Raw genomic sequence first — 103,279 nt, forward strand, 5'->3', positions numbered from 1 at the left:
AGACCACTGGTGGGGCCAGTTTTCCTACAGGACTTTGGGCCGGCAAATACTGTAATGGACATTTCAAAGGAACCTAAGAAAAAGATTCAGAGATGGAACCAAGAGGTGCCTTAAAGTACTTTTACAGCATACGCACACACACAAATATTGAAAAGCCCTAATGACCATCAATAAAGGATAAATTCTGGGCTGCCTGGGTATGCGACAATGAGCAGCAAATGCAAGGACTTTTAAGGATATTGAAGAACACGGGAAATGCTCACAAAATCATATTAAATTAAAAAGCAGACCATAAAACTGTATGTACAGTATGATCAGAAGTCTCTAAGAAAAAAACCTGCACTTAGTTTTTTAATCTGTAAGGGAGAGTTAATGGGTAGCGGTGCGCTGACTGGTGATTTAAATGCCCCCGATTTGGTCTTGTAGCCCTCAAACACTGCGTAAAGAACAGATACAGTGTTTATAATGAGGGAAAATACTAAGTCTTTGCTAAAGTTCACGTCTCTCCAATTTAACTGGGCTCTCTCGCCCCTCTCCGCCGGCTCTCGGCCCAGGAGTCCCAGGCCCAGCCTGCCCCGCGCAGCTGGGGGGCTGTCCCGCCCACGCCCGGACCCAGCTCCTTCCGCTCGGCCCTCTGGCCTCTCCCCGCCTTTCCCCTTCTCCCCTCTCGAAAAACGTCACTTTTCTGGACCATCCGCGGTCTTTCCCCGCTCGCTGCTTTTCTAACCGGAAAAGGCAGGCGCGGACGGCTGGTGGCTCGGCTCGCAGCGCCAGCGCGCCCCCGCTCGGTCGGCCTCCCGCCCCGCCCCGCCCCCGCCCCGCCCGCTTCCGCCTTCCGGCCCCGGACTCTGCCCCGCGAGCGTGTCCCCTGGCCGCTATGGCTCCGCTCCGCTTCTCGGCCAACGTGTCGTGGCTGTTCCCCGAGCTCCCCGGCCTCCCCGCGCGGCTCCGGGCGGCGGGCAGCTCGGGCTTCGAGGCCGCCGAGGTCGCCTGGCCGTACTCGGAGTCGCCCGAGGCGCTGGCGCGCGCGGCGCGGGAAGCGGGCCTGCGGCTGGTGCTGATCAACACGCCCCCCGGTGCGCCGCGGGGCGGCGGTCGGGGGGTGGGGGGGGACGGGGAGCGCCGGGGACGCTAGCCGCAGCTGACGCCCGTTCTCTCCTCAGGGGACCGAGAGAAAGGGGAGATGGGGCTGGGGGCCGTTCCCGGGAGGCAAGCGGCCTTCCGAGAGGGGCTGGAGCAGGCGGTGCTGTACGCCAAGGCTCTGGGCTGTCCCAGGTATCCTATGCTCTTCTCCTCCACCCCCCTCCCCTTCTTGCCCTGTCTCCTCCCAGACCCTGCCTCACGTTTGGGGTCTGGGAGAACAGGACGCCAGGTCAGAGAGCTCGGAGTCCGAGCGCACTGGCCTTTCCACTCCTTCAGTCCTGGTCCTTTGTCAGTTGCCTTTGGATTTTATCTGTCGTGTGCGGTTCTCCTGTTTGCTACTCTTTCATCCTGGGATCCTGAGCTGGGGGCTGTCTGACCAGGGAGGTAGCCAGCTAAACATACAGAGATCCAGTTGAGGAAGGGTCAGTTCATGGCACCTGTGGGAGCAGAGTAGGCACCTGTCTGGGATCAGAGGAAGCTTCTTACAGGTAGTGATGTTGAACAGGGTCTCTTGATGGAAGGAGCACTGGAGGCGAGGATGCAGCGGAGAGAGACCGGGGAAGGCTTCGTTTGCTCAGCACAATTCCTAAGGTTGGAAATGTGACCTTTTGGAGTTGAGTGTGGCCGAGAAAGATCAGGTGGTAACAGGAGGAGGTAGAAGGCACACCATGGGGTTGATCAAATAAACACATCCCACCGAGTGCAAATGGGCTGAAGTGGAACTGGAAACGGGTCATTACTGGCGAGTGGTGGGGGCAGAAAGCAGATGGGAAGAATCTAAGGAGCAGATGCAGGAAGTGGAGACAAGCAGCATGGAATACTCATGGGAAAGGGTCAAAATAATTTCTAGAAAGGGAGGCTGACACATGTTTACAGCTTGAGGAGAGGACCACTGGAAAGGAGATGGACAGGGAGAGCCGAGTGAGAGGTCTCTGAAGCAGGAAGACGGGGTGTCTCTCAGAAGGCATCTGGGGAAGGGCACGGCCTCAGGCTGACCATGGAGTGTGAGGGTGCCGGAGGGCATCACTGCCAGGTGATAGATCACCAGCAGGGGAGATGGGGGGAAGGCAGCTGGAGGAGATGCCCACAGGGAGCCAAAGGAGGGCCCTGCTTCCAGGACGGACTCCCCAGCCTCCACCAGTGCTGTCTCCCCCCAGGATTCACGTGATGGCTGGCCGAGTACCCCAGGGTGCTGACCGAGCAGCAGTCAGGAGTGAAATGGAGACAGTTTTTCTGGAGAACCTGAGGCACGCGGCTGGGGTTTTGGCTCAGGTGAGACCAAGAACAAACGGACACACGATACTTACACGAATGCCCATGTGTGCAGAAGGGGCACACGGTGGGCAGAACAGATGAGGCACAAGGCCGGGCACTAGCCCAGCTCACAGGGAACGGGGAGGGGCTTCACCAGTGACTGACTGATGGGACACAGGTCCACCATGCTAGGAGAGCCTCGTGGGACTGCTGGAGCCCATCAATACCCGCAGCACTGACCCTCAGTACTTCCTGGACACGCCCCAGCAGGGTAGGACTGCAGCCTTGTACCCCCTCCAGTCCCATGTGATCCTTGTGCTCTCCTTGTGTCTCACGGCCCCCTCCCCGCTTTCTCTCCCAGCGGCAGCCATCTTACAGAAGGTCGGAAGACCCAACCTCCAGTTACAGATGGTGAGTGGAAGAAAGGGAGTGCTTCACAGAAGGCCCGTGTTCTCCACATCTGGGAAGAATGGGGTGAGGGAAAGGGCCCTGCAGGGCCTCTGACTGTAGTAATCTCTACGCAGGACATATTCCACTGGCAGATCATGGATGGCAACCTGACAGGAAACATCCGGGAGTTCCTACCCCTTGTTGGTGAGAGGGGTCTCTTGGCTCCTTGTTGTCTGCTGTGTTACTCCCTCTATCCTCCCACCCCTTCAGACCCTCGCATCTGTCCCTCGGGCCCCAGCTGGAGCGTGGGCCCCACATCTGCCCACATCTGTCTCCAGGGCACGTGCAGGTGGCACAGGTCCCGGGCCGGGGGGAACCTGACAGCCCTGGAGAGCTGAACTTCCCCTATCTATTCCAACTGCTGGAGGATGAAGGCTACAAGGGCTTTGTGGGCTGCGAGTACCAGCCTCAAGGTGAGGGGGTGCTGGGGCTCCAGGCCTAGGGCTGGGGAACGGAGCTCTGAGGGATAGGTAGCAGACATGGCTGTTTTTCTCCCCACGGGTCGAGATGCCACGGCCTCCCTCTCTCCTCAGGAGACACAGCAGAGGGCCTGAACTGGCTTCGTTCCTACTGGGATAGGCGGGGCCGCCCACAGGCTGGCCAGTGAGGTCCTGCCCGGCACCCACCTGCCTCTGTGGGACAGTGCACCAAGCATCCCAAATCTCCTGAATTAAAAGACCACCTGCTGAACGTTTTCCTCTGTGTGTTATTGGGTGGGGGGAGGACACACGGTGTCTAAACTTCTGTCTCCCTGGGTTACTTCCCTCCTGTTGAGAAGACGTACAGCTCACACTCAAGTCCTCCAGTCCGTTGTGCCAGTGTCACTGTGGAGATGGGGGTTTTCGAGCCCACCTCTTCATTAACACACCAGAAACCACGGGTCCGAGAGCAATGGGGCTTGCCTGTGGTCACAGGGGCTTCAGAAGCAGAGCTGGGATGGGAACCAAGTTGTCGTTATCTCAACAACAATGTTCGGCGATGCTGTTCACGTGGGAAATGAAGACCAGAGGGCTCAAAATGCAGGGAGGCTGAAAGCAATCAAAGACTTGGGAGGCAGCATTCAGGCAGAGGAGCTCTCAGGGGGGAGTGCCTGGCACCTGGTGTGAATTCCTGGGACTCCCCCAGGGCAGCAGGCAGGTGGAGTCCCTTTCTGGGGAGGGTCCAGGGGCCTGAGAGGAGATGGGCACCTCAGGGAACTGACCTGACCCTCTGGAGCCCTGGGCCGGTCACCCTGGCAGGTGCTCAGCGGGGCAGCTCCTACTGCTAGGCTGCGACTCAGGCCCCTGAGATCTAGTCACAAAGCCTTCGGTGTCCGTCAGTGTCTGGGCCCAGAAGGGCTGGTCAGTCCTGCTTCAAGTGGACAGTCTCACAGATCCATGGTTTGAGTAAGGATGACATTCACTGGTCTGGGCCTCACAGGAGGCGGGTCCAGAGGGTGAAGCAAGCTGTGTTGATGACGGACTCCAGGTGGTGGTAGGTGGAGACCAGCTGGGCAGGAGGGCTCTCACTGTCCTGGGGCTGCACCGGGAAGGGCTCTCGGAAAACCACTGTCAGAGACTGTGGGGAACATGGTGGGGGTGCCATGGTGAGTGGAGGGCAGAGTGGGTACCGGGGGCAGGGCTCCCCAGCCTCAGCAGGCTCCGGGCAGAGCCTCCCACTGGGCTGACACAAAGCCCCTCCCCCCTGTGCTCACCGTCTTTCCCAAGTGGGAATCCAGAAACACCAGCACAAAACAGTCTGTGAACTTCTGATTCAGCACAACCTGCAATGAAAGACAAAGTAACGTGGGGAGTGAGGTCTGTCTCACCTGAGGCAGCATCCCTCTTCCTCGAGGGCATTCTGGAAGTGGGACCCATTTGAGGAAGGCCTGCGTCCATCACCAAACCTGCGCCCACCCGCATTCCACAGTCACCCAGGACCTTGTCTCTAAACTGAACCTCAGTCCTCGTCCTCACTGACTCCCAGTCAGCCTGACCGGAAGTCTGTTTCAGAGGTCATCTACCGAGAGGCCGCGCACAAAGCCGAAGTGTATCAATGAAGGAGAGTTCTCTACACTTGACACGACCCCTCCTTGCCTCCTGTCCTGGGTCTCGTATCTCTTTGACCTCCCCTGGGACTTACGTCTGTCTGTCCCTATGCTCAGCTCTGCAATCCCTTCCACATGATTCCTTCTACTCCCAGGCTTCAGTTCATGTAGATGCTGCCCAGGTCTCCCTCCTGGGCTCCAGTTCCTGGCATCCATATACCTTCTAGAATATGGTCCTGGGAGGGCCTCACGACTTCAGACTCCACTTGTCACCCGTCCCCCAAGGCTGCTCCTACTTCAGGCTCCCACCACCCGCAGAAGCACCCCATCTGCTCACACCCCCTGCACAACTGCAGCTAGACCAACTCACGTCCACATCCAAAGATGCCCCTTCCCACCCTGAAACTACCCTTCTCCACAAGCAGGGTTGCAGGACCCCTCTCTACAGACCAACTCCTACTTTTGAAGCCCTCTTCTGCACGTCTCCTCCCCAGAACCACTGCTTTTGTCAGGCCCACCTCTTCAGTCTCTTAATTCCCATGCTCTCGTGAACCCTTTTCTACCTGGCCCAGGCAGTGCTTTCAGTCTCACACGCCCCTGGGCATCAGGCTAGGAGGCACGTTCTGAGTCTGGGGTGGGGCCTGAGAGTTTGCATTCTGGCAAGCTCCCAGGTGTCACTGCCGCTGCCGGCCTGAGGACCACACTTTGGGTAACGGGGCTTTAAAGCTCCAGAGGCCCTTTCTGGGATTCCTGCCCCTAAGACCAACCACTGATGAAGTTCCAGAGCTTGGCCCTCGGGATCTCTAGCCAAAGGTTTGTGTTTTTGTGAGCTTTTGAGGACAGAGCTCTAGGCTGTTTTCACGAATCCCATGTTGAGGGTCAAGTGCTCGAAGGGTTTTACATGGATCCGGGTAGTCCCATTTCATCTGGGCCTCTTTCCAGAGCAGACCTTGTTCAGGCAGGCTGGGGCTCCTTCGGGGGACACCTGTCATCTCTCTGATGAGGACTTCCGCTGTGTCTCCCCTTTCAGGGGAGGATCAGGGAGACTTACCAGGTACTGAGTTCCCAAGTCTGGGCTCTGGAAATGGCGACAGCTCTGAGGAAAACGGCTTAGGAGAACCTTGATCAGGCTCTGGTACCAGGAGACCGTCATAGACAGGAAGCAGTCCTAGGGGAAGGTCCATGGGGCTGGATCTGCTGTCCCAGAGCCACCCGAGACCTCTGCACCCTCTACCCTGGCTGCTGGTAGGATTCCTAGTATCCAAACCAGCCCCTTCCAGAATCCACAGCTGCTTACCAGCTGGGGGTCAATGTCCCCGATGGATTTGGCATGGACTGCTTCCAGTAGCTCCTCCAGCTCAGCCAGGGCCAGGCGCCCCCCTAGCCGTAGCCGGTCAGGCCCCGGAGGCTCCAGCAAAAAGAGGCGCTTCCACAGGGTGTCCCGGCGGCAGTGCCCTCCGGCCAGCCGGACCAGCTGAGCCAGCCGTGCCCGTGCCACGCCCACCTCCGTAGCCAACGGGGGGAACAGGGGAGCTGGTCCAGAGGCCAGGCCAAGCCCTGAGGCCTCCCCGGGGCTACCAGCTGAGCTCCCGGGAGTTTCCGGCTCAGGGGGCAGTCTGGCTGGCTTCCGGAACCGGCGCATGTCGGCAGTGAGCCTGGGGAAGAGCTCTCGTTGGCTGGTGAGCACCACGAAGAACTGCAGCCTGGGGGGCGGGAGGGGTAGGAATGTGGTGATCGCAACAGGAGACCTCAGAGCAAGGGCACAGGGGAGCTGGACAACGAGCGCAGTCAAGGTGGGGGATCTGCTGACCGCAGAACGTGCCGCTCAGCTTCTCCTTGCTCTTCAAAGGGTGCAGCACAGTGACACACAAGCAGAGACACATCAAAGTCATCCTGGTGACGAAGTCCCTCAGAGTCCAGGTAGGAGCCAGAGCTGTACAGTGAGGGTGGGTGAGATGCCAACACTGAGGTTCTAATGAAGCCAACCCCCTCCTCCCTCCTGCTCGAGACTCTGTCTCCCTACTGCCAGGATGGCCTCGACCTCAGCTTCACCAGATCACATGCTGGTGTCCCCTTGCCACTCTACCTGTGCCACGCTGATACCAGGGCATATTCATTATGTTCTGGGCCTCCTGGCCGCGCCATCCGCAATGGCTTCATGTGGTAGGAGCTGGCATGGTCGGCCACGTAGTTATACAGCTGGTGGGCAGCAATGAGTGGTGTGGAAAGCTCCAGGGTCCCTGAGGGGCAAGTTACAGGAGATGCTGAGCCTGGGACAGACACACTGCATGGGTGGGGCAGGAGGTTAGAAGTCCCTAAGGCTCTGATCGACAAGTGGCCTGGCTCTGTTTTTCTGGGGAGCTCCTGTGGAACATCGAGATGGGACAAAAGTGGCTCGGGAGAGACAGAGGGCAGGGTACACATGACACAGCATCTAAACTTTGATGTGAAACAGCATGAAGAACTTAAGATAAAGACACAAACCAGACACATGGGGACAGGGTCCAAGTGACCTGAGGCGATTAACAATACAGGACAGGAGGTGCAGAGACTAGGTCTGGCCCCAGGAAGTGGTCCCGTCGGCCCTGACTTGGAGACACCCTGTGGTCTATTTCTGGTTCACTGGCTTGCCCTTGGGCACAGACCTTGGTAAATGTGATTACGACCAAAGTGGGGCCCGTCAGGGTGGTGGGCCAGAAAGTGTCGCAGGAAGGTGGTGAGGTGGTAGCCATGTCGCAGCACTAGGTGGGCGCCCAGGACGTGTTGGTGCACCAGGCGCAGGTGGAAGTCGTAGCTGAATGAGTGCACGTGCATCAGGTCCCGCACCTTGTCACATTCCTCAGTGAACAGCATGGACAGCTGGGGAGGTGGCGGCAGGGGACTGGGTCAGGATATGGCACACGGCCCAGCACATTCCCATTTCTCTCCCATCAATGGGAGGTTCAAGATTCACCCTGTTGCTGTGGGCCTGGGGAACCCCGTCTGCCGGAGTAAGCCCTCCTCATTACGTCCCCTGTTTCATACAGTATCATGACTCTGTTGACGTGAAACCACGACCATTTTGATAGATGGGCCTTTTCACTCTATCCCAGATTCCAATAAAGTCTGAGGCAGATTCACTGACGCAAAAAATCCTTGTTCAGTGTCTTACTAGGTACTGTTCCGGGTGCTGGGGATACAGCGGGAAACAAGCAAACCCTACCTTCAAGAGCTCCCGTTCTAGTAAGTGGGTAGGTAGGATGATAACTGTTAGGCAGAATAAATGAGGAGGCAGTACGCTAGAAGGTGGGGTTGTGGAAAATCTAGTAAAGCAGCTGCAGTTTTAAACAGGGTGATCCGGGTAGGCCAGGTGTGTAATTTACTATTAGAAAGTCTTTCCCGGCCCCTCCCATCTCTCCAGCTTTACCTTCCCATCAAAGCACCGCTCTTCCCAGTACATCATACATTCTCTTCACACTTTTGTAACTGCTTGTTCTCTCTGCCTGGAATGCTGCTCTCCCTGCTCCCCAAATGTGGCTAACTCCTACTCAATTGTAAAGCTTCATGTGGGATATCCTGCGAAGGCTAGGCCGGGGTAGGCCTCCTCTAATTGATCTGCGAATGAATGAACCACAAACGGAGGAAGGAAGGAAGGCAGAGACACAGAGCTGGTGCTTCTCTTGGTGGAAATCACCATCACTGAGAGTGTTAGCGGCTGGATCTGCGGTGCTGGGAAGGCGGAATCTACACGACCATTCCATCAGAAGCACTGGGCACAGGAGTTACTAGGAAAGGAAATAACTGGCTGTCAAAGAAGTGACAGCCTAGGGGCCAGGGGAGCTGTGTGATCTTGGCTGAGTCATGGTCTCTCAGCCTTAGTTTCCTCATGTACATGAATATAAAGTAAAGGTCTTTGTAAAGCTAGAGAGCTTGTGATAAACTGAAATAACCAAGGACTACGATTATCATGAGCACCAGAGAGGCGGCCGAAGAAATGTCACAGGATGCTCACGGAGGAGGGGAAGAGGAAGAAAGGAAGGCTCGGGGACACTGGTGTCTGGGACATCACTGATTTCACTGTTAGGAAGGCACACGATGATGTGTTACCTTAGGGCTCACGTCCCCCAGACCTAGATTCCAACCCCAGTACTGCCACCAACTAGCATGTGCCCAGGCAATTAATATCCACGCACATCGGTTTCCTCAAGTGTGCAGCAGGAGGAAAACTCTCCGCTGAGCACATACTCCACACTTAATAAACAACAGCAACAATAAAACAATTTACAAATCTAAGTAGGGTCAGAGATTACACAAGTAGGGGCAAAGCGAGCCAAACTGGATGGAAATCAGGGGCAGAGAAGCCACAAGGACTTCAAGAAGCTCGAGAGAGTCACGGGGGTGGGTCTTCCCCACCAGTACAGCACTACACGGACAGCGTACCTGCTCGTCCAGAGCTCCCTTCATAGCGCTCTGGCCCAGTTAGGTTCCCGCACGTAAAGTCCCCACGCTTTTCTAGGTCACCTTATCTTGTGATGAGTGGACTAGGGATCCACACTCAAGTCAAAGGCAACCATCTATGGGCTGGACGTGAGCATTCCAGATATGAGGAGTCTGACTAGGCCCAGTCAGACCTTGATCTCAAACTAGATGAGAGGCACAGAGAAGGTACAGGCCCTCATATGACATGCCTGATGACCTGAAGGAGCTGAACTAACTCAAGTACAGAGGGCTTTAGGTCCCTGACCTCACTCAATCCTCTGACTCATTCTGAGCACTCCTGAGTTGTGTGGCCCTCACCGGTACAGGGCTCTGCCCTGAGGCCGACAGGGATGTAAATAACAACTAAGGGCCAGGGGTATGCTGTGTGGCTGGGAACTCTGGTCCTCACTCTAAGTGTTAGTGATGACACTGACAAAGTCTGGCTGTCTCCAGCTCTAGATTAGGCCAGGACTGCCCTTGGCACTGGCCTACCCATGTGTCAGGTTACCCACTATGTTCAAATGTGCTAGCTGACCATCTCTGGTTATGGCTTAACCACAGTGCCAGGCTCCTGTCAGTGCCAGACCAGCCACGGTGCTGGACTGCCTTCTGCCTCCAGTGCTATGGTTGAATAACAGCTCCGGGCCATCGACACAGTGACACTGATGGGTGGATGACCCAGTCGTGGCACCAGAATGACCACTGACTTGGCCAGCCCACAGCAACAGATCACCACTGGGCCAGACTATCTGTGTTCCTCTTACTGGCCACAGCACACTGGGGATGTGCTGAGTATGCCCAAGACCCCCTATTCCCTCTGTTCCTACCACATACCTGAGAGTTGACAGCTTGCCCCATGGGGATTCGGGAACATTCTAGGGCGAACTGTTTGACACAGAAGTAACAGCCCTGGAGAGAGGGTGAAGATGAGGTCAGGGGGGCAAGAGACAGATGGATCTGGCTCTCCCTACTCAGTGCTCCTCCTGCTCACCTGAAAAGCCAGCTCCATGAGGATGATGCCCCCGGGCAGTGCCCTCTGTAGGTGGTAGGTGGTGACTGGAGAGCCAGTGCTCTAAAGAAAGGAGAAAAACTGGGGTTCAGGGGCAGGGGTTGGAGATTCACCAGCCTTGAACCAGCAGGGGAGGATCAGGGATGCTAGCTTGGGTCTGGGGCCTCATGGGTTTCACTGTCAGTGAAGGTACACAATGATGCATTACCTTGGGGCTCCCGTCAGTCTTGGTTTTAGGGCAGGAGAAGGAGCCACGCCCCTCTGTTCCAAGGATAGCCATGGCCCGCAGCCGGCTGGTGCTGCAGGAAACAGAACAAGAGGATGAGGTAGGCCAGCGGGTGAGGCGGTATGGCCTGCACACCTAGAATCCATTTCATGGGCAAGCAGGGGCGGAAACAGGGCCAGAGAGGGGATGGAGCTGCCTGGGCTCCCGTGTCGGGTAAGTGGCCGAGACCAGAGTCCAGGTCTAGAGCGTGGGGCAGGATTCTCTCCACAGCAGCTGCTGCGGTCAGGGAAAGCCAGAGGAGTACTCCATGGGGAGGGGGACAGCAGGCCTCGCTCTACCAGTGAGAGAAGGAGGGTCAGGTGAGGGTGCGAGAGAGGCTGCTGGGACTGTGGGGAGACACCGTGATGCGTACTGGGGGCAGTGGGAGCGGGGGGACGGAGAGGCTGATGCACGTCTAAGATTTCAGGAGGAAAATTCAAGCACATGCTTGAGGCCGTAGTTAGGCACTTTTGCTGAGAGGGAAAAAGGCTTTTTTTTTTTTGACTAAGAAACGGCAGCTTCAGTGTCCCATAGGTCTGCTCCACTCAGAGGCAAGGGGAGCAGAGAAGCAGGGAAGGTACTGTGAAGAAGGGAAATAGGGACCAGTGGGACACACTCATCACTTCAGGAGCTATAAACTGCCAGAGTTCTTGCTGGCAGTCTGGGGTGGGGAGTGTCAAAGCCTCTGGGGAAAAGCAGCGTCTCATTTAATCCTCAAGGAAATTGGGACAAGACTTAGGCAGCGATTGGAAGTGGTTAAAGACTGATGAGAAAGGAAGGCCTGACAATAAATTTTGCTCTAGAAATGTATTTTTCAACCCAGTGTCTTTTGTTTTAAAAAGGAATCCAGGGGCGCCTGGGTGGCTCAGTCGGTTAAGCGTCCGACTTTGGCTCAGGTCACGATCTCATGGTTTGTGGGTCTGAGCCCCGTGTCGGGCTCTACGCTGACAGCTCAGAGCCTGGAGCCTGCTTCAGATTCTGTGTCTCCCTTTCTCTCTGCTCCTCCCCTGCTCACATTCTCTCTCTCGCAAAAATGAATAAACATTAAAAACAATTAAAACAATTAAAAAATTAAAATAATAAAAAAAAAAGGAATCCAGAGTTTCGGGAAGAGCTTCACTGAATGGAAAGTATGGACGCTGAAGTCTCTCAGAGACACTCCTTTAGGGGGACCTGTCTAGACAGCAAGCAGAGCTCCTGCTCAGTCCCTGTCGCCCAGAAACGAGAGGGGTGAGGTCCCAGAGGCACAGGCCTGTCCTCTCCTCCTAATGCCTGGAAGAGCAAGGGAGGCCTGGCAGCTGGAACGCTGGTTTCAGAAATGCTAAGGAGTTGGAATTGGCTTTCTGGGCCAAGTGGTGTCTTGAGGAAGGAAGTACAACTTACCAGCTTAAAAACAGAGAGGAGGGAGAGAACGCCTTGATAAACTCACACACATGGAGACCCAAAAGTAACCGTGCCATGTGAAGAGATACGTTCCCATGGCCACTGGGAAGGGGCTGGGAACACAGACTCTGGAGGCCCAGATGTTGAGACAAACATAAAGCAGGGGCCACGGAAACGGGGATTTGAGATTTGACACAGAACAGGGAAGGTGGCTGTGGATGTTTCATGTGCTCTGGGGAGAGGAAAGGTGATGACAGAAGAGCTGCCTACTTCCCAAGACTCAGGCCTGTCACAACTGCCCACGAGCAGGCCAGACACAGGGGTCCCTGTTGAGAGAGACCGCTAGCTTCCTGGGGCCACGAAGGGCTTCCTGGGCCACGAAGCATGTGAAATACCAGGAGAGGCCCATGCAGGATCTGGCCAGGAATCAGTAAGCCCCAGATTCAGAAGCCTGGGAGCTTCACATGCGTGGTTGTACACCGGCACGTATGCAACAAGACGTACGCGGGCACGAACCCTGTGAGGATGTACACGGCTCCGCGTACAAACGTGGCTGTGAGGTTTAGACGACGTGCGGGAGGCCCGCACGAAAGCGTCCAAGATCCTCATGCATGTGTTCAGCCCGGTGGGATGAACGTGCACGAGAACCCAGTTGTTCCAACGGGACCCGTGTGAAGAGAGCAAGGGTGTGTGGGGCCTGGCCCGCGGCGGAGGGGAGCGGGGGGGGAGGAAGAGACGGGCTCACCTGCGGGCTGGTGAGGGGGGCCGCAGCGGCACCAGCACAAAGCCCATGCTCTGCAGATACTGCACGTACTGCTGCAGGAAAGCCAAGCTCAGCTCCTTCAGCCAAGGCTCCTCACGGGCCCCTGGCGGAGGCACATCTGAGGGCTCGCAGCCTGCGGGGGCCTCGCGGCTCCCGGAGCCTGACTCGGGGCGATGGCGCCGCTGTGGGAGTGGAGATTAAGGGAGGCTCTAGCCGCCGTCAAACACGCCACAGTGGGGGAGGAATGGAGGGCACTGCAGGTAAACGGAGGTCCCGTGGGAGAAGCCCAGGAGTCCCCAGCCTCACCTGGCCCTCGGGGGGCCCAGAGGTCTCTGGGGGCCCGTGCAGCCAGGCAGCCGGGTCAAAGAGCAGGGCTGTTGCACAGTAATGCACCAGGCGGGACGACTGCTTCAGGGTCTCCAGCTCCGCAGCCTGGGGACATGGGGCGGTGAATACCAGAACGGTGGCCAGGAGAGGGTCACAGGATGCTCACGGAGGGCACGGGCTTGGGCCACTCACACTGATGGGCATGCTGGCAGGGGCAGAACGCTGCTGCCAGGTCACGAACAGGTTCTCCATCTTCATCTGGCGCTCCAGCTCTGGGGGTTGCAGGCATTGGTAACGGCCCGGGAGCTGTCAGCCCTCTCTCTCCCACATTCTGCCCGGCCCAGTGCCCTCACCTCTGCGCTCGGCCATCTTGATCTCCAGGAACTGTTGTCCATGGTAGGTGACGGGATCAGGGGGTCTGGGCACAGGACCGAGTGAGGCGCTGGGGCGGGCAGCTGTGATATCCCGCAGGGCCTCGTCGAAGGGGAATGTGTCCAGGGGAAGGGGGCCCCCACCCCGAGAGGATGCACTCAGCCGGCCCTGTTCACGGCTCAGAGGGGGGCTTGCACTCCGGATGAGGGTCTCTGCTTCCATGGTTGGCAGCAGAAATGGGTTTGGCTCCTGAGAGAGACAGAGTGTCACAATGGGTTCGTGGCCTTTGCCCCCAGATCCTCTCGCTCACCCCGTGGCCTCCTTTCTCAGACTCACCCTCCCCACTACCTCTGCCCTCAGTCTGTCCCCTCTCCCCTGCTCTCGGACTGGCACTTCCTTGAACTAATCCCTCAGGAACCAGAACTAGAGGAGGGGGCCCAAGCAACGGGCACCTTTTCATCCCGCACCGGGAAGTCCAACTGGCCGTAATGATGGAAGAGCCCGAGCTTCTGGCTGAGGAGGCAGAAGATGAGATGGGCACGTGAGTTCTGCCACTGCACGAGGCGAACCAGCGCTCGGCCCAATGCCGCTCCCAGGTCTGGAGCCCAGTTGTAGGTCAGCAGCTGCAGCTGGAAGTCAGGGGTCAGGGTCAGGGAGATCACCGAACCCCTTCTCAGACCCAGCCGCTGGCCCCACATCTACCTTCTTGTCCACGACCTCCAACAGCAGGAACCTCTGCCGGGGAGCACTTCGCCCAGAGCTCCCATCACCTCCTGGCTCGAAGCGCTGCATGGCCTTGGCGGCTAGATGGGGGAGCGGCTCGATAGGGGTCTGGAGGCAGATCCCCTTGAGCCCACCCTGCCCCCGCAGCTATCTGAACTCACCCCCACTAGGCCATGCCCTCACCCTGCTGGGTTGGTCTCCTCCACTGCAAGAAGTTCCTGCCCAGAAGCAGCAGATGTCTCTCAGCTGCTGGGCGTGGGGTTGGGCCCAGTTGTCCAAGGGAGCAAGGACTGAAGATCTCAGGCTCTGAACCCCTGGAGGGAGGGACAGAAAGCAGACCACCCGTGGCTCTATTCTCTGGCCACCACCTCCCAGGCCTAGCCCCCACCTGCCCTAGCTCAGCCTCCATGAGACCCCAAACTCACAAATGCTGCTCAAAGACACGGACGCTGGTGTCTGCAGCCATGGAGGTAACAAGAGCGGTGAACTCAGAAAGGACAGATGGAAGGAGGAATCGGGACACCATGTGGGTGGAGCTTCTGGACACTGAGGCACAACCTGGAACCAGCGCAGAGAAGTCATGATGGGGCTGCAGGATGGGGACCAGGCCATGGGGTTGAGTACAGGGGAGGGGGGCCTAAGGTCTCACCGATCTGAACCATAAACTCCATCCAGCGCTGAGTCACACGAGCAAACACAGGCTGCAGGGTCCCCACCTCGCCCTCTTCTAGCTGTGTGGTCCGGCGTCTGAAGACACAGTAGGAGTGAGACCCTCACATCCATATGTGACATGAGTGTGTTTATACAAACTCGATACTCACCTGTGACTTCACACCCTCCCATGACACAACAGGACACCACAACACACACAAACCTTTGTCTCTGGGCTCCAGAATCCGGGCCCGGTGCCCGCTCAGTTCCACCCGGAGTCCGAACACTTTCAGTTTTGTGACGCCTCCGGCCCCGGGTGTCTTCTGGCCGATCCAGGACAATGTCATCCGTTGTTTTGGGGGAACCCAAGTCCCCACATTCTGTTTTACTCTGGGGGCAAGGCAGTGAATGAGGAAGAGCCGTCGGGAAGGGGGATGGCATGAAGGATGGGGGCATCGTGGAAAAGTAACAAGAGCCTGGAGGGCTTGGTGCAGGCCCTGGCGTTGCTGCAGGCTCACTTAGGAGCTTTGGGCAGACTACTCAGCTTTCCTGAGCTTCGGCACCCACGTTGGGAAAAGCCCTACTTATCCTGCAGGCTACTGTGAGGGCCCCGTAAGAAAAAGGGAAGCGAAGGCACTTGATACGCTGAGGCTCTCTATGTCAGAGAGAACCTGCCACATTCTGCAAACCCCTAACGACAGGATCGTTTATATGACAGGTGATCTGGGGCAAGGTCTGCAGGGGAAGGTAGGAGGGCTAGGAACCAGGCAAGAAGGTAGATGCCAACTTCACCACTTCTTCCCATCCTCCCATTACCAGCATATCCCAGAAGCTACGCCGGCCAGCCTTGCTGGGGGGAGTCACAGGCTCCCCAGGGCCAGGGCCAGGGCCAGGGCCAGGGGGAAAGGTGCTAGCTCGGCCTGCAGGGCTCTTGGTTTCCAACGACCCGCTCCTGAGACTTCCTGCGGACATCAGACATTACAGAAGCTTGTCACTGACCGTCAATCCCTATTTCCGACAACCTAGCCCCAAGCCCCTAGAGTGACTTGTCCCTTACTCTACTTGTTAGTGAATGACAGTATGTGCAACTGATAGCCACACGTTTGTGAGCAGATATCCCTCTCTAAGTGGGTGACCAACTGCATGTGTGCATTTTGCTGGCGTGTCACCTTGCTGATGCAGGGAAGGTAAAGGACAACCATGAATCTGTATTTTGGAGGGAGCCTCTGTGATGCCTTCCTGGACCCCATCTTTGCAATCTCACCAGCTACCACTGTCTTCCAGGGGCCTGGGGTGTTCTCTGGACCCCACGTACCCGGAGATGTGTCCTCTGTACACAGCGAGGCTGGCAGCAGCCGCAGCTCCATAATGCCATCAGCCAGGGCCTGGCGAGCTGCTCCTCGGAGCTTCTCCTCTAGCTGTACGATACTGATGTTCCCCTTCTCCCACACATCCAGTCGAAGCCGCGGGGCCCCATTCTGAGCTGAAGGAAAGAATGGAGGTGACCTGGGGGTGCCTCTTGTTCCCAGAGCATTAACTATACACCCCCTCCTCTGACCAAGCTGCCTCACCTGAAGAACTGTCTGGCACGATCGGGCAGCGGGTGACCTGGGTCAGCTGCTCAAATTCCTCCTCTTGCAGTGGGTCTAGGGGCCCCGGAGAGGAGGGGGGCCATGATGCCAGTGAGATGGGGTTCCCCCCTTCATCCACGAAGGCTAGAGTGATGCAGGCAACCCCTGGGTAGAAATCCACAGGAAGGCTCAGGTCTGAGACCTCCAGACATTCTGTCGCCCCCTCTGGATCGCCCTGAGCTGCAAGGCTGGAAAAGGCCCTGTCAGCCACAAGACAAGAAAGGCTTTCCCACAGTCAGCAGTGGCACAGGCCTGCCTTGTACCTTTGCCCCCGGTGCCCTGTCCGCCAGGCTTGTTATACAAGTAGATGTCCAAGTCGGGGAGGCCGCCCTGCGGTGGGAGCGGGTGCTGGGGAGACAAGCACAGAGCACTAAGACTAAGCGGATGGACAGAAGCCATCAGGGGGTGGTGTCCACAGTGGGGGATGGCAGACAGGCACACCCGGGAGCACAGGAAGACAACAAAGGTGCAGGGGGTGAGGGAGGCATGGGTGTATACAGGTCCACGGGCAAAGGTAAGCACGTGACACCTGTAGAAAACGGTTACAACGGCAAGGGGGTGAGTGGGGGCATCCGTGCACGGGAGGGACTGAAACCTCACCTGGAAGTGGTTCCGGCTGTTGCTGTCCGTGTACTTGGGAGAGTGCAGGAAGATGAGCAAGTTCTGCCGCAGGTACCAGGCCAGGGCAGGAAGCCAGGGCCTGCAGGAGGCAGGCAGGGCCAGATGCAGCACTTCTGAGGGGAGACTTCCGGGGGGCTGGATGAACTGCAGAGTGGGAAGGGGAGTCAGAGCTGCACAGAGAGGGTACAGCGGAGATGGTCCCTATACCCGAGCCTTGGAGGGATGTTGGAGGCTGGGAGGGAGCTGACCTCCACGTCAGCCGGTGTCAGCTTGCAGTTCCGAACCAGCATGACTGTGATGACATCCAGTGTGGCCTCGTCCAGGCGCCGACGCAGAACCCGTACCAGCTCATCTGTAATCTCGGGACCTTGACACAGCCATGGTAAGGTGGAGACACTGACCGAGGATCCAGCAACCCCCAGTACGGCCCTTAAACCCCAGCCTTGAACATTCCTCCACACACTGGAGGCAGCGAGCACTAGTTTCTAGCGCTGCCAAGTTCTAGTTTACTGTGTAACTGTGGACAAGTGAGTCTCACCTCTCAAAGCCTCAGTGTCCTCATCCATAAGATGGGAGAAATAATAACATCTACCTCATATGTAACAGTCTTAGCCCAAGACCTGGTACACGTGAAACCAGCTATAAATATCAGCTGGAACACCCAGTCACCTACTGGATGCCCCATGCTCAACATATCCCAAACCGAACCCATCACCTTCACCCCAGACCTATCAATAGAACACCATCTACACATAGTCACCCAGGCTAGATACCTGATATCACTTTTAACGGCTTCTCTTCCCCAAGCTGCATTTCATTCAGCTACAGGGCCTACCCTCTAAACATCACCGGAGTCTGTCTGTCCCACCCAGCTCTGGCCTGAGGGAAACCCAGAGCACGGCATGAGCTAGAGTGGGAAGGTACCAAAGGAAGTCTTGGAGAATTCCGGAACCTCATCTGGTTACACTCCTGCCCCCTCCTCACAGTGCGTACCTGCCTGTCCTACGCCATGCACGAGCAGCTGGATATGCCTGTCCACCTGGCCCACAGGACGAGCAGCATCTGAACCGCGGCTAGAAGCCATGTCCAGGGGAGAACGAGGACCCTGCAGGGAAACTTGGTCAGGGCCCGGCTCCAGGGGGTAGAGTATGAGGGGAGCACAGGGCACCAGGATATGGGGGTGATACGTGCCGAGGCTTCCTCAGAGTAGATGGGCTCCTGGCTTCGGGACAGAGCTAGGGAGGGGGGCAGGGCGTCACCTTCCCAAGGCCGCTCACTGCAGGACGTCTCCAGGAGTCTGGAAAAGAGAGGCAGAGTCTTTAGACATACCTCCTCTGCCTCCGTCCTTGATCCATGCTTTGCCCTGTCTTCCCAGGACCCACATACCTCAGGTAGTACACAGCCTTCGTTGCTCGTTCCTGATAGACAAACATATTCTTCCGGTTCACCACAGAGAAGGCATTGAGCACAGAGCGCAGGGCCTGGATGGCTGTGCGAGTAACAGGGGCTCAGGACGCTCCCCTCTCCACATTCCCTCCCACTCCACCTGCCCTCTCATGCCCATCACACACCCCGAGAGACCCCCATGCTGGGCCCCATTTTCAGGCGCGAATGGACTCGAATCACGGTCTTCCACACAACATCACAGGAGAAATGGCCAGGGACAAACTGCATGGTGGCTGCTAGGTACCCTCGGGGTGTACAACTCTCGTCAGCAGCGTAATCTGGGGAGAAGGGAGACACTGGATCAGAAGCGGGACACGGCCCTCTGCCCTTGCTACTTCACACTAATGAACTGCCTACTTGTCCTCACTCCCCAGGACTCCTTGGCCCTGTCTATTAGCCCGCAGGGGCAAGACAGTCATTCTGGGCAACAAGGCAGGACCATGCTCTTGGGAAGCCAGGTGACAGCACAGAGGCTCTCGGGAGGTGTGGAGGAGGAGCTAAGAAGAGGCGTCAGGTAAGGCAGAGCACAGGAAAATCACAAAGATAATGCCAAGACACTCTGACTGTGTTATACTAGAACATGTTATAATCCATCTGTGTGCTCACAGGGAGTGGCAACAAGAACCCTGTTAGAACGGAGAGGATGTGAGTGCAGACACACGCTCACAGCAGAGTCAGGGAAAATGCTCTGGAGGACAGCTATCCCAGGGAACCCCTAGGGCGGTAAGACACAATGCAAGAGCCCAAGGACATGGTCCAGTGCCTCGTCGGACCCCTGCCAGGTTCCCAGGTTGATGCGGAACCTCCCAGTAGGGCCAAGGTGGAGATTTGGTTTCTCAGAGAAGCTGCTGCCGGGTGTGAGTGGTGTACGGGCCACACAGGGGGCTGCAGAGTTTGAAATGGAATGCTGGTTGCTAAGACCTTCGGGAAAACCACACGGAGAGACTATAACGAGGAGCAGCCATCTCTGGGCTCCAACTGGTCTTACATCTCAGGCTGCTAGAAGTCATTTTGAAGCAAAAGCACTTGGCTGTCCTGGCTCATGCTCAATTTGTAGAAGATGCCATCAACTCCCCGGGAAGTCCGCTAATTAGGGGACTTCTGCTTTGATATGGAGCACATCTCAGGATGTGCAGAGAGATGCAGTGTCCAGGACTGTTAGGGACATTTGCCCACAGACTTGTGGAGAATGTTACAATTAAGACGCGGTCTGATTTTACTTTTAAACCAGAAGGGAGAACTGCAAAGGAATGCCATGATGTGGGTTTCCCCTCTGAGCTGGGGTGAGAGGTCATCAGGAGTAAGAGAAGACCGCAGAAGTGTCAAGACTTCAATTAGCATCTTGAGAATTACCATGTTTCCCAACCATGACCAGAAATCTGAGGAATCCCAAAGGGATCTCGTACCTGCCTGTCTGGAGGGACAGCCAACTGGAAGACACATCCTCCTACTGGCCTTAGCCTCCTCCCCTCTGGCCTTCTCCCCTCTGTGACTTGGCCTTTAAGTCCACACTCCCTCACTCCATTCTTCGGCCCTGTCTGTTACCCAAAGGGGAAAGATGGTCATTTTGGAAAAGAAGGTGGGGCCAGGCAGAGGCACGCCCTCAGGAAGACAGGTCACAGCCGGTGCCCCTTCCACAGTCCCTTTTCTCCTGTATCCTTCAACCTTTCCTTCTCTACTGGCTCTTTCCCTGTGGAATATAAATGTGCGAGTCTCTACCTCACTATCAAGTTCCTCCGTTGCCTCCCATCTTCCTCTAGTCTCCGCCACTTGAATGAGTAGCTATTCTCTGCTCCGGCTGTGTAATTATCTTCGCTTCTGTTTCTCTGGTTCCTAGTCCCACCTCCCTGCTGAAACTACTTTCACTGACAACACAGAGGAACTCTTCAAGAGCCCAACCCAGTAATCCTTTTCTGTCCTATCCTCTCTGCTCTCCTGGCACTGGTGACCAGGTCACGGTGCCTCCGCCCTTGTCTTTTCACCCAAGAATGGATACAGAGAGGGCAGCAGCCCGTGAGGGAGGCTCCTGGGTGGGGTCTCACCATCGCTGGGCAGCGGTGCCCGCTGACGAGAGTGGAAGGGGGTCTCGCTGCGCCATAGATCTTCTTCACTCTCGGCCACCAGAAGAGAGTTACACACGTGACTGTCATGGAGGTCCTGCAGAAGCAGTCGCTGGGAGAAGGAGCCAGGTATGAGGGAACTGAAATATTTCTCATAAATTGGTGGTGGTGGTCAGGGGTGATCAAAGGCCAGAGCTGATGCCTGTTATTACTGGGGGTCAGTGGTGAGCAGAGCATCAGTAATCACTGGGGTGGGGGTCGGGGTGGGGGGTCAGAGATGTGCCCCATAGTCACTGGGCTCTGAACCCCCGTTAGAACTCATCCCTCTTCTTTGCCAGAACGTGTTCCCCATCCTTCAGGTCTCAGCTTAAAAATCAACTCTTCCCCTGACACTTCAGAAAGCCAAGACTGTCATTTGCTCTCCTAATTCTTCACAATTGTAATGGATACAATTCATACAATTCAGTTGTTCAATGCCTCTCTGCCCCACTCGACACAAGCTCCAGAGAATTTTCCCTGTGCAGTTCACTATTCTATCCCTAACACTGGCACAGTGCAACCAGAAGGGACAGCTCATAGTCAGGGTCTGGGAGAGTAACCCGCGTTACCGGGACGAGTGAGGGAGCGTTCCCAGTTTGTAGAGTCCGTGGAGTAATAGTACCCCGGTAACCAGGTGTCAAAGAAAATGGCCAAGATGGATCAAGAGCCTGTGAAGGTCAAGTTCCTGGAAACTCCTTCCTCATCTGAACAGTGTCCCGTGCCTAGAGAGCCCTGCCCCCAGCTGTCCCTTACCTGGTTGACCTCCCTGCAGATCTCCCCAACTCGCCTCACCAGGAGCTGCTGCAGGTGGCGACACTCGGTGCCTGGTCCCCCATCCTCCCGAATCAGGCTCCTAGAGGGGAGGGATGGATCAGACACACTTCTGGGGTGGGGGCGGGGGGCTTGAGAGCTGAGGCCAAGAGAAATCACGAAAAGGGAGTAGGACTGGACAAAGAGAAGCAAATGGTGGGAAAGAGGAGAAACAGAATTCTCGGTAGCAATTATGGCAGCATAGGCTCCACGCTTGCTTTGCCAGCCCTCATGTGGGCAGCACACCAACCCCAAGGCTTCCTTCACACGGTGCACCTCTTCTCCATTCTCCAATCTTGATCAGAATGGCAGTCTTCCCTTCTCAAACGCCCTCCACTCTGTGATGAGAGCCATATTTAACCAGAGGCCTACCTGTGAATTCTGGCTCTGCCCTTTACTGTGACCTTAGGCAAGTATTTAATTTCTCTGTGCTTGAGTTTTGTCATCCATGCCATAAGGAGAATAATACTTTCGAGGACTATTTCGTAGATGAAAGGAGCTGATCCAGGTAGAACACTTAGAACACTGTCTGCTGCATAATAAGCACTTGTGAAATATTACCTATTATTCCCATATCAACTTCTGAAGCTGCTCTGAACTGTAGATGCTCTTAATGCTTGACGAGGAGCCCAAATCCTACCAGCTTTTTACCTCTGTTAGGAAAGCAAAGAGTAACCTGCTTTGCTATATATAGGCTGTGGGAAGGGGTCAGGACCCCCCAGCCTTAGAATACAAACCCTCAGTCCCAAGTTTTACTTTTGAGTGATATCGGAGAGGAGTGTTGTGGGACCAGGGGAAAGCAGCTAACCTCAGAGTCAGGCACAGGACCCTACTTACCGCGCATGTGCATACACTTCTACACGATCCTGTAGTATGCGGACGATGAGCCAGAAGTCAGGCAGGCAGGGCCCAGGGAGGCCTGAGAGTGAAGGCTGTGGAGGTGCCTGCCCAGGTGGGGTCCGCAACGTGAAGGGAGGCTTCTCCCCCAGGGTCTCATTGGGGCCCTCGCTGTCTGAGCCACTGCTGCCACCATCATAACCTGTTTCAAATGTGCCGAAGTTCAGCCCCGTCCTTTGGCTCATCTGAGCCTCCGAGCATATCAGGCTTGATGGGCCCTTCCATGTTAGTCCTTTCTGATGCCCCCTGCCCAGTCCTTCTGCTGCACAGCCCTGAGTCTGCTTCCTATCAGCTCAGAGGCCTCCGCCCATCGCCCCGGCTTACCTAGGTGGTCAGAGTCCACACTGCCCTGACTGGACATAAGGCTCAGCCCCCGGCTAGGCCCAGGCTGTCTCCCTGGGAAGAGAAGGAAAATCCTGGAACGTCTAGTGATCATGTTTAGGACCACCCTCTGAAAATGGAGGCAGGGCCAGGGATCTGCAAGTCCCTGGTCCTAGCCCCCAGACTTTGTTGCCCAAGTCTTCTCTTACCTCCCTGTGGCAGGCTGAGGAGGGGCGTGCCGTCAGAACCCTCTGGGGAGCCAGGGGCTTGGGGGCTGGCTGTCAGGGCCTAAGGTTAGGCAGAAAGTCAGGACTGAATATAGGCCCCACACACCCACCTCCACCCCTTCCATTCCCAGGTCATCCCAGGAAAGGCCCACCTCCGCTTCGACACCTTCGGCCTTGTCCTCATGGCTGTGCCAAGCCCAGGCTGCTGAAGGGAGCTCCCCTTGGGACCCTCCTGGCTGTTGGCCAACTGCCACAAAGAAGAAGCCACTGTCAGGATCCTCAAGAAGAATGTGGCCAGGGAGGTGAAGGCGGCGGAACTCCTGGGGAGCAGGAGCCATGGTCACAGTTTAGGCAGGAGCAGCCCTCCCTATTCACGCCCTCCCCCTCCAACCCCCCGCTTCCTCAGCAGACCCCCACAATCATCTGGTAAAGCAGACACCGGCATCCCCATTGCTGAGGTATGCAGAGGTTCAGCGAATTGCCTAAGGTTCAACAGGCCTAGTGGCAAGGAGGGGAGCCGGGTCTCTTCCCACCCTTCCCAGGCATGGGGTGAGGGACGGTGTGGTGAGGAGGCTGTTCTGGAGGGAGGCCAGTCTCCTTCCGTATCTGGAGTCCAGGGAAGAATGGGCCCCAGGATGACCAGGGGGTGTTCTGAGGGTAGCATACCTCCTTGAATTGTGTGAGGGAACGTTCTGGCCCAAACACAAAACTCAGTGGCAGGGTCTGGCGAAGGCAGGTGGAGCGTCCAGGAGAGCTATGGATGTGGGCAGCTGCACGGTGCAGGGTAGGGCTCTGGGGGATGCCCCCTCTTCGGAGGGCCGCTACCATCTCGTCCTCCAGCAACCAGTGGATCTACAGTCAGAGAGCGATCAGGGGAGTGGCCAAGGGCACCTCCCTCGCTGCCTGGCACATCACCTCACTCCCAGACTAGAAGGTACTCTGCCTCACAGATCGAGGGCAGCCCTACTCTGATCCCAGAATAAAGGGGCGCCTTAGCTTACTCATATGAGGGAGAGAGTATCGGTTACAGTGCTGAGGGGCTGTCAGTTAGGCTGGGGGAGGGAAGGCCCTCACCTCACTCATGGTGGTCTCAATAGCCAGTCTGTGGGGTGTGGCCAAATTGGACAGTCCAGGGTGCCTAAGTGGAAGAAAGGTTTAGATGTTGGTTTCCAGAAAACAAAACGGACAGGAAGTGAGGAACTCTGAGCGGGACAAAGGGAAGTACCTGTCTTCTTCTGGGGGTGGCATTGGGGGCCCCAGGCCATCATCCGACCTTAAAGATGATGGCTGCCCCGGGGATCGTGGGAAGGAAGCACTGCTTTCAGATGTGGACCTGAACAGAGTGGAAGCGAAGGTCAAAGATCAGCAGCCACGGCAGCTACTCTCCTCCTAGGGCTTCCTTAGCACTCCTTTCTTGGACTCTCTAAGGGGTCCTAGAGCCCTCAAGTACCTCTAGATTCCTTTAAAGGGCCCCTACCCAAACAAGGCCCCAGATCCCCCCACGAGACTTGCTGCCACACCGGTGGTGCTGAGGGTCCGAGGTCGGGGGAAGCTCCACTTCCAGAGGCAATGTCAGCACAAAGACGTCCAGCGTAATACTGAGGTCCCTCAGGGGCACGCGGCCTCCAATGGGGGGGCCCTCCAGACTGGAAAGGACCTGGCCTGGGAGAGGGGGAGAGTCAGGGGTTGCTGGAGCCTGGGGACAAGCACAGACTTCAAGTTCTCAGTGCTAATGAGTTACGTCCACCCACAGACAGACAGGCAGGCAGGCTGTACTGGGACCTGTGGCCTTCCCTTGGGCACCCCAAACTCACCCAGGCAGGTGGGCAGGCTGCACACAGGTACCGAGCTGTGCTGCCCGCGCAGCCGCACAGAGCACGTGAGGTGCAGGAAGAGAGGTGGCAGGTCATGTACCAGGCCCTCAGGCCCGGTAGGCGAATCACCCCCCAGGATACTGAAGGAGTCTTCATCAGGGTTCACAGTGTCCGCATCTGACAGCGAGGCAGAGTCGAGCCCAGCTGGCTCCAGGTCTGGTTCACGGCTCTCACGATACTCCACCTCTAGCTCTGGGTCACTCTCAGTGACCACACAGCAGGCTGTGTCTCCTAGACGTGGATGCATGTCGTGTGGTTAATGGGAGAGGCTGGCAGTGGAGGGCCCTGAATCCTGGCTTTAAGCAGCCTTCTCATCTCTATCCATTGTCCACACACCTTCTTCTCCTAGGAGTTCAGCCTCCGAAAACTCCAGGTCACTGACTTTTCTGTCTACTGTGTCCCGGGGGCCCTCATCCTGAACAAAACAAAGAGAGCTTTATCCAACGCAGGACAAGAGCCACATCTGGACCCCAGGGAGCCAAGCGTCAAGAGGACCTGGGTGGGCCCAGTGGGGCCTCTGGGCTACAGGTCGGGGGTCCGAGAGAGGAAGGGAGGAAGCCGCTCACCTCTCGCCTGCTGGATGGAGGGCAATAGAAGAAGTAGTGGGGATTGGAGGGCACCGTGCGGAAGTAGAGACCACTGATCTCCAGGAACTTCTCCTGTTTTGGGGTTAGAAAGAGGCTGTTATGTCAGCCAGCCCTCAGCAGAACACTATCCCCTACCTTAGAATAGACAGCTACATACCCCCACCCCAGGAGAGAACACTGCGCCCGGTGCAGGCAGGGCCCCACCCCTCTTCTGCCCTCACCAAGCGTCCCACCTGGATGAGGCTATGAAGGGCATCATGTGCCTCTCCTCGGAGCTGGCAGACGTCTGTCAGAGAGATCTCCAGGCTAGGGTCTGGAATCCCAGGGACACGGCTGCTCTGAAACTCAGGCTCGCTGAGGTCCTCAGTCTCTATGCTGAGTGGTCAGGGAGGGGGTGAAGGGTGCGTTAAGGAGGTGTTAAGAATCAGCGAGCCCTAGAGGAGGCTGCTTCCCTACTAGGCGCAGCCCACACCTGTCTCTAGCAAGCGTGCTCAGCACAATGGCACGGGCAGTGCAAGAGGCGAGGAGAACAAGCCGACCTATTTTGGCTCGAACCTCCGTGTTTGTTAACGACCGGACATTGCTGTGACGCAGAGGAATGAGTACAGGTGACTCCCAGTTTTCTGACTTAGACCACTGGGTGGAGGGTGATCTCACTCACCACGGAAGGAGAACAGGTGGAGAAGCAAGGTCTGGTGGGAAGAAGATGCACTGATTTCGGGGCATGAAAGGTGGGGGATCTAGGGCTCCAGACAGGGAACTGGCTGGAGTGCAGACCTGGGTGTCATCAGCACACTCCTCCCTCTGTGTCTGCCGCTTCCCCGATGCTAATATGCGGCAGGCACGGCAGGATGGCAGGTGCCAGACACAGCCGTCTGCCTGCTTGCCTTTCTCCCTTCAGGGACCTGCTGGGCCCGAGGTGAGCTGGGGACTCAGCAGTGAGGGCAACACTCTGCGAAACTCACAGGTAGTTCCAGAGATTATTACTATTGTATGAGCATCCTCAGAACAAGCTTCTACTTTCACTGATGGCGAGTGGCAACTCCCTACTCCTAACCCAGCTCAATACTCCACACCAGAACAGAAGAGACGGGGAGGAGACTCGGGTCTATGCCAAACGGGTGGGAGCAGGAAGCCAGCGACGAAGCAACTGCCTCCTTGGTGTGTGGGCACGATCGTGCGTGGCCGTTCCCCCAGATGGGAAGGTCTCTGTTTACAGGACCTTTGTGCACCCTGGACACATCACTAAGGGACAATCCTAACCTGGACTCAGAAGCCAGGACAGCTCGTTCCCGAGGTTCGGGGCCCTCCTCGATGCTGCTGCTGAAAGGCCCAGGGCTAAGAGGCCCAGGGCTTGGGGGTGCCTGAGGCAAAACCCGAATGTGGCCGCACAGTGCAAGCAGGAAAGGGGTGATGTCTACTTCTTGTAGTAGCTCCTCGCAGGCATCTACCGCTATCAGCAAGTCCGGTGAGGTGACGCTCTGTGCTTGCTGCAAACTCCGGAACAGTCCTGAGGAACAGGAAGGGGCCACGACCGGAATGGCCTCTCCAGTTCCCATCCCCGTAATCCTGCGAAGCCCCACTCCTCCCTGAGGCTCCCTCAGGCGGCCCCCTCCTCACCACGGACGTAGCATCGCTGTGCGTGCTCCTGTAGCAAGGCACAATGATTGGCTGCCTCCTTGTGCCTGGGCTCCATCCAGACTGAGGATGGGGAGGGCTGGTCGAGGAACTGAGTCCTAGGAACGGGAGCAAAGAGAGAGCTCGGCCAGGTCTCCTTAGTGACATCTCTGACTCGCCGTCTACCCACACTCCACTGGAGCGTCTGTGCACCTCTACTGAATATGTTCATGGCCCAGCAAGTTCACTTGATTTGCTGAAGGAAGCTGAGCAAGGGGCTGGCAGGACCTGGCTAAGAAACTGAGTTCTGACCACTGATGGTCAGCCTGTCTGTCCGTGCCCTGGACTGTGGTCATGAGCCTTGGCTGGGAGCCACGGTTGGGGGTCCACATTGAGGGTACTCACCGGAAGATGAGGTCTCGGGGTGCCTGAGGGGGCTGCAGGCCAACCATTTGCTCCCTCAGTGCTTCCAGGGCACAGCTATAGATGTAAACAGGACACCGGGTCCGGGGACCATCTGCACCCTCTGTCTGTGGAGCCTGACGCCCAGCGTAAGCCTGTAAGTCCCGACGGAAAGGTGGGCTTAGGTCTCCTGGGATCTGGGCAGTGTCTGTGGGAAGAGGGTCACATGGTCTCCAAGCCTTCTATTTGTTCCCAATCCTGCTCCTGCTTAACTGACTTCAGAGTCAGCGGCCTTACCTCCAGCTGGAGTGACGCTGAGTGTGGGAACCTGGGCCTTTGTAGCCCTCACCCCAGTTCCTCCCAGGTCTTTCAGGCTGGGGGCCCCGCTCCCATCCCCAAACTTAGGCTTTGTCTCCTCTTGAGAGGGTCCCTCCAGGCCACAGGCAGCCAGATGTTGGACATCTGAAGACGAAAAGAGAGACATAAGTTAGAGCTGCCTGGTGGGCTGGTGACGGAGAAGAGGGGTTTGTATCTGAGGCCAGTGATAAAGGCCACTGGGTGGTACCTGAGAAGGTAGCTGGGAGGAAAGTCAGAAACACATGCTGGGGAGTCACAAGCCTTGCATAGCAGCGCCACTGAGGGGAATGGGTAGAGATGAGAGGCTTGAGAGTCTCAGGAGGGCCTATAACCTTTAAGACAGAAAATCAGAACAATCTGTAAGGGACCGCCCAACCCCTGCTCTCTCCCTCCACCCTGGAGCGCAGCCTTAGGTATAGAGTGCAAGACGCAGGGCAAAGAGGAACTCAGTACCCTGTCACTGGCAGGAGGCATTCAGTATCCCCGGTGATAGAAAGCTGGGGTAGGGGGGGCACGAATATGTGGTAATAGAAGGAGGTCAGTGTGAAAAGGGGCTGAAGGAGACAAATCAGTGCTGACCAGGGGAGGAAGCGCTGAGTCTCCAGCGGCCTGGGCGCTGCTGACTGCTTGATCCTTTAGGATCCCGTGGCCCCCCACAGGAGACTCCTCCGGACCTACGATGGGGGTAGAGGTGGGTGGAAGAGGGCAGGGCCAGCAGAGAGGCAGGGCTCTGAGGTGAAGAGAGGGGGAGACCAAAACCCAAAGACAGAAGCCCCCCTGAGGGGTGGGAAAATGGGGCTGGGCCAGGGCGTGCTGTTCGGGAAAGAGGCAGGAGCTCACCTGGACCGTGGCAGGTCCGCCGCAGCACCTCACTCAAGAAGGTGGCCTGGTCAGCAGTGGTCAGTGGGATCTCCCGGTCACTCAGCTCCTGCCCCAGGCAGCTGTGCAGCAGGCACAGCACCATGTCGTTGGTGGGACAGGGCCCCTCGGCGAGAGGGACACCCTCTGGTTCTGCCCGACATACACTCTGCTCAGCACCAAGAGCCTCCTGCCGGCCAGCCCCCTGGCTCAGCCCTGACCGTGGCAGCCCTCCTGCGGCCTCCAAGCCTCCTCCTGTCCCAATGTTCCCACGCATGCTGACCTTCTACGTGTGGGTGAGTAAGTACGAAGTTCACCCACCTCTGGAAAGCAGAAGGAAGAACATCTGGAGCTGCTGACACTGAGGCAACAGTCCCATTAGGTCAAAATGGAAAGGGATCTCGTGGACACAGGTATCTCCTCCCTGGTCCAATCCTAGGAGGCAGGGAAGGAGGACGATAGCCACAGTGAGACCCGGACTCCCCAGCTACGGCTGCCTTCTCCCCACACACTTTCCTGTTCCATCCCAGGAGCCCCTTCCCCACTGACCATTAGAGATCCTCGGCTCTGGGGGCAGGGGACTCCATTCCTTGCTCTGGCACAGCTGTATCAGGTATTCAAAGCTCAGCATGGAGCCTATGCAGGCAGCGTCCCGAGGGTGGAGCTAGGGGACAAACAGCAGAGGTCAGGGGTCAGCCTGCCCTAGCCCAGAGTACTCTGGTGTCCAGCTCTCAAGGAAGCCCACACAGTCACAGACATGCAGAACACAGAGATTCAGAGGGACCAGGAAGCCCACAGCTGTGGTATTCCAGAGGGACGGCAGCTAACCCGGTAAGGTGTGGGGGTGCTTCAGAGGTCACTCACAGCTCGAGGGATCTCAGAGTATGTCAGGTCCCGCAGGTGCTTCCAGCTCTCGGGGCCAGGCCCCACTCGCCCATACTGCGGCTCTACCCACACCTCGGTGACCAGGTTGAGCTCTGAGTCTCCTTCCAGGGCCTCCACCTCCACATCGTTGTCATCATCTGTCGAGAAGCTAAAGGAGGAGGAGCCCTGAGCCTGGCAGAGCGGAGAGTCCGATCCACAACCGAATGGCAGGGGGTCAGTTCACGGAAGGCACACAGGTTGAACACAACTTGTGCGTGGCCTCTCTGGGCCCGTGTCTGCCTGAGGAAATGTCTAATGGGGCACCTGGGTGGCTCAGTTAAGCGTCAGACTCTTGATTTTGGCTCAGGTCATGATCTCACAGTTTGTGAGATCGAGCCCCACATAGGGCTCTGCACTGACAGTGTGGAGCCTGCTTGGGATTCTCTCTCTCTCTCTGCCCCTCCCCCCTCCCTCCAAAAAACTTAAAACAAACAAACAAACAACAACAACAAACAGCACCCTTACCCCGATTCTCCTGCAGCCCGGAAGACAGAACTTCAGGGGTAGTAGGGAGAAGGGAGAATGTGGAGAGAGGCAGCTCTCCAGGCAGACCCGGGTCTCACCTGTCTTTGGTGGAGGTAGAGTGTGGGGGGAAGAGGATGTACTGGACAACACATGTGTGCCTCTCCTCGCCTGCAGCCTGCCCTAGGGGCTCATTCTGGGGGCAGAATGGGAGATCTTGGGTAAACCTCAGCCAAGCCAGAGACGTGGCCCGGCCCAGCTCTGGCCCCCAGAACTCTAGCCCCTTGCCACATTGTCCTGGGCCTGGCCTCAGGCTCTGGGTCCTCTGGCCACAGGGTCCCCATGAGGCACCGTTTCCAGCAGCCCCAATGCAGCTCAGAGGCAAGTGTCCCTCCAGTGACAGACCTTGTTGGGGAGGTGTCACAAGGGACGGCACACACCTGAATTGGAAGCTCCAGGACCATGTTGATGATTCCTTCCCCACTGCAGGCAAAGTGGAACCCTTCTGACAGTCGGACTCTGAAGCCCCGTAAAGGTGGGGGCGGCGACAGGATGAGATGGGAGAGAGATGCTCAGAGTCCGTCCCCCCGCCCCATGCCACTTCCATGCCCACCTCCCAGCAGCCATCCAGGCAGACCCGTGTGCTGACAGCCCTGTTCAGACTACTGGTGCCTCAGGTGCAACAGCTCTAGCTGCACAGGCCAAAGTGAACAGACCTGGGGGAGGGGCAGGGGAGGGCAGTGGCAGGCGCTGCTCTGCGCTAAATCCTGTGCAGAACAGCAGTGGCTCAGAGGCTTAGAGATGGGCGGGCTCTGACTCAGGCTTCCTGTCAGCGGCCACCCAGAGTCTATGCTTGCTCTCTCCCTGCCCTGAGCTGCCCGGCCAGGCTTGGGTAACATACTCGGTGAGGACAGAGAGGAGCTGCGCGATGGCGCTGAGTGGCAGTGCGGGGACGAGGCCCGATGGGATGCTCCAGAGCCAGCGCTGGTGGTAGAGGTAGCGGGACAGCGACGCTAGGCTAGAGGAGGCTGAGCGGCCTGACACCAACGGCAGTGGCCCTGGTGGCTCCAGCGTCAGTAAGAAGGGTGCCCGGTAGTCCAGGGGTAGCTTCTCATACCTGGACAATGGAGGCAATCGCTTGATCTCCGCTCATTCCCAGCTACGCCCCAGCCCTCCCACGTGCCCCGGCCTGGGCCCCAGCCTCTACACCAACCTGATGAGTAGCTTGTCCAGGGGTTTATGCAGGACCACAAGGCAGGGCCGGTCAGACAGGGCCTGCTGTGGGCCCAGCATGGGGGGGGACTTGGAGGGAGAGCTGCCCCCACCAACACCCCCCAGCCCTTTTCGTTTGACCTTGGGTGTTGGCTCCTTGCTTTGCACCCGGTGGGGGAAACGCAGCCGCAGGATCTCTTCCCGTAAGCCCGACACAATCTGGGAAGAAATGTGATCAGATCCTTCTAACCCCGTCTCCTATAGGTCTGGGAGAAGGGGTCCCCAGATAAAGTGATTCAGCCCTCTACTCCAAGCATTCCTTGGCCTGGGGGCTCCTTTCTCCACTGGCCCTGGCCTTGTGCAGTTTGTGGGGAAGGAGCTAGTCCACTCTACAGGGCTCCTAGGTCTGGGAGTCAGGCAGTGCCCAGCTTACCTTGTGCCGGGCCTGGGCCGGTGTGCCGATGGGAAAACCCAGACGAAGAACCATGCATGGGGCCTTGGAAATGATGCGGACCATGTAGAAGGAGGAGGGGGGCTGGTCTGGGGCACTAAGGAAAAATGGGGGTGAGTGAGCAGCCCTAGACTGGGAATAAGTGGGTTGAGAAGGAGGGGGGAGGTCTGGGGTCAGAGGAAGAGACATGGGATGCAGTGGAGGGGGAGGAGTGAGGGGACATCATTTTGCCCACCTGGAGAGCAGCTTCACATAGGAATAGCCCTCGACCAGCACGAAGCTGCTCCAGTCCCGGAGCAGAGAGGTCAGCGAGGAGTGAGAGATCCTGCACTGCACGGTGCTGTAGCGCCCATTGCTGCCGGGAGTGTGCAAGTGCTTGGGAATTGGTCTGGAAGACGGGTGCACAGAGGTCACATCTCACAGCCCCAAGCTTGGGGACAAAAAACAGATAAATTGCTACTTCTCTCTTCTGGGTGCTGAGGATGTGGGGGTGGACGAGCAGGAAGACCAGGAAAGGAAAGGGTCATCGTTTTTCCTTGGCTAAGGTTGGTGAGGGCTCGTCCGCTGTTCCCCTTTCCCATCACCCCCTGTCCCCTCAGCCCGTGGAGGGTACCCACGTGTCGTGCTCCAGGATCAGTACTAGGCGATGCATGTGCAGCCATCGCTGCCACGAATTAGCATCCATGGACAGCACTGGCTTCCAGTAGGCAGCGAACTGGGCGTGGGATGAGTCAGATCCGCTGTGCTGCAGGGAGAGCACCTGGGGACAGGAAGGCCTGTCCTATAGAAGCACTTGTGGACAAAGAGGGCACAACCTCCAAACAGCGAACAGGACCACGGGGCCCAGGGGTCGGAGATGGCAGTGGTTTACGGCCAAAGGAACTTAGAGCCCAGCCTGAGACAGAAGCGAAAAACAGAGGCCTCTAGTATGAAGGCCAGATTAGGATGAGCTCAGAAACAGACCGTGTAGCCCTTTAGAGGTAAATCCAGGCAAAGGATGGAGCCTGCCACGTTTCCGTCACTGACTTAAGAGGAATGCCGCTAAATGATGGGAGGAACTCGGGATGAGGCCACCACACACCAGCATAAACCCCCCCTCATGGTTCAAGGCTGACAACTGTGGGCTGAGTGCGAAATAAGCACAGGACAAAGGAAGCTATGGTCTTCAGGAGGCGCACAGTTGAGGGTGGTTGGCACTGGTGGAAAATAAGAGTTGCCAGAGAAAGCCAGAGTATGTCACACGGAGATGGGGCGAAGGGGCTCACAGTCAGCTGGGATGCCACCACCTACACGACACCCGTGGTCTGTCGAGGACAGCCTCTCTCTACAGACCCTTCTCTGCCAGGAACTTGGAAGGAGGGAGAATTGTTCTCAGGGCTAAAGCTTAGAATTCTGGTCCAGGTGCCTCAGACACGAGGGAAGGAAAGAGAAGGTGGTTCTGGGCTCCAGAAGCTGTGCCAGTCCAACATGGGCGGGCATGAAGCAGGGATCCCGAGCATCAGGGCCACTCACCGGGGTGGTGGAGCCAGGAGGGATATAGAAGAGCGGCACCCCACTCTTGGTGCTGTCAGGAAGCGTGAAATGTTCTGGGACCGAAGAGAAGGACTGAAGGTGGGCTAGCATCTGGTCCGTCTGGTTAATGCTGCAGAACAAGGGCTGGCCCTGAGTCACACCTGACTGTGGCGAGTACAGAGGAAGGCAGCTTGGGGGGGCACCTGGGACCCTCCACACGAGCCTGGTCCTCAGGCGCACTCTCTCCAGCTCCCAGTTTCACACCTCTGTCCTTCCCACACAACAAACGGCGTCGCTCACTGAGTGGTGACCTCACTCACCTCTGCAACGTGTTCCAGAACCGCCGGATAACATGGGTACGATATAGTGAGCGAATGGGTTGCCTTAGCGCACAGGACACATCATGCAGAATGTCATAGCCGCCTTCCATCGTCACTTCCACCCGTGTTCCTCGAGGGCCCTCCGGCTCCAGGGGCCAGGGCGCCACAGCCACATACTCAATGCGCATGTTGTGTTTCCACAGCAGCACCAGCTTCACCTCCAGCTGAGACCCTCCTTCAGGGGAAGCAGGAGGCTACTCAGGGGAAGAAGGGACAGGACTCCAGCCTGGGACTGAGTTCTATCCGAAACCCCCACCTACCTCATGGAACTCTAGCCTGGCTAAAGGTTCCAAGCATGGTTCCAGAGATTTCAGGCCTAGAGCCTGCCAAATGCCACAAGCAGAAGTTTACAGGAGTGATCTGAAAACAGAGCCAAGTTCAGGACACCACACCAACCTCAGCTGACTTCTCTCTGGCAAAGGAGATGGAACTGGGAAGCTAAATGCTAAGAAGAATAACCCCTGAAGGCAGCTCAGAACCCATGTGTCTCAAATGACAAGCAGAATCTCATGTGTGATACCGAGGTGGCTTCTGCTTTGCCCAGCAGGTCTGACCCTTGTATGATGTGGCAGGGTTTAGTGACCCTTACCTTTGGCCAGGGTGACTTCTCGAACACTGTAGCCCTCTCGAAGCCGTACAGACACGGTGCTGACCAGGTCGGCTGGCACCTCCTTCTCAGTGTGCTTCTTCCGGCGCAGAGCCAAGGCAGGGTTGCTGCTTGCGGAGACCAGGTGCTCGTTAAATAAGCGGTGCTGAGAGCCTAGAAGACCAGCAAGGATGTGCAAGAGGCAGGCGGTTCTCTGTGAGCCTACAGAGATCTAGGGGGAGGGGCTACGCTGAAATCCCGGGGAGAGAAGAAGAGTGTCAGAACAGTCAGCCCCAGGCACGCGCTCAATCTCTCTAGGGACCAGAACTCTCAAACCATTCCCGAATCACCTCTCGGTCCGTGCTACACTCCCCTGCCAGCCCCCGCTTGCCCCAGTCTGATCCTCACCGCAGTAATACTCAGGATTCAGGGCTTCCCCACTGCGCAGGAAGGAGTAGAGGAGAAATGCCCGGTGGTAGACAGTCAGACCCAGGCTGCCTGGTTCTGGCTCAGGACAAGTGGACAGGTAGGAACCAAACGTGGCCATTGCGATGAACTTCATCAATTCCACATTGGGCACGTGGCCAAAACTGCAGTCATAAGAGTAAACTCCTCCCACCTAGAGAAAATGAGGAATTAGAGGCACCAAAAGAGGCACCTGAGAAGGAAGTACAAAAAAGTGGAAGAGACTGGGCTGGGTGGCTGCGCCCATCTCCCAGATGACAGAGCAGGAAGAGGGTCAACATTCTCCCAGGAAAGACCACTGCTCTGCAACTTTCCTTCCCTGGGCTCCTGTCTGAAGCCCATTCCATCTGGCCATGCCCTTTTTCAGAACGTCAAACACCAGACTGCACCACTCACTAAAGATTGTGAGAAATGGTTCATTGGCTTCCTGTCACCATCCGAGAGACGTCAGCGTCTCTAACAAAATGCTTCTCAAACCTTACGGTACAAAACACCTGGGGAATCGCTTCTCGGCCTTTTGGCTAAGATCAAGTGCAAAACAGCTGGGGATATTGTTAAAGTGCAGTAGGTCTGGGATGGGCCTAAGATTTTCCATTCCTAACAAGCTCTGTGGTGATGCCAATGCTGCTGGTCCATGGGCCATATTTTGAACCCGAAGCCTGTAGATCAGAGATTGGCAAACTATACATAACCTGTGTGCCAAATCTAGCACATCAGCCATTTTTGTAAATAAAGTTTTATTGGAACACAGCCATTCCCATTCATCTTGTCTATGACTGCTTCGATACGGTAAGAGCAGACCTGAGTAGCTGCGACATCCGTTTGGCCAGCAAAGCTTAAAATATTGACTAGCTGGCCCCTTCAGAAAATGATGACAGACCTATTCTAGAAGGTTCATTCATATCCCTGGCCTCTCAGAGTTCCTGAACCCTCATCTCCAGAAACGAACTCTATTCCACTCACTTGCCTGCTGGCTACATGCTGGCTCTTAGCTTCACTTGGAACCACTTCGTTTTTGCAATTTCAGTTGCCACATCCTACCGATTACACACAATTTTATCTCTTTGGATTCCTCCCATCCTCCTTCTCCTGCTGCTCTCTGACCTCATTAAGACTGCCAGCCCTCGAACCTCTACTCTTTCCAAGTCTATCCCTGGCCCTCTTGACTTTACTCCTCTCCCCCCTTAAAAGCCCAACTAGGATCACAACCTCTATACCTGGGTCCCAAATGAAGACAAGTGCAATGGTGTATAGGCTGACACCACATCAGAACATATGACACCCAACCCAGCAAGTCCTTCAGGGCTGTCCTCAATCCTGTTCTCCCAACTCTGGCCTCCCTCACAGTACTTACCCTTCCCTTTTCCTTCAGGGAGAGACCAGAGACCCTTAGCAGAATTATCTACATCTTCACTTCTATCCACTCCAAAAGAGTCCCTTGATCTACTTCTTGAGCCAACACCGTCCTGTCAATGTAGAGACTTTACTCCATCAGGTTTCCTTTTCTTTCCCTTATTTTCAAATCCTGCTTCCTCACGGTTCCTCAGAAACATGCTGGTATCTAGCTTAAAACAACAAAACAACAGGGGCGCCTGGGTGGCCTGGGCAGTTAAGCGTCCGACTTTGGCTCAGGTCATGATCTCACGGTTCATGAGTTCAAGCTCCGCACCGGGCTCTCTGCTGTCTGCATGGAGCCCGCTTGGAATCCTCTGTCCCCCTTGCTCTCTGCCCCTTCCCCGCTCGTGCTCTTACTCATGTTCTCTCTCAAAGATAAATAAACATTTAAAAAAACAAAACCAAACAGAACAGAACCAAGCATCTGTCTCTTCCACCCTGCACTTCCCTCTGGCTACTGTTCTCGCTCTTGTTCCCCCACTTGATCTGAGCAGCCAAATTCCCTGTGTTAACACTCTTCCATCCACTGCAATCATTTCCCTGGCCACCTCTTCACTGAAATGACCTGAAGAAGATCCCCGTGACCTCTTAATCACCAAATCCAAAGGGTACTGTTCATTCCTCATTTTACACGATCTTTCTGCTGCCATCTCACACTGTTAACTACTTCTTTCCTCCCCAAACTCTGACTCCTTTGACATGAGAACCTCCTGGTTCTTGTCTGATTATTTCCCTTCATTCTTTGCTGGGTTCTCTTCTTACAAAAGACCTTTAAACACCGGTATTCCCCAAGGTTCTTCAGGGACCCTCTTCTCTTCTCAATCACCATCTGTAGGCTGACAAATTCTAACTCTCTCAACTAGTGCTGTCTCCTGAGTACCAGATCTGCATCTCCAACTGCTAACTGCTATGAATAGCAGCCATCTATTACATAATTATGCACTCTGCCGAGCACTTTAAATGCATTGTCGCACCCAGTGAAGTAGGCACCATTATAATCTCCACTTACAAATGAATCCGACCAAGAATCAAGTGATATGCCCAGTGTCACACAGCTAATAAGCAGAGGCGGGATTCAGGCCAAGTATGCCTAACCCCGAAGGTGATGCTTCCAACTGCTATCCCACGGATCCATAAGCGCCTCAAATGCAACATGCACAAACTTGGGCTCATCATCTTGTCCTCACTCCACCCCAGCTGCTTCTCCTCGTTTGCTCTGCTGGCTACCCAGCCACCACTGGAGTCACAAACTTAGAGACATCTTTAACCTCTCTTTCTTGCTCACCCCTCACACCTTGCTAATCATAAGTCATGCTGACTCCACCTCTTCATTTTCTCAATTCTATCCCCTTGTCTCTTACCCTTTATCCCCCTAATTTAAGCCCTGCTCCTCTCTCACAATGACCACCACAATTAATAATCTCCCGGCCTCCACTCCGGATTTCATGCAACAGCAAGAGTGACCTTTATGAAACATAAACCCAACTAGTGGCTTTCCTTATACTTACCCATGTCACCCACAGAGTTATGCTGAAATGCCGTAATATAGCAGAACCAGCTCTTCGTGTTCTGGCCAGTGCCTACCCTCCAGCCTTGTTTCCCAGAGTGCTTTGCCTCCCACCCTACAGTCCATCAATCCAAACTGGCTGTGGTTCACTGAAAATTCCTATTCCTTCCTTTGCTCAAGCTAGTTTTTGGGTTTTCTGATCCTTGCAATGAAAATGGTAATCACTCATCTAATGGGGGAGATGAGGCTGGAAATGGCTGTCAAATTTCAAAACTTGCACTCTTTTTACTATAACATGCTGTTTCCCCACACCCTGAGGACAAAGATGAGCATCCTCTCCCACCACTGCCATCTATCCTGTTCCATTTTTTTTTAATTTTTTTTTTTAACGTTTATTTATTTTTGAGACAGAGAGAGACAGAGCATGAACGGGGGAGGGTCAGAGAGAGGGAGACACAGAATCCGAAACAGGCTCTAGGCTCCGAGCTGTCAGCACAGAGCCTGACGCGGGGCTCGAACTCACAGACCGCGAGATCGTGACCTGAGCCGAAGTCGGCCACTCAACCGACTGAGCCACCCAGGCGCCCCCATCTATCATGTTCTAGACAAGACACCTATTCCCCCCACCGACACACAAGCAACTACGTTATTGGCTTTATGTGGGAAATCATCCCCTGTAAGAAAGTAACCAGGCATATCCAACTTTGTGATATACCACACTTCCCTCTCATCCTTTCTAGAAAGTCCTCACCTGCACAAAGGAACAAGCCACGGTGCCACTGCGAAGCTGGTTCAGCAATGTCTCACAGACAGCAACATCAGGGACACTGGTCACCCCATCTGTGATCACGATGATACCTGGAGCAGGAAATATCAGACAGATCTGGGGACACTGACCAGATCAAAGCTACAGGGGGGCATCCAACTGATGGGGCCCTTCAGACCTCAGTGTCTACCGACTGATGTGTTTTGTGATCCACACCCTTCCCTTTTCCCTTCCCTCCTGCTTCTCCCTCCTGAGTGCTGGACCCCAGTCTCCGAAGTGATGTCCTTGGAGCTCGACTCCCTCCCACTAGGGTCCTGGATGGTTGTCAGAGCTGGGGGTGCTTGAGAGAGATGCTCAAACACACACACAAGGAGACAGATCCTCTTCTCCGGGGCCCACTGATCCCCTGGAACCTGTATCTATACTGCTAATGCCCCCTTCCTGTACCCTCCTATTTCCCCAGCCCCACCAAAGGTCCTTCTACTGACCTGCACTAGAGTTTGAGGGGAGCAACTGCAGTGCCAAGATGCCCTGACGAATCATACTGACCAACCCAAGGTCAGCTGTCACCATGGAGACTCCCACCTTCCGGCCAGGGGGCTCCCCCGAGTCTGGGGACTGGTCTTCGGCCTGGCCCGAGTTACAGATGAGACAGAATGGGTCAGAGAGAATTACCGTCCCTCCCATCCACAGCAAAGCCAGAATTTACAGCCCAGCACTGCCGCCCAGGCCTGACAGGCCTACTCCTGTGAGGACCTCAACCCCTTGCCATGCAGCCAAGTCCTGACTGTGCTTGCTCTCCTAGCATGTGCTCAGATGCTGACAAGGAGTCGGACACCAGATGAAGCACCAGATTATACTGGAGCAGGCTTCTCCACCTTTTATGGCCCCTTTCCCATCACGATTATGAAATATTTTATACATCAATCGAATTAAGTCTTCAGACATAGAGCACTCAATTTGCTTGGCTACTTCTAGGATATCCAAAGGAATGAGCCAAGTGCATTCTAGTGAGTTCAAGCAGCTTTATCCCTGACTGAACAAAATCGTAGCGATCAAAGCCACACACGATCACCTTCTCAGATCCACTGGGGGAGGAGATCTAGGACTGAAAAAGACACCAGCACACGGTCTTCACGTTTTCTCCTGGCAAGAACGTGTGTCTTGGGAATGTATCTGAGCCCTCCTCCTCCAGCAGGGAACCTGTTGCGTGCACTCACCAGCGCTTCTAACCTTGGCTCACTCTGGCTCTTAGCCCCTTTCCCTGACCTCTCTTCCCTCTGTACTGGGGCTTGTCCTTCCTCTCTCCCCTCTGTCCCTTAAGAGCTCCTCTTTCCAAGTGGTCTCCACCCACTTTCTCTCCCACATACCTGACTCTGAGGGTCATACTGCTGCTGCAGCATGGTGGCCACCTTGTCCTCAAAGAGACAGAGCTGTTCATATACCTGCTGCAGGAACACCTCCCGCTGGGAAGGGTCCAAAAGGCAGCCCTGTACCAGCACCTGAGAAGCACAAGGGAAAGACCAAGACATGAAGGTCAGGGGGACACTGGAAAGTGCTCTTCTGGTGTGCCTATGTATCTCCACAGCTCTCTCTAGGCGCTCCTGACTTCTCGTGCAAGCAGGGTGACTAAATCCACAGCCAGTTCTTCTCGTGTCAGATCATCTACTCCACCGGGGATACCAGGCCGTTAGTTATCTTCATCTGGGTTCACAACCTTCCTCTGCTTACGGTCCTGCACACTGGGTTTCCCCAAGCTCCCACATGGGGGTGCCATAAGATCTTCCATCTTGGGTCATCAGACAGCCCCACCTCAGCCTGGCAAAGCCTTTCTCATTCCGACTCATACATTTTTATTCTTGTTGATCTTGAAGCACTGCACACAGAGGCAGCTCTGGACCTTTTTTCTTTTAGGTACAACATCATCTTCCTTGTGAATGTTCCTTCCTTCCTTTTCCCCTCAGCAGGTAACTCCTACCCCCCCCCCCCTTCTTCATACAGAAAGGAAACCAGTCAGCAGGAACTCCCTGCTTGCCTTAACCCCAGGGGGGTACTACTCTCCAACCACCGAAAACACCCACAATATTTGCTCGAAGTTTGTATCTGTGTCCTTGTTCTTCTTTTGAAACTCTGAAGAAACGATTCCTCATCCTCTTCTGTTTCCCAAAAGCTAATCTCTCCAACTAATCTTGGACCTCTTGCCTAATGCCTTCATTCTCTCTCCATGGGGTTCCTTTCCTCCTTCTTTCAACATAAATGAAGTGCCCCCATCCTAGAAATTTCATACGGGCCTGGTGGTCCCTGGGAACTCTCCTTTCAGACTCCTACAACCTTTTCACAGGCCCACTACTCCCCTACCCCTGCCCTCCTGCGCGACAACTACTTCTTCACTCCCTATTCGGAACTGGGGAAATGGGTGGTCACAGCTGGGAGAGGGGGACTCTGTAAGTCCACAGGCCTAAGAGAAGAAAAATGGAATCAGAGGAATAGTAGGGACTGGGGTTATAAGGTGAGAAAGATGTTCACAGCTATATTGTTTAGATGTGAAAAGTGGGTCAGCCCAAGAATCCTACACTAGGGTTTGGCCAAATATATAATGATAAATTGTGATGAAACATCAAACCAAGCAGCAATTAAAAATCATATTTTCAGGGGCGCCTGGGTGGCTCAGTCGGTTGGGTGGCCGACTTCGGCTCAGGTCATGATCTCGCTGTCTGTGAGTTTGAGCCCCACGTCGGGCTCTGTACTGACCGCACAGAGCCTGGAGCCTGTTTCGGATTCTGTGTCTCCCTCTCTCTCTGCCCCTCCCCCGTTCATGCTCTGTCTCTCTCTGTCCCAAAAATAAAAATTAAAAAAAAAATAAAATAAAAATAAATAAATAAATAAATAAACGTTAAAAAAAATCATATTTTCAAAGAATACTTAGTGACAAGGAAGAATGCCCATATTATAGATTTAAAAAGCAGGATGTAAAATTATGTGTCTGGAATCAGCCTGATAGTTTCTTCTCCTCTCTTTGGATGGTGGTGGCGAGGGAGGATAAACAAGTACTCAAAGGCAAGAAGGAAATTCCATAAAATGTTAATTGTAGTTATTTCTGGGTGGTGTATTATGGGTAAGCTTTGTTTTTCTTTATATTTTATGTATTTTTCAAGTTTCCTCCAATGGACATACATTATAAAGGTGATTTAACTTGTTCTGTTTTTTATTTTTTTAAATGTTATTTGAGAGAGAGAGAGAGCACGCGCACGCACGCACATGCATGTGAGTCGGGGGAGTGGGGCAGAGGGAGAGAATCCCAAGCAGAGTGGGCTCCATGCTGAGCTCAATCCCATGACCCTGGGATCATGACCTGAGCAAAATCAAGAGTTGGACACTCAACCAGCTGAGCCACCCAGGTGCCTCTTTTTTTGTTCTGTTTTAAGGAACAGTAGAATACATCTTGGGGAGCTTTAGAGATGGTGAGGAAGCTAGCCCAGGGCTGACAAGTGGCCCTGAGGGCTTAAACTGAGTAAGCCTGCTCCTTCTCCATAGCTGTTGGCCTTGTTCAGGGCTCACCTCCCCTCCTGTACTGCAATAATCTTCGGCCTGTTCTTCCCAATGCAGAATTTGCCTCCCAGTCCATTTTTCTTCCTGGCTATAAACCAGCCTGATCTTCCCAGTGTACAAATCTGATCTCATAACTGTCCACTTAAAAACCTTCCATTTTTAACAGTTTGAATAACAATGAACAGTTTTAATAGCTAACTTTTCCGTGTTTTCTATGGGGCAGGCACTGTTCTAAACGCTTGATATGTATGAACTGTCACCACACAATATCAGTACTGTTAATCTTCCCATTTTGAAGAAAAGACAGATGTACAGAGAGGTTAAGTTATTTGCATAAGGGCACACAGCAAGCAAATACAGGGGGTGTGAATCTAGATCCAGCGCTTGTCATCATCACCACACTAAACTCTCCTATAGTTCTTAGCCATGACATTCAGGGTCTCTCATAATTCTGCCTCTACTTCTCTCTCATCTCCTCTTTACCACCACTCCCCACCTCCACATTCAAATACTACTGTGTCAAACAGAATAATGTGTAGTCCCCTAGAGCACCTGTGACCAACAGCACAATCTCACAGCTCTGCAGCTTTGCTTTTGCTGGCCCCTCTGTCTGGAAAGCCCACTCCCCTTCTTTGAAGGGCTAACCTCAATCCTTCCTTCAACACTCAGTTCAAATGCCTCTCTGTCCAAAAGTCTTCCCTGGGCTTGGCTGGCTGCTCCCTCTTGGTGCTCCCACGGCATTTGAGTCATTACTTAACTAGTGTCTTTACCACATTCGACCGAAATTACCTCCTTCAATATCTGTCTCCCCTACTAAAATCTCAAGTCCTCCCATCAGGACGGGGACAGTGCCTGATTCATCTGTGACTGCAGGACCTAGCCCAGGCCTCGCATAGATCAGGCTTCAGTAAGTGCTTGCCGAAATGAACCAAGTGTGGAGTGATTACCTAACACTCATGCTTTCCCGGTCTTGGCCATCAGTGCCTGAGAAGCCCAGCCTCTGTCTGGGGATGCAGGCCACAAGCAACAGTCCTAACAGCTGTGCTAGGAGAGCACTTTAATCCACAGCAGTGGGCTGGGATCCAGACACGCACCGACTGCCTTGTAGATCTCGGGTCCTCGGGAGCTGTTCCTTGCATCCCTATCTCAAAGCGAGTTTGACAGCCAAGGTGACAACATGGCCATTAGGGGCAGTTTCAGGGTAAGCCCCTAACAGTGAGTTGAAGGTGGTTAAGAGCAGATGAGGGGAAACTGGGCCACTGCTTATCTAAGCCAAAAACAGATATTCCAGTAACAGACCTGGCCATTCTCCAAAAGGAGTGTCTTGTGATGGCCTGTTTGGGTGTTGGATAAGGCTCGTAATTATCTGTATGGTCAGCATAACAGCCGGCACTTCACAGGGCCCTCAGGGAAGATGACCCTCCTCTGTCGTTGGTAGAAATTATGGTTCTGGGCATTTGTTACATTTCAAAATCATAAAATTATTCTAAAAGATCATCTCCTAGAGGTAGTGCCAGGAGTCAGGATATAAGCAAACCCTCTAATCAAATTAAAAGGAGGGTGGTAGTGGCAGCATGAAACAGACATCCAGTGGCCAGAACCACAGCCTTGCAGAAGGAGTGGGAGAGGCATTTGTCCAATCAAGGCCAACGGACCTAAAGCTCGTGAGAAGGCTCTTTTTAAAAAAAAATTTTTTTTTAACGTTTATTTATTTTTGAGACAGAGAGAGACAGAGCATGAACGGGGGAGGGGCAGAGAGAGAGGGAGACACAGAACCGGAAGCAGGCTCCAGGCTCTGAGCCATCAGCCCAGAGCCTGATGCGGGGCTCAAACTCACAGACCGCGAGATCGTGACCTGAGCTGAAGTCGGCGCTTAACCGACTGAGCCACCCAGGTGCCCCGAGAAGGGTCTTTAAGAGCTAAGGAATGGATCCTTCTCAAGAGGAGACAGACTCAGAGACGATTGGTAACCAGGTTGGGACTTTGAAAATAGACAGTAGAGACAGAATAAGGACTTAGTCAATGGACTACCAGAAATGAGGTCTGAGGGTACAAACTTGGAGAAAGGATGCGATACCTGGTGGGCCTGCAGGCCAATGATTGAGGAGTAGGCCTGGATAGTTATGTAGATCTCAGGCTGGAAGTCGATGCAAGATCCGGGCACTCGGAAGGGTCGAAGCAGCCCGCCTAGGCAGCGGGAGAGCGCATGGAAAACTTCATCAAACAAGATCTCCCCTGTGGAATCATCCTGAGGGCAATGCAGAGAAAGATCTCTCGAATGTGAGCAAAAGCAGCCCTGAGCAGAGGGCAGAAACAAGCAGCTTCCGTGGGTCAGTGGAACTCCCATCTTAAAGTTGGTCACACCCCCAAATACAGTGCCACGTGTGGAATGGGACGTCTTTAAACACTGACCATTTAAAAGCCTGTTTCCTTTCCACGATGGTAGACTGGGATCACTTTTCACATCTCTGAGGCCTCTCCCTCTCCTCCTCACCCCCTATTCCATCCCTTACTCCTTTTTCCCACTGTCTCCCTCTAGTCCCTTACCACAATGCCAGTAGACGGGCTAAGGTCGAGCTCAATGACAAATCGGTACTGCCAAGCCAGGAAGGTAACCCGAGTAGAAGGTACAAGGAGGAATGGCCTTGGGACCACTGGTTCATCTGGCTGCCACCCAGGGGGCAGGACACTGAGGACTTCCAACTCCTGCTCAGACTGGAGCTGACAATTAGGACAGAGAGAAAAGGAAAGGGTCAGGGAAGAGTCACCCCTTTATTTCCTGGACCTGAACTTCTTCTTCTTCTTCCTTTTTTTTTAAATTTTTCTTTTCAACGTTTTTTATTTATTTTTGGGACAGAGAGAGACAGAGCATGAACGGGGGAGGGGCAGAGAGAGAGGGAGACACAGAATCGGAAACAGGCTCCAGGCTCCGAGCTGTCAGCACAGAGCCCGACGCGGGGCTCGAACTCACGGACCGCGAGATCGTGACCTGACTGAAGTCGGCCGCTTAACCAACTGAGCCACCCAGGTGCCCCTTCTTCTTCCTTTTTAAAAAAATTTTTAAAAATGTTTATTTTTGAAAGAGAGAGAGAGAGAGAGAGAGAGAGAGAGAGAGAGAGAAAGTGTGTGCACCAGAAGGGCAGAGAGAGGGAGACACAGAATCCGAAGCAGGCTCTGGGCTCTGAGCTGTCAGCACAGAGCCCGACATGGGACTCAAACTCATGAACTGTGAGATCATGACCTGAGCCGACTGAGCTACCCAGGCGCCCCGTCCAGGACCTGAACTCTTGTATCCAAAATGGCAAACCACTGGTTCTATCTCCTGCAACCCAACTATATACTCTTCCTATTTGGAAAATTAAAATTTCCCGGGTGGAATCATCTTCTGGGAAAAGTCACTTGCCCCTTCTAGAATGAGACCCCTTAGAGTTCGTCTCCCATCCTGTTTCTAGGACCCCCTTAAAAAAGCAGATCCTTCTGGGCCAGCCCCTCCCATCCTAGGTTTCTGGGCCTCACCAGCATCTCCTGAGGTGTAGCCTGCACAGTTTGATGCAGGTGATTGAGGAACCAAGCCAGGCGGACATTTCGGGAGATTCGATAATCTTTTTTCATCAACAGGAACACCTGCCCAGCTTCTTCCACCTGGAGACAAAGAGACATTAGAAATAATCTAGAAAAATTCACTGAGTTCCTGGTATACATAGATCACTGTGCAAGTGACTTGTCCAAGGAGTTCACAACACGTAAGGGAGAGGCAAGGCAGCAGAGGAGAAAAATTAGCTCCCCCCTCAGTGCAACGTGTTCCCAAGGACTCAGTTCTCTGGTCCCATTCCCCTTATGTGGACTTCTGTGTTACCAAGTGCCCTTTTAACATTATTGAATGTGTAGGTGTTTTTCCTATAAGCTACAAGCTCGTTAAGGGTGGGGATTGTGTCTTGCTCTATGTGTGTGTCCCTATGCTTGGCAAATTGCTGACAACAAAGCAGATACTCAGTAATGCTGGACACTTCCTCCTAATAAGCCTTGACGACAGCGGCCCCTAAAGGACTCTTCACTGGGTGACTAGCAAGCCCGCTGAATGCCTCAAAATTAAACTCCTGTGGGTCACGACCCACATTTTCCCCACCCTCCACACTTCTCAGTGGTCAGTGCTCCAGCTCCTTCCCACCACTGCCTCAGAGGCAGCTGGCTCCGCGGTGTCCTGACAGGCATCAGTTCCCTTACCCGTGTCCTTGTCCTTCCATTCATGAGCCGAATCTTGGCTTGGGATGAATTCGACGCTCTCCCTCATCCACACATATACCATGCCAGCGGCACTCTGACAGAGAGAAACCTGTCACTTTGCCAGGGGCGCCAGCTCCAGCGAGACTTTACCTATCCCTTCACTTCTCCCCAGTGAGCAACCTCTCCTATCCCCTTCAGAACCTTTTCCCATCTCTCAGCCCCTGGGGGCCTGGCAGATAAACTCACCCACTATTTCACAGAGAAAATAAGGGTCCACTGCCCTGAACTCCCCCAACATTTTTTCCTGACCAATCTTTACCTGAAATTCCTTTATTCCCTTACTCTAGCCTCCGATGAAAAGACGACTCTCCTTCTGGTTTAGACAAATTGCAAATTTCTCCCCCTGGGTCCCTGGCCGGTGAGGGGAAGGGCCAGGCGGTGAGGACTGAAGAGGGTGGTAGAAATAAACAGAAGCCAATAACTGTTAAGAAATGTGGTACTGAAAGGAAGTGAAGGTTTCTTCCCCCCGAATGGGGAAATTTGAAGAAATAGAAAAAGCCCTGGAAAAGCAATAACGAAGGATGGTTGATGGCGGAGAGGAGTGTGGAAAGCAGACACAATGACTAAAGATGAAGAAAGCCATTCTTCTTCAGGACAGAAGGCCTGCTTCAAAAGACACAAAACAGGGGCACCTCGTGGCTCAGTTGGTTAAGCATCTGACTCTCGATTTCAGCTCAGGGTCACAGAGCCTGCTTAAGATCTTCTCTCTCCCTCTTCCTCTGCCTCTCTCCCCTGCTCATGCTTGCTCTTGCTCTCTCTCTCTCTCTCTCTCTCTCTCTCTCAAAAAAAAAAAAAACAAAACAACCACACACACACACACACACACACACAGAAACAGGTACTGGGAAATGGCATAGGTGGAAGCAGGCAGGAAACTCCCATTTCTTGAGCACCTGTAATATATTCAACAGTCCCCTGGAGACGCTAAGTGCAAGAACTTCAGTTTCAGACGGCCTGGTGTGAATCCCAATTTGGCCTCTTTTTAGCCTGTGAGATCGGGGAAAAGGTACTTAATTAACCTCCTTAAGCCTCAGTGCCCTCATTTGTAAAATGGATATAATCCTAATACCGATCTAACAGTGTTGTTAAGGGGCTAAGCGAAATCAGGTATAGGAAATGCTCAGCACAATGCCTGGCGCTCAGAAAGAATATTATAAAAGTGAATTATCACCAGGTTATTACCGGGCATAATAGAAGGCTCTTCACACTCGTACACTCAATCAGGCTTCACATAAAACACTTAACAGAAACAAACGGAGGTCCAAAAAAGTGAAATGATTTAACACAATTAGTAGGTGCAGGGTCAGAAGTCAGACCCAGGCCTCATGAGCTGCAAAGCCCAACTACTGAAGAGTGACAAGCGGATAAAACTGGGGGTTTAAGAACAGAAAAGAGGGGCGCCTGGGTGGCGCAGTCGGTTGAGTGGCCGACTTCAGCCAGGTCACGATCTCGCGTCTGTGAGTTCGAGCCCCGCGTCGGGCTCTGTGCTGACAGCTCGGAGCCTGGAGCCTGTTTCCAATTCTGTGTCTCCCTCTCTCTCTGCCCCTCCCCTGTTCATGCTCTGTGTCTCTCTGTCCCAAAAATAAATAAAAAACATTGAAAAAAAAAATTAAAAAAAAAAAAAAAAGAACAGAAAAGATTTGAAGTGGTCCCGAGAAGGAACACGATGGGTCTCTACAAGCATAAAGGATGCTCCACCATAATCAGAAAGACAAAAAGACAACTGAAATATCGATATAGGATTCAATATTATTTTGTGTTACGTCTCTATACTAACCTAAAATCACACTATTCTCTATTGTGCTGCTTCTGTACGCCAGGCTAAGGTAGGTGCTGGCCAAGGATTTTTCCCAAGAGTTGGAGCAAGCTACTGAACTTTTTTTTCACAGAGCTATAATATTTTATCTGCATTAAAAAAAAAAATTCCCTCTGGCTACCATGTGATTCAGAAAGATCCCCTGACAACCAGGGGAGATGGCAGTGGCCTAGACCAGAGCTACTCATAGTAGCCATTCTGTGAACTGTTTGAGACTGGTCTCCGATGAGACAGCACTTGTGCCAGAATGTAAAGCCAGTACTGCCTTTCATCAACAAAGCCTGGTTTTACACACACACACACACACACACACACACACACACACTCAGCTAATGCAACCTTCAAGACAAGTGAGCTTAGCTGCCATTTTAAGGACCCTTCAGAATAAGACAACAATCAGTGATTAATTGGAAGCAGTGGGGAGGAAGGAACAAAACTGTATCAAGGACGACTAAGATAGCCCTGGAAACCGGTAAGTTGCAGAATGATTTCCAAGTTAGTGAGAAAAATCAGATACAGGTATTTACCATCATTTCTAACCACCATTCCCCTCAAAAGGTCCCTTAAGATTGTACACCCTTATCACCAAGATGCTAGAAACAGTAAAGGGTCTACCGGCCAAGAAGGAATGTGCAGCAGTCACTTGCCCTCTGCCTGACCTTGGTCTCGGGATGGGATGCTCTCCTAAACCAGTCAAGCTCTCCCTCCGGACTGGCTGAGCAGGTGTGGGTGTGAGATTGATGCCCACTCTTGTCTAACTGATGGTGCTGGATCCCTGCCAAGGCTCTTATCTAGGAAAGGATGGGCTGGGGCCGGGAGTACTATCAGAATAGGAAGGACACCTGCATTCAGCAGTCCTTTGTTTATCATTCTATCTTCAGAGCCTACAGCAGTGCCTGGCACATCAGATGCTCCATACAAGTTGCTGAATAAGTGAATCTGCCATATGTTCTAAGCAAAGCAAAGTTGATGTTTAAAGCTAATAATCAGTACAACTCTTTTTCTCTACAACTCTTCTCAAGGTGAGATAATCTTAACACTAATTCCAGTACTATATTCCTCTGGTTCTTCTTTGGTAGTTAGTAAAGACTTTTTTTCCCCCAAATGCCAGCCTGTTTCAGATATGCAAGAAAACACCATAGGAAGGAATCTGGGCCCATACTGAGCTGGGTTAAACAGAGGAGAACACATACCCGTGGGTCAGCACCATAAGAACAATTGGGAACACTTGGTCACTCCACCTTCTAGGTCTAAAATGTTGGTGATTCTGGGTTTCACAAACGAATCTATGATCCCCTGCACTATGTTAGGCATGACAGGTTTCACTTCTGTCACAGTCACAAAGCAGTTTAGAATTCTTCATGGCACCCACCAGTTTATAATGAAGAATTTGCATACTTTGTAAATTTTGTTTCCCCTGCAAGTCTAGAAGCTCTAAGGAGGTAGAAGCATTTGTCTGTATGTTGTCCTTTGCTGTATCCCTAGCAACCAGCACAATGCCAAGACGTACTAGGTGTTCAAATATTTGTTGACCGAATGTGTGAGGGAAATGGCTCTCCCAAGCTATGTTTCTTCTGTTTTGAGCTATGTTCTGAATTTCTTACCACTGATTCCCAACTTTTCACTTTTAGCAATGTCTGCTCTGTGTTGTCCAAGAGATCCCATCCTTCCTCATCCACTTTATAGAAAAATGAGCCTATTTTATGTCTGGGTTTTTCTTTTGCTTCCACCAAAGTTGTTTTTACCAGGTTTTCACTACTATTTTCTTTTCAAATATTATCTCTTTTTTACAGTTCTTGGAATCTGGAGAAGGGCTGCGGGTGTGAGTTCTAATCGATTTGTTTTGAAAGAAAGTGCAATTTGATAGCTGAGCCTCTGGACTTGAACTTTATTTTCCTCCTCCATAAAACACTACCATGTATCCCAATGGCGTGTGAAAGTATAAATGCACACATTAGTGTAACAAGTGAAAACAAGCAATTCATTGATCAGTTGCTGCTTTGTGTCTGGAAAGTCCCGCACAACCATTCAGTTCAGCTTTTTTGCTCGTCCCCATTTACCTGGCATAGCTGGATATTTCCTCACACTAAGCCAGAATCTGTCTTCTTGATATAATCTTGACCCATTCTTGAGATCTGTTCTCTTGAAAACATCTAACCCATTTCTGGTTTTACCCCTGGATAAAACCCAAAGGAAAGTCTGACCCTCTGCCAAAGGAGAATCTATCAAACATCCAATGGCAGCCCTGAGTCTCTGTTTCTCTGTAATAAACATCTCCTGAGTTCTTCAGGTAAATCTTAAAGAGCACTGTTTCAAGTTTCCCCACTATATCTTAGATCATACGCCTATGAACTCTGGCTGGTCTGTTTTTCAACTCAAAATGTGGGGGCTAGGATGGAACACAATACCCAGGTGAGGGCACAGATTCAGAGTCTCCTAAGTCCTACTGACTTTTACCATACTGTTGGTGCAGGGAACCTCCATAACTTTTTCACTTGTGTTGCTGTTAAGACACATCCTCTGTTCTGTCCTCATGCAGCTGGCTTTTTGGGACACATCCAGTTATTCAATTAGTCCTGTTATATTGGATAAATTCAGTCTCTTATTCTATTGTAAAACCTAGAGTCCTGTTTTGTCTTTTAGCAAATCTCTTTCCAGCTTAATTTCCCTGCTAATTTCATCAGGATGCCATCAAGCCCTCATTCCTGTCCAAAGAGGACAAAGACAAGGTGGGTGTGGATTCATTCATCGGTCAACAAATTTATGGAGGGCCAGCTACAGGCTAGCACCAGGCTAGGTCCTAAGGATACCATGAAAAGCAAAAACTGGCATTCTCTGCTCTCATAACATTTACCCTGTAATGGAGAAAAAATTAATCAAATAATCATTCTACTAACTATATGATTACAAACTGAGTAAGTGTGCCAAAGGAAAAGAAAGTGGTTCTATGGCAGCATATAACAAAGTAACCTGACCCAAGCTAGGATCTTAGGAGAAAGTGACACTGAAGGTTGACTGGGGTTTGCTAAGTGAAGAGGAAAAGGGGAGATAAAGCGGATGGAAGACACAGATGGGTGCTGTGCTATTAGTAAATGTTCTTTAGATTATTAGTTAGTAGACGGCTTGATTTCATTACAGTACAGCTTCCATTTCTCCACCTTGTCTTCGAAGTTATTTTGAATGACAGGGGTGCTGGGTGGCTCAGTCGGTTGAGCGACTGACGCTTGGTTTTGACTCAGGTCCTGATCCCAGGACTGTGGGATCAAGCCCCTGTGTCGGGCTCCTGCTGAGTGTGGAGCCTGCTTGGAACTCTCTCTCTCTCTCTCTCTCTCTCTCTCTCTCTCTCTCTCTCTGCCCCTCCTCTGCTTGTGCTCACACATGCTCTCTCAAACTAAAACGAACAAACAAATAAATGTTATTTTGAATGATGGACTGACTGTCCAAGGCCAAGTGAAGCTTACGTAGTTAGTTCATCAACCAGTTCTTACAGAATCCACTCTCTTGAAACCAGGAACATTGGCCCAACTTAATCTTTCTCACATTTCTCCCTCAAACGTGACCCTTCGAAGTCAACAGCAACATGTTCAAACCATCATCTTGAAGTTTGCCTCACATTCAAGATGTAATTGATCAGAACCAGAAAACATAAGAATTTAAGCAGCTAAAATAGTATTTTTCAAAGTGTGATCCAAGGACCAGGTGCATGAGAGTGACGAGGTGCTTATTAAGATACAGATTCCTGGGCCCCAGCCAAACCAACCGAATTCGAGTTGACAGGACTCAGGAATCTAAATTTAACAAGCTCCCCAAGTGATTCTTCCGCTTTGACAAACCCTGAATTAGCTGTATTCTCTCGGCATCCACACTCACATGGAGCTTCAATGCCCTAATACGTAATCTCCCTGAGTCTGAAATGCATTACTCTTGGGACTAATCTGGCAAAGAGAAAGCAGGGTTTCAGAGTCAGAGACCTGGATTGAAATCTGGTTCTACTACTTGCTATCTATGTGAGCTTGAACAAGTTACTTAATTTTTCCAGGACTCAGCTTCTTCATCGATAACATGTGGGTAAGAATATCTACTTCATAAGGATGTTGCTGCAATTAAACGTGAGAATGAGAACAATGGTAGAGGAAGCCTATCATTCTCTGGAACATTTATTGAGGCCTACATACCATTTACAAGATGAATAATACATTATTAGGCACTGTACTGCATACCATATATATCAGGATGACGGAAACATCGCCCGTCTCAATTTGTTTTTTGTTTGTTCTTTGCACCTGTCCCTTTGTGGTTAAGGTATAAATAATTTTTGAAGCCTTTTCCAACCATTATGCTGTTTTCTAACAGAATCCCATGAGGAGCGCCTGGATGGCTCAGTCGGCTGCATCCGACTCTTGACGCTGGCTCAGGTCATGATTCCAGGGTCGTGGGATTCTGTCTCTCTCTGCCTCTCTTCCCCGCTCACGTGCGCTCATGCTAATAAAAAAAAAAAAATTAAAAATAAAGAATCCCATGAAGTCATGTAGACATTTTCTCCCTTGAACTGTCTGAAGGCTCCTTACCACTGGACTTATGCCACAGAAGTCCTGAACCTCTAGCATGGACTCAGCCTGAATCTTCTTCTCATCTCTTACCAATCTCTTGCCAATTTAGAGGACCTAGAGGGATCAAACGTCGGTTCTGTTGCTGCTTATTAACACAAGGCCTTGGTGAAGTTACTGTGCCTTAGTTTCCTCATCTGTGCCATCAGGAAAATAATAGTGCCTATTTTGTGGAGATTTTACAAGGATTAGGTGATACTTCGTAAGCACTCTGGAAGTGTTAGCTGTTCTCATTGTCACATTGCACCCACACTAGCAGCTGCTGCTTCTGTTCTCTGAGGGCTCTACGCTCCTTCTCACGTCAGGATTTTCACTATTGCCTCTGCCTGTGATGCGCTCTGCCTCTTCTCCTGGCCAACTTCTACTTGGTCTTCAGGCTGAAGTGTCATTTCTCTGAGAAGGCATCCCAAACCACCCCCGCCCCACACACTTCTTAACAAAGTCGGTTAAGAACCTCTTTTAAACACTCATTCATTCTGTAGTTTTCCTTTGCAGCCCTTATTATAATTCAATGTTTGTTTACTCTATTAAAATAGAGGACATGTCTGTCTCACACTGCTCGGTATCCACCCTGATACTTAGCACGATTCTGAATCCACAGCACTCATAAAATATTTTAAATATATGATGAATGAATGATTTCTTAAATCTGACTATGCCCAATTTTGTCTCTTCGGATTGTAACAACCTCTCAAAGTCAGTGACTTTTCTGCCCAGGGGCAAACTTCACTCCCTTTACTTTCTGAGATAAAATTTTCAGGAATGCAAATCAAGAACTTAACAGATGCTTAACTTTTGGCTGAAGGAGGCTCCCAGAAGTATGTGTCTTGACTCCAAGCTACTATAGATCTGCACTGATCAATATGGTAGCCACTACCAAATGGGGCTACTGAGAACCTGAGATGTTGTGAGTCCAAAAGTCCAAAATGACATGTGCTAGAAGTGTAAAATACACACTGGATTTTTAAAGATTTGGTACAAAAAAGAATGATAAGTAGCTCATAGTTTTTAATACTTATTACCTGTTGAAATAATATCTTGGAAATATATATAAATAAAATACATTATTAAAATTGATTTCCTCTGTTTCTTTTTACCATTTTAAATGTGTCTACTAGAAAATTTGCATACACGCCTTCTATTAGATTTCTATTGGACAGTGCTGTTTTACACCACCTGCCTGAAAGGTATGTCGTATTTTGCTACAACATCCCATTTCCTCTCATCTTTGCTGCTTTTTTTTTTTTATTTATTTACTTTTAATTTTTATTTTTTTTAAAGTTCATTTCTTTTTTTTTTTTTTAACGTTTACTTATTTTTGAGACAGAGAGAGACAGAGCATGAATGGGGGAGGGTCAGAGAGAGGGAGACACAGAATCCGAAACAGGCCCCAGGCTCTGAGCTGTCAGCACAGAGCCTGACGCGGGCTCAAACTCACGGACCACGAGATCATGACCTGAGCCGAAGTCGGCCGCTTAACCGACTAAGCCACCCAGGCGTCCCACTGCTGTTGTTTTTTAAATGTTTATTTATTTTTGAGAGAGACAGAGAGAGAGACCAGAGAGACAGAGAGAGCAGGGGAGGGGCAGAGAGAGAGGGAGGCACAGAATCTGAAGCAGGCTCCAGGCTCTGAGCCGTCAGCACAGAGCCTGAGGCGAGGCTTGAACTTGCGAACCGAAAGATCATGACCTGAGCTAAGTTGAACGCTTAACCGTACCTACTGAGCCACCCAGGTGCCTCCATTTCCTCTCATCTTAATTCTTGCGGAGAGGTACTCCAAATTCTTTCATAGTCTTTCTCAGTATTGACATTTCAGATGCATGGCTTCTTTGTGAACATGTCTGATTCTTTAAAATAGGGTAGAGTTTCCTACTTAATCTTGGGTTTCATAACACCAAATCCCAACAAACTGGAGACTTACCATCCTGTGGCTATTTTATTATTTATACTATAATCACTATGGTTAAAAACACAAGATCTGGGGCCAGGCCACCTGTTTTGGGAGTCCTGGCTCCCCTACTTACTAGCTGTGTAACTATGCTGCAAGGATCTCTGTGTTTCAATTTCCACAACTGAAAGATGGGAGATGATAAAAGTGTCTAGGACAAGAGGATTAATTGATATTGGCAAAGCATCTAGAATGGTGCCTGGCATGCAGTACTCATTCAATAAATGACTTCTATTTTTGTCATTCTACACATCCTTGACCCTTCCCACCTACTCATATATTCTCTTACATCACTGGGCACCTGTTCTAGTGTCCCGTTTTTTCCAAAGCTGAGAGATTTTATGCTCAGGTCTTCTAACTTCAACTCTGCTAGTCCCCAGCTGAGGAGCACTTGGGTAAGGTACTTAACCTCCCTCGCTTTTCAATTCCTTTATCTATAAATGAGAGCGGATACTGCCACATTCTTCGCCTAAGTTTTAATAACGTAATGCATGTATGAGTTCCTCGCGTGGTCCTTGGCACCTAATCGATGCCTCCTGTGCATTTTCTGGTTTAACACGTCAAGTCCTCACAACACACCATAAGACAGGTATTTTATGAAGAAAGAAACAGGATCCTGGAAATCAAGACTTGCCCAAAGTTGCACAGATAGCCAAATGGCAGTGCCAATGCTGGACGAGGTTTCACTCCGAGTCAAAAATGTTTTTTCGCGAAACCAAAGCTGCTCCCCAAATGCACGAGCGCTAGAACTAAATTAATTCATGCTGTCTACGGCATTCCGATGTTTGGAGAAATGCATAAACCATCGATGCCTACTGCCGTGCTGCCCACGGAAACTGCAGCAGAAAATCAAACTACAGATTTTGTTAATAGCATTATTAAGATCAAAGAATACGAAAGCCCCAGAGTCAGCGACGTGTCTGAAATTTCAGTAACCAAAACAAAGCGACGGCGACGGGTTTCTGCTCCAGCCCCCGGACAAAACTGCGGGCCGAGGGAAGGAGGTTCAATGGTCTGGCCTACGGGGCAGGGCCTCCCCCAGACGGGGAGGAGGCCACCGCCGTGCCAGGCCGCCGGATCCTCCTCCTCGGAGCTCGGGGCCCAGTGCCCAGCCTTGCACCCGCCCGCCCCTCACCTCCGGCTCCGGGCGCTCCGAGGCCATCACACAGCCCTCCCGCGCGGGCCCGGGCCAGAGAAGATGCTCCACTCGTGACCCCTGACCCGGCTACAAGCGTCCCGCAGGAACCGGAAGTGAGTGGGAGGACCGAGTTCTGAGTTTCCTGATTGGGGGACGAAGACCTCTCAGCGAGGCTCTCGGACTAGGAAACCGGAAGGGGAAGTCGTTGCCGCCTACACTGACGCCGCAATGCAGGTGAGAGCGGGCTTGGGACTGTTGACCGCTAGCTGGTTTCGGGTAGCGGGGTCGATAGCGGGGTGGCCGAGGGGAGGGTGAGGAGTTGGGGCTGAGAGGAGGGGTTAGAGCCCGCAGCTGACGAGTAAGGGACCGCGGGATGGGGGGCGCGACCGACTGGAGAGGTGGGGGTGGGGCCCGGACTGCCGAGTTGTGTGGAAAGAGGCCCCGCCGACTTGCTGGGGTGCGCGAAAGGGTCAGTCTGTAAACTGGTAAAGTTGAAATGCGATCCAAGGAAGATGGCTCAAGAAGGAGGCGTGTTGCCTCAGGCCCCGGCCTAGGTCGTTGGATGGACTCTGTTGGATGCAGACGTAACAGGGGATCTGGAATTGGAGAGCGGCCCGAGAGGTGAAGGAATTGTTGGGCGGGGGGCGGTGGCCAAAAGCTAAGCTAATTATAATCTGAGGCTGTGGGTGGAACCCAGGATCCAGGCCCCTGTCTTGAACGTTGGCGAGTTTGCAAGACAATTTTGCATCTTTCTTCCCAGCCTGAGCCGGTTAGTTATTAAGGATGGAGAAATGAAGTAAAACTGGAGACCCCAGATGGAGGAAAACGCTTTGCGGATACCCTAGCATTTAAAATTGTTTCTCTGGTGCTCAGGAGCATATGCATTTTGTTTTGTTTTGTTTTTCACTTGCCACTTACTTTCTTGCACCTGGTCCGCTGTCAGTAAATGTTGTTCAGTTGACTGAGCTTGTGAAAGAGATACAGAAATACTGGCATTGAGAAAAAAATGGGTGCCGATTAATTCAGCAAGAAGAAGCTTGAAAACATCAAATGCTGAGGGCGAATGAAGAGTGGGAGGTGGGGGTGGGGGTGGGCGGTGGTGGTACAAGCCTGGTATTCAGGGAAACCTTCATGTGTAGGTAGGTTTCCCAGGGATTGTGTCTTTGGCAAGACTGCCACGCTCTCAAGGCAGGTTCTAGTACAGGAGAAGTTGGAGTACACGTGCTATAGGGGTTCACAAAAGATTATAAAGCCCAGGCATTAGGTCTGGTGAAAATGTCTCAGTGAGAGAGTATAGAGTGTATCTAACACAGAGAAAAGCCAGACGTGAATTAGGAGACGATGAGAGAAAGGAGGAATTGAGGTCAGGCGAATGGATTGAAAGGTCTGAGGGTTGATGCTGTCTGTAACCCAAATACCAAAGATAGAAAACCACGCTCTCCTGTGCCAGTGAGATCCTGTGTTTCTCGACTGGTGTTGCACACTGCCATCCTGGCTCTTCAGCCTTCCTCTGTATGTGTCATACACCTATCTGGGTAACCCACCTGTTCCTGTTGGTGCAGAGGGAGGAGAAGCAGCTTGAGGCATCATTAGATGCACTGCTGAGTCAAGTGGCTGATCTGAAGAACTCACTGGGGAGTTTCATTTACAAGTTGGAGAACGAGTATGACCGGCTGACCTGGTAAGGGTTGCCAGGGTAAGCCAAGGAGGGCTCCATGGGTGGGGGGCTAGGCCTCCTGGTGGACCGGGTATCTCCAGTGATATCACAGTTTATCACTTTGCAAACATCTTTTGGTTTGGTAAGAGCTGGGTTTCCCAACATTTAACAAGTGAAATTTGGCTTAGGGCCTCTGTGGCAAGGAAGTAGAGAAATGCCTAGTTTCCCAACCCAAGGTCTTTTTAGCTTTTGATTCTCACCCTTTGACATCTCTGGGAGGAGGTACTCCCTCAGTAATCCACCCACTATAGTAAGAATGCAGTGTTCATCCTGGGTCTCTTACCACAGTTGCTGCTGAGTCTTTTCAGGTTCAACCTACTATGGAAGTGTGGATCCTATTTTCAGGCCGGAAAGGAGAATTTTACCCAGTTTCTGAGTTTTTAGTGATAAATATAGCCATGGTTCTTATTTGGCCACTGGATCTCACCCCATTCAAGTAACAAACTGCCTTATTTCTCCATCTCTGCTAGAAACTGAAAGCATGTCCCTCTTTCCTAACCCCACAATCCCTGGGAGCCAGTCTGGTACCTGCCCAGTCCAGCTGTAGTGCAGTGAGTCTTTTTGGGGTGAGCCTGGGTGTTCCTAGTCTGAAGGACCCCTTCAAGGCTACTTGACTGAGACATTCTGACGCTTCCTTATCACCACCAGGCCCTCTGTTCTGGACAGCTTTGCCTTGCTCTCTGGACAGTTGAATACTTTGAACAAGGTCTTGAAGCACGAAAAGACACCACTGTTCCGTAACCAGGTTATCATCCCTCTGGTGTTGTCCCCAGACCGAGATGAGGATCTCATGGTAAGAGGAGGAGAAGGGTACAGTGTGGGAAATTAAATTCTTAGATGAGAACTTAGAGCATAATTGTTGCTGGGTTACTTTAGAAGTTCTGAATGAGGAGTAGTTTGTGGCAGTAGAAAGCAAAGGCTGCATTTTGGAGGCCTTGCTTTTTGTCCCTCTAGAGTTGAGGAGCCACTCCCCAATAGTACCAAATAACCCTGAGGCTTATGTCCCCAAGGCAAAGATCTTTCTTCTCCAAGACCTATCTTGAACAAGAGGTATGTTCTTTTGTGATTTTGTCTATTTCAATCTTTTATTAAAATGTAGCAAAGGGAAACTTGCCCCTGGGTCTGGTAGAAACCTGTGTGAGGAGACAGAAATGAAGCATGGAGTAAGCGGACTAGTGTCCTAGGAAGCTAGGTATTGGAAGTGTCAGGTGGAGTCTTCCCTGAAAATGTACTATTTGCCTATGGAAGGAACTGTATATCGGGCCAGATCAACTCTTCGTGAATTGCATAGGAGGATCAGTAAAATCTGTGTGTTACAGCGGCAGACTGAAGGACGAGTGCCTGTTTTCAGCCATGAGGTGGTCCCTGACCATCTGAGAACCAAGCCTGATCCTGAGGTTGAAGAGCAAGAGAAGCAACTAACAACAGATGCTGCCCGTATTGGTGCTGATGTGGCTCAGGTTGGACTGAGTCCCTGCCCTGCTGCCCCCTAGCACCCCGAACCCCATCGTGAGAAGCTAGGATTTACTGTGTGCGCCTGGTAGGGATGCATGGTTTACCCATAAATTGCCCCTGGAGGAGCACAAGGAAGAAACTTCACCGTCATCATTTCTGGTCAATGGCCTGATCTCTGCACAAATGTATGTTTGTTACAGAAGCAGATCCAGAGCTTGAATAAAATGTGCTCAAACCTCCTGGAGAAAATCAGCAAAGAGGAGCGGGAATCAGAGAGTGGAGGTATGGAGGGACTGGTGGCAAAATGAAGAAGGAAAAGGAGGATAGATCACTGGGATAGGAATGGTGGTTTGGGTAGTGGCGAGGTGAGGACGTAAGAATGAACTGCTTAGGAAAGGGTATGCTCCGTTCTGTTAGCTTTTTGTAATTAGGGCTTGCCCTAGAGCAGGTGGAGGGTGTGGGTAAAATGAGAAGGGAGAGCTCCCAGATAGTTGTGGGGGTCTTTTGGTTCTTCCTTGGGGCTGCCATTGAGTGTGGACGCTGCTCAGGCCCTGGTGCCCATATTGGTCTTCCTGTTGCTACGTTCAGTCCAGGGTCAGAGGCGAACCTCAGGCTCCTCGCTTAACCTTTTTCTTCAGGTCTTCGGCCGAACAAGCAGACCTTTAACCCTGCAGACACCAATGCCTTAGTAGCAGCTGTGGCCTTTGGGAAGGGGCTGTCTAACTGGAGACCTTCAGGTAGCAGTGGTCCTGGCCAGCCAGGCCAGCCAGGAGCCGGCACAATCCTTGCAGGAGCCTCAGGATTACAGCAAGTGCAGATGGCAGGAGCTCCAAGCCAGCAGCAGCCAATGCTCAGTGGGGTGCAGATGGCCCAAGCAGGTCAAACAGGTAAGGTGGGCAGGGGATGACCTTGAGCAGGGAAGTAGGGATAAGCTGGATGGAATGGGCCCCCACCATCTCAGAGCTGGAGATTTTCTCCTTTTCTTTTTGAACTGTGACCCAGAAAACACTTTTCAGGAGTAAAAATCTCATTTGCGACTCTGTAGCAGGCACCAGAGAAAAGAAGAACTTGGAGCAGCAGAGACTGCACCTCCCATCCCCATTATAGAGTTCTGTCTCAAATACCTTTCTGTCCCATTTACTCTGGGTATCATGTGTGCCGTCAGGGTCGTTTCTTAAAGAAAGCAATGGTCAACCTTCAGTGGAGACCATCTGCTAGGTGCACTGAGGATTGACAAATAGGCAAGCTCCACGTACTCTTCTCTGTGTCTTGTCTTTCTGCTTCCAGTTGATAGTTGCGAGAACGGTGTGGGGGAATTCAGACGTGAGTAGCTGGAAGAGGCATTTTCTTTCAAAGCTGTCTAAGAAAAGGAACAATTACAATTAGAACATACTCTTCCACCTGTGACATTAAATGGGGTCTAGCTGTTTTGTCTGGGAGTAGCTGAGCAGGAGACTGCTGGGGTGTGTTCTGACCCCTTCCCTATGAGCCCCTCCCTCCCAGACACCTTCAGGGAGAGGGCTGGTCAAGAACCACACCTCTGATCGTTGCTACCCGGGGCTGCAGAGGTTCTGAGATGAGAGTGGTGGCAGAAGGGAACTTGAGAGACCACCTGTCTGATTTATCATGAAAATCTTACTGTGCTTCAGGTATCTTTCTTTGTGTTCCTTTCAGGAAAAATGCCAAGTGGAATAAAAACCAACATCAAGTCAGCTTCAATGCATCCCTACCAGCGGTGAGTGTGGCTGGCAATCCCCACTCCCAGGTGCTCTTTGCAGAGGTGGGCAGTGAAATTGCCTTTTGCCCAAAGCAGAACTAGATGTGTACAATAAAAAGAATGTGAGCTTTCAGCACCAGACAAATCCCAGCTTCACCACTGACTGACTGTGTGACCTTGGGCAAGTGACCTAATTTTTCTGAACCCGTTTTCTTGTTTATAAATGGTGATAACCTACCTCATAGGGTTGTTGTGAGGATTAAAATGAGAAAATGAATGTAAAACACTTAGTACAGTGTGTGAAATAATGGGTATTCAATAAATGATAGTTTGTTTTTTTTGTTTTTTTTGTTTTTTTTTTTTATGTTGAGAGAGAGAAAGACAAAAGAGCGAGCAGGGGAGGGGCAGAGAGAGAGAGAGAATCCCAAGCAGGCTCCGCACTGTTAGCATGGAGCCCAACGCGGGGCTCAAACCCACAAACTGTGAGCTCATGACCTGAGCCAAAACCGAGAGTCGGATGCGTAACTGACTGAGCCACCGAGGCGCCCCAATAAATGATGGCTTCTACAGCCACATCTCCCCACTGCCCTCCTCAATCCTCGATCCAGAACTTAGGGTGATGTGATAGTGCTTCATGTCAGTGGTGAGGTGCTAGACACAAGGTCATGGACTGCTCTGTTCTGTTTGAAAGCCTGTGCTGATTTTGTGCTCCCGGAAACTGTCAAAACCTTTATGTGTCCTTAGAGGCACACTGGCTCTGTAGGCTTCCCTGCTCAGCTTCCATCCCGGCCGTCTCTCCAACCTGCAGGCAACAAGTCTTCTGAACTGGGTCTGAAGGTCCAGCTGCAGCTCTGGTGAAGCTTGGGCCTGCTCTCCTCCTCTCCTCTTAGAAGCCAGTTCAGCTGTTCCCTGGGAGCTAGTTACAAAGTCCTCTGTCCTTTACCCCACTCCATACACACGAAAGATTTTCTTAGTTTGGAGGGGGAGGGGAATTCCACTTCACACCATGGTTCATCAGGGGTTAGTTATCCTCATAATAGTACCTAATTCCTGGACTCCAGCCAGGATGGCTTTCCTCCAGTCCACTGAAACTGTGATCAAACCTGAGCCAGACTGCTGGTGGGTGGGAACAGCCACCAGTACCTTCGCCTGCTTTTATAAAGCTGAAGAGCAGAGTGAGTCAGGTCTGTAGCCTAAGGGGGCTCCTTTGCAGGCAGGGGCAGGTGTTGAGTCAGCAGAAGACCAAAGGGTTTCTCTGAATAAAATTATTAAAATTTTCTTTCTTAACGTTTATTCATATTTGAGAGACAGAATGTGAGCAGGAGAGGGGCAGAGAGAGAGGGAGACACAGAATCCGAAGCAGGCTCCAAGCTCTGAGCTGTCAGCACAGAGCCCAATGCGGGGCTCGAACCCACGAACTGAGATCATGACCTGAGCTGAAGTCGGCCACTTAACCAACTAAGCAACCCAGGTGCCCCTGAATAAAGTTATTTAGGGGCGCCTGGGTGGCGCAGTCGGTTAAGCGTCCGACTTTAGCCAGGTCACGATCTCGCGGTCCGTGAGTTCGAGCCCCGCGTCAGGCTCTGGGCTGATGGCTCGGAGCCTGGAGCCTGTTTCCGATTCTGTGTCTCCCTCTCTCTCTGCCCCTCCCCCGTTCATGCTCTGTCTCTCTCTGTCCCAAAAATAAAAAATGTTGAAAAAAAAAAATTTAAATTGATGGCCATTGTGTCAGTGTTAGCCGATAGCGATTTATAAGAGAGCTATAGCGAGGTCAGAGACTATATGTCAGAGACTTTCAAAGTTGATGCAAGGCAATTCTAATTTATTCTCTCTCAAACGTTTTCTTAGCTCTGATTATCTTTGATCTAAAAGTCCCGAGAGGTTTGAGGAGAGCCTGTTCATACCTTCCAGCTGCCTTTTTTCTGTTCTCTTCTGTCGCACACCAGTACTCTGGCATTTGTTTGGTGCCGGGCAGAGTTCTGCCAGGCTGTGGCAGCAAAGTACTGGAAAAGTGGTCCCTGATGTCACATCCATTCCTGTTCCATCAGGACAAGAAATGGTACCCATAAAGCGCACTAATCGTAGCACACAATAGCGCGGGGAGTCCTGTTACCAGCTCTAAGGCAATGCTGGACCTTTCCTCCATTTCAACAGTACTGCCTTATTGCTCTGTCAGCCCACTCGGGTGTTCCTGATCTTACCTTTTCCCTTCCTGCTGGAAGTCTCAGAGCTAACTATCATGTTGAGTGGAGTTCAAGTGGTACTTCTCCACAAGTCCTGGATCATCTTTTGGTGACTGCTGTCCTTAATTCCACCAGAAGATTCCCTCCTATTGAGAGGTACCAACCCGAAGTTTCTTTGTTGTCCCAGGTAATCCCATTTGAAATGGGTTCCTTGTCCTCCCAGAGTGGAAATATCCTCCTGCCCCAACGGGAACACATGCAGGACCTCACCTACATCTGGTGACCTGAAGCACACATTCTTTACTCCGAAGGCACTCACATCTCTGTATTCTGTACTCTGGAAGCACATGTTCTCATTTGCAACTCCCTCCCACTCCCAGATCCTCTGGAGTACACACACCTACGTAGCATCGCCAGCTTCAGGATTCGGACAGCCCAGTAAGCACCTCAGCGGATGGTATCTCCCTCCGCTCACACACTCATTCCCTCAGGAGGGGATATATATGGAATTCCCTTTGAAGAAGAGGACAGGACCTGCTTGCTTGTTCAGACGTAGGATTCGTAAAAGATGGCTCTCTTGCCCCACTTTGATGGTGTTCCTGTTTCTGACTGCTCTGTTTTGCTTGGGGACTGTTTTCTCCTACTCTTGGGGCCCCTGGAGAATGAGATTAGGTCATTGTACCCCAGGTTTATGCCTAGGATGGAGAAAGACGCAACTGTGAAACCATGAGATCTTACTGCAGCACAGAGTTCACCCTGCTTAAGGCAGAAGCTTACTTAATCCACACTGACATGACAACCATTGTCTAGGACTGCTTCCTCTCCAGGTTTGCCCTGTGGCTGGCATTCTGTCATTGTGGATCCTCCTGTTTACTCATTGCTCCAGTCACCCTATTCTCTTTCTCTTACGATGTCTATTGCTGCCCTACCTAGACAACTTTACCTGACCTTGTACCTTCTTGTGAAACAGCTCCTTCCAGCTCTGTAAGAGATTCTGGCTTTAGGACTGAACTGGAAGGGCTGTATTACATACCTCCTGTGCCGCTGTCAGGCACGAAGCTGAACTCTGCAGGAATGCCCTAGTGCAAGGCTGGGCCCTTTTCCCACTCCATTCTCACCTCCCCCAGGCAGCTGGGAACAACCTCTCCCTTTGTCTGAGCTTCTCATACAGAATAATCCCCCTTAGGGACAATGTATTCTCTGTGCCCTGTGGACACAGGAGCCGTGTGAGCTGATCCCAGCACCGGGCAGGACGGAGGCTGAATCCTTCCAAACGCCCACCCTGGGTCAAATCCTGATTACTATCCAGAGAAATGATTAAGGGATGTACATTTTCTTCCATCTGTTCCAAATTTGGGAGGATAGCCTATTGAAGTTTAACAATGGGCCAGAGACTGCGGTCCCTTTTCGGATCACTCCTGAGAGTTCATCATGCCAACCCATGGAGGCTTGATGTGGCTCTGGCTTGATGGCCTCAAACACAGGGGGAACAGTTGGAAAGAATTTGCCGCTCTTCACGTGGGGCTTTCTAGTTGAAACAGAAGGTACCCTCTCCAGCCCATCTGATGGGGGCCATGGCGCCCATCCCTTCAATGTGTGTATGTGTCCCACAGGACATTCTTTTTCTCTTCCTCTCTTTTCCCCTTTAACTTCTCTCTCTCTTGTTCTTGAACTCCTGTGAGTCACTGAGGCAGAGCTGGATCTCTATAATGGTCTCTACATGAGTTCACAAGCTCTCAAGTGCCACCTGCCATTTGGACATGGCAGCTTCCCCAAGTGCATTATGGACAAGGCACCTGACTTCCCTGGGTCTCCGTTTTCTCACCTGGCTGATCCCAGATATCCTTCCTAGCTTTAAAGTCTCTGGCCATGATTCCCAAGCCTACCTGTCCTGTCCCCATACATTTTGATTGTTTTCCACATTGCCTGACTATGTTATATAAGATAAACTGAAATTTTCCTAGCTCAGCCCCTGAATCCTTCAACCCCCTACAAACTATCCCTGAAGCTCCCTCTCCATCACCTGCAAGTTAACATTACCAACCTCCCTCTAGACCACTTCCCTCAATTGTTTTCTAGCTTGCACTGGTTCTCTAGTGAAAATTCATCAAAGAGGTGGTAAGTTCCCCCAGAGACACATGGATGTATGTCAGAATTTACCTTCCCACTGTCCAGCATCCCTCTCTATCCCCTGGGCAAAGTCTGTGTACCAGAGAGACTCTTCCAGTGAAAGCAGTGAATGACATTTTCCATGGGATGATAGCCTGTCCTACTGAATCAGAACCTGATCAGAGTCTGGGCTGCTCCCCTCCCTGCCTGCCCTCTGCCGCTCTACCACCTTCCCTTGTTCTCACCTGAATCTCCTGTCTGAGGTCTTCTCTTGCCCACACCCCTGCACGTGCACTACCTGTGTTTTTTGTTTGTTTGTTTGTTTTTTACTACTTTCTTTGGGCTGCTCCCATTTTCATGGCCCCCTGTGTCCTGTGTCTTTTCCATGTTACTCCTTGACCTCACCTGTCTACTCACTGACTCACAGCCAGGCTCTTGATATACAGGGCTCCAATCACTGCCTCTTCCTCCACCCCTCCCATTCCTTCTACCACTCCTCTGGAACTCCTCTTCAGACATCACTGCTGACCTCATGGCTAAATCCAGAATTATTTTCAATGCTCATCTTAGGTCATCTCCATGGTGTTTGACAGTGCTGACCATTACCTTTTCATCTTTCTCCCCACTTGGCGCCTACCTCACTAACCATTCCTTCTCTGCAGCTTTTGGCCTTCTGTCCTTCTGCCTGCTGTCTCTGTGACCACTACGTTTTCTGTTTGTAACTCAAATTAAGTTTTATTTTCAGCTCAGAGCTCTCTGCCCCAGGATCCATAGGTACCTCAGATACTGCACGTTTAAGTCCAGCCATCCTTCCCTCTGAACCTGTTTTGTTTTGTTTTGTTTTGTTTTCCATTTCCTGGGTGTGACCTAAGCCAAGTCTGTGGAAGCCATCCTAAACCCTTCATTCTCTGTGTCCCTGGTCCCCCCATGACCCAGTCAGTTACCAAATTCTGTCCATTCTGGCTCCCCAATATCTGTTCATCCCGCCCTGCAACTTAGGCCTCTTTCCCCAAAAGAGTTTTTCAGACTCCCTGTCTCCCACTCCAACGCATATGCCGGGTTGCATTGGCTCCCGGGTAAACTGTGGATCTGATCACATTGCTCCCTTGGATGAAAATTCTTTTTTTTTTTTAATTTTTTTTTAATGTTTATTTATTTTTGAGAGAGACAGAGACAGAATGTGAGTGGGTTAGGGGCAGAGATAGAGGGAGACACAGAATCTGAAGCAGGCTCCAGGCTCCGAGCTGTCAGCACCAGAGCCTGACGTGGGGCTCGAACTCACGAGCTGTGAGATCATGACCTAAGCTGAAGTTGGACACTCAACCGACTGAGCCACCCAGGCGCCCCTGATGAAAATTCTTTTGATAGTTCCCACCTTGTGTTTCTTAAGCTGGAGTCCACATAGCTGGTAGGTTGGTGGGGCAGAGTGGCCAAGGCACAAAGTACCAGGATCAAATCATGCTGGTACACTCCTTTTCCCAGGAGTAATTTAAACAGACAACACAAAACTATCATGTATGCATTATGAAGAGAAAATATACTTCAAGGAAGTCCTACTCTGAAGGGATTCAGAGTAAGCTACCAGATTTCCTAGGATTGATTCTTTCTTTCTTTCTTTCTTTCTTTCTTTCTTTCTTTCTTTCTTTCTTTCTTTCTTTCTTTCTTTCTTTCTTTCTTTCTTTCTTTCCTTTCTTTCTTTCTTTCTTTCTTTCATTACATTTACTTCATTGGAAAGGTTTGAAAAAGCAGCTCACATTTCCTGGAAAGGCAAGTAAGATTCTATGTGATCTAGCCCCCTGACTGCTTCTCCTGACTTATTTTCCATATTGTCCTGCCATCCACCCTATTTCCAAGCCATACAAACTGCTGGAGATTTCCTGAAAGTGACAAACTCTTTCTGGCCTCCATTCCTTTATTCCCACTGATCCCTCTGCAAGTAACACTTTGCCCCCATCATTCTGTCTGATGAATACCCAATCATCTTTCAAAACTCAGCCAGTGACCCATTCCTCTGTGAAGCCTCCTGACAACCCAGTGTGGGCACAACTCAGCACCACGCCAACTAAGTAAGGTCAGTTACCTTCTCTTTTATGCTTTTTATTGTCCCCCAAGTTCAAGCAGACTGAACTGTCAGCGTTTGAATTCCAGTTCTACCTGATAGCTAGCTGTGTGAGCTTTGGCATGAAATGTATGTGTCTGGCACACTATAGCATCAGACCCATCATAGCATCTGATAGGTAGCCGCTGCTATTATCAGTGGTATGATGATTTGGTTGACTTTGGAGAGAGAGTATAATGTAGCATTTTGGTTAAAAGAGCAGGTTCAGGGGGGCCTCGGTGGCTCAGTTGGTTGTGTCTCACTCTTGATTTTGGCTCAGGTCATGATCTCGTTCATGGGATTGGGCCTGCGTCAGACTCGTGCACCGATGGCGTGGAAGCGGCTCGGGATTCTCTCTCCCCCTCTGTCTGCCCCTCCCCTACTTGCAGTCTCTTTCTCAAAATAGATAAATAAACATTAAAAAAAAAAAAAAGAACAGGTTTAGACTGCCTGGATTCTAATCCTAGCTGTGCCACTTACTAGCTGTTTGAACTTGGACAAGTTAATTTACCTCTCTCTGCCTCAACTTCCTTATTCCTGGGGATAATATTAGTGGCTATATTGTAGAGTTGCTGTGAAGTTTAAATAGATGAATACGTACAAAGTGCTCAGAACGGTGCCTGACAATAGAAGCTCAATAAATATCCACTATCCTCAGGGTAGTGTCTAGAACTCTAATGTCCAGAATTGCTGCTTAAACCAGTGATTCATGAGTCCCTTTGTGAGGACATAACTTCTCCCTCCTCTGCACCTTGTGTGTGCTCACACCATGCCTGCCATCAGGAGTTCCGCCTCCTAAGAGATCCTCTGTGCATATCTGATCTCCCACCGTGTCTCAGCTCATGCAGAGCAGTCCCTGGAACATTTTTACATTGGTTTACCTGGTGTGATAAGTCATTTTTGAATTTACTTTAGTGAATTTTCTTTCTCCCCCTTATTTGACACCTATACTCTCCCACTGTATACTTTGATTTTGATTTGAGATCAAATGACAAGCTCCCTCACCTGAAATGTTCTGTGTCCTCCCTTCTAAACTGAATAAACCAGCTGAAGACTCAGTCCACAGTCTGCCTACATTCTGACCCTACCGGGGGCCCTACTCCTCTCCTAGATGTCTCTGTGCAGGTGTGATGAGTTCCCTCCTCATCTGTCCACGCTTACTAGGTGTGTGCTCAGGTCTTCCTGGGCTGCTGTTGTCTTCCCCCCCGCCCCCCCCCCGCCCCCCCTGGGGAATCGCAGTCCTGAGCTCCTGCTTGCTTCTCTTCACACTCCCACCAGTTCCACGGGCCTTGTTTTGTCACGGCAACTCCACTGTTCTTGCCGTTACGCTGGAAGTGCTTCAGCCAGGCCTTGACCTGGGAGTCAGGTGCTGTCTCACACCTCCACAGCTTGCACATGCCCTACCCACTCCTTGGACTGTCTGCCCTCTCTTTTTCCTGCTCCAGGCCCCCTTGTTCATCTAGTGAATAACTCATCCTTCCAGTGTCCCCTACTCCTGTCGCCTACCACCTCCTGACCTGGACACATCTGTTGTGTGACCTTAGGCAAGTTACTTCACTTCCAAGAACCTCAGTTTCCACCTCTGTAAGATGGGATTATAGCACAGACCTCAAAAACGTACCTGCAACTGAACATATTGAAAATTAAAGTTAAAACTTTAAGTAGCTCTTGCTTTTCTACAGGGTAAGGTCCAAACTTCTTAGAAGGGCATAAAAGGCCATTTGGGTATAGAGTCAGCATTCAAATGCAAACTCCTATTCTCTTCCCTTACTCTCTCCTGAGGAATTTCATTTTTATTGCATCATGGCCTGTTAGAGTGCTTTGGTTACAGCACATTAAAATTAAACTAGCCTAACCAAAAACAAAGGAAGGGGGCCCCCATTGTGTTTGGGTTATGTGGATGGGAAGTTGAAAGGTGACTGGCTGTAGGTGGGCTCAAGGGTCCGATGTCCGATGGATGTCCGATGTCCGAGGCTCTCTGTCTCTGTGTTTTTCCACTTGACAACAGTAGGGGCTCATCTCACCCAGGAACTCTGATTATTCTTGCTGGGATTCTGTGCCATGAGGAGCTTGGATTGGGGGAAGTGGGAAGAACCACGATTCCCAGGCCAATGGAGTGGGGCAGGGATTCCCTAAAGGAAATGAAAACAAGGGGGTGGGGGAAGTGTCTGAGCTCCCACAGTCCACTTTGTGTGATTTCAGAGAATCTTTGGATGTTTTTTTTCTTTTTTTGCCTCGAGCCCCACCTGTTCTTCTAAACTTACAGAACTGTATTTAAGATTGTGCAGTGTGCAACCCTCCCTCACAATCCACGTGTCCCCAAAGGCATTCAATTCCTCACCCTGCTCCACCTGAGTGATCCCGCACAACCATGTTACTGTCAATTCTGGGTCTCTCTCTGCTCTGTCTTCTCTCCCTTCTCACTCCCCTTACTTTAGATACAGCCCTGGGCGTGTCACACCTGTGCATCGGGGCTGGTCTCCCAGCTGGCCCTCCTTCCTTTCCTTTCCCCCTGATGTTATATATCTTACCGTCTCCAGGTTTGTCTTTGTAAAGAACAATGGGGATCCTACCAACCCCTTTCTTAAAAATCCTTGGGGACACCCCAGTACACACAAAACTCCTCCTACTTTCATTCAGACCACTTCATGGTTTGGGGCCGGCCTACTTTTTAACCTTCTTGCATATGAAGGCCTCTTATTCAGCAGCATATCCTTTGGCCAAGCAGCATCAGGTGCAGCGATTCTCTACACCTGTCCTGTGTGTTCCTACTTCCATCCCTTTGTCCACACCTTTTCCTCAGCCTGGAGCACCTGTGTTGCTTCTCCCTTACTTACCACGTGGCCTTGAGAAAACTCCATCACCCTTTCTGATTCTGTTCTTTTCATCCACAAAGCAGTGATAACAGTAGTTACCTTACGGGACTGAACCATAAGAGCATATGGAAAGCAGCTGGCCCCATTCTTGCCGGAGAAGGTATTGAAAATAAGCTACATTTTCTCTCTTTGCCGTTCGGCCTCGCTCACACATCTTCCAGATATGGCTACCTGTCTTTCCTCCATCCTGATGACTTCCCCTGGAGGAAAGAGTCTCCCCTTTTCTCCCTCCAGAGCCTTTTCTGCAGGTTCTATCACAGTCCTCTCCCCCTACCTGAGTGTCTTTAGTTCTGTTCTGTGAACCCTGAATGCTGCCCACAGCATGTAGGCATTGGCTACCCACTGACAGTTGTGATGAGCGCTTGCACGCATCCTCTCCCTTCTGCCAGCTGGATGTCTTTCCAGCCCTGGTTCCTTCAGCCATAGGCGGAGGACACTAACTAGCTGGTGAAGGCCCAGGGATATGCAGAATGATTAACTGACAAACCCTTCACCCTTTCTTTACTCCCCTGTCCTCACGGATTCAGCCCTCCCCCCAACTCCTCTGTGTGGTGAGGGTGTAGAAAGTGCCCTTTGTCCTTTACAGGACAGTGAAGGGAAGTCTGTCCCAGCCCCCAGGAGACTGCTTCCGTCTCCACCTGCCACTCCTGGTGTCTGTTAGCCTATAGACCCTCAGCTCCTATTTAAAAAAAAAAAAATTTTTTTTTTTAAAACATTTATTTATTTTTGAGACAGAGAAAGCATGAACAGGGGAGGGTCCTGGTGTCTGTTAGCCTGTAGACCCTCAGCTCCTATTTTTTAAAAAAAAAATTTTTTTTAACATTTATTTATTTTTGAGACAGAGAAAGAGCATGAACAAGGGAGGGTCAGAGAAAGAGGGAGACACAGAATCTGAAACAGGCTCCAGGCTCTGAGCTGTCAGCACAGAGCCTGACGCGGGGCTCGAACCCACGGACCACAGGATCATGACCTGAGCTGAAGTCGGACGCTTAACTGACTGAGCCACCCAGGCGCCCCGACCCTCAACTCCTATTGTCTTTAACCCACGACTCCCTGTGTCTCCATGCTCTGTCCCCCCCCACTGCTCCACCTGCTCGCCCCCCCACCCCACATACGCGTGCGCGCACAGGCACGCCTTTTCCCATTTGTTCCTCATTGTTGTTCCTGCTTCTTTGACCCCGCTTCCTTTGCATTTTTCTGTTGGAACATGTAAAGCCTCAGATAATCAAGGGAACCGAGTTGTTAGCATCCACACGGAGGGTGGTTTCAGATTGAACCCTTGCAGAAAGTACATCAGTGGTTTTCTGGGGAATGAGGATGGAGAAGGGCCCCTGAGAGAGCAGTGAGTGAGGAGTGAGTCAGGGCGGGTGGGACCCTGGGGGAAGTCACCTTACTTCCAATTAGGAAGGCCGCATGAAGGAGGGGGAGTTGTTAGACAGCTCTACTGGGCATTCTTCCCCCCACACCCCCTCCTCACCACCCGGCCTTCATCCTTATCAAGACTGAGTTCCCGGACCCCTTCAGTTTCTCCAGTTCATCAGCCTGCCCCTCATGCTGGTAACCTTCCACCCAGCTTCTCTGCAGGCCCCAAACAGCCTCCTTCTCTCCCAGTCCCCTGAGAGTCCCCTGACGTGGCCATCTGTGAGGTGTTCCCCTTAGCCAAAGGCTAATCTCTCCATGTGGATGCTGGATCTTTCTCCATATAGCACGTAAATGTGCTCAAGCGGCTTCCCATTAAAAACAGCCATTAGAAGGTGAGAGCCAGACGTTGATATTTTAAAAGCTCCCCAGGTGATAGACAGTGTGCAGCCAGGGCTGAATAACACAAATCCAAACTTCTTACCCTGGCATACAGGGCTTTTTATAAACCAATTCCTGCCCATACCTCTATGTCCTCTGAGCTTGAGCCACATCAGACTATTAGAGCTCCCAAAACCCACCACATCTCCTGCTTCTATGCCTTCACACACTTGCTTCTCTCTGCCGGCAATGCATTTCCTTGCTTTAGAACGTGTCCTTTAAGGCTCAGCTTTGGTGCCATTTCTGTGAAGCCTTCAAGAACTCACCCCCACCCTGGGGTGAGGTGCCCCTCCTCGTGCTCTCATAACTCTCTGGGTTTATCTCTGTGGGAACACTCACCACATGCCACTATAATTGGTTACTCAGACATCTGTCTTCTCCTCTAGCCCGCGAATATTTTGCAGGAAACCCAGGGCCATGCAGATGCCATTTGGTAGGACTTGGGGCTACATGATCTCTCTCAGATATTGGAAGATGCTTTCTCCCAGGACCGAGACAGGAACTGAGCGAAGTGAGCCTTGGTGCGTGTTCATTCACTTAATCTGTCAACATTGACTGGGGGCTTGCTGTGGACATGTACCACGGGTGAATAAATGGTAGTTGTAGTCTCTACAACTGTCTCTACTATGTTTGACCTCTGGGACTGTTACATCATCCCTGATAATCTGCTTCGTTTGTTTCTAATTCGCCTCTAGATGGACGCCGAATCCAAAGCCCCTCCAGTAGTGCTCTCAGAATGGTGTGTGCACACGGTATGCATGTAGGAAATACTGGTTACACAAATGCTCATGAATATGCATACAATATTGACATATTGGTTATTAATATTGGTGTATTCATTTTTAATGCTTTTATTATTTTATTTTTGAGAGAGTGTGAGCAGGGGAGGTGCAGAGAGAGAGAGGGGGACGGAGGATCTGAAGTGGGCTCCATGCTGACAGCAGAGAGCCCAATGTGGGGCTCAAACTCACGAACCGTGAGATCATGACCTGAGCCAAAGTCTGACACTTAACTGACTAAGCTACCCAGGCTCCCCTCCTCCTCCTCCTCCTTCCTCTTCTTCTTTTCTCCTTCTAAGTTTATTTATTTATTTTGAGAGAGAGGGAGAGCACAAGCAGGTGAGGGATAAGGAGAAGGAGAGACAGAATCCCAAGCATGAGCCTCACACGGGGCTCAAAGTTACGAACTGTGAGATAATAACCTGAGCCAGGATCAAGAGTTGGACGCTTCACCACCTGAGCCACTCAGGTGCCCCTATATTGGTGTATTCTTGATGTGCTAGTTGCTCTCCACCCTATCTATGAACCAGTGAGAACAGAAACAGTGCCAAGCGCTTAACGTGACCTCACTCCTTTAATCTTCGCCATAGCAAGGTAGGCACTGTGGCTCCCATTTCATAGAGGTTTGGCAACTCGCAGAAGGTTACGCATGTACTCCCTGGAAGGTTTAAACTTGGGCCTGTGGAGTCAGGTGTGACCCCAAAGCCACTAAAATATACCTGGAACACATTAGGCTTTCAGTGAGGGGTGGAGTGATTTACTACCTTGGGAGAGCTGTTTATACCTTGTATTGAGCCAGGGGCCAGGCCCGGAGCAGTGGGCGTGTGTGACAGATGTTGACATCCTTGGGGAAGGTAAAGCACAGGATATGCACAGGACACAGGTAGAGTGGGAGACGGGGCCAGATCAGGGAGGCCTTAGTGTAACAACACTAAGAAATTTGAGCCTTTTGAGTCCTTCTGCTATTTCCAGGGTAGTTACTAATGGGCTGGATCATAGCTGTTCTTTGGCTCTGACCTCTTACCTCTAAGACTAAACTTTCGCACAGATACATCCCACCATTTACGTACTACTGTTTCTTCCAAACCATTGTTTCTTCCGAATTCCCTTTCTGTCCACATTTACACCATCCAATCTGACAAGCAGTTATTGGGTCACTATATGCAAAGGACTGCTCCAGGAGCTGCCAGAGATACAGGTTTCATTTTGCTAAAACTTAGCCCTTATCCCAGTTCAGTCTAGTAGGTTAGTGTGTGGAGCTAGGAGGGGAGAGTGCAGGAAGGTGGATGGACAGCTAAGTATATATAGAGAGTGCACCTGTCTTGGGACATCTCCAGTGTCTGCCTCTCCTATCCCATCAGTTTCCAAACCTTCTTACGTCAGGCTGTTTTCTCTCACCTGGGCTGCCTCAATAGCCTCATCACCCTGGCTGCCAGAGTGAAATGACTCAGCTAGAGGCAAACCCAAACCCCATGCAGGGACAGCATCTGCCTGGTTCATTGATGTGTCCCTGGTATTTGCCACAGTCTCACACACGGTAAGTGTGAGACAAATATCAATAAATATTTGATAATACAAGCCTCATTGCAGCCTCCTCAGAAAGCTTCGCTGTTTCTCCTCTACTTCCAGAATAGAACCAAAGTGCCCTGGTTGGCCTTCAGGCCCTAGGGCCTTTCAGCCACAGCTGGCTTCACTTCCTTTCGCCCCCCCCCCCCCCCCCACCCCTTTACACTACCCTCAAGGTCAGTTTAGCTAGTGATTCACTGTTCCCACCTCGGGCCATTTGTATTCTCCCACAGCCAAATCCTCCTAGCAGTCCCTAATGCTAGGGTTCATCCAAGTTTATGGGCTCCCAGGGAAGGCTTCCTTACACAGCTGCTCCCTCTGGCTGAGACCTCCCTGCCACCCCAGGTCAGCCCATAGAACACACACTGCCTCGGTCCAACCCTCCCATCACCCTCTGGAGTGAAAGCTCAGGGGGAGAGGTCTGCTTAGTCCTGGAACTTTCCTCAGGGTCCTAAGCTGGGTGGGCCTGCCACAAACATAGGATGTGTTGGTCACGTGGGTGGACAGTCACCAGAGGGCCCAGAATAAGACTGAGGGTCGGGAAGAAGCAAGGTGCACCTCTGGCGGGCCAGGGCCGGCCCAGGGCGACCTGATGGAGGCGAGCGGCAAGATGCCGAGGGAAGGGGTGGGGAGTCCGGGCTGGGCGTGCTTCCTGCCCCGGAATCTGGCGGCCCGCCCCTGCGCCCGCCCCTCGGGCCGAGCCCAGTCGGGGCCAATCAGCAGGCGCCCCCCGCCCGGCCCGCCCTGTCCCCCTCTGGTGACAGAAAGTCGGCCCAGCAGATGAGGAAGTGGCAGGCAGGCTGGCCCTGGGGACTTCTCTCTGGCCCTGCTCCTTCCAAGCCCTCCACTCCTGCCCGCCTGGCCCCCCACTGGTGAGTCTGGACCTTCCACGGGCGGGCTGCCCACGTGCCCGGGCACCCTGCCTAGCTGGCCCTGCCCTGCCCTGCCCTGCCCAGCCTGTGGGCGAGGCTGTTCCCGGACCGTGGGTGGGAGGTCCCAGCTCTCTGGGGCCGGCCCTGGCCGGCAGGCTCCCTCCGATCCCGGCTCCCATTTGCTGAAACCTAGGCCTTCTTCCACCACCTCTGGGTCTCGTCCCCCTGTGCCTCTTACCCTCCCTCTCCTTGGCTCCCTGCTCCTCTCTTCTCCCTTCCCCTCTCTTCTCCCTTCCCCTCCCCCTTCCTTTGCCTGTCTCCTTTTCCCTTCCATCCATCTTAAAGGAAGGAAGCACCCAACCGAGTTCCCCTACCGGAGACACACCCAGTGCTTCTCAAGCTTGGGGAGAGGTCCTCTCCGGAGCCTAGAGCCACTCCTGACCTTCAGGGCGCATGAGTGTTTGTGGGAGGTGAACTTGAGTGGTGGCTGAGAGAGAGCGGGAGAGATAACCAGCTGGCAAACTCACATGGGTCAGGGAGGAACTGTGTGTCTGAGTGCAGGCCTATGCCAGGTAGGCCCTACCACAGGAGAGGCAGCGGACCAACAAAATCTGGTTGGGAATGAATGAATGACGAAGGTCATCCATGAAAAGAGACCTGCATGCATGACCCAAGGCAGGTGTGTGTCTGCGTGCGGTGTGGGTGGTTTTATGTTCATTCACCTCAAAGTGGAGTGTCCGAGTTTATGTCTGTGACCACATTTATCTGTGACTCGCGTACGGTACGTGTGAGTAAACCTGTAAACCTGCGTGTGGGCCGTTTGCACATGGTGATGCAGGACCAACGAAGAGTGTTCTGGGTGTGTTGCCAGCGTGAATGGAGTGAGGAGCAGGTCTGAGTATCAGGAACTGCATGTCAAAGTCCGTGGAGGCTTGTTTGGGTGGTGTGTCAGAGGAGGGTGGTTGTCACCAGCAGGAGGTGTGAGGGCTCCGTGTGTACATATGTGCGCTGGGGGGGGGGGGGGGGCGGTGGTCAGTCTGTCGATGGTGGTGGTGGGGAGAGCCATGCTAGAGGCGCTCTGTGCATACAGGAGGACTTGGGGCCTGACAGTGGTGGGGGCAGCTGGGGGTCGTCACGGAGGCTGGGGGAGCATCTGTGAGATGTGTGCCCCGTGAGTGTGGGAGGGGCACGGGTGCAGCCTCAGTGGATGTCAGAAGGTGTATTTTTCACTCGTTGTATTTTTCACGTTGTTGTCTGGACGGAGGGAACCTGGCAGACTGGCGGGCAGGCAGCTCGCAGAGCATCTGCTGCCCTGGCCGTTTTAGGGCAAGGCTCGTCCCTCAGGGACCGCCCCGGCATCCCAGGCTCTCCTGGGGACCGGCCGGAGCTTTTGTGTCCCAGTGCGCCCTCCCCCGACATTCCTTCAGGCTCTGAGGGGGAGAGGGCCTAGCTCATTAGGACCCTCCCTAAAGGAGGGGAAGATTCCTGAGACCTCCCCCACTCACCCACCTCCTCACATGCCACTGGCTTCCCTGCCCCTCCCAGGGAGAGAAGGGTGATTGCACCCATTCTGAAGCAGGACAAACTGAGAGTTTCTGGCTAGTTTAGGAGAAGATGCTGGGTGTGGGTTTTCAGCAGTTCTCTTGGGGCCAAGGTGAGCCCTGGGCTGAAGTCCCGTGAGGTTTCTGACTCAAAACTAAGCTAGAGCTTTAGGTCATCTGGCTGTCCAGGGTGGGTGGGTGGGTAGGTGGTGAGCCCCATGCTTTACTTGGCTTTCTCAATCCTGGTGGGTCCTGCTCCTCCGGGCCCTGACCTGTGGCCTGGCCCCACCCTCCACCTCATGCGCAGTGCAGCGGGGGCGGGCGGAGGGCGGGGCTCTGCCAGATCTAGTCAGACAGGTGGAGCCGGGGCTGGAGTCTCAAAGGCTCCTGAGTCTCAAAGGCTCCGGAGTGGAAGGGCTGGAAGGGGTGCCGGAGAGGAGGAGAGCCAGGAGTTGCGAGAGACGCTGGAGGTGAGAGGCCAGGAGGGCAGAGGAGAGGAGGAAGGGGCAGGAGGGAACCGGCGTCCCGAGAGACCAGCATCCCGAAGGTGGACCGGAGCGGTTGAAGGGGAGGATCCCTGGGGAGAAGACAGAACCAGAGCTGGAGAGGTGGGAGACTGGTGGGGAAGGGAGAAGCGGTCATTCCGGAGAGGAGAGGTAAGACTCTCCGGAAAGAGACCGGACTTGGAGAGTTCCCCTGCAGTGAAAGAGGGGAGGAGAGGTCTGGGGGTGAGAATCTCTGGAGGAGCAGAGAGTGAGGGGAGGCGAGTGAGGTGTGGAGCGGAGGGCGGGATCTGTCCTTCCCAGCAGGCAGGCGGGATGTGCGGGGAAGCGGTGCCCTGGCCAGATGGCTTCCTACCCCCAATCCCCAGCAATTCCTTCCTGTCAGTCTTCTGTCCTTTATGCAGGGAGGTGTCGGGAGTTGTCTCATCTGGTCTGCTTCCTGTCTGTGGGTCAAGGGTGGGATGGGGGCACGGTCAGCCCTGACACCCACCCTCCATACCTCCCCAGAATCCTTAGCCAGGATGGAGGCAGTTGTGAACTTGTACCAGGAGATGATGAAGTATGCAGGTAAGATGCCGTCTACCCTTCTTTTCTCCTGTCCTGGGATCCCTGGATCTAGGGCTGTCTCCTAATGGAGAGTCCCTGTGAACCCGTTGACCCTTTGTGACCTGGCCCCATGTCTGTACACCTGGTGGGCACCCTTTGGGACCCCGTGACCCTTTCTGACTCCTTGACCCTTATTCTACAGATCCTCGGGTCCAGGGCTACCCTCTGATGGGGTCCCCCCTGCTAATGACCTCCATCCTCCTGACCTACGTGTACTTCGTTCTCTCACTTGGGCCTCGCATCATGGCCAATCGGAAGCCCTTCCAGCTCCGGGGCTTCATGATTGTCTACAACTTCTCCCTGGTGGCGCTCTCCCTCTACATTGTCTATGAGGTGGGCCCCTGGCATGTCTAGGTTTTAATTCCTGCTGGCAGGATAAGGGGCAGGCCTTGTGGCCAGAGCATGGCATCTCCTTTCCAGAGAGGCTGAAATCCATTTCTTCAGCTAGATAGCAAGAGGGATTGGGCAGGGTGGAACTCTGGTGGTCTAATCCACACCCCTTCCTAGTTCTTGATGTCTGGCTGGCTGAGTACTTACACCTGGCGCTGCGATCCTGTGGACTATTCCAACAGCCCGGAGGCACTAAGGGTAAGTAGGGACAGGCATAGTGTGGGGTGGCTAGGTTATAAGCAACCTGGGGATAGGAGTTTGGGTGTGACTTGGGCTCCTGGCCCAATTTAGGGAAGTTTTTGGAGTAGCATGGGTGTCCTAAGGCTGCCTGACTTCTTGCAGATGGTTCGAGTGGCCTGGCTCTTCCTCTTCTCCAAGTTCATCGAACTGATGGACACGGTGAGTGGTTATAGGAGAGGTGAGAACCTGTAGGGAGAAAGGAGAGGCCCTGGCTCAGAAACCCCTTTCCTTTCCCCACTCTTCTCAGGTGATCTTTATCCTCCGGAAAAAAGACGGACAGGTGACCTTTCTACATGTCTTCCACCACTCAGTGCTTCCTTGGAGCTGGTGGTGGGGGGTAAAAATTGCCCCAGGTGAGTGGTGAAGGCCACCGGGGGAAGAAGGGCGGGCATTGAGGACCAGCAGCTCAATTCTTCTGACCTCGTTCATTGTACCCTCACAGGAGGAATGGGCTCTTTCCACGCCATGATCAACTCCTCTGTGCATGTCGTCATGTACCTGTACTATGGGTTGTCTGCCCTTGGCCCTGTGGCTCAGCCTTACCTGTGGTGGAAAAAGCACATGACAGCCATCCAGCTGGTGAGAGGCCTGGCCCATAACTGTCCCAACCTTCTGGTCTGGATCCTACCTTTATCCAACCCGCCCTACCTTTTTTTTTAAAAATTTTTTTTTTTCAACGTTTTTTATTTATTTTTGGGACAGAGAGAGACAGAGCATGAGCGGGGGAGGGTCAGAGAGAGAGGGAGACACAGAATCAGAAACAGGCTCCGAGCCATCAGCCCAGAGCCCGACGCGGGGCTCGAACTCACAGACCGCAAGATCGTGACCTGGCTGAAGTCGGACGCTTAACCGACTGCGCCACCCAGGCGCCCCCAACCCGCCCTACCTTTGACCCCATCCCTCCACACTCCACATTCAGTCTTTCTCTGCCACCTCTCACTGTTCCCTCTGACCCTTGCCTTCCTCCATTCTAGATCCAGTTCGTCCTGGTCTCCCTGCACATCTCCCAATACTACTTCATGCCTAGCTGTAACTACCAGTATCCGGTCATCATCCACCTCATCTGGATGTACGGTACCATCTTCTTCGTGCTGTTCTCCAACTTCTGGTATCACTCCTACACCAAAGGCAAACGGCTCCCCCGTGTACTTCAGCAAAATGGAGCTCCAGGTACTGCCAAAGTCAAGGCCAACTGAGAAACACGGCCTACCTAGGCGCCCACCTAAGTGCCTCAGGACTGTGCCTTGGGCAGCATCTGACATTTTTCTTCCCACCTATACCTGTGACCAGGGCTTATGTGGTCAGGACTGAGCAGGGGACAGGTCCTCCCCTCCCCACAGCTGGTACACAGGGACCACAGCTTCCGTTCCTCACCCACTTCTCCTGGCCAGCTCCAAGGATGTGGCCTCATTGCCCTCTGCCACTCTGGAGCTGGGGGCTTGAAAGGGCTGGATACTTATTTCCCCCTCCCTGCCTTAAACTTGGGAGAGGAGCACTCAGGACTGGCCCTCAACCGGGGTCTTGTGGCCTTTTTCCTCACACCGAAGAGGTCAGCAATAATCTGTCACTGTGGACCCAGGATCCCTCCTCTACCCACGCTGAAGCAGAAGCTTCTTGGCCAAAGGTCAGGGTGGGTGGGGGGCCTGGGAATACAGCCTGTGGAGGCTGCTCCCTCGCTTATGTCTTCATTAAAAGTGACAGAGAAAACCACCGAGGCTGTGTGTGTACATGTGTGAATGAAAGAGGTGCTAGCCTTATTATCTGCAAACAGGAGGGATGGTTCTGGCTCTCTGATGACAGACAGCAGAGAAGAGGCTCTGGGGAGGCTGGGACAGAGGTCATGCAAGGAGAAGAGAGAGAGACATGACTTTATTAGAAAAATAAAAAACAAAAACAAAACAAAAAACCGAGGTGATGAGTTGGTCCTCAACGGATGCCTTGGTGAATGAGGCTGCTTTTGGCTGCACTGGCTTTCTCCCGCTCCCGCCGCCGTGCAGGGTCCAACTCAAAGCAGCGCCACAGCCTCAGGGTCTCATCTGCTGCTGCCGATGCCACCGTGGCCCCGTCTGGGCTCATGGTCAGACTTAGGACCCGGGCAGTGTGACCTGGGGCGTGAGGATGGAAAAAAGTGAGAGTAGAGCATAGGAATGTAGACATACCTACAGCCTCCAATATTGAGGGCCACCTACCTTTTTTTTTTTTTTTTTTTTAAACACCTCTGAGGTATTTAATTCACATACCATAAAACTCATCCTTTTAAAGTATGCAATTCATTGGCTTTTAGTATTCCCAAAGTTGTGCAACCATCACAACAGTAATTCCAGAACATTTTCATCACTCCTCACCACCTTCTCCCCATAGCCCCTAGCAACCATCAGTCTGTTTTTATTTCTTTGCATTTGCCTCTTCTGGACATTTCAACAGTCATATGATATGTGGCCTTTTGTGTCTGGCTCCTGTTATTTGGAACCTACCTTTAAGCTCAGCCACCTTGGCCATGGTTGGGTATTTCCAAATAACCAACTGGTTCTGGGCAAAGCCGTGGCCCGAGATGAGCTCCTTGTAGTGGGGAGACCAGAGGATGGAGCACACCTGTGGAGAGAGAATGGCATGTGGGCTCAACAGAGCCGATGCTACTCAAATCAGAACTAACTCCATTCGAGCATTAGGCACCCTGCCAGGTGCCACAGACTCAGACTTGAATAACCACAGTTCTTACAAAAGTTTTTTCAGAGTTAAAAAATTGTTATCCATTTTACAGATAAAGAATCAAGCAGAAGGAACTTCAGCAAGTTACCTAAGATCACATGCGAGTCTAGAAGGTGACAGAGCCAGAATTTGAACTCTGGCTCCAGAGTCAAAGTCTAGAATGAAGGCTGCATGGGGGAGAGGAGGGTAGAAGGGGAGGAACCTGGAGTGGGTGGGAGACCCACCAGCAAGGGCTTCAAATTTCATTCCAATGGATGTGGATTAAGTTGCTGTAGGTGATAGGGAGCTACTGCAGGGCTTTAGCACAGTCACAGACCACCCAGACCCAGTGCAGAGGACAGACTGCAGGAGATAAGAAAAGAATGCTGTGAGACCAGTGCAGGGGGCCTCCAGTGAGAAGAAAAGTGAGGCTTAGGGGAGAGACACACGTGAATGATATTCTGAGGCAAAAATGATGTGTCTTGGTGACTAAGGGAAGATAATGAAAGATTCTAGGAAGCTCTCCAGATTTCTGAGTAAGTTCTATCCCTCTCAAACAAGAGGAGGAGGAACACATTTCAGGGAAATAAGAAGTGACAAATTTAATTTAGGGCATATTAGGATGGTGCCACCTATAGGACCTGAGGTTGGAGTTAAGCCACAGACAGAAGTGTGGCCTGGAGATCATGAATGAGAGCGGAGTCAGAATTTTGGAAACCATCGGGCATAGAGTTGATGAAGCCACTGGAAGGAACACAGTTGCCCACGGAAGACCACACAGAGTGAGAACACCTTCTGGGAGGGAGGGGCTAGAACAGGTAAAAGACTACCTGGGATTGGGCATCCACAGCACTCAGACACGCCCCAGAGCAGACGTTCCAGATGCGAATGTGTCGGTCACTGGTACCCCCTCCAGTTGCCAGGACGTTGGACTGCCAGGGACACCAGGCTACAGCCTAGGTAGGATAAAGGTGGGGTCAGCAGGTACTAGAGCTAGACACTGGTCACAGGGTTATCCCGTCTAATCCTGCTGTCCCATCTCCCCTTAACAGTCCCCAGGTTCTGGGTGAGGGTAAGCAGAGGACCCAACCTAGCTCCATTCTCACCTTGACAGCCCCTTGATGCTGGGTGAATGTCTGCAGGGGAACCCAGCCACCCTCTCCAGGAGCACTAGGCCACACATTGACCACGTTATCGTTGCCACCACTGGCCAAATGTCGTCCGTCTGGGGCCCAGCGCAGCCCACACACCTCCTGGCTGTGGCCGGTCAGTGTGGCCACATGGTGTTCTGCTACCCGAACATCATGGTGGTGGATATGGCCAGAGCGTGAGCCGCTGCAGGAGGGAAGAAGGGAATCAGGTTCTGTGGCAGGGCCAAACACTGCCAGCAGGACTGAACTGCTTCCATTCAGAGGTGTACATCTGGGGAGAGCTGGCAAAAATCGCACATTGATTTTGCAACAGACTAGCTAAAACCACTAACCTGGACAGGATATAGCTGTTCCAGCATAGGGAGCCCACTCGAGCCGAATGACTGGTCATGTTTCGAAGCCGCTTCTGCTGCTGCACATCCCATAGCTAGAGAGAGAAGGCTGCTAGGATCAGAGATTGCAACTTGCCATTAACATCCTCCTGCTGGACAAGCCCCCTGTCTGGGCACAACAGAACTGCAGCACAGGGATAAGTCTCACCTGCACCTCGGCACTGCTGGTGCCCACAGCTAGGTAGTTGCCCTCTTTTATCCAGGCCACAGAAGATATATAGTCCCCAGGCTGCTCCATTTGCAGCAGCTGCAAGATGTCACCAGAGCTAGCACTCCACAAGTACACGCTGTTGTCCAATGCCACAGCCAGTACATTCCCAGAGCTCCAGTCCACAAGGTTCAGGTCTGCCAGAGCAGGGAAAGGGAGGAGAATGAGCTTCCTTGTTCGTCTGGTCCCCAGGCCCTCTTCCTCTGTCCAATGGGCAAAGGGAAGGCTGCACTTACAGTAGTCATTCCGGATTTCAGGGGCGTCCAAGATACGGTCTGGTAGGGAAGGAATGTAACGGCAGGTCTTCCGGCTGGAGCCAGGCGTGGTCTTCTGGCTATAAAGCACTTTCAGTCTGTTCTGGTAACCTGTGGCAACCGAATACGTCTTGACAGTGGGAAAACTGACTCCAGTGGGAAAACTGACTCCTCCCCTGCTCCTGGTGAGGAAGGCCAGAGACGCACCTCCCCTCCCTTCAGTCTTAGGTGGGAAGAGCAGACAGGCATCTCCCCTTAACCCTGGGAATGGGCCAACACCTCCCTCCAAGAAGGAAGAACTTCAGGTCTTACCCTCTGGGGCATTTTGTGGTTTTCCACTGAGCCGAAGGATCTTGGCTTCCTCCACATCAAAGCCGTTCAGATTCAAAGCCCAGGCTTTCTGATGTTCCTGGCACAAAGGGTGGTGGTGAGGCAGGATGGCATGATCCAAAGTACACAGAGTTACACGAAGTACACTCTTGCCTTAAGCCCCTCTGGGCCACATACCTTCTTGGTGGGCGTCTGGCTATTTTCAGGTTGGTTCTCCTTGCTTAGGAGGAAACTGGCCACTTCCATCTGGGAAGCGCTGCGATGGGGGATATAGCGGTCACCACCAGGTTTGCTGGGAGTGGTCTGTGCCTTGGAGCTAGATTTGCCTGGGCCGGGGAGAGGGAAGCCAGAGTCTGAGCAGTCTCCTGAGGGAGGAGGCCTGAAGGCCGCTCTCAGCCCTTCCCTCGTCATCCCCGTGTCCCGCCGCACCCCACTGACCGGGTGTTCGGCTTGGGGTCCTGCCTGCGCTGTGGGATCGGTTGGCGGCCCGCATGGGTGAGGGGGCCGGTCCCGCAGCTTCCTTAGCTTTGCGCTGCCAGCGCGCAGGGGGTGCATTGGGGATGGGTGCATCCAGCTGCAGCAACGAGTGCAGGTCACTCTCGAACACGAACTGCGCCATGGGAGCGTCTGCAGGAGAAGGGGTCCTTGGAGTGGATGCCCGCGGAGCCCTGAGGAAGAGGCGACCGTGCTCTGCCTGGGACCGCCGGCCACACACTCAGAACCAAGTCGGCCCCAGCCCGTCCGGGTCTCGGAGCACGGGCTGCATACCCATCCCAGCTCGACCCACACGGCCCTTACCTCCAGCTCCGATTAGATTCCGATCCCAGACCGGTCTCTGCAGTGCCGGCCTCCGCTTCTTAAACTCTCCGCTCTGAGCACTCATTGGCTCCTTCAAAACCCAACCGTCGCAACCGTCGCCTTCACCCATTGGCCTTTCACGGCACAGGAGGCGGGTCTTCCGGTGCAAGTCACAGGTCTCACGAGAATCCAGTCATGGAGCGTGATTTGAAGAGTGAGAGAGTCGAGGCCTGTCTCCAGAGAACTGGTGTCGGAAAGAGAGAGGGGCTGGGAGGGGCGCGCCTGGGGGCGGGGCCTGAGCTGCCGCTGCATTCCGGAGTCGCTTCCATTCATTCTTTAGCTTGCCCTCTTCGGCCCTTCATAGTTAAAGCGTCCATGTGGATCGTATTTATGATGCAGAAGTGCAGAAGTGACCTAAAGCACTTGAGCCCTTCAGAGAAGGGAAAGGAGGCAGGTGGGTAGGGGTGGGGAACGAGTTGAGAAGCTTAGGAGCAGAAAGAAGGTCAGACCTAGTTAGTTTGGTGCCTGTAGGAACACTGCCAGGAAGGACGTAACGTGTGTGGGGTTTTTGTTTGTTTGTTTGTTTGTTTGTTTGTTTGTTTTTGTCTTTTGAGAGGGGACGGAGGGGCAGAGGGAGAGGGAGAGAGAGAATCCTAAACAGGGTTTCTCTGAGGGAACCGGATGTGGGGCTCTATCCGTAGACCCTGGGATCTTGACCTGAGCCAGACTCTCGACCGACTGAGCCACCCAGGCGCCCCACGTGTGTTAGTTTTAAAAAACTGTTTTGTTGTTGTTTTACAAACAGGGAAAATGAAGCTGAAAAAGGGATGAATTCCTTAAGGTTAAGAAAAAAGATCAGGATTCAGACTTGCCTGTCTGGAGATAGGATTGAACTGCCTTCTGAAAGACATTGTGGCTTTACCCCCATGGGGCTTTAGAGGTGTCAGGAATTTTGAAGATCCACTAGGCTAACTTGTGCGTGGTGCATCCTCCCCATTCTGGCAACATACCCCTATTTTACAGATGGAAGAACCAAGGCCCAGGGAAGGGATTTGCCTGTGACCACACAGTTTGTGGGACGCCAGGTTTGACTCCCATTCAGTCAAATCTGCTAATAATGACTTGAATGAATTGTGTGAATGTGCTTAGAGGTGAAGCAGCAATAATAAAGATAATAATGGGTACCATTTATTGGCCATCTACTAACGACTGTGTTTAAACAGTTTACACACATTATTGAGCTTAATCCTTAATCCCATAGGGCAGATACTCTATCTCCTTTTGACAGAGAAAGAAATTGGGTCAGAGAAAGGTTAGAAATGTGCCCAAAGTCATATAGCCCAAAATAAATAGCGGAGCCGAACTATCTGGCTAGCCCCTGCACTCCTAACCAAATGCTATACTCCCAGAGAGAGGCTAGAAAAATCATGTTTTCAATCATTACCTTAGATCAACTCTGATGATGATAGAGAAAAATCTAGGGCTCTTAGCCCAAACTTACTATCGTTATTATCTTTGACTTTGAAGCATTCCTGTTTGTTGTTGTTGTTGTTTATTTCCAATTACCTAGACGACTTGGGGCTGGCAACTGGGAGCCCCTGGAACCCAGAGAAAAGGTTATCTAGAGTCAGGCTGGTCAGGGCCTCAAATGTTAAAAGCTAAGGAGTTTGAACTCTGTCTGCTGGGCATTGTGGAATCAGTGAGTTTCTGTATAGGGAAGGGCCAAACAAAACATATCTGAATGCAGGACAGGGCCAGCAAGCTTCTGGAGTAAGGGAAACTGTAGAGAAAAAGGAAAGGGTAAGTAAGGGGACAACCTTGGGGAATTCATACATTTTAAAATAAAAGAATGAAAGAAGCCAGTGGAGATTATACTGACATGGACCTTCAAGGGGGAGGAATTTCATATATGCAAAATGGTCAAGAAGAATCATGACAGAAAAGGCCAGATTTGGCCACTGACGTATAAGTCATCAGTGACCTGGGAGAGAGCTGGATCAGAAGAATGCATACTTGGGGAAGGGGCAGCAGAAAGAAGGGTGGGGGTGGGGACAGAGTAGAGGCAGCAAGCATGGGATACTTATGTGAGAAATTTGGGACTGAGAAAGGGGCAGAGCATGGGAACTTGAGGGAACCAGTACCAACAGGCCTATGCATATTTGAAGGTGAAGGCAAGAGAGCCAAGGAAGGTGAAAGAAGTCAGGCAAGGGCCAGCAGATAGAACAAGGTGCCTGGGTTACCTTACCCAGGAAGAAGTGGGATAGAAAACACAGGGAGCTTTCCAGTCTAGGAAAGAAAGAAGGCTTTCTAGTCTACCAAAGGTCACTGCTCCTGTCAGGCAGCCCTCTCTTAGAGCTACTCTCTCACAATCTAGTAACCACACTCCCCTCCCCCCTCCCTCCTTGATGCCTAGGGGTAGTCCCACTCCCCACCATTGCTAGTGCTGGGGTACTGCACTAGTCTTAGGCTGGAGGGAAGGAGAACAAGGCTTTAAAGAAGGATAATTAGAGGCCAAGTTGCTGATTAGATGGGGGAACTCCCACCTGAAGGACTTGAATCTAGGAAAGCAAAGGGTATGGAAGGAATAAAATTTGGTGACATCCAGGGGGTAGAAGAGCCCAGTTGGGATAATAAAAATAGCTCAATAAACACTGAGTATTTACTATGTGCTTTGCGTTGTGTTAACACTTTTAATCCTAATGTAGGGAAACACTAGAAGAGGAGGAGATCAGGTTCTGAAGAGTGAAGCTAAAGATTTAGAGGTATGGAGTGGGATGAATAGGAAAGTCAGTCTGGAGGTAACATACAGGTTACCTGTATGATACTGGAGGCAGAGATATTAGTTGGAAGGCTGTAGCAATAGCTCAGTAGAGATGGAGGAGATGGACCCTAGGAAGTAAAAGTGGTGAGGACATGATGGCTGAGTGGGTGTAAAGGTGAGAAGTTTAGTGGTTTGGCTCTCAATCTTAGTCTTGAGTCCCTAGGAATAGAGTTGGAGCCTTGACCATAGCTAGTGGAAGGAATTCTGGAAAACAAGTATACTGGATGTCATCCATTTGTCCCATTCAGACCCACTCTTTGTCCCTATCTACCATGCGCTGTACCCTGTGAGGCTGATTTATATGGCTTACCTCAATGGATTACCTTGGGCTTTGGTTTCTGTTTGGGTTCCACAAATGGGAGGATACTATGGATTACATTGCGTCTCCCCACCCCCCACCAATTCATATGTTGAATTCCTAACCCCAATACTCCAAGTGGAACCTTATTTGGAAATAGGGATCATTGCAGATATAATTAGTTAAGATGAGGTTGTTTCAGTGGGCCCTAATCCAGTGAAACTGGTGTCCTTATAAAATGGGGAAGCTTAGACACAGATACACACAGGAGAATGCCATGTGAAGATAAAGACAGAGTTGGGGGTGATGCTTCTAGAAGCCGAGGAACACCAAGATTGCCAGGAAACCCACCAGAAGCTAGGGGAGAGACCCGGAACAGATTGTTCCTCACAGCTCTTGGAAGGAACCAACCCTAATGACACCCTGAACTTCCAGGCTCCAGAACCGTGAGACAATACATTTCTGTTGTTTAAGCCACCAACTTTGTGGTACTTTGTTACAGCAGTGCTAGCAAACTAATACAGAGGAGAACAGAGGGTGGGGGTAGAGTGAGCATGAGCTATTTATTCCCGGCTCCCTCCCTGCCATGTCCCTACAGGTTGGTTGTATCTTTCTACCAAAGGCCACTGCTCCTGTCAGGCAGCCCTCTCTTAGAGCTACTCTCTCACTATCTGGTAACCACACTCCCCCCTTACCCCTTGATGCCTAGGGGTGGTACCAGCTCCCAGTTATTGCTAGGGCTCGGGTGCTGCACTAGTCCTTGATGGTTTTCCTAAATCCTGCCTTTATAACTATGGCCTTTATTAAACTCATCAAGATGCCCAGTTCGAGTGTACTCTTTCTGCCAAGACCCTGACTAATACAGTGGGTATGTTTGGAGCCAGCAAAAAATACCATTTATTTGTGAATTTGAATGAGTCAGGGGAATCTATAAACAGAATGGCCTAAGCACATTTACTGCTGAAAATGAATGGCCTAGAGAATGAGGGAGCTTGGCATGAGGTTAAGGGGGCATTGTCCAGAAAGATTTTCTTCATTTAGAAAACATTTATTGAAGGCCTACTCCCATGCGCCAAGCACTGCTCTGGGTGCTGGGGGGAAAAGACAAATAAATCACATTGCTTGCCTTCAAGGAGCTCACAATCTAGTAGTGGGAGACAAACATGTAAACAGTCACTTGCATAAAGCATCACAGGTACTGTAGTAGAAGTCAGGGCTGCAGATAAGAACTTTGGAATGATCAGCTTATAGGAAAATCAATAGACTCTTGAAGAACTATAATAATTAAGGGGTGGAAAACATGCCTGGATAAGAGAATAATAGGAAGGAATAATTACAATAGTTCAGATATATTAAACGCTTACTATGTCCTAGGCATTGTGCTGTATTTGGGTTATCTCAATTCTCTTCACAAGTCTGTGAGGTTCTGTCGTTATCCCTATTTTAATAAACAAGAAACCAAGGCTCAAAGACTTTAAGTTATGTGCCCAAGGTCACACAGCTAACAAGTGGGTAAGAGAGGAATTGAACCCAGTTCTGATTCCAGAGTTTATGCTTTCACTACTCCTATACTCAGAGCCAGGAGAGATGGCAATATTATGGAAGCCAAGGTAGGAGAGAATTTAAAGGGGAAATGAGTAGCTACCATGACAGATGCCACAGAGAGATCAAATAAATTGAGGACTGATAAGATCCTACTTGATCTTGCAATTTCATAGTTTGAAGTGAACTCTGCCTGGGTAGTTTCCTTAGCAAAGTAGGGGAACTAACTAGTCTGAAGAGCAAATGGGAAGTGGGGATGTGGAGATGTCTTTTCAAGGAGTCCAGCATTAGAGAGGAGAGAGAAAACGGGTGAAAATTAGAACAGCTTGGTCAAATGAGCCTGGCGTGAGAAGCGAGCGTCCTGGCTGTATGTCAGCAGCAGTACCAAAGGTCGTCATCAGTGGTCAGTGTCGTGGAGCCCAACTATGAGGACAGACAGAGGGGGATGGACGTGAAGTCTGAGAGGTTTGTGTTGTGGGGTTGGAGTGGGTAGGGAGGTTGGGAAAAGAGGTCTGGTGGGTTTGGATCTGTCCAGGGTACTGGGAGAGAGGGGCCTGCCAGCAGCTTAGAGGTAAGTAGGAATGGTTGGCAATGTGAGTGGTACAATAAGACCCCATCTCAGCCATTGGTGGGCACACAGACAGAGGCATGGTCCCCAGGCAAGAAGGAGGCAGTCTTCGGTAGTCCATCTGGGCCTGGGAGGAACACAGGGCCACGGGAGTCTTCTCTGAGGACTTGGGTAGAATTTCAAGGGGGCTGGGTTCCACTTCCTCACAGGCATCTGAGACTGCAGTCTTGGGCTGGGAGAGATGGGCGGGGGGGGGGGGGGGGTGAAGGAGTCCAGATTAGAGCAGGTCCTGTGGGAGGAAGACCTGGATTGTGCAGGAAGGAGGGTTAGGCTGGGGGTAGAGCTTAGGGATGGTATGCTGGTGGGCAGGGGTCTTGGAAAAGCGTACGTGGGGAAAGGGTCCGGGTCCAGGCAGGGCTGGTGGTGGGGAGGGTGGAAGGGAATGCACTCACTGGACTCAGTGCTGCAGTATCCCTAAGATACTGGGCTAGGACCCGGTGCAGGTCTGGAAGTGAGGGCCACAGGGCATGCTTCAGACTCCTTGGGGAGAAGGAAGAGAAGGAGACTGAGTTACAGGAGTGAATTAGGAGGGAGGAGGAGACCACTGAGGTGGGCGTGCAGCTGAGATCAGGGAGTAAGGCTTGAAGAGGTAAGAGTGTAGTCAAGGCAATAAAGGAAGGTAGAGGAGCATAGGTGAAAAGGAGGGAAGGGCAGTCAGTGGTGGGGAGTTTCAAAAAAGGGGTTTGAGTATCCTCAAACACCCCTGCTTCAGCGCCTTTGTACTTGCCATTTTCTCTGCCTCTTGATTTGTTTCCTCATTTCATTTGGGTCTCTGCTCAAATGTCATCCTGTCAGAGAGGCCTTCTCTGACTGCCATGTCTAAAATACTATCACCTCCCTTCCCCATCCCTATTTCCCGCTCTGCTTTATTTTTCTTTATAGCACTTATTGTATATGTATTATATTATTACACATTTTGCCGGGGGCGGGGCGCGGTGTCTGTCTCACTCCACTAGAATATAAACTCCATGAGCACAAAGAGTTTGTCTATTTGCTGAGTCCTCCAGGGTATAGAACACTATCTGGCCCAGAGTAGGTGCTCAAAAAATTAGCTGAATGGGTGAATGAAGAGAACCAGAGGGGTTTATTACTAAGTCACTGGGGAAGGTGGTCTCTCTGGGAAGAGTATGGATTAAGGTATGTTGGGGGAACCTCCAATTCTTTCGGCTCATATTTCCACACGGAAAGACTTTAGCTGAACATTTCAGGCTTCTTTTGCTACCTCATTCGTATCTCTCCAAGGGGAGGAGTGATTTCTCTGGCAAACTGGGGACAAGGAACTGAGTATGCCTGGTTCAGCAGCATCACCTTCCTCCTCTCCCCCAATTTTTTTGTTGGGTCTGATTACCTGCGTAGAGGCTACAATCTGGTCTGCTCATACATATGAGTGGATTAAAAATTCAAAGAAAGACATGTATGGTCAAGGAGAGATGGGAGCACAGAGGAGGGACATCTAACCTAGCCTAGGGTCACCAAAAGAGGCTGCTTGGAGGACTTGTCTTTTGAGCTAGGCCTTCAAGAACCAAGAGATGTTACCAATGGAAGGACTGAAGCGTAAGGATGCTATCCTAATGTTTTTGTTTGTTTTCTCTATCTTTAGTTGTTTATAACTTCCAATGGCATTTCTTCTCAGCCTTAGTCTTCCCATATAAACAAGTCATTAATAATATTTATTTAAGGATGTGCTATTTGGCAGGCTTTGTGCTGAGGATTTAAAGATGACCAAGTAAGGTAGAGGGAAGACATATAAAGAAATAAATACCGTAAAATGCTACTGGTACTGTGATAGAAGTCTGTACTGGGCACAAAGAGAGTAGCCAAGAGGTGAGGGTTAGGAAAGTTTTCTAGGAGTTGGTGGAGAAAGTTATTTAAAGGTAAAAGGGTATTAGTCATCCAGGGAGGGTATTCCTGGCAGAGGGGACATCATATCCCCTGCACTGAGAAGTAAAACCACTTGATTTGTGGAGGAAATCACCAACAGTTTGGCAAGGCTGAAGCACAGTGCGGGGGTGAGGGGGTGCAAATTCTGGCAGGGGCCAGATTTTACAGAGCCTTGCTTGTCATTCCAGAGTCTGGACTCTACCCTGGGGAGCTAGTCATGAGACTTAAGGAGGGGAGTAGCCAATCCATGTGTGCATTTTAAAGAGACTATTTGGGTGGCTGTGTGAGGCTAGATTGGAGGGAGAAGAGGTTCTGTTTCAGTGAGCCCGGTAGTGTCTGTAGGGCTAGAAAAAGGGGGCCACTATTTGAGGGAGGTTTAGGAGGTGGAATGACCAGACCAGGCCAGACTAGATAAAGGGGAGGGAGGTGTCCAGTGTTCTGGTCTGAGCGATGGGTGGACAGACAGAAGCCTTGTTGCTGAGATGAGGAGCCAGGAGGTGGGGTTGTTTGAGGTGTCCAGGATAGCGGGCATGTTAGAGTGTAAGCAGGCGGTGCGACTCCCAGGGGAGACGTGCAGGAGGTGGCTGAAGCCACAGGTGTGGCCCTGCGGTCCTCGGGAGGGCGGGTGTCATTGAGAAACCCTGGGATGCTTGTTTAGAGGCTTCTGGCCCCACCCGGACCACGGTCCCGTCTCCCGCGTGACCGGGGCGGTACCTGTAGTGCGCAGGAAACTGCCACCTCAGCAGCAGCAGGCCCAGGAGGGTGCTGAGGCCCAGCACCACGAGCAGAGCGGTCACCAAGGAGATCCAGGCTAAGGGACGAAACCAGTCAGACCTCTGCCGCCCCAGGCTGGAGCCCCGCCCCCAGGCCGGCCAGACCCCACCCCGGCCCCGCCCCTCACAGCCCGCCCCTCGCTGCGCCGGCGCCCCTCCAGTCGCGCAGACGCAGAGCGCCTTGCCCCGGCCGGGCCCTCACCAGTCTCGGAGGCAGTGTCTACGCTCACTGGATCTGACCAGGCGCTCCAGGGGCCTTGGTAGGTGGGGCCGTGGAGCCTGGCGCGCAGCTGTAAGCGGTAGCGGGAGCGCGGGCGCAGCTCCAGGGTCTCTCCCCGGGCGCCGAGAGGCGGCTCCAGCACCTGCGCGGAGGGGGAAGGAGCCGGTGGGCAGGCTCCGGGCGGCGGCCTGCCGGCGTCGCGGCCTCGAGAGCCTGGCATCCTTTTGGCCAGAAGCGTACAGCTTTGAATCTTCGGGGATCTCCCTCCCTCCCCTCAACGAGCCTCCTTGACAGAAAACATGCATCCTGGCGGAGAGCCTCTCCCTGACAGCGGTCTCGCCCTCCCCAGGCACGCCAGGCCTTAGACGCGCCCCGACACACACGCTGGCACACAGACCTCGTTGCACGGAGAACTAACTACTCATCCTGACCCCAAAGCATACACACACTGACCAGGACACGCGGACATCCCGCCAGAGGTGCTCACCAGGGTCCAGGTCGGGCGATGGAAACCCCGGGCACATTCAGATACTCAGGGCCACACAGATTGTTCACAAGTAACACGCATCCAGGAGCGGATGCTAGATGCTGGGGGCACAAGGACAGATTCCAAACAGAGAGAACAAGCGTCGTGTGGACAGGCAGGGAGACTAGCAATCATGTGGCGAACACTTAGGAACTGCTGGTGATATGCCAAGTGCTGGGCTGGGCACTGGGGAAAAGGATGAATGAAACATGGTTTCTCACAAGTCTAATGAGGAAGACATGCAAACCAGTAAATTATTACAAGTAATTAGTGCTATAATGATGATATAAGTAGGGGACTATAGGAACATGAAGAAGCATGTCAGGCTGCCCGAGTTGCTTGGTTGGGGGTTACAGAGTAGTTCTGTGTGCTAAGAGCATGGAGGGCCAGGCTGGGTGGTCAAAGATGAGGCGAAGGCAGTGGTAGTAGGGATGTGAGGACTGTCGGTACAATAAACTCAACTTACTTGTTGATAAATGGAGGGAAGGGACAAGGGAAAAGGAAGAAGAGTCCAGTATGACTCCAGGCTTGGATAACTGGGTAAGTGGTAGTGCCATTGTCAGATAGGGAACAGAGAAGTAAGTTTGAGGATGAAATACTGTATGGTTCCATTTTGTTAAGTTCAACAACAGCGAAAACTTACCAAAATAGTAGTGGTGTCAAAATAGTAGTTGCCTTGGGGGGGGGGGGGGTGTGTGACTGTAAGGGGCACAAGGAGCTTCTGGGATGCTAGAAATAACCTTTATCTTGATCTGGGTAATAGTTACATGGGTGTATACATGTACAAATTAATCGTATATGTAAGATCTGTGTACTTTACTGAATGTAACTTATACCTCAATAAAAAGGTAAAATAAGCTTGGGGAGGAAGATGAGTTTAGTTTTGGCTATACTGGGTCTGAAATGCCCCTGGGGGCTTTTATGTAGAGCTGTCTGGTAAGAAGTTGTATATACGTGTGGTTAATGAGAATAAAAGCAGGAAAGAGTGAGATGGTTCAGCCAGAGAAATAGTATGAGAATCTGGAGAAACTGATCCCAAAGGCAAAGGGAAGGCAAAATTTTAAATGGCAGTAGTCAACAGTATCAAATGTCAAAGAGAGATTAAGATACCAGTTGAACCAGATAAACATAGATCTACAAACCCAGACATAGATACATGGACACCTTCACTCTTGATAACAGATCCAATAAAACTCAGGAATACCGTGTGTAGTGACGTCTGTGGGCATTTTTCCCTCGATCGTACCTTCCAGTCTTGATGGCCTTCTCCTGTGTATCGGAGCTGATAGCAGGTCTCTTGGGCTCCCCACGATGATGGGTGTTGCCATTCCAATTCCAGCTGCCCGCTGGAGACCTCCCTCCAGTGCAAGTTTGGAGTGGGGATGAGCACTACAGGGATGCCAGCAGGACTGGCCTAAGCCCTTCTGTGCATGAGATCTCATGCTACCAGGGCCATGGGTCAGAAGTACCAGAACTGGTGATGCTGGGCAAGGGGTCAGGAGTGGTCGGGGCAGGAACTATGTGGGAGGAGAAGGGAAGAAAGTTCTTACCAGCCTGGCGGATCCAGAAAGGGGAGCCCAAGTAGCTGTGAACAGCACCCTGGGCTGTGGTCACCTCCACAAGGATGTGAATAACACTGTCATTTCGTGACTTGAAGTGGCAGCGAGAGAACTGGGAGGGCTGTAATCCTGGATTTTTCTCCTCTTCACACTTCTCCCAGATGGGGTCCCTAAGAATCATCCCCATAGAGTTATTGAATCAGGCCTGCATCAGAGACTAATCCTGATAATTCCCATCCCACAGGGGATATGGCCTGTAGGGACCATAATGTGACTCCTCCCTCAGCTTCCAGACCTTTCTCTGTCTTCCTGCCATGGTGTTTTGTTTTCTGAATTTTACTTTGGTGTCCAGCCTCTAACTCTTAGGGAAAGAGCTAGATGATACATGAAAATAGCATGAGCTATAGAGTTCATGTCTTGGCTTATTGGTATACAACTCTGGTAGATTGTTTGATTGATCTTTGCTTCCATTTCTTCATCGATAAAATGGATTAATAACACCTACTTCACTGGATTGTTTCAAAGAGACTTCATCTGTCTGGTGGAAACATACTTATGTTTCTAATCTGTTGTACAGCAGCTCTGTTAGTCACCTCTATATATTAGTTTACTATAACATTATTACAACATCCTCCCCAACTGGCTTTACTGCCTCCATTGTCCACTCCTTTCAGTTTGTCCTCCACAGAGCTACCAGAATTTGCTTCCCAAGTGTTGATCTGCTAATGTCCAGCATATATCACAAATCTGTCCACTTACTGAAATCTTTAACACTGCCACGTGAGATGAACTACCTCTGTCTCCTGCCTGGATTAAGGCAAAGTTCTAACTGGTGACTCTGCTTCTGTCTGTACTTCTTTATAATTTCACAGAGAAACCTATCTTTTTAAAATGAAAATTACATCACGTCACTCTTCTGCTTAAAATCCTTCAATGGCTCTCTGTCCCACCTTGAATCCAAACTCCATACCGGGGACCACAGGGCCCTATATGATTTAACTCTTCCCTACCTGGCCATTCTCCTATAATTCTCACACCCGTTTACCACCCTTCATCCACATGGGCCTTCTTTCTGTGCTATGGATATGCCACATGTACTGCCTTTGCACTTCACCTTGCCCTGGGTTGCGCTGACTCTAGGTCTTCATGTGACTCATTCTTTTTTGCCACTTAGGTGTGGTCTCTAGGTTCTCTAGACCATAAAGTCTAGATTAGCACCCGCCCCCCACCCCACTTAGTCTCTACCATATAACCTTGTTTCTTGGTTTCTTTACTTCTTTGTCACTCCTTCCTTTCCCCCTGACTAAAATGTAAGCCCCAACATTGTGGAAACTTTTCTGTTTCATTTGTTACTCTATTCCAATGCCTGCCACATAGTCACCCTCAATAACCGTTTATTGCACAAGTGAATCATGTCTCCTTCCTGATTATAATGCCTAAATGACTAGCTGTTACTAAAATTATGTATTAATATATTTATATGTTTACTTCTTTATTCAGCAAATAATTGATACCATGTGCCAGGCACTGTGCTGGGCACTATGAGTACATAGAGGAATAATCAAGGAGCTCTCATTCCAGTGGGAGAGGCAGAAAAACAGACAGATGGTATTTTTCTGTGGTGTGCACTGGCTGGTTGGGGGGGCATATCAAGGAGGATAATCTAACCCAGACAGGGAGGGTCAGAGAATACTTCCTGGACAAGGCAGTGCTTAGACTGCATCTTGGACTGTAAATAGGATAGGCAGAGGGGACAAAGAGACATACGAGGCACATGCTTGTGCACAGATAAGAGATATAGTGCTTTGGGGGAAATTAGAAGTGTGCAGAATGCTCTTAGCTTAGAGGGCCTGGTGGCGAGTGGTAAATGGGAGAGGGCAGACTAAGGTCATAGATGGCCTTATGACCTTTGTAAGGAGCTTGAGCTTAATCTTACAGTGATTATGGAGACATTTAAGACTTTTAAACTGAAAAATTGTCATAATTAGCATTGTACTTTGGGAAGATCACTGTAACTGCAGGTCGTAGGAAAGAATTCGTGAGGGCAGACTAGAAGCAGGGAAATCTATTAGGACACTTTTATGGTTTCCATGTATGAGGTGATGAGGACCTGAACTGGGGTTGTGACAATGGGGGTGGAGTAAAATATATGGATTGAGGGGCTACTGAAGAGGTAGAAATGATAAGACCATTTCTGATTGGATCTGGAGGGTGGGGAAATGGCAGAAGTCCAGAGTGATTCCCATGTTTCAGGCCTGAAAAACCAAGTTGATGGTAGGGTGGAGGACAAAGAAGGAGGAGCAGCTTTTGGTAGAAGAAATGATGACTTCAGTTTTGCTCCTCTTTAATCCATTCATGGCACTTCTAGACTATGGAAATCTGTGCAGTTATTTAAAAGAATGAGTTACATCTTTTTGTAATGGGCTCCAAGACATACTAAAATTTTTTTTAATGTTTATTCATCTTTGAGAGAGAGACACACACACAGCATGAGCGAGGGAGGGGCAGAGAGAGAGAGAGAGAGAGAGAGAGAGAGAGAGAGAGAGAGAATGAGAATCCCAAGCAGGCTCTGCGCTGTCAGCACAGAGCCCAATGTGGGGCTCGAACTCATGAATTGTGAGATCGTGACCTGAGCTGAAGTTGGATGCTTAACCAACTGAGCCACCCAGGCGCCCCTCCAAGACATATTTTTAAGTAAAGAAAGTAAGTTAGCAAACCACAAATATAATGGGATCCAACTTATATTGAAAATTAAATGTTGTGTATAGACATGTTTAAGTACATAGAAAAACTGGAAGAATACATTAAAGCTGTTAATGGTGGTTCTTTTCAGTATTCATTAATTTAACATTTGTTTACTGAGTACCCTCTATGTTCTAGGCACTGTGGTAGGTGAGAATACATTGGCGAATAAAAGCAGACATTGACTTTGCCCTTAGGGATCATGTATAGTCAAGATCAGCCTTTCTCAATTGGAGTTCTGAGAAAGAGTGATAATGTCGGTCAAATAACTCCATAAAGTATAAATGTAAAATTGTAACTATGATAAGTACTTAAGAAGGAGAGGTGTATGGTACAATAAGTATGTATAATTGGACCCAATGGGGAGGATCAGGGGAGGGTTCCCTGAGGAGGTGACATTTGAGTTGAAAATTGAAGGGTAAGTAGAAGTTAAGACAGGAGGGCTGGGTAGATAGCAAGTGCAAAGACCCAGAGGCAGGAGAGACTATAGCAGATAGCAGGGGACCAAAGAGTCAGAGAGGAAAAGACAGCATAATGTAAGGTGAAGCTGAAGGCATAGGTAGGGGCTAAGTCTTTCGGTACTTTATAAGGCCACAATAGGGTTCTTTATCTTTCCTTCCTTCCTCCCTTCCTTCCTTCCTTCCTTCCTTCCTTCCTTCCTTCCTTCCTCCCTTCCTCCCTCCCTCCCTCCCTCCCTCCCTCCCTCCCTCCCTCCCTTCCTCCCTTCCTCCCTTCCTCCCTTCCTCCCTTCCTCCCTTCCTCCCTTCCTCCCTTCCTCCCTTCCTCCCTTCCTCCCTTCCTTCCTTCCTTCCTTCCTTCCTTCCTTCCTTCCTTCCTTCCTTCCTTCCTTCATTCCTTCCTTCCTTCCCCAAGATTAGTGGGAAGCTATTGAAGACTTTAAAGCCAAGAGTGTTATATTCATGTTTGCACTTTAAAAGATCACTCCAGGGGCATCTGAGTGGCTCAGTTAGTTGAATGTCTGATCAACTCTTGATTTTAGTTCAGGAGCCTGTTTAAGATTCTCTCTCTCCCTCTGCCCCCCTCCCCTGCTCACTTGTTCCAGCTCTCTCTCTCTCTCCAAAAAAAAAAAAAAAAAAAAAAAAAAAAAATCACTGCAGTTCCTATGTGGAGAATGATTTGGAGGATTCAAGAGATGCCCAGTTAATAAGTCTTCCTGGTAGCCCAAGTGAGCTAGGGGAATGGCAGTGATGAAAAGCAGGCGGATTCTAGAGATATTTAATAGGTAAAATCATTAAGACATGGTTTTAGATTGGATATGGGAGGGGTGACAGATCAGTGAGGTGCTTGGTGGTAATTCTTGAAGGCGAGGTTTTGATTGGATTTGATAGATAATGGAGGTCTGCAGTACCTATTTGAGTAGGGGAGACCATTCAAAGTTTGAGTTTAACAAAGGTCACTCTGTCAGCAGCATGAGGGGTAAATTGCAGGTGAATGAGAAAATAGGCAGTTGCAGTGGTCCAGGTGACATGATTAAATCTGAACGAAACCAAGGCATTCCAGTGGGGATGGAGGGAGATTAAGAAGGTAAAGTATCTATCCGAGGATTAGGGCGTGGAGGCCAGTTGGCTTTGGGATAAAGGAGGGGAGTGAAGAGAACCACGAACAATCTCTCTCTGTGTGATTGTCTCTCTCTCACTACATCAAGCTCAATCAGCAGTTCAGCTCTCACCTGTTTCCGGGACAGCACCGCGCCCTGCTGTGGTAGAAGAAGCCTTGGGAGCTAGTGTGGTTCTGTTGCTGCCACTGACAGGTAACATTCTTCAGGTTCAAGGTAAAGCACTGCAGTCCAATCTCCACTAAGTTAACAGAAGGAAGTCCCATCAGGGCCAACACATTCCCGCTCTACAGAGCATCCAGATCATCTTCACACATAACTTGGAATATTTACTTTCATTCATTGTTCTCTCCTTGAATACAGTACACTCTGTCCAGTGGCAAGTTTGAGGTCATCAGGAAGGACCGTGGCTCTCAGAGCTTCCATTTCCAGTCCAGGCCTCTCTAGAGATCTTTTCCATCTCCTCCCCATCTTCCCATTCTTTTGTCGACTCACCTGCATCTCCAGGCAGGTCCACAGTTGTGGGGAGGGACCAGGATCCCCAGGAGCCATGGAGGGAGACCCCGTCAGGTTGGCTGCGCAGCTGGAGCTTGTAGGATTTACCAGGCTGGAGCCCTGAGATGAGGCAGCTTCCACTCATCACTGTCAGAGATGAAGCCTTGGGAGAAGAATCCCAGCCTCAGAATCTAGGTCTGCCTCTCAACCAAGACAGCCTCCATCTCTTACATTCGAAGCCCCACAGTGTACCTGTGGAGAGATGTCCAGTTCCCCACTGGATAGATATGCACACAGACTAGGGGCCAGGTAGGTGGGTTTCAAGTGGTGTTCAGAACTTTTAGGGAAAGCCCCATGACCTCAAAGGCCTGAAACACTCAATTTTGTTGGTATGAATGACCCAAAGTGGGAGATTCCTAAATAGACATGGTTCCCACGTCCATACTAACTCCCCAAAGACCAACCCAATCTGGAATCCCTGAAGTACAGCCTGTCCTTTCTTGGGGCAAAATTAGGGGTAGGAGATAGGAGGTAGGGCAGAAGAAGGCCAGGATACTTCTCTAGTTGGGGAGGTCTGCTCTGGTCGATCCTGTTGGGGCATCATGGGCTGAGCACACGGAGGCTGGTGCGGAGTTGGGGCTGGGTTTAGTCTCTGCAGAGCTGGACAGCAGGTTTCTGTGGGCAGCAGCTGCATGACTGTGAGAGCACTGGAATTCCTGGGATCCTTGGGGCCATAGCGGAGTTCGTGCCTCAGGAAAGCACTGATTTCGGGAGCTGGGGTCTCCCAGCTGATCTGAAGTTCCCCTGGTTGGCTCCCGCCCACAGCCTTAATGATATTTGGGGGAGCTGGCAGGCCTGAGGGCAAGACAGGGTACATCAGAACTCTCTGAGTGCCACAGTCTATGGTTCAACCCATGGACTGTAGAGGGAGGAGCTGGAAGCTGGATTGCAGGCAGCCCCTGGATTCTAGAGGATCACAGACCATTGCTCTCCTGGAAGCCAGGGCAAGGAAACTCCTTATCCTTTCTCCTTTCATCACTAGAACAGTGGCCTCTTTTCAGGTTTGTTAGACTCAGTGCTCCTCAAGAGCAGGGATCTCTTCATTTCTGTATCCTTGTCACCTAGCACAGTGCCTGGCACATAGTAGGTAGTCTGTAACTGTTGAATGAGTAGATGAATAGGTTAATGATGGGGGGTGGGGCACAGGTTGTCTCTGGTGTGAAATGAAGTCTAGTTTTGGATGCCAAGTCTGGGAAGAATGATAAGGAGATCTTGAGGTGCCTCTAGCATCTGGTAATGAAGGGCATCCATGTTGCCCCAAGAGAGCACAACCAGTCTGATCCTAGGAGCTGGATGAGGGCATCAAATAGAGGGGCCAGGGTGACAGGAGGATGGCCCTTACCCACACTATCCACAAAGAGCACCCGCTGGGTCACAGTCTGGTTCAGAAACATGTTCTTCACCCAGAGGTGCAGTGGAAAGAAGAGGCGAACTTCATCCTGGGCTGGAAACTGGCACACGTATCGAGTTCCAAAGGGCAGCACATTCTCAAAACTAAGAGGGCAGGCACGGGGCTTCTCCCTGTGGGAGTAGGAGAAGTCTGTTCTACCTACATGGCCACCATGACAGGCTCTGAGGACCCAAGTCTGGGCCCAAGCCCAACTTCTGTTTCCATTACTGTCATTTTTCTTCTCAGTGCCTGGGATAAGTGGGATTGGGGGTTATGCAGGGGCTGAACTGGTACTATCCAAAGCACATCTGTTCTTTAAGTAGCTACTGAGGGCATGTCCCCTTATAGGGCCAAATGCAGGGAAGGTACAGGGGCTGGGTTCGGCTGAGGTAAGTACAGGACAGATACAGGGGAGTGTGGCACAGCCCAGCACATACCCTGGATAAGCATACAGCAGCTGGTATGTTCCATTGGGTGCTGCTTCTTCCTCATCCCAGAAGCAAGTGAGGTCCTCAAAGGTTTGAGAGAAACATTTCAGGGGCTCTGAATCCGAGGCCAGCAAGGAGGTATCTGAGGAACAGCTGGTGAGTTGGGCCCTGGGTCCTCCCAGGCATGTTTATGGGCAAGGGTAGGGGACTAGTGGGAGCCTCCTACCTTGCACCCCTCCCAGGGCTCCCTTTTCCTGGGTACAAGTGGTCTCCACCCTCCACACACCTCACCTTGGCTGCTGACTTGTGCCAGGTTTTGGGGGGCCAGGAGGAGGCAGGAGGTGACCACCAGGAGGGCCCAGGAGGGCATCTTCTCCGGCACTGTGTGCCTGCCTTAGCCCATCCTCCTCTCAGGAAGCCGGGCCCCAATCCCCTCCCGGGCCAGCCCCTCAGGTTCCTGTCAGATACAGCCCCACGTCCTGTCCCTGTCCCTGCCCCTGTGGGGCCCATCCAGACCACACTGGGGCCAAGGGCCAGGGGAGGGAGAGTGGGAGTGGGCAGGAGGGTAGGAGGAATTTGAAAGAGAAGATACAGGTCTTTTGGGAGGGAGATGGGGGTTACATTTTTGACTGTGTACCAGGAGGAGACTAAGCCTCTGTGTGTTTCTATGTCAACTGTTATAGAAGGGCGTATTATCAACAAGAATAGCAACATTTACTGAGCACTTACTATGCTGTTACGTGCTAAGGGCTTTATATCTATTGACTCAGCTCATCCTCACAATAGTCTTATTTCCATTATAGAGATGAGGAAACTGAGATGCAGGGAGGTTAAAAGATTTGCCCAAGATCACAGACCTACTGAGAGGTAAAGCTCAGGAGGTCAAGCTTCAGAATCCAAGTGCTTAATGACCACACCACGCTACTGGAAGGTGTAAATCCACCGGGAAATGACTGCCTCACAACCATAACAAAATGGTGGCTATTTCCACTTTAATGGGTTCTGTAACTTTGTGCACACATTCTCCCCGAAACTGGATGTGCACCCTCCATTGTGTGTCGTCTCCACTGCTGCCTCTAGTCCTTTGCTACTCAAAGTGTGGTCTGTAGACCAGCAGCAACAGCATTACCTGGGGGCTTGTTAGATATGTGGGATCTTAGGCCACACACTGGACCTACTAAAACAGAGTCTGCACTTTACCAAAATCCCCAGATGATTCAAATACACATTTAAGTTTGAGAAGCACTGGTCTCAGTGGCTCAGCTTGTGATTATCTTCTTCACATCAGTAGCAAGAGAGTAGGTATGATCCCTTGTCCAAAGCCCAGGCAGGGACTGCTCTAATTATGGGTGGCTTTTATGCCACCTCTCAGGAGCTTCGACTCTTGCAGGGGTAGAGGGGAGTGCAGGTCACATTAACTCCCATATTTAGCCCCTCTGGGGCTACCGTTGCTGGCTCTGCAGGCTAAGTGGCCTCAATATCACCTTTCTCTCCTCCTCCTGAATTAATGTTACTTATAGAGAGATGGGAGGGGCAGGGTGGGGGGTTGGAGGGAGTAAATGGAAATCCTTTAGCCCTCCTGTGAGGGCTTAGTTTCTCTGGCACTGTTTCTCTGCAAGAAGTCCCTGAGGCCAGGTTTGTTCTGGTTCCTGTCCAGCTCTCAGGTTACAAGGACCAGCTTCCTCTGTCCAATGGGGCTGACTTCGGATGCCTCCCCAGCCCCCAGTCAAGGGCCACCCAACCTCTAGGTCAAGTGAGAGGGGAAACACATCTTTCATGTTCACAGGGTCCCAATGCTTTGATGCTATGTATATGCCGATGACTTCAAAAGTAGTATTTCCAGCTGTGACTTCCTCTGGGCTCCAGGTTGGACTGCCAACTACCTACTTGGCATCTCTACTTGTGTGTCTAATGGGCATCTTATACTTAAGTTGGCCAAAATAAAACTCTTGATTCTGGTTCCCACCCCTAAGCCTGCGATTTTGTTTCTCTTTCCTCTAGTCTTACCCACCTCTGTAAATGGCACCACCGTCTACTCAATTGACCAAACCCCAAAACCCCAATACTCCTTGATTCCTATCTTTCTCTTACCCTACATTCAGTTCACTAGTAAGTCCTATTCAATATTCTTTCAAAACGTACCGTGAATCTGAACACTAGTTACCACTTCCCACCATGCTAGTCCAAGCCTGGACTACTGCGGTAACTTCCTACCGCCTTCCCTCTTACCTGGGGGCCGTCCGTCCTCCAGTCCTCCACATGACAGAGAGAGATGTTTAAAATGCAATTCAGACTTCTTCATTCCCCTGCTTAAACCCTCTGATGATTTCCAACTGTGCTTAGGATAACATCCAAACACCTTGTAGCAGCATACAAGGTCCTGCTTGACGTGGGCAAGCTTACTTAAATCTTATCTCCTACCACGGTCTTCACTCTCAACCAGCCACAATAACCTCATTGTGTCTCTCCTCTCAATCCTTATCACACTCAACCT

The 103,279-nt window shown here is 51.7% G+C and overlaps 6 protein-coding genes across 18 annotated transcripts; 3 read left to right on the plus strand and 3 right to left on the minus strand.

Annotated features, from left to right (window-relative positions):
- Positions 1 to 689: 689 nt before the first annotated feature.
- HYI (hydroxypyruvate isomerase (putative)) lies at positions 690 to 3,541 on the plus strand. 3 transcript variants are annotated; one of them, XM_058717743.1, is made up of 9 exons: positions 690 to 1,076; positions 1,164 to 1,276; positions 1,652 to 1,734; positions 2,301 to 2,415; positions 2,590 to 2,668; positions 2,759 to 2,808; positions 2,922 to 2,991; positions 3,126 to 3,260; positions 3,381 to 3,541. In XM_058717743.1, the coding sequence occupies exons 1-9, from the start codon at positions 878 to 880 to the stop codon at positions 3,452 to 3,454; spliced, it is 918 nt and encodes a 305-aa protein (XP_058573726.1). In that variant the 5' UTR covers positions 690 to 877; the 3' UTR covers positions 3,455 to 3,541. The 3 variants fall into 3 exon arrangements, with proteins under 3 accessions (XP_058573726.1, XP_058573725.1, XP_058573724.1); XM_058717742.1 differs by lacking the exon at positions 1,652 to 1,734 and having other exon boundaries at positions 1,164 to 1,275; positions 3,355 to 3,541; XM_058717741.1 differs by lacking the exon at positions 1,652 to 1,734 and having other exon boundaries at positions 745 to 1,076; positions 1,164 to 1,275.
- Positions 3,534 to 55,694, minus strand: SZT2 (SZT2 subunit of KICSTOR complex). Of its 4 annotated transcripts, none has more exons than XM_058717739.1 (72): positions 55,571 to 55,694; positions 45,297 to 45,422; positions 44,328 to 44,501; positions 43,858 to 44,028; positions 39,602 to 39,733; positions 38,720 to 38,861; positions 38,217 to 38,323; positions 34,507 to 34,717; positions 34,102 to 34,272; positions 33,453 to 33,687; positions 33,133 to 33,262; positions 32,238 to 32,380; positions 31,856 to 32,008; positions 31,603 to 31,717; positions 31,171 to 31,388; positions 30,859 to 31,074; positions 30,398 to 30,476; positions 30,059 to 30,153; positions 29,436 to 29,604; positions 29,121 to 29,235; positions 28,893 to 29,006; positions 28,554 to 28,724; positions 28,293 to 28,387; positions 27,922 to 28,045; positions 27,654 to 27,818; positions 27,360 to 27,564; positions 26,958 to 27,073; positions 26,601 to 26,847; positions 25,571 to 25,712; positions 25,317 to 25,409; positions 25,087 to 25,165; positions 24,691 to 24,981; positions 24,397 to 24,538; positions 24,102 to 24,209; positions 23,951 to 24,014; positions 23,543 to 23,728; positions 23,029 to 23,196; positions 22,859 to 22,937; positions 22,653 to 22,724; positions 22,269 to 22,470; positions 21,375 to 21,474; positions 20,565 to 20,694; positions 18,648 to 18,800; positions 18,463 to 18,565; positions 18,268 to 18,373; positions 18,070 to 18,181; positions 17,325 to 17,443; positions 17,056 to 17,220; positions 16,719 to 16,803; positions 16,396 to 16,560; positions 16,140 to 16,307; positions 15,641 to 15,786; positions 15,048 to 15,214; positions 14,823 to 14,920; positions 14,599 to 14,731; positions 14,357 to 14,487; positions 14,153 to 14,253; positions 13,918 to 14,079; positions 13,432 to 13,699; positions 13,271 to 13,350; positions 13,058 to 13,183; positions 12,734 to 12,933; positions 10,549 to 10,639; positions 10,323 to 10,403; positions 10,166 to 10,240; positions 7,519 to 7,732; positions 6,960 to 7,113; positions 6,684 to 6,806; positions 6,171 to 6,576; positions 5,925 to 6,041; positions 4,541 to 4,609; positions 3,534 to 4,404 (listed from the first exon to the last, which is right to left on the minus strand). In XM_058717739.1, exons 1-72 carry the CDS (start codon positions 55,595 to 55,597, stop codon positions 4,261 to 4,263), a joined length of 10,284 nt encoding a protein of 3,427 aa, XP_058573722.1. In that variant the 5' UTR covers positions 55,598 to 55,694; the 3' UTR covers positions 3,534 to 4,260. The 4 variants fall into 4 exon arrangements, 3 of the variants coding, with proteins under 3 accessions (XP_058573722.1, XP_058573720.1, XP_058573723.1); XM_058717737.1 differs by having other exon boundaries at positions 13,903 to 14,079; XM_058717740.1 differs by lacking the exons at positions 3,534 to 4,404; positions 4,541 to 4,609; positions 5,925 to 6,041; ... (2 more) ...; positions 6,960 to 7,113; positions 7,519 to 7,732 and adding an exon at positions 7,873 to 8,637 and having other exon boundaries at positions 13,903 to 14,079.
- A 21-nt stretch (positions 55,695 to 55,715) lies between these two features.
- On the plus strand, positions 55,716 to 60,748 carry MED8 (mediator complex subunit 8). 3 transcript variants are annotated; one of them, XM_058717745.1, is made up of 9 exons: positions 55,917 to 56,194; positions 57,136 to 57,254; positions 57,761 to 57,841; positions 57,939 to 58,083; positions 58,245 to 58,340; positions 58,610 to 58,750; positions 58,946 to 59,027; positions 59,384 to 59,632; positions 60,420 to 60,748. In XM_058717745.1, exons 5-9 carry the CDS (start codon positions 58,290 to 58,292, stop codon positions 60,482 to 60,484), a joined length of 588 nt encoding a protein of 195 aa, XP_058573728.1. In that variant the 5' UTR covers positions 55,917 to 56,194; positions 57,136 to 57,254; positions 57,761 to 57,841; positions 57,939 to 58,083; positions 58,245 to 58,289; the 3' UTR covers positions 60,485 to 60,748. The 3 variants fall into 3 exon arrangements, with proteins under 3 accessions (XP_058573727.1, XP_058573728.1, XP_058573729.1); XM_058717746.1 differs by lacking the exon at positions 57,761 to 57,841 and having other exon boundaries at positions 57,136 to 57,269; XM_058717744.1 differs by lacking the exons at positions 55,917 to 56,194; positions 57,761 to 57,841; positions 58,245 to 58,340 and adding an exon at positions 55,716 to 55,807.
- Positions 60,749 to 71,927: 11,179 nt separating this feature from the next.
- On the plus strand, positions 71,928 to 79,735 carry ELOVL1 (ELOVL fatty acid elongase 1). Of its 4 annotated transcripts, XM_058717754.1 has the most exons (9): positions 71,928 to 72,049; positions 72,224 to 72,280; positions 77,297 to 77,356; positions 77,538 to 77,728; positions 77,903 to 77,983; positions 78,128 to 78,184; positions 78,273 to 78,378; positions 78,468 to 78,673; positions 78,912 to 78,987. In XM_058717754.1, exons 2-9 carry the CDS (start codon positions 72,265 to 72,267, stop codon positions 78,915 to 78,917), a joined length of 723 nt encoding a protein of 240 aa, XP_058573737.1. In that variant the 5' UTR covers positions 71,928 to 72,049; positions 72,224 to 72,264; the 3' UTR covers positions 78,918 to 78,987. The 4 variants fall into 4 exon arrangements, with proteins under 4 accessions (XP_058573737.1, XP_058573735.1, XP_058573736.1 ...); XM_058717752.1 differs by lacking the exons at positions 71,928 to 72,049; positions 72,224 to 72,280; positions 78,912 to 78,987 and adding exons at positions 74,614 to 74,745; positions 79,000 to 79,735 and having other exon boundaries at positions 78,468 to 78,604; XM_058717753.1 differs by lacking the exons at positions 71,928 to 72,049; positions 72,224 to 72,280; positions 78,912 to 78,987 and adding exons at positions 76,635 to 76,756; positions 79,000 to 79,735 and having other exon boundaries at positions 78,468 to 78,604.
- Positions 79,736 to 79,875: 140 nt separating this feature from the next.
- CDC20 (cell division cycle 20) lies at positions 79,876 to 84,025 on the minus strand. Of its 3 annotated transcripts, none has more exons than XM_058717751.1 (11): positions 83,847 to 84,025; positions 83,487 to 83,675; positions 83,226 to 83,374; positions 83,031 to 83,127; positions 82,701 to 82,829; positions 82,405 to 82,601; positions 82,197 to 82,291; positions 81,964 to 82,048; positions 81,544 to 81,669; positions 80,500 to 80,617; positions 79,876 to 80,130 (listed from the first exon to the last, which is right to left on the minus strand). In XM_058717751.1, the coding sequence occupies exons 1-11, from the start codon at positions 83,974 to 83,976 to the stop codon at positions 79,952 to 79,954; spliced, it is 1,494 nt and encodes a 497-aa protein (XP_058573734.1). In that variant the 5' UTR covers positions 83,977 to 84,025; the 3' UTR covers positions 79,876 to 79,951. The 3 variants fall into 3 exon arrangements, with proteins under 3 accessions (XP_058573734.1, XP_058573732.1, XP_058573733.1); XM_058717749.1 differs by having other exon boundaries at positions 81,820 to 82,048; positions 83,847 to 84,021; XM_058717750.1 differs by having other exon boundaries at positions 81,820 to 82,048; positions 83,487 to 83,716; positions 83,847 to 83,969.
- A 3,809-nt stretch (positions 84,026 to 87,834) lies between these two features.
- Positions 87,835 to 101,234, minus strand: MPL (MPL proto-oncogene, thrombopoietin receptor). The gene is made up of 12 exons (XM_058717748.1): positions 101,077 to 101,234; positions 100,795 to 100,927; positions 100,310 to 100,488; positions 99,464 to 99,762; positions 98,908 to 99,070; positions 98,527 to 98,653; positions 94,086 to 94,264; positions 93,782 to 93,924; positions 91,992 to 92,151; positions 91,731 to 91,827; positions 89,528 to 89,615; positions 87,835 to 89,307 (listed from the first exon to the last, which is right to left on the minus strand). The coding sequence occupies exons 1-12, from the start codon at positions 101,153 to 101,155 to the stop codon at positions 88,912 to 88,914; spliced, it is 2,043 nt and encodes a 680-aa protein (XP_058573731.1). The 5' UTR covers positions 101,156 to 101,234; the 3' UTR covers positions 87,835 to 88,911.
- Positions 101,235 to 103,279: the final 2,045 nt, after the last annotated feature.

The sequence above is a fragment of the Neofelis nebulosa genome, chromosome 2 (genome assembly GCF_028018385.1).
Source record: "Neofelis nebulosa isolate mNeoNeb1 chromosome 2, mNeoNeb1.pri, whole genome shotgun sequence".
Lineage (NCBI taxonomy): Eukaryota > Metazoa > Chordata > Mammalia > Carnivora > Felidae > Neofelis > Neofelis nebulosa.

What these genes read in the sequence shown, in the direction of transcription:
- HYI (XM_058717743.1), top strand. Translation starts at nt 878, where the DNA reads ATGGCTCCGCTCCGCTTCTCGGCCAACGTGTCGTGGCTGTTCCCCGAG. An exon ending in GCTGATCAACACGCCCCCCG is followed by an intron (nt 1,077 to 1,163) that starts GTGCGCCGCGGG and finishes TTCTCTCCTCAG; the next exon opens with GGGACCGAGAGAAAGGGGAG. An exon ending in AGGCTCTGGGCTGTCCCAGG is followed by an intron (nt 1,277 to 1,651) that starts TATCCTATGCTC and finishes GTTGAACAGGGT; the next exon opens with CTCTTGATGGAAGGAGCACT.
- SZT2 (XM_058717737.1), bottom strand. Translation starts at nt 55,597, where the DNA reads ATGGCCTCGGAGCGCCCGGAGCCGGAG. An exon ending in ACAGCGATGCTACGTCCGTG is followed by an intron (nt 26,848 to 26,957) that starts GTGAGGAGGGGG and finishes CCTGTTCCTCAG; the next exon opens with GACTGTTCCGGAGTTTGCAG. An exon ending in TCGTAATCACATTTACCAAG is followed by an intron (nt 7,114 to 7,518) that starts GTCTGTGCCCAA and finishes CTTGCCCCTCAG; the next exon opens with GGACCCTGGAGCTTTCCACA.
- MED8 (XM_058717744.1), top strand. An exon ending in ACCGAGATGAGGATCTCATG is followed by an intron (nt 58,084 to 58,609) that starts GTAAGAGGAGGA and finishes TGTGTGTTACAG; the next exon opens with CGGCAGACTGAAGGACGAGT. An exon ending in GCGGGAATCAGAGAGTGGAG is followed by an intron (nt 59,028 to 59,383) that starts GTATGGAGGGAC and finishes CTTTTTCTTCAG; the next exon opens with GTCTTCGGCCGAACAAGCAG.
- ELOVL1 (XM_058717752.1), top strand. Translation starts at nt 77,311, where the DNA reads ATGGAGGCAGTTGTGAACTTGTACCAGGAGATGATGAAGTATGCAG. An exon ending in ACAGCCCGGAGGCACTAAGG is followed by an intron (nt 77,984 to 78,127) that starts GTAAGTAGGGAC and finishes GACTTCTTGCAG; the next exon opens with ATGGTTCGAGTGGCCTGGCT. An exon ending in GGGGGTAAAAATTGCCCCAG is followed by an intron (nt 78,379 to 78,467) that starts GTGAGTGGTGAA and finishes GTACCCTCACAG; the next exon opens with GAGGAATGGGCTCTTTCCAC.
- CDC20 (XM_058717749.1), bottom strand. Translation starts at nt 83,976, where the DNA reads ATGGGTGAAGGCGACGGTTGCGACGGTTGGGTTTTGAAGGAGCCAATG. An exon ending in GAATCTAATCGGAGCTGGAG is followed by an intron (nt 83,676 to 83,846) that starts GTAAGGGCCGTG and finishes CTTCTCCTGCAG; the next exon opens with ACGCTCCCATGGCGCAGTTC. An exon ending in ACCACAAAATGCCCCAGAGG is followed by an intron (nt 82,830 to 83,030) that starts GTAAGACCTGAA and finishes CGGTTGCCACAG; the next exon opens with GTTACCAGAACAGACTGAAA.
- MPL (XM_058717748.1), bottom strand. Translation starts at nt 101,155, where the DNA reads ATGCCCTCCTGGGCCCTCCTGGTGGTCACCTCCTGCCTCCTCCTGGCC. An exon ending in GGCACAAGTCAGCAGCCAAG is followed by an intron (nt 100,928 to 101,076) that starts GTGAGGTGTGTG and finishes GCTGTTCCTCAG; the next exon opens with ATACCTCCTTGCTGGCCTCG. An exon ending in AGACACTGCCTCCGAGACTG is followed by an intron (nt 91,828 to 91,991) that starts GTGAGGGCCCGG and finishes TTCGTCCCTTAG; the next exon opens with CCTGGATCTCCTTGGTGACC.